Raw genomic sequence first — 139,093 nt, 5'->3', positions numbered from 1 at the left:
TCCTCATTAAAATGATAAAATACAGGGGTGTGAATTTGGTGTCAAAGATGTTGAGGTGGTGTAATGCAACGCAAGAAATGGGAAAGTTACTCCAAACTCCCCCCTGAGTATTTCAGGACAATGTAGCATGAATCCAAAATGTTGGGGAATGACAATCCTAATGGGGGGAAACCATGCACACATACACACGCACGCGCGTGCATGCACACACACACACACACACACACAAGTCAGACTTCTTCAACAGCTGTAATTTCGATTAGAACTAGTTGAGTGAACACAGGCGTTTCAAATGATATAAAGGTTCATGAAGGTTCCGTTCCATTTGGGTCACAAAGACACGCTGCTGCACCTTATGTGCTCAATGTCTCAGAAACTCTGAATATAACTCAAACTGTAATGAACGTTTGTTGATTGCACCTGTGCTATGTAAGTGATCTTCAGCGAGTTTCTGACGAGCAGGCTACTGCTTACTGATTCAAATGCTGTTGTAAGATGCATTAAAAAAAAAAAAAAAAAAAAAAAAAACAGAGGACAGAGGACAGAGAATGTATTTCAGCTTATCAGTATTTGCTAACAGGTTGCCGAATGCTTCAATACATTTCAAAAGGTGAGAAACGCCAGTTTCAGGATTTGTTACAGTAACAAGAAGGTCATCCGCATACAATGTAACGAGACATTCTGCTACACCAGCTGGAATGCCGTTAATATGGGGGTGACTCCTTATCCCTGCAATCAAAGGTTTTAATGCTAAATTACATAATAAAAGGAGAAATGCTATCGAAATTGTTTTTTTTTTATGAGAATGCTTTTTAATGACCAAATATTCAAGATCTCAAGATTTATACACACACACACACACACACACACACACACACACACAAACTGATAATGGACAGATGTTCCTTTTGGTGGAGAATCCTCCAATTAACTGCAGCCCACATGCAACAGCGTGACATTTAGTGAAGAGGAGGAAACAAACAAAATAGAAAATACACAGCCAATGCTTTGTTTGGGCTGTTTCTTCTTGCCTGTTTTTGTCTCATTTGTTTCCTCCCTGTGACTTCCCCTCACCTTGTAGCCTTAATAATCCCATTTGGCTTCAAATTTACTTCCCCCTCTCTATTTTATTCACCCCTGTGTGTTCACCAGTCATTGTCAGGTTGTTGCGTATGACCCAGTTTATCTTCTTAGAAATTAGTTTTCTTTTTCTTTATCAAGCGGCACCTGAGTTTTAGAAATCTCTATTTGTAGTATTTAACGTCATACACCTGATAGTAACAATTAGCAATAAGCACTTAAAGGCAAAGGGTCTGATAAAATCCATAAATGGTGAAACAGCAAACAATGTTTCACTATCCAATATAATCAAGTGGATGCTTTCTTTTCTTTGCTTTTTTTTCTTAATAGTACAGTACTAGTATTCTAATGCCGCATGTCTATTAAACAAACATTTTTTGCTTTCAATTTGGACCTGACGTAGATCCAGATCTTAAAAGATGGAAAGAAAAGGTTAAGGACTGTGTGTTCTTTCTGCAGTGTCATTAAAGCTTGTGGTATTTCCAATCCACCAGATGCTGTATATCTGCGGATTGCCGATAATGTAATATACTTAGGCTCATAATAGCAGCCCAGCAATAAACGTGCACAGTGTTTGTCAGTCAGAGCCTTTGATGGTGAATCTTGCGTGAGCCGCGCTTGCGAGCCTATCACGTCTGCGCATCTAAATTGAAAAAAAGAAAAAAAGTTGTGACGAAGTAAGTGAACGAAGCAAGGAAGGGGCCTATAGAAAAAGCAATAAACCTATAGGCAACTGTCAGCTTGATAAATGCATGCCAGGGAGTCACGTTTCATTCACTTTCCAAATCACTCTACTGGTCCCTATGGGCCACAATGATTCCATTTTAAAGCATCTATTTAGAGCAAAGAATCTATATATAATCTTGAGAAAAATATCTATGTCCCCTGCCTTGGTAACACATCCCCTCTCTGTGATGAAATAAAATCTTAAATGCCATTGATCTCGCTATATATCATATACAGTATATCAAGGATGAACACAGGGAAACAAATATGAAGAGGAAAGGTGTGGGCTTTTCTCAGAGGGTGGCTTTATCCTCTCTGGTTTAACGGCAGAATTACTAGACCATGACATTTGCTGCTCCCGAGATTTCACAACAACAAGGAGAGCAGCCTGCGGTATACAAAGCTGTCCAAACAGCGTTTCCCCTGTAATTAACCAACCCTTTCCCCCCACTTTCTGCAAGTTTTGCTTGTGCGCTTCTGTGTTTTCTCTTGTGAAAGTGCCCCAGTTTAATATGGATGCCTCTCATGACCTACATAAACTAGTAAGATCATCAGGGTGATGTTTACACTTTTTCTTTTTCCAATGCCTGCTGGCAAATTCAGAAGAGCCAATGTTTACAATTTTGGGACAACTATCTACAGTGATTTTTTTTTTTTTAATTCTATATTTAATAATAATGCTATTACCTGAAATGGAAGGCTGGCAGAAGTTTATCCAATGTAACGATTAACAATATCAAAGGAGGTGTTCTGGAGGTTTGAAGCAGTCAAATCTTTACTAACCAAAGACTATCCTAAATCAATCGAGTACTAAATACTATTTTGGGAGTATGCTGAGTGCAAAGTGCAGAAAATGTTGAGTATCGACTAGGTTTTTGAAAACCCAGCGTGCTTGACCACACTTGTAATAGTCCACAAATTGAGAAGTGAAATGATGGACACTTCAGGCTCAGCAAACATCGCATTGGTCATGAAAATGTGTAACTTTAGCTTTGCTAGTTTGCTGACATACGACTTCAACTGCTGTGACCCTTTCAAGTGCTGCTTTGTGCATTTGGTTGTGCAGTGTGTCTCTGCACCAATTCAGAACACAAAAACGGACAACAGAGTCCACTTTATACTGCCTGCCTGATTGCCTGGTTTACCGGGCCAGCTGTCTTTGGAGACACCAACCATGACCATCTCGCCGTCTCACCTCCTCCAGGAAGACCACTGCAGCACACGTAATAACAACGCAATACAGCAAGCCGCTTTCTTGTCTGAAATGATTGCTTCCATGCCGTCTGCGGGCTTCTCCCTTGTATCCATTACCTGTGAGACCATCTCTTTAAGTGGAAACAACACTTCAACACGGAATGGTTGGGCTCACGACTAATCCAATGAACTGGACTCTGGGGTTGCACGAGCACCACGGGAACCTGTGCCCCTAGGGTGAAGAATGTACTGCGTCAAAGCAAATGTGCAGAAGCATGCAGTTCAGAGCGCTGTAAAAAAAAAAAAAAAAAAAAGGACATTTTTTTTTTCAAAGGAGAATGTGTCTTGAATAACATTCTTCTTTATACTGGCCGGATTGAGACGATTTCATGCAACGGCAAATTCACAGTTTTGTCCACAAAGTACACAAAAGTCAATGCAAAATGGAGGGTTTACGTGACTGAGCAAATGATCAGTTAAAAACCATTAAAATAGCTGATGCTCCTTCATTAGTCAACAGCACAGTGCTGCACTCACTCAGATAGCAAGAGATACCTCCAAAATATAAAAGTAAACAGCACCCACCTCCTCTACAGCTTGTCAATAACTTATGCACGTTTTCAACAGACAAGCAGGATTGCTCACTGTGAGCTCTTCTTTTTCGGCACACTTTGTTTTAATTTCTGCAGTGATTTTTGAGGGGGGTACAAAAAAACAAAACAAGCCGATGGCAATTCCAACTTTTATGTAAAATCTTCCCCGTTTTTTTTTTTTTATTATTTTATTTCGCTTGTTCGAAAGGTATATTTACTCTCTAATTCCAACGTTTTGGCTGCCCTTGAGAGCTGCACTCCTCCAAGAGAGGATGAGTGGATTTGAAAGGTACAATAATGCAGGAGAACCGCAGTAAACCACACGCAAGTCCAGCTTTGACCCCATCGTCCTCCTGAGTGTCTCGCCAGTAGAAATAGGCTCAAGGTAAAAAGGATCCTCTCAAAGGGCTCCACATACGAGGGCAAACAAAATGTTTCTCTCCTCTTTTACAGCATTTCTGTAAAGGACCGTGTTTTGAGAGGAACATTGATCACATAAATGTTTTGCCGCTCTATTTTGGCAAAATGGCAAATTGAACAGATAGGACAAAAGGCAGACGGCACGTCAAGAGTTCTGTGTTTTTGAAGCGTTTTCAAAAGATTACTCTTTTGAAAATAAAGCTGGGCTGGTTCCTTTTACGGGGATATCACGACAGGAACAGCTTTACACTTTCAAAAGAGACATGTGAGCGCCTTGTGGACTGAAAAATCATGCATTGTTGCCTACCAGCAAAGAATCCAAGCGGATAAATTTCTTAGCAAAATGAAAAGCAGGCTGCAAATGGACCCTACCTACCTCCATTCATTTTTTTTTTTTCCAACCAAGAAGATTTTTTCAACTGTTGGTATTGGACTGTAAATGTAATTGGATTCAAGAGAGCAAATTCTTTTTTTTTTTTTTTTTTTTCGTTATGAAGAGTGGACTTTTTTTTTTACTACAGTGGGAATACGCAAAGGCATATAACTGTGAAAGACTACATTGTGCACTGCACCACGTGTTTTGCAAAAGACGTAGAGACTGACTTGGACTTATGTAAGTGCTTGTTTCAAAGACTTCTTCAAAAGTGTATCCAACTGACAGAGTTGCAGATGTGAAAAACAAAATATGCACCCTAGTGACACCCTTGTGAAGTGTTTTTGCCAGTGTTTTGGCATGTCTGAACTCATGGCATGAATTGAAATCTTCAGGGGGAAAAAACAGCACAGATAAAGTACAAAAAAGTCACGTCCTCTTACTTGATATGCTATGTACTTGCCTAATCACTTGACAGCATCTGCAAAACGGCAGTGGTCCCATCAAACCCTCGTTTGCTCAGTGCTTGCTACGCTGAACACTGAACCTCCTGCGGAGGCTGCTGAGGACCTGCAGGGAGCCAGTTTGTTTTGGTGTAATGGAGACACCAAGCGCAGAACTGATTTTGAAGAGTGCATTTAAACTCTCAGGGCTGATTTATATTATCTACTGTATTTTCACATTTTGTGTTTTCACTCTGAAACACTACTGTTGCAATACACCGACCTATAGACCCATGTCCAGATTCACCTAATATTATTGAAATGCTCCAAAGACCCACATGACAAATTAGATTTCCCTCAAATCTCAGGAGGCCCGTGGGCAAAGCGGCCTTGTCAAATCATATTTAAATCAATGAACGATCTACTGTGCTTTACCTCCCACCACAGCCCCCTCCTTTTTTTTTTTTTTATAAACCTCAACCTCCAACCTCACGTGGGAACACTCACCTGCACTGCATGGCTCCCCTGTTGAACCGCTGCCGGTGTGTTTGGGAACGGCAAAATGACGGAGCTTTGCCGCATGTTCTCCATCACTGGGCCGGTGCGGCTCTCTACTCAGCAGGGTGCGAGGAAATCCCTCAGCTCGCCTCCCTCCGTGTTTCATTTCTCACTGTAAGTGGACGTGTGTCCTCCCTTGTCATCTCATCTTTATTCACAGCGGGAGCACTTTGTCGCTGTACGCTAAAGGATCGCCTCCTGCCAGTCTTTCCCACGTGCCCCCTGTATCTCCCGTAATGAGCCAGTTAAGGTGTGTGTGTGGGGGGGGGGGAACTTGCAGCTGCAGTGCATCTGTCATTCCACTTTAAAAGCAGCTACTACTGCAGGATGATTCCTGCAGTGGTTGACTATTTCAAGGATTATATTTTTTATGTGTAATACGCTTGTATTAGAAGGAAAGACCTCAGACAGTTCAAATAATAATAATTCAATAAATTATTCAACTATGGTGAAATTATTTAAACAGTACAAAGACACTTTATTGATTGTTCATGACAGACAATTAATGCTGCTCATAAAATGCTGCTGTTTATATGCAAAGAGAAGTATGCAGTATTTTGCTATACTGTATATATCAAAGCGTTTGTTGCAGACAAAAAGCTTGATTTTATCTCATTAACGGTTTCTTCTTTGCAGATGGGTTTATGGATGATTTTACTGTGAATTGAAAAAGATGGATTTGGCCATTAAACCCACTTGTGTCTTTGTATTGAACTGTGTCTTTGAAGCTAAAATGGTCCCAAAACGGTTCCCAAAAAGCATATCGATGTCTGCCCACAGTCAGGTGGACCCAGGACTCTAAACCTACCTGGAGGAATGTGTGTGTGTGTGTGTGTGTGTGTGTGTGTGTGTGTGTGTGTGTGTGTGTGTGCGTGTGCTTATGTGCTTATGTGCGGGAAGGGGGGGATGAGCATCATCTGCACTGTATGCCTGAACGCCTGTAATGACTTCATTGCTTTCTGCCTGGTGTATGCTGTGATATTCTGCAGCTTCCAGGGACCCTGAGAAGAAATTAGGAAGGAGAAAAAGAAAGAAAAAAACGCAGTGAAATGGCACAGATTGTGTTTCCACATTCAGCTTTCCTGGAGCTGCCATTGATGCTGAAGTGATACTGCCTCCTGCGTATAGCGGCAGCCAGAGGCTAAATGTATAGATGGGCTCTGCATCAATGCAGCAGACTCAACTTTCTCCTGATGTCTCCTTCTGTAACGTCTCATTGTGCTGCACTGAAAGTCGTGATAAAGACTGACAAGGACAGGGCCGCAAGGAGCTGGGACTGTACGCTCATCAAATCCTGAATTTGTATTCTGCACCTTTATTTGTAAACCAATTATCTAAATTAGACCACAGAATCAATGAAGCCACTTTATGTCGCACCTATGCTATGTTCCTGTCATACTAATAACTAATGCCTTTTGCAAAGATACAGGAAATATTGTCACTTCACAACTGTGTTGTCTTTTCCTTCAAGCTGTTTAAGTGTTTTATGCTGGTCACTAGAGAACTCTACAGTAAGAGGATAATTGGGGCATAAAATCTCCAGAACTCACTTCACTTCACCTAACCTGCCCTTTTTTACGGCATCAGTCGATCTCGAATGTATTTCTATGGATCAGTGGCTCCACGTAACCATTGATTTTGTTTGTGTCTCTAATAATCCAAAAGGGTGCTGCTCGATTTTTTAAAAATCTATTTATATATGTAAGGAGTAATTTGAACCATGTCTGCATTGGAAGGACTCACTCAACTATGTCCACCATCCAGGATCTTGAAATCCTGTCCTGCTGTAGACACGCAGTTTGTTTACGAGATATTTTTTTAAAGTAGATTTTGGCAAAGGTGCGGCAGTTCATTGTCTTAAAAGGGTCCTAAAAGCTACGTGCTTTCAAGTGGGTGATTCAGCTTAACCAAATAAAGAAGATACTACAGGATGAGATCATGTCTGTTTTTCAGTCAGTCTTTTACAATCACACACACACACACACACACACACACACACACACACACACAGACACACACACACAGGCTCAAGCACATGGTTGTAATGCCTTAATGGAACTCCATGTTAAATGCTGTTATGCCTATTCTGACAGGTCTGACAGTTCTTTCCACTGTCAGCTGATATTTCAAATATGATCACTCACAGTGAAATAGATTAGATGAACAATGAGGGATTAAATAAAATCCCCATAAAACATGTTAACTTTTTCCCAATAGTCCATTTTCCTTGGTGCGCTCTTCTGTTTTCTCTCTACTTTATAAGAAAAGACATGTGCTAACTGACTTTCACTATCAATAAATTTGTGAATAATTCTGTACATCATGCACACTTTTATGTGCTGTTTGAAGAGTGCTGCCAAGGTTTAACAGAGCAATTTTCCGGTTATTAATTTGCACTCTGCTGTGATCTTGTGTATCTACAACACTTCTCCCACTCTCCGATTCGCTCTGAAAACTTTCTGGCCGGAAAGCTCAGCGCTGCGCCTTTGTTTCAGCTTTTCTAAACCCAGCTTCCATTCAGCGCCCTGTCACCTATACGCGCACGTCTCACTGTGACAAGGCTGAACTCAAGTGGCAATGTAATCCTCGTGTTCCCTGCTATCTCGGGACTACTTCGGCTTGGAAAGGTTCTGCGGCTCCCTTTTCCCTCGGCTGAGCGAGCATCCCACCTGCTGGCAGGCGAGCCTGTGATCTCATCGTGTGCGCGGATTAGGATGCAAACGTGCCACTAGGCGCCGTCCAACGCGCATCTTCAGACCCCCCCCCCGAACAAGCCTGCGGATAGATGCGCCGACTGGAGACAAGCGGACGGCTTTTATTTTCTTCCTTTGGCGCGCACAACTTGCGAGATTGGCCAGCGCCATTGCGGGGAACGCGCCCGGAGCCTCGAGGACACCGGCGCTCGTATCGCACAAAGAAGCGTCCTGCTGCTCGTGAAACCGCGTGGTCTCTGCGAGCTGCGGTCCACTCCACCACCACCGCCACCAGCTGCTGCAGTGGAGGAGATGTAGTGCCACGAGAGTGGGCGCCGTCCGCTCCTCCCGTCAACTCCCGCCGGATCTGCGGACTTTTGCCATCCACAAGTGGAGCGTCTTTCGCACCCCCCCACGCTCCCTTCACGCACACACAGAGAGACGCAAACACACGTCATGCCACTTCGCAACTACCGCGGGACAACGTGGCGAGCCAACAGCAGCAGCGTGGAGGTGGAGATGCCACCCGCAGGAGTGGAGTGAAGGCGGCCGGACAGTGACTCCCAGCCGGCCCGCAGCGAGAGGAGCGGCCGCCGCTTCCGATGCGGAGCTGGTCGCTGTCCGACGCGCGAGTGGTGCTGAAATCTGGATGATGCCGAGCCAACGGCTGCAAAGCTGCCGCTCCCTGCACCTCAACGAGGACAACGGCCGCTTCGCGCTGCTCGCCCTCCTCATCATCCTGTACCTGCTGTGCGGCGCTGCGGTCTTCTCGGCCATCGAGAGGCCCTCGGAGCTGCGGGCGCACGGACGCTGGAACGGGACGCTGCTCAACTTCAGCGAGACCTTCAACATCAGCCTGCAGGACCTCAACTCCTTTCTGCGGGAGTACGAGGATGCCATCGCGGCGGGGATCCGGGCTGACGCTCTGAGGCCAAGATGGGATTTTACCGGAGCTTTTTATTTTGTTGGGACCGTGGTGTCGACTATAGGTAGGTCAGTGTATGCAGCATTTACCGGCTTCCCAGAGCTCTGTGTCCAAAGGCAGAGCGCTCCCATAAACAACAGCATGAGTCAATCACTGAACTGAGTCCAATGAATCCAAGAAACCCCCTTTCATATGTGCCGACTGATCTCTTGCACCTTTGCGTTGTCACTTAATTCATTCTAATAACTGTGGGAACTACTGAAGAACTGACATGTAGCCAGATCTTTGTCAAGTTGTGGAAGATTCGATGAATTCTGAAGCCTGCTGCTCTGGGAGAAAAAAGCAACAACACAACAGCAACGACTTGATTGCTGACAGTCTGCATGTAATAATGTGAGAGATCTGGCGTCCCTGTGGGCTGCCTTCTTATTCACTGGCTCACATACAGAGTAACAGATTAACATTTCTCTGTCTTCCCAGTCAGGCGTTTCTTTTTGGCCGCGAGGTGCTTTGGCAACGGCGGGGTGACATCTGACTCGCCTGCCAGGGACCGCACATTCATCCCCGGCTATAGGACAGCACCCATGGGTGCAGCGTCTCTCTCCTTTTGTCAGTGGGAGGCACGCGCTTGCGTGCATGTGTGTGTGTGTGTGTGTGTGTGTGTGTGTGTGTGTGTGTGTGGTTGTGGTGTGGTTGGGGAAGAGGACGTTTGCATATCCATTCAGACCAACAGGAATGTCAATGTGATGCCCCCGTCTGCACTGGCGCTTTAACATTTGCTTGTGCGATAGGTCAGAAAAGAGCAAGTGTCCCTCGCAGGGGCACCCCGAGGGCCAGCGGCACCCTGCGCTGCATGCCTGATGGCTCCAATAGGCGCTCCAACAGGCCCGCCCTCCCTCACTGACAGCTAGAGAGGAGCCACGAAAATATGAGTGGGTGAATGTGAGCGGCTGAACGTACACTCCAGGTAATAACGCGGGGCGGATATAGCGGCACTGACCTTGCTCTCAGGACACAAAACACCTAACAGGATCCTCCTGGCACCCTCCCGTTAATTGGAAACTGCAGCTGGGGTGGGGAGGGGGGTGGAGGGAGAGTGGCGGCGGCCAGGTTACGGGAAAGAATTGGATCGGGCCGGGAGAAGCCGACCTGTCAGAAGTTTATTTACTGTAGTCCTGTCATTAGGGGCTTATAACAGGCTCACCAGCGCACCGCGCGCGGTGGACAGCTTCGGGGGGGGGGGATTCATTACACCACAAGGCTCAGCCGGCCCCTTTGGCAGCTGTGTTTGCGCGCACGGCGGCGGGCGGCTGTGGCTGTGGTGGCAGGTTGAAAATCCTTTGTGCTCCACTTGTCACGCAGCGGCGCAGGAGCCCCCCCCGCCCCTCCATTCCACCCCCATCCCGCAGATCATAGAAACTGACTCAGCTGCTGGCAGGAAGAAAGGAGGAGGAGGAGGAGGAGGAGGGTGAAAAGGGGGTGATGTCTGTCTACAGAATTTATCTCTTTTCTTATGCTCGCGCGGAATTCTGTTTTGATTTCCATCTGGCTTTGATCACCCCCCCCCCCCCACAACCACCACCACCACCACCACCACCACCCTTCACCAAGCTCCCGCCACTCCACCCCCACTCCGGGATTGTGCACTAGTTTTCTTTTTTCGCCGGGTGCTCGCGAGCAGGCGATATATGAAAGAGATTCGGGGGGCCTTTCCCACTCAACTCTTTATCAGACCGCCACCTTCCCCCAGATCTCCTCCCCCTCCCCCTCCCCCTCCCCCACTCGAACCTTTCCCACCTCTGGCAGCACGGGGCAGCAGTGGTGGCAGAGGCTTCAAATCAGCGGTGACACTTTGCTCCCCTTGATGTGGTGCTCCTCAAAAACCCGCTTTGAAGAATGAAAGTGTGGCGGCGGACACCGGGGGGTGAGGGGGAGGGGCTCTTGTTTGCTCGTGGTCTTGGTCGCATTCGCAGGTCATCGCAGGTCATGCTGCACCGTTTCTCCATTTCCCGGGTGTGCAGCGGGTACACAGTAAAAGATGTGTTTTTCTTTGACGAGCCCTCACCAGGAGAGGTTAAGTAAAAGCACTGTGTGAAGTTTTTATCTGCTTTAAGAGGATTTACTTAAAAAGAAAACAAGCCTTGGCATAGTTGACTCTGAGCTATTTGATCAAAGGCTTGTTTCTTCACGCCGTCTCAAGAATCGACACTGGCAGTTCTTGACCCCGCATAGACTTTAGGTTATTCCAACTTTACTGATGAGCATTCTCTTTTTTTTCAATGCAGCAATCGGCCTGTTGTGAACGTGAGCCAGGCGTCGGCCTCAAATCGTGAAGAAGTGCTTTCACAGAGCCGTCGCTGCTGTGTGCTGAGGCTAGAAATCTAAATTTAATTATTGCCCACTCAGCTCATCCATCACTTTGATGCAAATTCAGACATCAATCTGTATTGATATTTGGGTGCAAGTATCCATGTTCCTCAAAAGGAATTTATTTCAGTAAATCGATTGATGTTGGTTGGGATGAAATTCACACTCTCTAAGGATGAATCCTGAAGTTTTGTAATAGAAAAATATTTATATAGCACCACCATCAGTTTGACATTTTTTTTTGCATGTATGGTGCAAGGACTCATTCCTGTATGTAATACAAGTGTATTTCTACTTTTGTTTCCTATTCTATTTCTACTCTTATCCTTGTAGTTACATCTCAGTGTGTGGCTGCTACAAAAATTCAATTTCCCCCTGGGATTAATTGGGTTTTCGGTTATTCGCAAGAGCCATGCGCCACAAATCATAAAATAATGTCACAGCGAGATATCATGTTAAAACTCAGCGAAGCGTCACTAGTTTTGTGAGTGTGGTGCAAAGTGATGTGATGGGCTGACATGGGCTGATGGTAGCTGCAGTTCCTGTTTCCTTCAAGGCTGCTTACTGCAAAAACCTTGAGACTCTTTGAAACTGTCAAAAGTCCTTGTCAGCATCTGACACACTTTGACACATGGAATTGACAAGGCTGTTCCATGTTTAAAAAGCACATTTAAGACTTAAAAAATAGGGGGGCGGGGGGGGGGGGCACCTCAAATGGCAAAAACAATTCTTTGGATTATTAGGCGTAAGTGAAAGTTTTGTGGCACTGGTTCCTGACAAATTTCGTCTTCATTGCTGCCTAGTTGGAATTCAGCATCATTTACTTCAACTTGGTTGTCTGGGCTCAAACATACGGCTGCAGATCTGGTCCGTGTTTCCTGCCATGAGACACCAAATTCTTTCACTTCTAAAATTTGAAGAATGCGGAATCCAATTCCAGCCCTGCGTATCTATCCTTGAGCATCTCTGTGCAGCATAATGCTGGACACACTCGTCACAGCCAGGTACTGCCTCGGGAAAGTGCTGGTATGCCTGTAGAACGTCTGTGCCTTCGTTTTCTTTTCTCTCATTTATTTGTTAATCTGACTGCAGTCATCTCCTGCAAGGATGCGTAATCTTGTCCTACATTTGCAGACGCAGTGTTTGTGTTTGCAGCAACATCAAAAGAGGGCACAAGAGATACTCTGGGAAGAATTTTATACCAAAGCTATTTATAGCACTAAATGCTCATTGATAGCTGACAATTACGATCTGGGGCAACGCTGCATGGCTGAGACACTTGTGTATCAAGTGTTCTCAACCATGGCTGTCCGCCAGGAGACTTTCAACTTATTGAGATTGAGTCGGACGAGACCGTTGTGCAGTTTTCAGACGTCATAATTCATCTGCAGGTAAAGATTGCGTTGTGGCCTAATTACTTTTTTTTTTTTTAAGACAGTCCCCCGTCCTGCCTTCCCCTCGCCTCTGGCAGTCGTTGCATCTTCTTGCTCCATCGCATCCCATCCACCCACTCAGATAAGTCGCGGAGACAAAGCAGACAGGACAGTTTAACACGCCGCACAGCAAACAAACTCTTGTTCGGGCTGTCTTTTAAACTGAGGCCAGGATGCTGCGCGCGCTCTGTAAACAACTCGGGAAGTGTGGGGAAACGTTGTAGGCTGGCGGAGTTAAAAGTGAACATGACATCCTGCTAAACTCTTGCCGAACCAGGCTGCTGCTGCAGCAAGATGACACAGTATTCTCAGCAGATGATACAGCGAGATATATGGCGTCTCTCCCTCCATTTAAATGCTGAGATATGCGGTTCGAATCAAGCAATGCCCAGAAGGCTTAAACTGTAACACAGAGCTTGTGCTGAGGCTATGCAAGCAGTATTAAAACAGTACAATCCTTATTTTATTCTACCGTTTTGCATTGCGGTGATGATTTGCGTTATGTTAGTTGTTTCAGAAACCCACTGGCAAAAGAGAATTGAGAGAATATGCATCAGCCATTTGCAGTGTTTCATCTAAATGTCGTGCTCATATGAATTAAAGTCTAATAATATAAAGTCTTTGTTCATTGTACAGTGGAACATACAGGGAGATAAGCTACCTCAAATAGCAGCGCTACCGTTCAAACACTGCTGGCATCTAAACAGCGGTGCAGGAGCGGCGGAGGCGCGGTATTGATTTCCCACCAAGGTACCTTGCTCATTACACAGCAGGACGTAAAACATTGTTAACGAAGCTAGGAAACTTGAAATGTACAGGGCCATTATATCTGCTATGCCCGCATGTGTTTAAGGCATCAGAATGAGGGAAAGGGGAACTGAAGTGACTTTGAACCTGCCACGGTTGTTGGTGCCAGATGGCTGCTGGTGTGATCACGTCTAGTTTTCACACGTAACATTATATTACATGACATTGCCATTACATCTCTAGGGGTCCGAGGAGAATGGACAGACTGGTTGGAGACTATGGAGTGGCGGCAGTAACTTAAATAACCACTGGTTAAAACCAAAATCTGCAGAATAGCAACTGTGAGTGTCCAAATTTGAAGTAGTGGCCACTTTTTCAGCTAGCTGTTCACAGCATATTGTGCACTGTAAGTGTCCGGTAGTGGGAGTGCCTTAGTTAATGCATGCTTAACAGGGAGACTTAATAAGCACAGAGCCCCAACAGAAAAGCAGAGAGTTCACGCATGTGCTCGTGTGACGGTTCAAAGGATTCCCATTAGAGTTAGCGCAAGCTAATTATCTCCTTTCAACTCAAAATGAGATCAATTTGCTAAGAGCAACAAGCCATTAAAAAGATCACACCAGCATTTTGTGACATTACATTTTGCTTGTAAATTAACGTTTTGATTTAAAAAAAAAAAAAAAAAAAAAAAGCAAAAATGGACCACCGACAGCTCACTGTGACACCTTCTCGGGGGGATTAGGAGAAAAGCCGCGTTGTCTTCATTGCTGCGTGCTGTGTGGCGAGAATAAACAATCACTCCTAATGGTCTTCTCAGCGTTATCTTCCCTGTCTTTCGTTTTAAAGAAAAATGCTGATTTGGCCACAAGGTCTCACAGACGCACAGGTTGGTGAGACTATTACACGCCTGTCTAACCAGGGCCTGGCAGGCATGTCTCTGGGGTGAAACAGCCAAGCACAGTCCTTCTCCGCACTGTACCGACTCGTTGTAATTTGTGTGTCTGAACGCTGAAAGACAACGTGACCTCCATCTGGCATTTAAGTCATCTGAAAAGTCACATGATGGATGGGCGGGGACGGCTTTGCTATGTTTTTTGTTTTGGTGCCACGGTTTTACTCAGATGCAAGCGGCTCTGCGTTGTCTCTCTGGGCCCGAGTGGCGCCTGTTGCCGTGACTGTAAGCGTGCGCCAAGGTCCGGAAAGCAGTGCAATCTGTGAGAAGTTGTCTCACCAGCGCATGAAAGTGTTTTCAAACGGGCTCCTGCCTTCTGTCTATCGCCTTGTCAACCATTGTAAGGCTGCTCGGGTCAGTGTTTCCGTTTGAAAGGAAAATCTTATTAACAACTTCCCCATTCTGCCAACACTTGCCTGGATTCATTCATATGCCGCTTGGTTTCCTTCCCACCGGCAATTTATACAGTCGCGACTCTGCGAGGTACACCTGCAGTTGTGTTACAAAATAGACTCGACTCGCATTGCACAACCGGCGCATTACATAATAAGATGAGGATCACTTTACGGTTATTTTATGGAGCCATTTGAGGCAAGTCAGCGCGGCTCTCTGCGCTTCGCCCTTGCAGTGCTGCCGTTTTTTTGTCGTCTCTTCTACTTTCTTGTGCACTGCTGTGAAATCCCAGACGAAGGGAAGAGCAAACGCCTCTGGAAGGAACAGGAGACATGAAAGACACTTTGGGTCCCTCGCAGTGCGCCGTCTAGACGCGGCACATAGACATAGCCCAAAAGAAAGTGCCTTCATTAATTCCGTTTAGCTGCACTAACCACCCATCATTAAAACCGCTGACATTTGAAATGCGGATCATTCGCCACCTCACTTCAGTCCGGGGTTGTTCGGTGGAACTCTGGGGACCGGCCTTTTTCATGCTCGCCACTCGCCACGAGCCATCTGTCCAAACAAGCGTGCAGATCAGGCACCTTTGCCGTAGCGCTCACACCCTCCACGCGGCCACCTCAAAGACTTTTGTCCCCCAGAGGGATGCTCCGCAAGCGTCCCCCTGACCTCACAATTCCTCTGAAGCCATTGGACTAGACGGGACACGCCTCAGCAGCTTGCTATCTGGGATTTTAACCTTGCAAGGCAGATGGAGTGTCCGTGTTTGAGAATGTCAGAACAGCGAAGCTTCTTGCACACCTGAAAAATGAGCAACAGTGTAAGAGGGTGAAAAAGTAAAAAGGCGAAAGCTGCATCGCTGGCTGTTTTGTTGTTGGTACAGATTGTTTTGGCCGTCAGAAAGACGCCTGGTAGGGCGGAGGGCACTGTGACGGTTGCTAGTTTGTGCCCAGCCGATTCAGCCTGCTGCCTTGCCCTGTAGCTGAATATCCATCAAATAACTGCCAGTCACTGATTCAAATTCTAAGGTATGCTGTGAGTATAGTGATGTAAAAAGAAAAGAAAAATGTGACTGTCATGGGCAGCTGCCCAAATCGACAACATCTCCAAGGCATATTTTCATTTACACCTGCATGATCATACAAATTATCATAAAAATTTGCCCTCCTGCAGCGGAGACACATCTGCAGCTGAGATCTGAGATCTCTGTGGTGCTCTGCGCACCGATCGGCCCTCCTGGTTGTGCGTGCCGGCTGCATGGGGAATCAAACATGCAGCGAGTTCCGTCTTTGTGCCGCAAATTGGACAAGAGAATCATTAGCGCACATTTGAATTAATGACCAAAATTAAAAATAATAAGTGTTCATCTGACAGTCGCTTAATCTAGCATCTGCCTGTGTGTGTCTGTGTGTGTGTGTGTGTGTAGGTGGGTGTGCAGATGCGTGTGAGCGTGTGAGTGTGTGCCGGAGAGCAAGCCTTAATAAATCCTCCTCCTGTTGTGCAGGATTGCTGTACACACCTCTACGTTCAGTCACAGCAGGTCATAAATCCAGGCTGACTTGCCAAGGCATGAACTCGCCTACCAACAGTAACTCAAGTCTCTGGGGCCAATTGGTACCAAGATCATTTCAGAGGACACAGCAGATTTGCTGGACCTCCTCTTCCTCCTCCTCCTCCTCCTCCTCCTACTCCACTTCCTCTTCCTCTTTAAACTGATTAGCATTTCACTGATACTGCTCTTTGAACTGGCAATTCTTGGACCGAACAAACTCTGCGCACTCTTTGCACCTTTGCACCCGCTGCACCGGCGTTCTCGTAGCACGGCTCGTTTCCTCTGCCCCGAGCCTAAACTCAGCTCCAAGTGTTAACAGTCGGATCGTCATCGGTTACTCTGACAGCTCACTCTGCGCTCGAGCAGACAGCGGTGCTGACTTGCAACTTTTGGAGTTTGAACTTTATCCGTGAGCCCTTCAGTCCCGGTCTGGAACTTTAAGACGGACGCAGCAGAGTCGCGTATTGTCTTGTTGCAGAGAGCCTGCGCCGCGCCGCATCTACCACAGTGGCTGATCATTTTTAAACACGCACAGTTAATTATCTCAGTGGCCCAACAGCAAGTTGTCAGGCAGCATGATTTCTGGCCACCGTCCATCGCAAGCCAAGAGCCGAGCGGAGACAAAGAGCAGGACTCGATGTCCTCCGTGTCTTTGGAATGCACCGAATGAACTGTTCTTTCCAAGATCGCTGATGCGTTGCAAATTTCAGCGTTAAGATGAATCAGCGTCCTCTCACACCTCCTCCACGTTCCTCAGAGCAACCGTTAAAACTTTCTGCAAACACAATTAGCACCTCGCGGCGGCAGGAGGCTTCCAAACGGGCGACGCCTGTGATCTTTTGAGCGTGACCTTGCATCAGTGCGGAGATTAGATTGTAGGGTGAAGGGTTTGACAGAGCACTATGTCATCCCGTGGGATCATGTGTATGTAGCGCACTGGAGAGAACCGCGGCCAGGAGATAACATTACACGTGCCTTGAAAGTCAACGGATGTCGTTTCGTATATAAAGTCATTCTGAAATCTTTACATAATATTCTTACTTTATGCAAGTTTCACACAATAATATGCATCTCTACCTTGTTAATAGAATCCCAAGAAGTGTGAAAAGTCCATTCTTCACTTTCTAGAAAGCCTGCACTTAAACATACAGTACTAGTAGTGTTTCGACTGTAAATATTCAATATAAGTGAGAGTCTGGGTGTACTATCCAGAAATGTTCACAACCTTGGAGTCATGTTGGTCATTTGATGTGCTGGCAACCTGGTGTTGCGTCTCCCAAACGGAATGGAAAGATGAACAGAGCATCAATTTCAGCATCTTTTTTGTGGGAGGTTTTAACGAAAGGGCTAAAAAAAAAATCTTGAAATCCATGTTTTTTAATTGTTTTGTCTTTTTAAGAAAAATAATTCATGCTCACTGAAGTTAACGGGGTGAAAAAAAACCAGTTAAGAGCTGAAAATGGGTCCACATTTTCCTGATAGAACTTTTTATTTATCTAACATGATTGTTATAAACTAAGATGGGTCGCCCCCGAGACAACAACCAGGCTCGCACAGTGCCAAATATGCTGGAATGTATTTATTTTAGTTGGAACTCGCAAATGACTCAGCCACCTCCAGGCGGTGAGCCTCGGGCAGGGTTGGATTTGCACTTGGCACATTCAGTCGATGGAGAGTAAAACATCGTTTAATTGTGGGCAACGGAGCTTTGCCTGCCTATTTCACCCAGGCAGTGTGATCCGTGTATGATCCCAGATCATTATTGCGTCCTGTCAGTGACTTAGCGGCCCCTGACAGGATTCAGACTGTAGCACAGCCTTAAATTTCAGGGACTCGTGCTTTCGCAGGAGTCGCAGAGAGAAACCAATTAAATAGGATGACCTAAGCAGCAGAATCATTTGTTCTCTTCCGGGTTCTAATTTGACTGCTCTCACGTGACGTACCTGGCGCTGTTGCACGAGCACGCCTAATAAACATCATGTACCAAGGACACGATTGTGTGCGAGCGCACCGCATTGGATATTACTCGAAAACACGCAGGTTTATCGTGCCGATCAGAGGGTCGAAGCATTTCAAAAGCTTCACCTGGACAGGTGTGTTTATTCTGGGGGGATAATACAAGAGGGCGTCATGTAGCGAGCTCTTGTTCAAACATTGACTGAGTGCACGCACAGCAAGATAATAAACAACACAAGGACGCACTGGTAGGCTTCGGATCATTCAGGTAGAATCTATTACGCCGACGACAGAGCAACTCCTCAGACTCATCTGGGGACTAAAATCTGTGTTCGCAATTTGCAGATGGCGCTGTTTGAATTTCATTTTGGCGGCATCATGTTTACATAAATACACGTAAAAGCCCAGGGTTTCCAATATGTCGAGCTACATTCATATTGGCATTATGTTCATGGCTTTTCTCATGCACTGAGTTTGCTTCCGCCAAAATGGAAAGCAAAACAATAGAAAAGAGGAGGTGGGGGGGGAGAAGGAGGGGAGCAGTGGGGTGGTTGAGGGAAATAAATGTTGGCTCAGCTCCAAAGACAATGCAGCATTTTTTTTTTGGACACTAAATCGATCCAGACAGCAGTCGAGTCATCAATCCCTCTTTCTGTCTTTTCCAGTGAATTAAGCGCTGAGATGCAATTTTAAACACAAGTCTCCGCTCAGCAAACAAAACACAACATCAGATAAAGAAGCGATTTTAGCTCATGTTTTCCGTGAGATGATTAATGTTCGATCTGCCGGACATGGACGCAGTTCTTCTGTAATTCAGCAGTCGCCGTGCTTTAATTACGACCGCCGCGGCCCGGTATTTCTAATTACCGCACATGCGTCACGTGCGGAACGAAACACTCAATGTCATCGCTTTGTCATAAAGAACAGTTTCCATTAACGTGTCGGCCATAGTCTTTGTGGGTGATCCGAGTGTGAAATGCAAGACCAAGCTTGTGGTGTTCCGGGGGGGGGGGGGTTTAGTCGACGCGTGCAACGCGCAGATATGCAGAACGTTGCTGCATCTCACACACTCGACCTCCTCTGATTTCTCTGAAGCTGGCAGCGATGTGTGAATGTTCCTATTATTATCCAGTCTGCCAGTTTTCCTGGCAGCTCCTCAGCAGATGGTGCGATGATGATGTCTCAGGTCTGGCCATGTTGCTGCTTCATCAGCCCCTCGGTCCTCTCCACAGACCCCCGCCACGCCACCCTATGACTAATTATTTCCTGTTCGTCACAGAAACACAGTCATCGGAGGGACGTGGCATTTTCTGCTGCCTTTCCTATCAGCCCAATTTAACACTATTCCCACCAGTGGGACACAGTTTGACTGGGAGCTTGTTTTTAAGCTCTTTAATTGGGGACATTGGGAGGCGATAGGGGGCAGCTGTTTTATTCCTTTCCTTTTTTGGAGTTTTGGTTTGTAAAACAGTCACGTGTTGAAGCCACAGGTCCAGTTCCAGGACCTCAAGGGGTGGTGTGCACGTCGATGGGTGGTTGTCCTTGACGACACGCGGTGGCCTTCATATCAATACTGCTTAGAGAGCCCAGCAAATGTGCAGCGTGTCCTTGAGTCATGCACAAAGTCATAAATGTGAGTGCATTCGGTAACCTTTAATCATCCATTAGCCGCCCTGGCACACTTGAACTGGTTGCCCTGAATATTTCCCCCCCTTATTGTGTCCCTTTGTGGCGTGTGCCTATGGGATCTGGTCATGACAAACCCTCCGCCATGAAAGAACATGATGGTAAAATATGCAAGAACGATTGGTGTTTGGCCTTGTGAGAATATTTCCAGTACAAAGAATCGATTGGTGTTTTTCAGTGGGAGCTGACTGGAAAAAAGGTGTCAGTTGTGAATAAGGCAAATAGCTCCAAGGTAATGTGAAATGCCAAGACACAGACTTATATGATGCAAAATTTGTAATTGGAAGACATATTTGCAATGAAAATTGCATGTTTAGCCCCCTGTTTCCGGCTTCCTGCTAAAATGTTCAGTTTCGGCCTCAAGTTATAAATGACTTCAAAAACTTACCCAAAATAAGACGGTCTCAGACGGTGGAACTCACAGCATCAGTTCTGTGGTACAAGGATTCCAGACTGGCGTGGACTCCTTCTGAAGTGTGGACAAAGCAAAAGAGGTAAAGAAGGGAGTTCTCACATTCTCTTTGAGTTTGGTGACAGACTAGAGACATGCTCAGTGCAGGTGGGAGGGCACCTACGGCATATTTGTAGTAAAACAAACATCAGCATAATTCCTACAAATGCATTGAGTGAATTTCATCTGTTATGCACCCTGAGCATTTGCGTTTACAGAACAGATTGCTAGAGATTGAAATCTAATTGCAAGCGGCTTCCTGAAAGTTTGTGTAGAGATGTTGCTAATATCAGGTGTGGGCTGATGAAGAACACGGACTAATCCTTTTTAATGATCGCAACTAGTATTCAGCACGGTCCTGTTCCAAGCAGGACTCCACCTGCAGGTTAAGGTTAAAGGTTAAAGTCTCAGTGACCCTAGGTTCCTTTCACACAGTGAGGGATGTGAATTTTGCCCTCCGTATTTTGGTCCAAATCACGGTGGGAGCCGCACTTGGGAATCGTCTAACCCGTGATCCAACCTCAGAAGAAAACAAGCCAAGAACAAAAACACACACACAAAAAAAAAACAGACAAACCTCAACAGGGAGGCAAGGCTTGGAATTCTGGAGTGAAATAGAACAAGGTGACCCGGCACAGGAGGAAGAAAACGTGGAGGCTGTATTGTCTGGGGGACGGGAGATGGCAGGACACAGGTGAAACACATCAAGCTGAGACAGGTGATCATGAAAATAGAAGACGTGGGATGGCAGGACGTGGGGGATGGGAACAAAGTGTCACCATAAAAGGATTTGCGGTGCACAAGACATGATGATATCAGGATGATTTGAGCAAAAGATAGCAGTGAAAAACCTTGAACTGACCAGAGGCCCAAACATCCTCTAACTCTTGTAACACAACCATTTGTATTTGTTAGCATGTCTTCCTCTTTCCCCCTACAATCAAAAAAAAAATGTCCAAGTGAATATCCAGTCAGTGACCTTGGCAACCTGTAACAATAGAAATCTGGATCTGGTGCCTAAATGTTGACCGACCACTGCTCGTCACAGAGGGTTGGGTCAGTTTCAGAGAAATAATTTCACTGTACTTCAATGTGCAAATGATGACCGATTAAGAAACTCCTTCATGTCGAAAGCTTAACCTCTTTGCAACCAGTCCTTCCGTAGATAGACGACTCATGGTTTAACTGGGGACGGAGGCAGGGCATGACTGCTGCAAGCCTCCCTAATAGCAGACAACCAAGAAGACAATGAGTGGCTGTGAGCCCAGTGTTTGAAGGCTGCTATTGAAGAAGTTTGTGTGAATGCTGTGAAGATTTTTATGGGTGTAAAAAAGACTGGCTTTGCAAAATGTTTGATTGAACAGTGCAGTGCATCACCACCAGACGGTGACAACCTTCAAGTGCGTCTGTGGCTCTTGTACAAATAGGAAAGCTGGGTTTGGTAGGCGCCTGCTCAACCACCACCTTTAAATGTTACAGTCAAGTTGCCAGCGTTCTTCGTCAAGGGGAGACCCTTTGCAGATATTTTCTGTCACTTCCAGCTTTGTAGGGTAAATGTGTGAAATAAAACCGCACTTTACTTGTCCTGTGTCTCACTGACATGAGAATAAAAGAGAATGTTTTAAGAGAATACTTAACTTGTCTTAAAACAAGTATAATCAAGCATAAGAAAGTTTTGTGTTTCATAATCCTCACCCCCAACTCAGTTAAAACTACCTTTTTCTCTTAAAAACCAACAGCGCTCAGTGAAGTGCTGAAGTCAACTGCCAGCTGCAAACCAAAAAAAGCCAACACATCCTGCGGAACAATCAAGATTGACAATTCTTAGGAGATGATGAGTCACATTCCTGTGAGTCGAATTGATCTATGAATGATATCAGAGCGCTGATTACAGCAGCACTCAAGGGGGGCGCAATTCCTCACAAATGCCAAGAATAGAAGTGTTGAAAAGTGTTGTGGTGCAGAGATGAAGCTTCAGTTGGCCCCCTTTTAAGCAGTTGACGACAACACCAGCAAATTGAACAGTGCATTGCCTGCCTCGTGGAGCATTTTCACTTGTGGAAAGAAACTGTTTTGATTGCTGCACTGCTGTGACTACTGAAATGGCAAAATTTATACTTGAGGGGGGAAATCATTCCATCAGTCTGGGTATTTCCATATGCACAGGGCCTCAGTGTAACCTTTTCTCTGCGCCGAAGGGAGGATTGAACCTTGCACTTTATTGATCCGTATTGAGTAGCCGCTTATAACTCCCGTGTGCCTCTTCGCATAATAGCTCAACTGTTGAACGCCGGTGACTTGGCGGGTTTTCTCCACTGTGACTGATATTTTGTGTGCGCGCATCAATACGTTGACTAATCAGGGGCTGACCTCGTCAGCCAAATCAAATGCACAGCAGGTGTCAGGCCCATCAATATATCTATTAGCGGCGCGCTCGGTAATCTTTGCTTAGAGCGGGACTTCACGGCAGCACTCGGCGAACAATTTTAATGTGTTGCAGTGAGAGCGCTGCTTAAGCGAATGCGATTGAAACCTGACATGCCGATAAACGCGGGCCTCAGATTCAGACATCACCACCGTTCCTGTGGCGCTCTGCTTTCATCCCCCCGCCATGCAGGGAGCGTCAGAGCGTCGCAGATTTCCTACCCTTGAAACCGTCGACTTGCAATTAATGGAAACTAATGGCGGCGTATGCATTCACGTTCACTCTGGATGAATCTCCCGAGAGTAATTATGTGCGCAAGCACCATTAGGCGTTGGCGCGCAACATCGCTTTCAATGCGAGCGGTGCTTGCTTTTATTTAACGTAAATGAATGTATATGTCCCCTGTGCTCCGGCTTTATTGGATTGGGGCACACGTGATTTCCTCCCTTGTCGACGTCCGTAGAATTAAATAACTCATCCTGGATCTGACAGAGTGGAACGTGTTTATGGGGATCAGCAAGAGGAGCATTGGTCTGGACTTAGCTGCTGGGTTGGAGGTGATGTTTAAAGGTTCGGTGTGTGAGATTTAGCAACATCTAGTGGTAAGAAAGCGTAGCTGATGTGAATACTTGTTTTCTGATGAACACTTGATCGCACAACTCCTCTTGTGTCGGCTGAGATGTTTGAGTAAAATCCCGCAATTCCATGTAGAGCCAACAGTATTGTATCTTTAGTGCATCTTTCGTATGTCCCTAGATTATCTTTAATGTGCCTTTATCAAAGAGTTTATCTCTTCAATAAAGACTTAAATAAATCCATATTGGGCCTTCAGGGGTTTTAATGACAATGTTTCAGTGAGCTTGTTCACAGTGTTTGCAACTGTGGCTCGAGTCGCCCTGGCCATTTACCTTTTTTTTTGTTGTTGCTCTGTTTTCCCTAATGCATCTTGACACGGCAGTCTGGAGTAATGGCTCTGAAATGCTACACCGAATCAATGCCGGGTGCCTTTTCCTCTCTTAGGTAATTTACTGGGTAATAAGAGACGGATCAGGGGACGGTCTCTGCACGCGCTGAGGAGATGTAATCTGTTTTCCACGTTATTCATTTGGGATAAAAAAAAAAAAAAAAAAGGGACCTGGGCTGTTAATTAATTAACTATTAAACACTACAATAGGGTTTCACTGTGGAGCCTTATTTGCCTAATTACTGCCCCTCATCCTGCTTTCACCCTGCGGCGCTCCACTGCCAGTTACTGAACTTTGTCACTATCTCTGACACAACCAGATAACTCAGTGTCTGGTTTGGTGCATAAGACACCCACAACGGTCTATCTTTGTGTGTGTGTGTGTGTGTGTGCGCGCACACACACGAGGCCAGGTGTGTGTGGACAAGAGGAGGATATATTCTCTCTCTTATGTTCTGTCCCCGTTGCTTCCATAAAACAATCTGTTTCAATCAGTGTTGATCTAAATGACCCGGCGTGTCAACAGCGAACCCAGCGGAGAGTGGTTTCCACGGGGAGAGATAAGGTCAAAAAAGCCATCGCGGGTATCATCAAGGAAGTATTGTCTCGATATTGATGTCATTTATTACCTGACAAGGAAGGTTATGGACAGGTTGGCCAAAAAACGGGGGGAACAGCACTGGCTTAATGCTCGGAGAAGGCTGAAATGGAGGATAGACATGATGGAAAAATCAATTAACCTTGGCCTGGAAGTGAACCGGTTGATCTTTCAGCACGATTTTATTTGTTGACAAATATACCATCTGCCTCTCTGTGGATAAGGGGCATGACATTACGTGTCTGAGTCAGAGGAGAGTGTGACTGAGCTGTGCACTTATTGGCCCTGGCAACGATGTATGAGTGCTGGTGTGTTTGCATGCAAATAGCCATAAAAACACAGAGAGAGGGAGAGAGAGGGAGAGAAACGTAAAGAGTCCAAATGCAAAATAAAACACCAGCGAATACAAAGGAATTTGTCTTGGGACAGCTCAGCGACACATGATTGTGTGGATTGTGTGTTTTCTACTAGTTTGAAATGTTAGATTGATGTTTTGTAAAGATAACTACACTGCTTATGATAGGACATTCAGTCCCAGAGGGGGAACAATGTTGTTGAGTTGTAGTGTTGTAAAACACTGGGAAAAACTGTTGTTTGTGATACAAAACTGCTGGATATTATTGCTTTTTGACCTCATTTAAGTACATGTAACATTAGAATTATACACTGCTAGTCCCACAGAGACTAAACATTGTTGTTGTTGGGTTCTATTCCTTTGATTCCACCATGAGGTTTGCATTTTTAGTGTCTAAAGTGAACAATTGTTTGTCTTGTAATATCGAGCGGATTTAAAGAATCAATACACAACTCAATACTTGTTTAATCACTGCCAACAGGTTAAAAAAAAAATCCATTTGAACTTCACTGTGGTTGATGACCAAACACAACTTAATGGATAAAGACATTTTCCAACCACTATTAGCAGTTGTCTCGTGCCGCTCCGAAACGCAAATGCTTTGCAATGTATTCTTTACTTGTTTTACACTGGATATTTACAGATTTTAATCAATACAAAAGTGAAAATGTAACAGCTGCAAGCATACACTTATAAATCTAATTTAATTCCTTTTCTGCTTATGGCTCAGACAATAACACTCGGTAAACATTATGATAAGCTTATAACATTTTCTAACCACAATTTCTAATCCTTTATGAAATTTCTTACATTATCCAATAGACCTAACAACAGATGTAATCCTGCCATAGTGTTTTCAATTGGTTTTGCTAACAGGATTTGGTCCCTACCTTTTTTTATATGTATTTTTTTTAAAAAAAGCCAGCCATGAGCTAATGTTAACGCTGGGGCTGCAGTCATAGCTGCACCTGTGACACTCCTCCAGATCGAAGAGCGCTCTTTCATAGCAGAATTCATGAAGATCCTCTCCTCCTCTCTACCCTTGTGACTCCAACCTTAGCATGAACACTCATCTAACGGGCTGAGGCATGAGAGGATAGCAGGCAGCTGAACCACACAGCAGGAAAAAAATATATATGTGCATAGATAGATAGATAGATAGATAGATAGATAGATAGATAGACATGTAAACATACAGTAAATACAGAGGGCTTAAGCGTATTCCTCCCCCCACAGCCTCCTCTTGTGTCTTCATGTTTTTTAATGCACTCACAACAGCAGCAGTAAAGTGTGTGTAGTAAAGGCTGTGTAAACAAACCTTGCACATGAACTATAAAGCACCTTCACACAAAGAGATATGCTTTCAGAATGAAAGGAAGCATTGTTGATTTTCCTGAACTCGTCTCTGCACTGCGCTCCATTTCAGACGGACAAAAATAATAGGATAATAATAGCATGGTACAAACTAATGTGACTTACAATTTAAATTAGAACTGGCAACTTCCAGGGGTGTCCTGCCTTTGTCCTATAAAAGCTGGGATAGGCTCCACCAAACCCCCTGAGTGCAATGGGCAAGTGGGTTTATGAAATGGATGGATGGATTTTTAAAAATGTTTTTTATCAAATATGTCTCAAACTGTCTTTCCAGCCAACAGTGTGTTCAAGATTGTTTGTTTAATCACAGTCCTTCTGTTGTTATTGTCCTCATTCTCCCTGTTAAGTGCATGTAGCTTTCATTCAGCTTATTCTCCTGGACCTTTAATTGTTCTCTATGTGAGTTATTTTTAGATTATGTGCATATGTGTGTGTGTGTATATATACACACACACACACACACATATATATATATATATATATATATATATATATATATATATATACATATATATATATATATATGTATATATATATATATATATATATATATATATGTATATATATATATATATATATATATACATAAATATATATATATATATATGTATATATATATACATATATATTCATATGTGTGTGATATATGTACGTGTGTGTGTGAGTGTTTATTAATATTTCATATATTTATTACCGTCGCTCCCATGCAAGGCCCACAATCTCGCATCAACATAAACATTATGAGCTTGTCCATCTTAACGCTGCACTAAAGACCCTTTATTGCTGCTGTGCATATTCAACTGCACGATTAAAAAAGAAAAATAACTTGAGCTTGTAAACTTCTAGTAACTGCACAGTGTGGGCATCGCATCAGTTTGTTTAATTTTTTAATTCATGGTCTAAGAGGTCTCCCCTGTCTTCTGCAGGTTTCGGGAATACAACGCCAGTGACGGTCTCGGGCAAGGTGTTCCTGATCTTCTACGGCCTTCTGGGCTGCGCTGCCACCATCCTCTTCTTCAACCTCTTCCTGGAGCGCATCATCACGCTGCTGGCCGTGGTCATGAAGGCCGTGAGGGAGCGGCGAATCCGGAACAGCGGCCTCCTCCCGCCGGGGATCCGCCATGACTTCTCGGCGTACTCGCTGCCTGGCTGGAAGCCCTCCGTCTACCACGTGATGCTGATCCTGGGCGTGTCGGCCATCACCATCTCGTGCTGTGCCTCGGCCATGTACACCCCCGTGGAGGGCTGGGCCTACGTGGACTCGCTTTACTTTTGCTTCGTCACCTTCAGCACCATCGGCTTCGGGGACTACGTCAGCAGCCAGAGCGCGGCTTACGAATACCAAAGTCTCTACAGGGCGGCGAATTTCTTCTTCATGCTGATGGGCGTCTGCTGCATCTACTCGCTCTTCAACGTCATCTCCATCGTCATCAAGCAGGTCCTCAACTGGATGCTGGAGAAAATGAGCTGCCTGTTCTGCCAGCGCTGCAACAAGGCCAACCTCTTCCTGGGGCGACGCAACGCCATCCGACCGGGGTCGAAGGGCCGCCAGGGTCACGGTGGCGCGCCCGCCGACTCGGACGGGCCGTGCGACAGCGACACCGAGGGACGCCGGCTCTCGGGGGAGATGATTTCCATGAAAGACTTGGCGGCCTCCAACAAGGTGTCGCTGGCCCTCATGCAGAAGCAACTGTCGGAGACGGCCAACGGGTACCCGAGGACGGTGTGCGGCAGCTCGCGCCACAACGGTTTCTCCGGGGGCGTGGGAGCCCTGGGGATCATGAACAACAGGCTGGCGGAGACCAGCAACTCCAGGTAGACGCCGACGAGGCAGAAGCCAAAAACTTTGCTGAATTTTGGGGTTTGTTTTTGTTTGTTTTGTTTGTTTGATTTTTGTTGTGTTTTCTTTTCCAAAAGGAATGCCAATGTAAGTTATGATGCATGACCCATATGAATTTTTCGGAAACTTTTTGTTGGAAGGACAAGCCTACGGAGATACTAGCTGTCGCATAAAGATTCGGGATTGTTGGTTATGCCAAGTAACAAGAACAACTCTGAGAACCTTGAACTGGACGCACAGGGGCCATTGGTTACCAATATTACAAACTTGCAAACCCACTGGAAGACAAATCACTGGAAGTGTTTGAATATCAGTGTTAAACCCGAAGAGGACTTAGTCTGGTAAACTTGCTCAATATACTAGACATTCCCTCTACTGCTAAATTATTTGCTGTTGAGGAACCCAGGGAGGCATTTAACGGACTGTTTGGGACCTGTTTCAGTTCATCTGAATGTGGAAAATGAATGCTGATATGAACTAGACGAGTGTAATCACTGACTGATATAGCACATACTGATCTATGCATTATATTTATCATGCATTTTTTGCACCATTTTTAGACCTCTCATTGATTGTGTAGATGCTCTTATTTTTTTGTCATCACATGGGTTCAGCCTCAGGCGTTTGTATATTAAGGGTGGAGTGTTTAGCCAAGCACTGTGGTGAATGGACAGGGCCGTAGGAAAGAGCAGGTGACTCCCAAATCACACTACTTCTGTTGCACATTTGGGTACAAGGGTACAACAAAATGCAGCGCACTATTCTGAAGGAATGTACACATCAGATGCATTTTTTCATGTTTTTTTTTTATTATTGTTGACGGGGCATGTTTATCTTCACACATTATACAAATATCTCTCAACAAAAACAGTAACAACTACTGTGAGATTCTCCATTTCAGTATCCAAAACCATCACAGTGTCATGTCAACACATTTGATGAATTTGTCTTTTCTCTTTTTGTTGTGTCAATTTGTGTGATTTTAATTGAAGTTTTTCTAATACAAAAATTATGTTTTCTGTCGTTTATGTGTTTTGCATCTGATGTGTCAAGTCCTTAAGAAAATCAAGCATGGAACAATATATTCTTACACACTTGTTAGCATATTGGGAAAACAAACGTTCACACTGGCTAGCTGGCTAGCTAACATACTAGATATCTGTAACATTGTAGTATGTGTTTCATTTCTGCATGATAAATTGTCGTCTTTTCTGTTATCACAATTCATTTACAAGTTAGAATATTAAAATGTGTAGAAGACAAAGAAGTCACAGATAAAAAAAAATACCACTTCTGGTTATCGCTGAAAAATGTACCTCACTGAAGCACACTTCACTTAGGTGTAATAACGGAAGTGTGCGATTTGGGGCACAACTAGCATTTTCACAGCTTGCATCACCACCGACTGCGGACTTTCCCGCAACTCATGATAGAGGAAAAAGGCTACGCTGAAGAATGAAAATCCATTCCCTGTGAGAGAGGAACCGGCCCTCTTATCAGCACAGAAAATGCTTTGGCAGCCAACGACTTTGAATTTTAGGCTAAAAAAGAAGGACCTCCCGGCTGTCTTGCCTTTTCAGGCTTGCAGCTGTATACGAGGGAAGCGTTAGATAAGAGCCCGCACTGTAATTACCAAACACTAATTATTATTCGAATTACTGTTTAATGCATAATGTAGACCTATGTATTTGTTAAAACAGAATTAATAAGAAATTCATATTTTAATGGGGAAGGAGAGAGGTGAAAAATAGATGTTTTCATCACTAAGACGTGTAAATAATGCAGTTTGGAGCTGCTGGGTCAATCCAATATGCTGGAATGGATAAAACAACCCTACAAAACACTTTCACTGACATTGATTTTATAGGGGGGATTTTTCTTTTACAAATGCAAGACCCTCTTAACAAAACAAAGTGCGGTCATGAGGGCGGCAGCAGTTCCATCCCCTGCTTGGTGCCAGAGTGTAAATGTGAAAAGCACATTCTGATAGATGGAGGGTGCTCGCGGTGGATGAGATGCTAGCCTGTCATGCGCCGGGATCGATGCCCTGGTCGCTAGCAAGCTTTGCTTCTCGCCGAGCCGCTGACGTACAGCCGCGCGATGGTGTTTGATGCGTTCGCGAGTGGACGTGACAGAGGAGGAGACGTTACGTAAACTGTGCCGGAGGAGACGCTGCCGAGGGGAAAGAGCAAAGGGAGCGTGGGGCCGGTGATAGCGGCGGCGGGAGAGGGCGTGGCGTAAACCGACCTTCTCTTGCTCTCTCTCTCTCTCTCTCTCTCTCCTTCTCTCTCTCACACTGTCTGTCTGTCTGAATTCATGCCCATTGTAAATTAACAGCAAAGGGCTCAGCATTTTCCCTGGGTCCATCTTCAATATGTTTAATCCTCCTCGGTCCCTCCCTAGTTTTTCTCTCACAGCTCTGCATTCTCTACCCACACTGCACCAAAACCCCCTCTTCTGTCTTGCAGGTGTTGGCTCACTTTCTCCTCTCACACCCTTGCACTGTGACTAAAATGAGGCATATATCTGTTTCTGTATCTCTGTCGCTCTCTCTCTATAAAATCTATATATCGCTGTATACAGAAATATCTTTAGTCAAAGCTCTTTTTCATAAGCTCTTAATTGGATCTGGGTCTCTCCTTGCTCTGTCCTGTTCCTTAGTTGGTCTTCTGTTGCGTAGATCTCGGTAATTCCCTTTATTCCCCGAGACTCACAAAGAGAAATAGAGAAAAATGACTCAGGTAGTTAAATCTTCAGGCTTGTCTTAGTTTTCTTTTGTTTTTTTCCTGCATGCCCTTATGGTAAAGCCATACAAGATAGTTGTAAATACCACAGAGGACTCTTTCAGGTCTATTTTTCTACATATATATTACAAATATGTGTGAATGAAGAGGTTTTACTCTCCTGTGTCTCGCACGCAGTACATCAGAGGGATGGAGCATTCAAATTCTTGAAAGCCAGATATTAGCGTTAAACAGGAGAACAGCGGTAGTCTGGCATTTGGGAAGCATCACATGTTCTATTTCTTGCAAGGAATTAAATGTAGAATTCCACAACGACACCAATAAAATACTGCTGGATGTTTAGCCAGAGTAAGCCAGCCATACAACCATAACAACTAATGTATTCTCTGATGCCTGTCTAGCTTTTGCACATCCAGTCAATTGAAATGCTAACTATTGAACAACATTTAAGTGCTCGAAGGATTTTCTGGAAAACTTTGAAGAGATTCAGGGTAGCTGCTTTTACCGCGTTCTATTTTTAAGGCTACACATTTGCTAAAACTTTTTCAATGAGGACCAGCATCATTCCAGGAAAAGCCAGCTTGTTATCTTGCAGCTGCTGGCAAGAAGGAATCTCAGTCTAAAGATCTCACACACTTAGCGCTTGACAAGTCAGGCGTTTCTACTGCTCTCCCAGACAAGTGGATGCTAAGCTAACCAGTGCTAATTTTAGATTAGTCAGTTACAGAGTAACACCATCCTCTTTCCAGACCACATATTGTGGGGATTATATTTCTGCCTTCAAAACGTCTTGTATCTTCCCTTTGGTCTGAAAACAATTTGCTTTGGTTTCAGTGAGTGATAGACTGTCGACAGTAATCTCCTCCGTTTTTACTGTTATCTTACAGTAGGTCTTTGGAAATGTCAGTATTTCTAAAAGCTTCAAACGTCAGTCCTTTTATCACACATTTCTTTAGCCTTAACTCTAGCGGTGATTTTACCTTTTGCTTGGTCATCAAGCATCTCCTTCAGTAAATAAAGGTCAATATGCCCTAAGCACAAGGTCGCATCTCAAGCAGATTTCTCCTCAAAGGTTCATTTCGAAACATTTCTATTCATTATGCAAGGCACACAAAACCCGAGCTGTTGGCCGGGAGCTTTTCCTAATCCACAGAAACATGAGCGGCAATCTCTTTTCCAAGCAAGAAACTGAAGCTTGTGTAGCCAAATGTCAATTTATACAGTCGCTCCCGATGGATTGGCTCATGATCTTATGTTGGTGATGTCATGCAGTGTCAGGGCACAGCAATCACAATTAGCCACGTTAAGGGCCGAGATGTCTCAAACTGCGGGACAGCTGAGCGGGGCTACGGGCACGGTGTAGCAGATGACACCATTTTCAAATGGAGCCGTTCCCCCGCTGAATAACAGCGTGTCACTCCGAGGCTTAAGGTTACTCCGGGAGAGGTTCCCCCGATTTGCCTGCTGATTGTCACAAGCCCCCACAGCAGTAGGGGGAGTCTTGGCCAGCTGCGTTCTGCGCCGCGTGTACAAAGAGCATGATGCAAAACAGCGTGTAAAGGACTGAATGTGACAAATGGAAAACTGTGAAAACATGCTTCCATTCTGGAATGCCCGTTCATATGTGTTTTCCCTCAAAAGAAACCCATCAAGCTCTTATCACCGTGAATATAGTATTTAGAGTAATGTTCACCTTAAATGCATGCTTGGCTTGAAATAAACTGCCTTACTTTAGTCCCTACGTATAAGATTAAAAAAAGCCCCCTCCCCATGACTCTAGTGTGTCATATTTGTATGTTTCAATATACAACAATCCTTTTGCATTTTGCAAAATTGATCTCCATTGATTGCAATGGTTTTAAACCCACTTCTGTAACTTCTGTAAGAGGAGACGGGCGGTTTTAGGGACTGTGTTTTTTGTTTGTCATCTCCAGAGGCGACTTTTGATTTTGATGCTCGTCGATTCATCTCGCGCAAGACTCTAACACGTCGGTGCCGTTCACGGCCCGACGGAACGGCTCTCGTCGCAGAGCCGCGCGCAGTAAAGCTGGCAGAGATAAAAAACAGATTGTACTGTAAACACACTTGAAAATCTGCTCTGTAGTCGAAGCTTCCTTGACTGGGAAATAGCGCCATTAAAAGCCATTAAAATGTTATGCTCCGTAGCTATTACAAGCCCCAGAATAAAACAATTTGTTTGGGATAAACAGAGACTGGAGATGTGGTTAGCGTTAATCTAGATGACTGCCGATGGCACTAATGGCATTACCGTTGGCCCAGTGTAGCTGTTATTTCATTGTGATCACAGCAGGATGTGTAAGGCCTTCCGAGAGAGACTTTGTGAACCCCAGATGGTTGAAAGCGTCTTGTTTTCGCTCGTATGTTGGTGGAGACGAGCGGTACCTACGGGCGGGGAAACACTCGAGTGGCTCGGTAACAGAATGATATACGACCGCCACGCTCGGCCGCCTCACAAGACTCACATTGTTGGCTTTGATCTGGACCTGGATCACCAGCCCCTCCCCACGGATTCTGCGGAATGAAGACGGATGATGCGGCGCAGCCAACCACGGACGGATCCCCACCGTCAAAATCCACCGAGGCGCGAGCGCGACGTGTCGGCGACTTCGTGGCCCCTATGTTTGTTGTCATCGTGCGACTCGCGTTGTGACGTCACATCCAGTCAATGTACGCAAATTCTGTTTTGTTTGCAAGTTGCACATTTATACCAATGATTGTACTTTTATATTTTATGTAATTAAAAGTTAAACGGACACGACGCAAGGAGGAGTTCCATTAAACAGTGTAATTTCCTTTGACATTCCCGATTGTCTGTCTCATGTTTTGACTCCTTGACTGTTGTTGTTGTGTGTTTTCTGACAACAAGCTGAAAAAAAATCCGTGACTTGTTTTCCTCTTATTTTCATAACGAAATGGGAACAAGCACTTCTGGAAATTGCCCATTTGGAAGGGCACCAGTGACTCACTGTTCCCTCTGCAATGGGTGTTCACTCTCTTCTCTGAGACCAGTTAGAAGACTGCATTGTTTTTGTCTCATTCTAAACATGGGAACGGCCCAATGCACCAGTTTTAGGATGAAGCTAAAAAAAATTGTTGCTGCATTTTCTTTTTAGGGGTAATGTCTGCACTCGATTCTGGAATGCAGAAAATAAAGGGACTGAAAAAGTCCTTTGTACGTTCTTGTAAGAGTTGTTAGTGAGGGGCTGTTGCCTACTTATTTGTTTAAGTGTAGTGCTTCCAGAAAGGTTTAACAGCTATAATTCCACTAACAGCTTGCTCGACAGAGTAAGTGCACCCTGCAGGTCAAACACTTGATAGACGGAGACGTATAATTTACTTGTCCATCGTCTTGCCAGTGACTTGTAGTCTACTATATTAAAAAAACAAAATTCAGAATTCACATCTTAGCCCTGTTAAAAAAAAACAACATGATCTTTAGTATTTCTCATTTCTTTTTAACACGCCCGCTGCCACCACAGCATCATCTTTCTGAGAAGGAGGGGGTTTATTTTGCCACACTGATTCTCAAAATGCGGCTCTGATTAATCTCCCCCCACCAGTTTACTGGATTTCTCATAAATCGTTATCCATCAGAACGAGCACAGCTCGGCGAAAAGACACCGAAGCGCCGTGGCTCTCCAGTAATTGCTCAATCAAGATGTTGGTCATAAAGGCGGACCTGTAATTGCATTCATTACTGAAGTGAGTCTGATGCCGGCATATTCTGATGAAAAACAGCCCGCATTATCTCACGGTGGCGGCGGTCTGCCAGAGGAAAATCTGCCACGTCGCCCGCGCGCCAGCGTTATTCTCTTAGCTGGGAAATGAAACAGAAAAAACGAGCCCCCAACACTGAGAAATACCCCCTTGTTTGCCTTTTTTCACAACAGCCCACCTTCCGTGCAGTGCATCCAATTCAGCTCTGATACCCTGGAGAGTTCCGCCTGAAAACCATTGCATTGCTCCTTTTTTTCTTTTTTTCCCCCCCCCCAGACGTACAAACAACCCCATCCATTACATCGACACATCTTCAACAGTGTGATTACCCCTCAGGGAGATGAGACTGCAGTTCAACCTCCAGCAGAAGCAGCAAGCAGCGTGAGGAGTTTCCTGTGGGACTCAGCTGGTGTCGGAGGCGTGCGCCTCCATTCGCCCACCGTGGCAGGGACAGGAGGGAGGGAGGGGAGGGAGCTGTGACTCGCCGCCATTCGTCAAGGGCCGCGAACTCGCCGTCTCTCCTCGCCGTCTCTCTTCGCGCTCTTTATTTCGCCGGGTTTTCAATTGGCAACAATGCGAGGACTCCCACTGTCGTCCGCGAGCGATCTGGTGAATCTATTTCCGGGGAGGCCCCGCGGCTGAAGGGCAACTTGACTCGAACGTACAGGAGGAGAGGACTCGCGCCGCGTCTCTTTTTCGTGCGCAGGGGAGAGGAGAGTCATTCGTCTTCATTTCGGGATTGTCACAAAGGATCCGCTTGGCAAACGGTCGCACATCATCTCCTCGGAAAAAAAACGAAATTATGTCAGATGAAATGCACTGTTTAAGTTGTCGGGGAGACGAGAGCGTTGACAAGCTGCAGCAGCGCCCCAGTGGCTTTGAGCTCTCTGGGTCTGATTTACCAAAAGTCTGCATGAGGAAAAACAGACAAAAATGTAATTACACATTTGCTAATTAATAATGAAGCTGATCCACTAAGGGGACTGTGACTGTCAAGCTGGCAAAATGATGCACACACTCCATTTAGTGCATTTGGCTCAATGAATATGGAGCTGTTGGATATGTAGATGAACATGTTTCGCTTGGTGTCGCTCTGCTGTCCTGTGTTCTCTCTGCCGGAAAGTCGAAGCGGGCGCAAAGTCCTCATTTATATCGGGCCGTGTCGGTCGCTTTTGCACACGTTGGCTATTACATATGCAATATTGGTAGACCACCCCCAACGCACAAAAACCAGCAATACGTGCAATCTACGAGCGTGCGCGCGCATTTTTAGCGCCCCTTATATTGAATCTCAGCGAATCAGGCCCTTTGTGTAGGAGCCGTTTGTGATCGCTGAGTCTGCATCTGCTGCAGCGAAAGGGGGACTTGTGCAAACTCTCTGTCCTTCTGTCACCTTCAGACATCTTACACCGTGGAGACAAAATGAACCTTCTGCCTGTCGCGGAGGCACAAACCAAGCAGATTTGAAGTGACTGATGGAAATACTTCTGCTGCGACATCCACGCTGTTCTTCACAACTTCCCGGTGTCCTCTGCTGTGGTTTTGGAGAGCAGCTCGGACTTTATGCAAAGATGTGTGGAGTTGCCGTGACATCACACGTTGGTTTGCCAATATTCCTTCAGAAGCCTGGAGGTTGGTTTTACAGTCCTAACGCCAACATAACCCCCCCCCCCCCCCCCTTGTCTTTCTTACTCGTAAAGTAAACCAATTGGCCAGTGAATCCAGTGACATTTTAAAACTGCCTGGGTGTTGGTGGTTGGCAAGATGGATGAGCAACATGTCAGGGTTAAGAACCTCAAGTATCACCTAAGTATCTCGCTGCGAGGTCAATTAAAACCAACCGCAAACTTCAGTCGCATCAAGCAGTTTTCTTAATGCCATTAAGGACGCTGAAAAAGCCGAGGGTTGCAGTTTTTTTTTTTGTTAATAACCCTTACAGCCTCTAATGGTTTATTATGGAGACATCAGTGAGATACACTGGTGCACAGGCTAATGTCTTACTTTATTACAGGAAGCAAGAAATGTACATGTTCATTTATCTCTAAAAATGACAGCAAAGCCGCCCTCTTGTTAGGCCACATTTGCTTTGATTCATCCCTCGGGAGCAGCTGGTGCAGACAGGTGTTTGTCTTTCCCCCTTTTTTTTTTTTTTTACTGGTTTTGTTCACTACGTTAGTTTTGACGAGCCGAGTCATTTATCTAAGCCGGCGGGGATTTTGCGGTCTATGCCTCGGAATATAACTCTGAAATATCAACCGCATAAATGTGATTTATCTATGTTTCGTTGTCGTGCAGATAGAATATGAAAGCGGTGGCTCCCCCACACCCCTCACTTCTAGCATGCTGTCACTTTAATGCTTTAGTAATGTCTGACGTATATGATATCGCATATGTGTTGCCTTGCGGGGGGAGGCGCCTTCATGCACAAAATTCAGCAGTTAACCGAAAGGCACACTGCCCCGTCTCTGTGTTTCCCACAATACCATCAACTGTAGGGTTTTGATAATCATACAATTTATTTCTCTTCACAAACTGAACTCAGTGTTTTTCCAGCTTTAGCCACCTTCCAAATTCACCTTCAACTTTGCAAACGCTTTCAATGTGATCCCTGTCAGATATAAAAATTTGCTCGCTTCTTTCTACGGGCAACCTTGCTAGTACCAGCTATGTAAAAACATCTAAAAGGCATTTTCAATTACACAACTGTAGCTGACTCACTGTTTGTTTTCTTTTTCTGGGGGACTATTCTCGATGGCTGATATGTGGTCGCGCCAGTGTGAAAATACCAGCTGATCAGCAGTTTGTGAAACACTCAGTCCAGCAGCACCGAACAAACATGTTCACCACCTTCAAAGCCACTTTGATTCCCGTTCTGCTCCGTTCTGATGCTCACTTTGAACCCTCACCAATTTGTCTCTGCCGCATCTCTGCGTGCCTAAATGCTTTAATTGCTGCCGTGTGATTGGCTGATTATCGGTCTGTGTTAGAAAGCAACTGAACATTGGATCTCATAATGTGGCCGGTGGGTGTAAATTGAGAAAGTGTTCCATCTGGCTTGCTTGACTCATTATTTAGTGTAAGCTTTTCTTGGCTCAGTGGAAAGAAATAGTAAACTGACAATGACGTTAAAGAGAATAAATAAAAGACTTGTTCTTTCTGCGTGATTGGTTACCAATAAGCAAGACAGCGCCACAAACCAACTGCTTTAATCAGAAATAAATTCATTTTGCAGGGGCTCCCATTCAGCGGGATGCTGAGCCAGGCCAATTAAAATATTTTCTCAGGCTATAACTAGCTTCGCATCATAGAGGATGAAAAAAAAAAAAAAAAGCAAGCCATGGCTGCGTGAGACGATCTGTGAATTAATTAAGTTTTCCCCTGATTAAAGTAAACTGGAGTTCAAACAAGATACAGAGATGTCTGAAACTGTTATAATTGTGTCTAAAAGAGGTCTAGAAGTGGAGCGGAGTCAAAACAAAGGCCCTTTAAACACTTAATAGAGCACTCTGAGACTCTTATAATGCTGCAATTGGTCTAATTTTAGAAATAAAAAAAACCTGGTATAATAGAGTTAATTGCTTTAGTGACTTTAATATCCTCGGGCTCTTTACTCTCTTCCGTCAAAGGCAACCCGGGGCTAATCATGCACAGGGTCACATTGGGGTTCTCCTTACATTAAGCACCTTCTCACGTCAAAAGATTTGATGTTTCGTCATGGGAGAAGTCTCTGATTCTCTCCTGGAGTCGGAACACACGCCTGCGCTGCGGGCAAAGCGTGAGAATCAGAAGTCATTCTGGGAACAAGACGTATTTCATGTCGAGGGTCTGAGCACCCTGAGCGATGAGGCAATTACCTTATAACATCTGCTCGCCGAATTACCGTGGGAGGGGCGAGGCGACGAGAGGGGGGTTAATAGATAAGAGAAACTCAGCGGGTCCGCTAATGAAGTTTAATGCGATCTGGCCCTACGATTAGAGACGGCACTGTTTACAATTGCAGAAATTCTTCAGTGTCAGCCGCCTTAAATGGAACGGATCACACGGTTCACGGCAGATAAATTTAAATGAATACTAATCAAGTGAGGAGGAAAGGTGGGGAGGGAATCCTTTCAGCCAGTAGCACCTCTGTGGCTTTGATAGCGAGGGGAGATACTGGCCCCCTTCAAATGGTTTTTACGTTATCTTTAGCAGAGGAAATAGGTCCGTAGTCTGCAGAAAGTCCCAACTTCTGTGCAGCGGTGCCATTTTTGTGCCTTTGCTAGCACACAAACTCTCATCCAGGTTTGCCGCACAAATTTTTAAACATGATATTGACTCATAGGTGAAGATAAATGCTCGATCTTTGCGTTAAAATGTTGCTAGTGCTGGATAAAAATAGTCAGAGTGGCAAAAGTGGAGTCATTATATCCTGACACCTGTGCAATCGGAATAAAGCCACAGTTAGAGACAGCCGACTGATGTGAACTGCTAGCCTAAGCAACATCTCCAGTCTCTGGGTGTGCACGTGATATGACAGCCTAATAATACATTTATGCAAATGCGCACTGTCACAGAGATTTCCATTTTCTCCCATTTCCCATCGCTGCTTTGACAAGCTGCCGTCCGGTGTGTCGACTCAGCTCACAGCAAGTGTTTTTTAATATAGATGAGGAACAGAAAAAAACAATAAAAGTTTTCACCAGAAAACATTGTTATTTGATGCGTGCAATATACGCTCAAACCTTTACAGAAAAATCACATTTTTTCTTGATGTTCTTAGTAATAATAGGTTTTTAATATCTAATAACAGATTCGTATCTCAACTGTCAGGCGGCTCTTTTCATTTAGATTTCAGCGTGTCCTCCCATTTTAATGCTCATCTTATTTCCAGGCCCGGAAGATCAAACAGCTGTTTTTCAAAACAATATACATAAAGCATACCCCACATGAAAGTGTGCCAGTTGCCAGTGTTGTGCTTTATTTTTCCACTGCAACAGGTCACAGCAAAAACAGAATCAGTTATGTTGGCCGGATTTGTGCACACAAACAAGGAATTTGGTTTGGCTCTCTGTGCAAAGAATGAAAAAGAAGTTAAACAACAATGATAAGCGCAGATATGACAACAGTGCAAGTACAACAATTGTAAAAGTAAGAGTTGGTGCAACCAGGTTTTTATAGTCCAGTGTGCCGCATTTAGTGGTTTTTGCTATTTGTCTTTTATCCGTTTAGATACCGAGTAAAATGGTTTCCAAAGGCTCAGCGGCTCAAAGCATCGAAAGCACAGCCTGACCTCTCCTTCCTGCGCCATAGCCTCCTATATGCTTCATTGTCTCCCCTTGGCAATCTGTGCTCCTCTCCTCATCCCCCCCTGCGCCTGCAGAGACACCCTCTGCGGCCCCGCAGTCGCAGTCAAATCTGCTGACTGCACTTCTCAGCGGCCGTCCGCACACCCGCTCCGGCAGAGGCGGCTGAATTAATATGTTCGCGGAAACATACGCATTCATTGCATGTCAGTGAGGTTCGGTTGCATAACAGAGCTGCAGTGGTAGTGGGCAAAAAAAAAGAAAGAAGGAAAAGCAGCGACTAGACTGCTGTGAGGTGTTCAGATGGCAGCAGACATGAGTCATTAAGAACTTTAAATTGGCCTCTGTGAGGTGAAAGTGAAAAGGAAAGCCCCCGGTCATTAGAACAGTCTTGTGTTGTGGCGAGAACAACAACAAAGCGTGGATCGGTCACCCTACTAAGTAGCTGAGCAGGGGAAGAGATGGTAAGAGGAAGGAAGGAAAGAAGGGAGGACGGAAGGCAGAAGGAGGACTAGAGGGAGGGCTGAGTTGTTTTTTGGTGTCGCCTCTCTCTTTCTCTGTGTCTCTCTTTCTGTATCTCTCTCTCTCTCTCTCTCTCTCTCTCTCTCTCTCTCTCTCTCTGTGTGTGCACAGTTCCAGCCGAGCTTTAGGGAACCGCACTCTTTATGAGCCTGGCGTGTGCTCCTCATTATGCTCAGAGGAGTCCCACAGAGACTGTTGTCAAGCCGCAAAGGCTTCAGGAGAGAACGGAGACGAGCAAAGGCGCCCAAGAGGAGCGAGGGAAATGTGAAAAATGACTGGGCTCAGGTGGTTGTTAAATTTATTACAGAGTTAAAATGTATCGTTTTTGGAGTTTTTTGTGATTTATTCTCCCCGGCTCTTCTGCCGCTGGAAGTAACGGTGCCGTATAATATGATGGGCCCCCCATATCCCACTCAAACGTTGCCAGTTACTGGCCCGCCGTCACTTCATTATGCTCCCATCCTTAACGCAGTGAGTCCACATAAAATCACATAAATCCCCCACCAACCCACCCCCAGTCAGCCCATGGTGAGGTTTTTAGCTGGAAGAGACGGCTCTTAATCCAGTTGTTTTCTGTCTTAGTGCTTCGAATCCCCTTTAATATGTACGACGTAAGACGGGTATTAGCATTTTAGCTTCCGTCCACCTTTCAACAAGGAAGCCAATTAGCCGTTGTCTCTGATTCATGCCACGGCACCATGCAACATGGGGGTCTGAGTACAGGGCTTAAGAAAACGGTTTAAGATGGAACTTTTTTTTTCTCCCCATACACTAGAAAAAAAAAAAAACTTTATGTGTGTAATGAAAAAAAAAATGCAGCACTTATTATGAATCTTTTCATTTTGCCGTAGACTGAAGCGGTCACAGCTTCACCTAATAATTTACGCTTTTAAGTCGGTCGTATGTTTACGTCTCAGGACAGATTTAAGACCATGACGATGACCGCATCAGTGAGAACGGAATAGCTGCAGTATTTTACACTCTTCTCCAAGGCCGCACTTGGACTCGCTTCCCACTTAGCTCCCACTAAACACATCAGTCTAGGTTTAAGGTATTTCTCAACATATATTCTCTGTCAAATTTTCTCAGCGTGTTTGATTTGTTTGTTTTTCTCCTCCTAAGCCATTCAGCCTGCAGAGTGTGAAAAGGCGTGAGCTGTCTGGAGAAGCTGGACATTATAAAATGCAGTCCACCGTTGGCAGCAGGATCTCAAGCCTGCCTGCTCTCAACTGTTGCATCAGTGTTATCGCTGCGCCTGCTGGGCAAGTGTGCACACTGTGGACAGTACGGGGAGGATTAACATGCAGAGCAAGAGTGGAGAAACTGCAGCGTGCAAAGACTATAAGGCAATCACGAAGATGAACGGAGAATTTAATTAGTCAGGAAATTGTCTTGAGCTTCACATTTTTGTTGCAGTTTCACAAGTATCAATGCTACTCAAATTGAATTTCAGCAGAAAATACAAAAGTCTCCCTTTGGTAATTGGAATGTCTGATCAAAAATAATCCTGATGAATCATAGCGCTTAAATGATTTTAGCCTCGTGTAATTCTTTTCTTTGGAATGCCTTTTTTTCTACTGAAATTTTTATCCCCAGCAAAGTTGGTGCTAAATAACCTTCTTACTTTTATATTACTCTTATTTTTTTGACGCAAACAACCAGGCTTTCCAACTCCCATTTTCACAAATCATCCATTCCGTTAACCCTTACAGAATTTTAGAAATGGCTACTGAAATTAGAGGGATTCAGTTTTCCTGTTCGGTGAAATGATAATCCATTTCTTTAAAAGACAAGGTATCTCCTGGCGACAGCAAAAGAAATATGAGTACAAAATCCCCTCCTCTCCTCATAAATCCTTTATCTCCTTTCAGCAGGACAAAGGAAAAAGTTTGACTCTGGTTGGAGGTTCATGGGATCAAAACAATTAAACATACTAAAATCCTTCAATTAACTATATGACAGGAGTGATCAGATATTATAATTTTATTTGATTTTGCGAGTAGGGTCCTTCAATGCATGAAGAATGAGGCGGCACAATGAGATACAGAGCTTCAGACAAAAGGCTCCGTGTACACTGCCTGAATTCCTTATTAGCGAAGACCCTTACCTGCTGTGTTTGGCAATGGAAACAATGCAGCAGAAATAACAAGCCACATGAATTATGAATTTTTATGTGCACTCTTTTTCTATTGGCTTTAAGGTCTTTCTTTCCTCCTTCTTTATGTGTCTTACACTTGAGACATAGGCATGTAACCAGTTGAATACATCTTTTCATCTTTTTATTTTCAATTCTCCTCACCCTATTGTGTGTATGTGTGTGTGTGTGTGTGTGTGTGTGTGTGTGTGCGTGTGTGTGCGTGTGTGTGTGTGTAAATGAGTGTCACATAGGTTTTCCTCAACCCTCTTTTCTTACCGGTGATGGCACAAGAGCTTGGTTAATGTTTACTCAGCGCTTCGAAATGGCAAACGGTGAGACTGAATAGAACTAACCCGGTGTAACAACTGTTTTTTTAACATTTCATTATGCCATCTTAATTACATGCTTTCTGTCACCCACGCAGCATATGCTACAAAATCCTAAGTGGGTGGATGTTTGCTTCCTTGGAATTTGCGAGGCCAACCTCCTCTGGTGTTCACAGCAGTATTTAATTACTAGAAATAGTAATGATTACATTTATTGGCATTTTAAGTACTTTGGCATTACAGCTGGGAGCAACTTTTTTGAGAAATAGAATAATACTTTTTTTTGGTGGCTGACGTTCTCTTTGGGAAAAAATCATAGTGGTTAAAATAAATGTATTCCCATACTTTTTTTGTAAATATTGTGGCGGTGGGGGGTAAATTAGAAGTGCAAGTGGCCTAGTATGTACTATAGTTAAGTCTGCTTATGAAACTAACAGTATTTCACTGCACTCTGCTGGTAGTGCTCTGCTAGACCCCATTGAAGAATCATTGGTGTCTTCTGGAGAGAAAAAAAACATCAAAGTCCCTTTTTGCGTTAAAAATGTTAAACCAAGAGACCAAAAAAAAAAAAAAAAATGTCAATAATGACGTTTCTACCAAATGAAAAAAAAAAATCTCTAAAACACGTTGATTACATGCTGTGGTCTGTAATTATTTAATGGCCTACTGAGTTGGAAATGCATGCTATTTTTAACAGAAACTTATTGTATGGCTTCAGCATCCACACACACACACACAAAAAACTACATATTGCACATGTGTGCAATACATTGGTTTGGATTTCCATACAACGCTTGAGTCAACGCGGGACACGAGAACGCAAGAAAATGTCACGTGACTTCCGTCTGCCAGTGACCCGTTCTCTGATTGGTCAAAGCTCTTCTGGGCGCCGACGACGCCACCATGCTTGTTTTTGCCGCGAACGGAGCGCTCTCGAGTCGTGTTTAGCTAGCTGCAAGGTGATGCAGAGAGAGGTCCGCTACTCTGGAGCACACTTTAACGAGTCCAACCACTGCGTGAAAAGCCTATAACTATTCGCGAGCATGGCGAAGCAAAGCTCCCTCTTCAACTTTTTCACCAAATCTCCGCCGCCGCTCGCTAAGCCGAAGCCGAAGCCGAAGCCAAGTTCCTGTCCGACCGAGGCGGACCTGCCTTCCTCTGTGGAGAAGTCCAACTCGTCGCCCAAGGAGCAGGCGAAACAGACAGCTCAACAGAAAACTCCGAAGACCACCAGCGGGAAAACCAAAAGTGATTCGAAACCGACGAAAGCGGGATTCACCAAGCTCTTCGGTGACAAGGCCTCAGCAACTAAACCAAAGTATGTCAGCGTTGATACTTTCTTGGGGGGGGTAATGGCTGGTATCTGTTAAATCGAGCGTTAGCTAGCTGAAACGAGTGCTTTTGACTGTCTGGAGAAGCAATTTGAGATGATAGATAGATAGATTTTGCATTTAACCCTGCATGACGCCCCTTTCGAGTTGTTTTTGGGCTGTAGTGCTCCGATATCTTATTTATAATATGCATAGTATCTGCATGACGACGAAATAATGGAGTTATTTCCACCCCAATACATTCAGAAATCAAATCGGTTTTTACTTTCACTTTTATGTCAGTGGACGTTGTGTGAAGATTTCAAATTGGCATTTACGTTGCACTATTTCGTCGAATTTACTCTCTGACTTGCCCACAGAAATTTGTTACGCATGTTATTTGTTGTGCGTCGTGCTGCGGTTATCTTACAATTCTTCCAATCCGCCAAAACCGACATGTAGTCAGAAGAGCGACAAGTTGAGTTGAAAACGCTTTCCCCTCCATCGACAGACCCACCTTTCCATTCAGCGCTGGGTCCCTGGTGTGGGCCAAACTAGAGGGACACCCGTGGTGGCCCTGCATGGTGATACCGCAGCCTCTGAGTGCACAGCAGATGAGGGGCAGTGGTCGGAACCAGCGCGTACATGTCCATTTCTTTGATGAACCCCCTACCAGAGGATGGGTCAGCACCAAATACATCCGAGAGTACCAAGGTTTGGATTTCATTGGTCTCATCCTTGTGACAGTAACCCTAAAAATACGATTTTGTCACGCTTTTTTCATGCTCGACCAGCCCCCCTGACCGTAATAACTCTACTTCATAGAATTGTTGCTGTTGTGTGCTCCGCTATTCAGGTTCCGACAGCAGTGACGCGAAAACCGGAGGTGTGTTTTTTAGTGGCAAACCTGTCATCCAGAAGGCAATGGAGCTTGCCGATAAAGTTATGTTTGACAGCCATGAAAAACGCTTAAAGATGCCCCTGTGTATGGATCCGTCTGATGAGGAGGACGATGATGACGATGAAGAAGAAGAAATGGAGGTAATATTCCAATATTAGTTTACAGCCAAGCACCTTTCGCCCATAAAATTAGCATCTTAAATGAATATTGATTCAACATGTCAAGTTGTGGCTGTTTATAGATCTTCAGATATCTTCCATGGCCTCAGTGGGGCAACCTTGTGTGACTAAATCTCTATGAAACCCTATTCTTTGTATTTCTCAGCTTGACAAGTCGACAGTGAGTGATGAAATGGTCAGTGACGAGGATGACCAGAAAACCCAGAAGGTGAAGTCTCCCAAGGTTGGCCGGCGCTCATCCCGTGCGTCGGCAGTCAACGGGGGCAAGCCCAAGCGACGGCGCATCGTCGTCGCCTCTGACAGCGACGGGTCAGGCGACGAATTCAAACCAGATAAAGCTGCTTCCAGCAGTGAGGACGAGGAGGAGGAGGAAGGCGTGGCGAGCAGCGAAGAGGAGGAAAGCGCGTCCGAGTCGGAGCTCGACAGCCCGGTCAAACCTGCAAAGCGCAAGCGGCCTGCAGAGAAGCAGCCCGCGGCCTCTGCCAAACCGAAGATCTCTGTCGCTCCGCCCAACGTGGTGAAGACATCCCCGGCAGCTCTCTCGGCCAACGCAAAGTCTCGCCTGTCCGCTTTCTCCGCTCCGGACAACTTCGAGAGCCAGGCCAACGGCTCCGGTGCCGGTGGAGCTGCCACAGTCTGGGACCATGAGAAGCTGGAGTGGTTGCAGGACGGCAGGAGAAAAGACAGCAAGAGGCGGCGTCAGTCCGAAGACGACTACGATCCCACCACTTTGTACGTCCCCGACGACTTCCTGAACAGAATAACTCCCGGCATGCGCCGATGGTGGCAGCTCAAATCAACAATGTTCGACACCGTCATCTTTTACAAGGTGGGCAAGTTTTATGAGCTCTACCACATGGACGCCGTCATCGGCGTCAACGAGCTGGCGCTGACTTTCATGAAGGGGGCCTGGGCACATTCTGGCTTCCCCGAGATCGGCTTTGGCCGATTCTCGGACGTGCTGGTCCAGAAGGGCTACAAGGTGGCTCGCGTGGAGCAGACGGAGACCCCGGAGATGATGGAGGCGCGCTGCAAGACCTTGGCCAAGCCCACCAAGTTTGACCGCGTCGTGCGACGGGAGGTGTGCCGCATCATCACGCGTGGGACCCAGACCTACAGCGTGCTGGACGGCGCCCCGTCGGAGACGCAAAGCAAGTTCCTGCTGAGTCTGAAGGAGAAGGCCGAAGAGGAGAGCTCCGGCTGCTGCCGCACCTACGGCGTCTGTTTCGTTGACACCTCCGTCGGCTGTTTCCACGTCGGCCAGTTCTCCGACGATCGCCACTGCTCCCGTCTGCGCACCCTGATTGCGCGCTACTCTCCCGCCGAGATCCTCTTCGAACGGGGGAACCCGTCTGCAGAAACACGCAAAATCCTGAAGGCCTCCCTCTCCTCCGCTCTGCAGGAAGGACTCAATGCAGGGACCCAGTTCTGGGATGCTCAGAAAACCCTTAAAAACCTCTCTGAAAGCGATTACTTCACGGAGACCGCAGACAAAGATCAGCAGACGGGGAAGAGTTTCCTTCCCGGTCTCCTGAAGGGGATGACGTCTGAGAGCGACTCTCTGTGCCTCACCCCTAAAGAGGGCTACGAGCTGGCTCTGTCAGCGTTGGGCGGGTGCATGTTCTACCTGAAGAAATGCCTTGTAGACCAGGAGCTGTTTTCCATGGCCAACTTCGAAGAGTACGTCCCCGTGGACGTGGAGATGGAGAACGCCACAGGTGGCGTCAGCTTCTTTTCCAAGACGCGCCAGCGGATGGTGCTCGACGGAGTGACCCTGGCCAACTTGGACGTTTTCCAGAATGGCGCCGGGGGCCCGGAGGGGACATTGCTGGAGCGCCTGGACACCTGCTCCACCCTGTTCGGAAAGAGGCTGCTGAAGCAGTGGGTGTGTGCCCCTCTGTGCAATCCCACGTCCATCAAGGACCGGCTGGACGCGGTGGAGGACCTGATGGGAGCCGCGGCCCAGGCCGGCGAGGTCTCCGACCTGCTGAAGAAGCTCCCCGACCTGGAGCGCCTGCTGAGTAAAATCCACAGCATTGGCACCCCCCTGAAGGGCCAAGACCACCCCGACAGCAGAGCGGTGCTCTACGAGGAGGTCACCTACAGCAAGCGCAAAATTGCCGACTTCCTCTCGGCGCTGGAAGGTTTCAAGACCATGCAGGAAATAATCTCCATCCTGTCCCCACTGTCGGGCGACTTTCGGTCCTCTCTGCTCCGCCAAATCGTCAGCATGGAAGGCGAGAATGACGGACTCTTCCCCGACCTCTCCGCCGAACTCAGGCGCTGGGAGACGGCCTTCGACCACCAGAAGGCTCGCACCACCGGCGTCATCACGCCTAAAGCTGGCTTTGACCCCGAGTTCGACCAGGCGCTCACCGGCATCAAGAGCTGCGAGCGGGAGCTTCAGGACTACCTGGACAAGCAGAAGAAGAGACTGGGATGCAAAGGCATGTCCTACTGGGGCACCGGCCGCAACCGCTTCCAGATGGAGGTGCCCGACAGCGTCTCGGCGAGAGTTATACCGGAGGAGTACGAGGTCAAGTCCACCAAGAAGGGCTGGAAGCGTTACGTGACCAAAGAGTCGGAGCGGCTCTTCTCGGAGCTGCAGAGCTTGGAGGAGAAGCGAGACTCCGCCCTCAAAGACTGCATGAGGAGGCTTTTCTACAACTTTGACAAGAACTACAGGGACTGGAAGACTGGTGTGGAGTGCATGGCCGTGCTAGGTAACTCCTGTCGAGCAGTGTTTCTCTTAAAACATACACTCCAAAATCTAATGACTCGAGTCTGAAACCTGTGTTCCTCAGATTACAGCAGTTCATTTCCACTTTATAGTTCTTCTGAGCATTGTTGCGAAGATCAGTTGGCGTGGCAGGTGTCTGATCTCAATGCACATCCTGCAGATGAACCAATATTCCACTGTGGTGCGCGTCAGGTGTTGCAGCTGGCTGAGGGCTTGTAAACTGCCACTCACAATTTATTGTTCCAATTTAAAAAGGCAAATACAAAAGACTGTAAGTTAGGTGTTTGCTGCCTGAACAGAGAGCAATTTAATGCATCCCTCAAAAGCCATAGGTCCATTTATCTAGAGTTAACAAAGCAGCACTGCAGAAATTATATTTAAATGATTACTGTATTTATAATTACTATACTTGCCTTATAGATTAAAAAGGGGGTTTCGTTTTTGCAATGGGTGACTGGTTGTCGACTTAACTCTTCTTTTATGTATTTATTTTTTTCAGATGTGCTGCTGGCCCTGTCGCGCTACAGCCAGGGCGGGGAGGGCTCGATGGCCAGGCCCGAGGTGGTGCACTCGGCCGGCGACGACCACACGCCTTTCCTGGAGCTCCTGGGATCCCGGCACCCCTGCGTCACCAAGACGTTTTTCGGAGACGACTTCATCCCCAACGACATTTACATTGGCTGCCCTGGCAATAGTGACGACGACGGCATAGAAGGCAACGCCTCCTGTGTCCTGGTCACCGGACCAAACATGGGTGGGAAGTCAACCCTGATGAGACAGGTAGGGCACAAGACGGTGTTTTTCGTGATATGCTTTGCATTAACATGTTGGTCCCACATCGTTTTCACCTGACGTAAAGAGTCACTTTTGTTACTCTAAAATGCAAGAAGTTAACTTTGACCACTTGGTGCTGCAGTTGTGCACCTAACGCACACCAAGGTCAAGTGATGAAGTACATGGTCTTGCAAGAGAGAAGATGGACATCTTCTCCTCTTGGTATTTCTTCTTCATTTTTGCTTGCAAATTACAATTTATGCTGCCACCAAGTAGCAGGGTAATACCATAGGCAGGCAGTGTGTTGGTGCCACTTTTCCATTGTGGATGTCCTTAGTGTGCTGCTTTTTGTATATAGCCTGTTTTTCAGGAAGTCCAACGACTTTTTCTCCTTGAGACAATAGGAATTTCTGTAATATTGATGCGTCGTGTCTTGAAATCAATGTTAAAATAATCATGCAAGATGCTGCAATACCTTAATATTGATTTTTGCGTATTTTAATTTATACTCTCCTCACCTGGACTCGAGACCCCAGCCTGCTGTTTACTGTAATAGACACATAGTATTGATCTTGGACATCATGGAAATAATTTGCATTTCCCTTCCACAAATGCGTCGGTCCACTTGAAACTGTCCCGCTGACACACTGTGTAACCCCCCCCTCTCACTTTCTCTGCACAGTGCGGCCTGGTGATTGTCCTCGCCCAGCTGGGTTGTTACGTCCCCGCCGAGAGGCTGCGCTTCACGCCCGTCGACCGGGTCTTCACTCGGCTGGGCGCCTCAGATCGCATCATGGCAGGTAGCGACACGACGCTCATCGTGGCGTCCTCTGCTTTTCTTTCCGCTTCATGGGCTACGCTCGCGTCATCAACCGCGTCTGTGTTCCAGGGGAGAGCACTTTCTTCGTGGAGCTGAGCGAGACGGCGAGCATCCTGCACCACGCCACCAAGCACTCCCTGGTGCTCCTGGATGAGTTGGGTAGGTTTGCCTCCTCCTCCTCCTCCTCTGCTCACTCCATCACCCCAGTGGAGAACAGAGGCCGCAGTTGGTTTCGATTGGCCGTGACCGTTCCGCCGTGAACCCGTTCGCAGGCAGGGGCACGGCCACTTACGACGGCACGGCCATCGCCAGCGCCGTGGTGAAGGAGCTCGCCGAGAAGATCTGCTGCCGCACCCTCTTCTCCACGCATTACCACTCGCTGGTGGAGGACTACGCCAGCAACCGCGCCGTGCGGCTGGGCCACATGGTGAGAGCAGCAGCAGCGCAGCGCACGCTCAACACCACAGCACACTGGTTTCTGTAGTAAGAGATGCATTTTGTTCCATCTTTCATTATGGTTTTTACATCAGAGCAGGTGGCCAGAATAGGCTTTCATTACGTGGGATTCCGCCGTCAAACTAGAATTTATTTTGCGTTAAAACAGTTTACTAGAGTAGCGTGGTAGTTCTGGACAGTCATTATTTTAAATTTTGTATTTTGTGGTCATTTTGTCAAAAATAATTATACCTAAGTGATCATTCATTTTGTCTTGACTTTTTAGTCGGCCTAAAATGTAACAATATTTGTGGTATTTAATTAGAGCAGAAAACTCCCTAAAGATTCAGCTGGTCAGTTCATGTTCTACTCTTCTGTAGGCCATTACATACCAGATACTTCACAAAAAACAATAGAATAGTGCAGACAGTCTTGTATTCATAATGTGAGTTTATGGCTCGTTTTCCAAGGTGTCTCATTGGGTTAATGGGTGAAATCAGCGTTTTAGCATTTAAAATGGTCTGCATTCTCCAGGAGTGCCATAGCTTTGAAAGAACTGTTTCTTTTTATGCCCGACTTGTGCAAGAACAATTGAGTTGAATCTAATCTAAAAGGAGAAACCTTCTGCGACTGTTGTACCGTGGACTTAAACAGACGACACTGTGTGTCCGTCCCCTCAGGCTTGCATGGTGGAGAACGAGTGCGAGGATCCAAGTCAGGAGACAATCACATTCCTCTACAAGTTCATCAGCGGCGCCTGTCCAAAGAGTTACGGCTTCAACGCCGCTCGACTCGCCAACCTGCCCGAGGAGGTCATCCAGTCAGGCCACAGAAAAGCCAGAGAGTTTGAGAGGAGCACCATCAGCCTCCGACTCTTCAAGTAAGTTCTGCTACATTCTGTGGCTACCGTCATATTCACCTCATTGTAAAGCTTTAACGCTGACTCTCTGTCTCCCCCTGCAGGAAGATCTGCCAGTTCGCAGAAGACGCTTCTCTTGGAGGCGAACACTTTGCTTCACTTGTTCAGATGCTCAATAACGTTTAGTTTGAAAATATGAGTTGCAGCTTACTGAAATGTTAGAAGCTCATTAAATAAAAAAAAAAATGAACACTACTGTAACGATCTAATAAAGTTTATTTAAAAAAAATGACAATGTTTCATCTAAGAAATTAAACCCCTTTAATTCACGCTAGCGCCTACATAACGGTTATTGAATACTTCACAATATATTAAGTCTAGATGTTATGATACATGCATACATTTCAGTCTGTATGAGAACCCACAATCACCAGTACACATGAATGGGGAGGAGGGAGCGATGAAACCATATAGAGCTGTATATAGATACTTGTCTCAGCTTCAGCAGAGTAAAAGCATTAGAATTTCTCCAACAACATTGTCAAACAAGAGAAGTGCATTCAAAAATATAAGATGTGCTTTCACAAGACTTCTTACAACAACAGAAAAAAATCTTAAAGAACCTCAAACAGACTTAAAAAGTAGCATTCAATAACATCCAACACAAAAGAGTAGGTAAAAAAAACTTATTACTGACGGAATTGGTATTAATAAATAATCTACTTGACTGAAAAGTCAGTGACGGGCCACAGAAGGTACAACTATGCCTCCAAATGACACTTATGAAACAATAACAAAGATCTTGAATGCCAAAGCTTGACTGTACTTAGATTTTCTTTAGAAGTGGTTCCTGGTGTCATTTAAAAAAAAACGATAAAAAATGCATAGATAATGTAAAAATAAAACAATAAAACTCCAACATTGAACAGGCTATTCAAAACAGAAGGGCTAAGCAAGGCTTGTGAAAGCACACTTTCACTTCATTTGTCTGCATTGCAAATTTACGAGTCAACATTGCTGGAGAACATATTTTAGTGTTTTTCTCTCTTTTCTCTGATCTCTTTCACAGAAAGAAGTTAGATACTGTGACATGTATAATTACAGCAATTCTAGGGTATAATAACAAAAAAAAAAAGAAAATTAAACACATTTAATAAAATAAAGACATTCAAGTACAGTAAGATTTTTGCATGAAAATACAAAACTACACAAAAAGCATTAAAATCAAATCTCAACAGTTGTCTTGAAGGGGGGAGGGATGGGGAGGAAAAAACAGAAGCGGAAGTGCTAGGTCATTTTCCCCGTACATATCATACGAGCACGTCGGTTGCCCAGTGATGGAAGCATTGTTAAACTCAGGGCCTTTCGCCTCCCGATGAGCAAAGCTGTTTTGTATTTTTTTTTTTCTCTCCTCCGGATGAGCGTTTGTCCACGATAGGTCTGTACACGACTGCAGTATGTCATTCTTCAAAGCAGACAAGCCTCTGAGGCTCCTCCTCTCTCCCCCCCCCCCCTTCCCTCCCCCCGTGCACCAATCTCACTTACTTGACTGGACCAACACACCCACAGACCCTGAGTCAGCTGCTCTGTCCCGCCCAAGTCATCGTTTCTTATCAATGAAGTGAAGAAAAGGAAAAAGCGAGGCATCCGTATACACTTTTTTTTTTTTTTTTTTTGTCTCCTTTGAGCGTATTCGTGTCCGAAGTATTTTTCTTTTTTTTTTCTTTTTCTTTCCAATGAATTGTACTTGCTGTGAAAAAAAAAAAAAAAAAAAAGAATCTATTGGGAGTTTGCTCCACCACTGCACAGCTTTAAGGAGTCTTGCGCCCGCTGCTGCTGAAGCACGAAAAAAGGGGGGCCTCAGGTCTGGAGCTCAGTTGTGCTGCAGTGTGTTGGACTCTATAGGAGGAGCTGAGTCATACAGTGTGTCTGTGTCGTGGGTCGGCTCACCGGCTAACGTGCAGGGGTTTGATAACGTCCCTGCACCACAGTCACAGAAGAATCTGCAGGGCGAAAGAGAGGAAAGCGGCGTCGAGTGAGACTCTACAATGGTAGCAGGGAGAAAACGCAACACATTTGCTGCAAAGTACGACCAGTGGAAAAGACAGAATTCGGGGGACAGCCTCGAATCTGTCCATATTGTACAAGTTGATAGTTATCAAAGATTCCTCTGGTCGTAGAGAGCTTCCACATTAGAAGCTTCTGCACAGCACAGACGTTCACACTGACCTATCGTGTCGGATGAACTCCACATCGTGTCCGTGGTGACACTTCTTGATGCAGTTCACACAGATGGCGTTGCGGTCTGTTGTGTTGCAAGTGTGACACCTGCAAGAGACAGTTTGGGATAGATTTTTTTAAATTCATTTTTCTGGCAGATTAGTTCACAAGCCGACAGCTGAGGGCAACGGTATATTCCCCTTCAACTTGTGTGTAGGCATGTATTACCTGTAAAAATCGTGCATTGGGTAGCTGGTGTAACTTGAAATCTTGTACAGGCACTGACCTCTGCTCACAGCCTTTTCAATGGCATCCTGATTGTTCATTATTTTATTATCTGGAGACAAGAGGTAAACAAAAGTCAATGTAACGGAGTTTGAGTGACAGAGAAAAATGTGCATGCAGGAGTATTAAAGCACCTTTCATTGTAACGTTGACCCCGGACGCCAGAAACAATCCCCCAAAGCGATTGTTGAAGATCTGATTGCCCTCTAGAGTCGCTGTGGCGTGATTGGTGATCTCAATTCCTAGAGAGAAGTTCAAAAAGCCACTGGTTGCCTTGGTCTTGTCATGATGGGACTCGTTAAGAAATGAATGCGTGCAGGTGCGTGAGTAACCCACCTGCAGCAAAGCCATCAAAGATCCGGTTTTTCCGCAGCACAGGGTGACTGTTGGTGCTAATGAGCACTCCTGCTTGCGCATTTCTGAAGATGTCGTTTTCCTCCAACAGACCTAAAGACAGACAACGGTGCTTTAAATCAAAAGGCCAGACTTGAGCGACAAGAGACCCGTGACTTCCACTGGAGGTGATTCTTTCAGTAATGACCCTCTTTACCTCGGCCCCCATTAAATATACAGATGCCTCCGTCCCTGCCGTCGTGGATCTTATTCCTCCGCAGGGTGGGGTTGCTGTCCGTCTTGATCCACACTCCTGCCATGGCGTTGTCAAAGATCTCATTGTCCTCGATGAAGCCCAAGCCTGAAAATACATTAAGTCATTGAGGCGATGAAGATCAAGTTCAATTCAGTCCCGCAGAAATATACAGAACTTTAAGCAAAGCCTACAAAGATCATTGACTCTTTGCCAGGAGTCGAGACGTATGTTTCTTTGAACAAAGCCAGTGACATCGTAAAGAGGTAATGGTAAGTGTGTAGAATAGTCTTTTCACCTGAGTTGTAGACCAAAATGCCTCCATTCTGCCCTCCCCAGATCTTGTTTCGCCTTATCTTAGGATTACTGCCAGTCCTGTCAAAAAAAAGATCAAAATTGAAAGAAATATATATTAAATGCACAAGACAGTTAATTTAACTGCTCCACTGCATGCACCCTGGATACCTGCTTGCATCAATGTGAAGAAAAACTAAAGCGAGTCTCACTATGAGGATCATCAGTGGGTCATTCAGTCAAATCCAGAGTTGCTAAGTAGTTTCACAATACGGAGAAATTTCACATACCTTATCTGGACTCCAGAGTACATGTGATTGTAGATATCATTGTCTTCCAAAACTCCATGGCCATTGTCATAGAAGTAAACCCCAACCTGTTGAATGAAACGACAGGAAACGTACAAGCAGAATGAAGAACACGTGGATGGTAACGGCAGCAGGTTTTCACCTCACGTGGGCTTCTCATCAATTGACATGTTGGCAGTCTGTTATCGTACCTGCTTCCCGCTGTGTATCCTGTTCCTCCTCAGCACTGGCGTGCTGCCGGTTGTGACCCACACTCCTGCCAGCGTGTTACTGTACACCTCGTTCTCCTCGATGACGCCTTGTCCTTTTTCGTGCTGCGTGACACGGAGCCGTACGTTATACAGGCGTTCACTGCGACCATTTTGCGAAAATGATCAAAGATCAGTTTAATATTTACCACGTATATTCCACCGTGCTGGCCGTCATGGATCTTGTTGTGTCTGACAATGGGACAGCTGTTTGTCCTGATCTGTATTCCAGCCAGGGCATTGCCGTAGATGTCATTTCCTTCGATGAGGCCTCGACCGTCACCGAAAATATAAACGCCACCCTGATTGCCATTGAAAATGGCATTGCCCCTATTTGAAGAGAAAGAAAGCGAGAGGAGGAATTAAACATCTTTGCGCGTGCTGTGTGACACTTTTAAAGCAGACCCATGGACAGCTGGGTCCTACCCACCTTATTGTGGGGTCACTATTGGACGTGATCCAAACCCCTGCAAAGTTATTTGCATAGATCTTGTTTTCGATGAACTGGCCGCGACCCTTTTCGTGCACGTAGATGCCGCCAGTCTGGCCGTGGTGGATCTCGCACCGGACCACAGTGGGGTTGGCGTACGCCTTGACCTCAAAGCCAGCTATCCGGTTCCTATGGATGTTGCAGCTCTCAAAATACCCCTGAGAAATGACAGAAAAGAAACAGTGATAAACCAGTGATTTACTATTACTACTATAATTCAGCTGCTACATTATAGACATAAACGACAATTTCATAGCTCTTTCATGTAGCATTACATATCCTTATTGTAAACGTTACAGCGATATGCAACTGCACCACTCAGGTGATTCAAGGAGAAAACAAGACAGCTTACCATGCCATGGTCGAAAGTAAAAACGCCCACATCCCTGCCATGGTGGATGTGATTACGCCTGATGATTGGATTTCCATGGTTTTTCACCCAGATGCCAGCCAGCGCGTTGTTTGAGATCTCGTTGTCCTCATAGATTCCCTTAAGAAATAAAAGATCATGAAATTCGTGTTCTTAGTGTTAATTTAGCGACATGTTAAAATAAAATATGGTAGCAAATTCTGCAAGGAATGCGTTTTACCTGCGCGTGGTCAGTGATGTAAAGTCCCACGTTTTCACAGTCGCTAATGTTGCAGTGCTTAATGGTGGGACAAGCACCTTGACCGCTGACACAGACGGCTGAGCCCACTAAAACAGGCAGGACACAGATTTATTGGGATCTCAAAGTGATTACATTTATTGCAGCTCAAACATAATAAGAGGTCAACACAGCAAATGTGACCCTTCTGAAGGTTGAGAGGTACTGAGGTGGAACAATGGTGCGGCAGAATTACCCGTGCACGTGCTGCGTATGATGCAGTGGTCGATGATGGGACTGCAGTTTACTGTGATCTCCAAACAGTGGTGTGCATTGTGGTGCTGGGCGGACTTGTCATCAGGGTTAAACTGCAGAGGACGCAAAGAACAGAATATGTCATGAAAAAGCTCTCAATTCAACCATTTGTGCACGTGAACCAATTTGGCCGTTTTTGATGAATGCACTTGAGGCATTTATGAAATTATGAATAGGCAATAAGAGGTTGTCTCACCCTGATAGTCATGTATCCAACATAGGCATCTTCTGAGCCTTCCATGAATACAAAGGTTGAATCTCTGGTGTTTTCAATGATGACTTTTTCTGCTACTTTTCCAGGTGCTACAGAGTAATCAGAAACGTTCAGTTAGAGAGCCTACTTGCACAAGACAGATGTATTCCGGAGAAAGATACATACCAGCTCCTATCATTGTGATGGGAGACTCAATGTAGATCCATTCATCTGTGTAGATACCAGAGTGGACAAATATCAGGCCGTCAAAGTGAGGCTCCTGACCCCCGCCGAGGGCATCTTCAATGGTGTCATAGTACTAGATGGGACATTACAAGACATTGCATCAGGTTGCGGTCAGGAACATTCATAATTCGAGGAGGAGGGACGCAATCATTTGTTGACAGTCGACTTACAAACATGTTGTCTCTCCCTTTGTATCTGGCAGGATTGCTGTAGAAGTGTTCTGCAAAGCCTGGCTTCACATGTGCACCTTTATACTGGAGAGGAAAAAAATACATGATTATTAAAATGTGGAACAAAACGTACACTGATTAAACATTAAAAAGAGAAGGGCTCATTTTCAAATCAAAACAATGACACAATTCACGAAACACGATAGTCTAGTGAGAAGTGTCCGCACAGCTGCATGTAGAAGTGTGAATAAAATCATTCATGAGATGAGTCAGTACAATTATTTACCAGCTGCTGAAAACTTTCCTTCCACGGGTTTGGCTGCTCATACTCTTCAGGGTTTATCTGGTAGAACTTTCCTGTTTCGGGGTGCATCATTGGTCGTGTGTATTCAAACACTTCCATGTACAGCCTCTTCCTAAAATATGAAAAGCAAAACAATAATTACCAACACCCATCTTGGTTATTGTGGGTTTCCACTTTCTGCTCAAGTTTGATACATATGCCCATTAACAATGATCACATTGCAGCATTTAAACAGGTAAAATATTTCTAAATGCATTCTAGAATAAATAATTTGAAATAACATCTTCTTTTAGATTTTTCAAAGTAAGAAAAAAAGAAAAGTAAAATACTGTTGTGGAAAGACATGAGATGATGGATGAAGCTCACCAGAGGATGGGGTCATTGGCCAGTTCGCTGAAACGCTTGCACACACATGCTGCGCGACACAAATCCTGCTCCAACAGGTAAGAAAAGATCTTTAGCACCACCTCGTCTGGGAGCTTCTCCTGCAAATACTGTTCTGCTGGAGCTGCTGGGTGAAAAAGAACAAGATGTAACAAAAAAATAAAAATAAAATGAACTACTGAACACTATTTTGAACTGTCATTACCCCACAGTCCCATGCTAAACTAGGAATTTACTCATTGACTTCAGAAAAAATAAAATAAAATGAAAATAATCAGTTACTATTGTAAAACAACCTTTAAAAAAAAAGGAAAAAAAAGCAACATCTAATTACCTGGTACGTCTTGACATTTTCCTGCCACTCTGGGTCGTTTGGGTCGGTGTCCAAAACTTTCTGTGGTCGAAGTGGAAGCACCCTATAAATTGAGAGGTCAAAAGACATGTTTAAAAATTGTTCTATATAATAGATGAAACGTGACTCTTGTTTGTTGTCCAGTGATTTCTGGAGAAGTACCTCCATGTTTGTCTTCGTAGGGCAAACTGTTCTCTTGGGCAGAGACTTTCTTCTAAGTTGGTAGGGACTATTTTGAGCTCCTGGACCCGATTCTTCTGCAACCATATCTGCAGGAACGTCCTCATCTGCAAATAGAGCAAAAAATAAATAAATAAATTTGACTTCAAATGCTTCACGTAAACATGAGATAAATACTGTAAAGAATGTTAAACATTGTGAAGCATCAACAGTACAAGATGATAAATGTTTCAAAATGTGTTATCCTACGCACTAGGTAAAATCAGATACTTACAAATTCGGCAAATTGTGCTTCAAGAATTGTGACATCAAAATTCAATTTGTATTTACTCTCTGCTACAGGTAAATGTTGTTTATTGAATTGCCTTAGTTTAATTGGTGTTAAGAATACAACCATACAGCTGTTAGTTGGCTGCAATGTATTGTAAAACTAAATAGCAAATCGAATCAAAAGAGAATGCAGTCAAGATTTTTTTTTTTAAACAACTAACAAAACAAAACCAAAAAAACAACAATACTAGCTCTAACCAGATTGAAGCAACTATTTATCAATGCTAATCACAGCGACATGATAAGTTGATAGCTACCCCCAATGGGACATCCAAACTCCCTGCTTGTTTCTCTTGTTGCAAGGAAGTCTCTCCCAGGCTACTATACCAGTAACCACTACAAACGATGTTAATTACACAGACCACACTGCATGCTAGCTGCAGTGTTGATCTAAGTAATACGTGCCAGTTTAGTCTGCCTCTCTGAAAGTAAACGTAAAACATACTTTTTTTTTCTTTTTTTTGTGCTTAAAGCCATGTGGGTCGAATGGTTCGACATTAACACACAACTAGTGATACCGAAAGTATGGTTAGTGATGTCTAACCAGTCGAATTACCAATTATTATAGAGGGAAAACTCATCCAAAACACCACTTAATTTAGGACACAAGTACCCGGAATAAGAAAAATACATCCTGCGTGAGATCAGTCCTGACAAAATTTTGTGATCACACAACTCCTACGACGTATCATCCAGTTATACACTACTAAACATCTAACGAGCTTCATTAATTGGCGCTGAGAAAACCAAACATGATTAGTGCAGCTGAGACTTCAGTTGAGGTTTCTACCAGTGGATTTTGGCCAGAACGTCTATGATTTAAAAGCAACTCAAACTTGTTTACTTTACTGGTAATGGGACTGAAACGTCTGTTGTCATACAGCAGCAAAATAAGGACGCGGCGGAAAATTGCAAGATTTTAAAACAATATAACTCGATGGTAATAACTTAACACTGCACGTGCAACAAAAGCAAAGGCTTCTGTGAATAAATAATAAGACGCAGTTGGGGAGAAATGCTAATAACAGCTAGCACATGCTATGTTACGTTAGCATGCTATGACAACTGGCAAAAGCACTTTGGGAATCCTTCCTTCAGTTTGTCACCTACGAGTAAAGTAAAGCGTTGACAATTTGGTGTCAGCGTTACTATTTATGTAACGTTGGCCGCCAATAAACCATTTTCGGTCGGGATATGGCGTGAAACTCGCACAAGACAGGCCAACACAAGGCAAAAAGCAAGCAAAACAAAGCGCGGCCTGAATGCTATATACAAACACAAAAGCCTCGGAGTTTCCTGACTGCGTAGCTCCGCCTTTGCGCTACTGTGAGTCCCCATCGCGTTACTGCCACAACCGACGGAGCCTTAAATACTCGAAACAAACGACTGTAGCTTACATGTTAGTCCGTCCAGTTACACGGAAAACACAGTTAAACCGCTTCAGCTTGACAAGTAGCCCATTAACGCTAACGATAGCTTAGCTAACATTACATACCTCTTTCCTGGTTGTTCCTCTCCGGCTGCACCGGGCGCGGCCTCGACACTCGCCTGGGTCGTCTGCTAACGTTGCTTGCTCTGACGGAGTTCATTTGGTGGGTTATTAATCTTAGGGAAATGTCGAAGCCTTCACAGCAGATGAGGAGGCGAGTCGAATGGCACCATCTATGTATTTTTCTTCAGCATTGCGCCATCTGCCATCTTTCTCCGTCGCTCCCGAAAAACGTTTCGCTGCGAGTTATTCCCGTTTCGCTGCGCTGCTGTTACGTCTTGCCCTGCTCGGCTGAAGCAGGAGGAGCCATAATAGACAGGCACGGTCCGTCAGGCGTCGGTCACATCACATGGGAGGACCTCTCTCTCCGTTACGTCGCCCTCCCCATTCACCACCGGGTGCTATTAACAGTGAAAGCGTTCTCTGTCTGAGCCCAACCATATGGTCGTGTTTGCGGATTATCTCCAGGGCTGGATCGTCTACTTCCTGTTTTCTCGTGCGCGTGAAGATTTTATTTGAAGGCACAAAGTTGCAATCGCACCTTGCTTAAATTGGTCCCGATTACTTGTACGTTCCTACCCATTGCACTTGAATGTGATTAGAATGCTGAATGTATGACGACGGCAAGCTCGGCAGACCTGACCACAAACATCCAGACTTCGGGAAGAAGCACATTCATGAGATCAGCTCGGTAAAAACAACTCTTTGGACGCTTAAAGTCACGCTCATGTTGTCATATTTGTATTTAATGACAACGGGGCTACTCTATTGTGCTATATTAACAATCTTTGCTGCCTTTGTCAATTGTAACACTGACAATGTAACACATTATGTGTATGATTAACAAGCATTAGACATATTAATGCTCAATGCCTTATTAAAATTTTGTGATTTTTTTTTTTTTCTTTCTTTCTTTCTTCTTCTTCTTACAAGTAACGAACGCCGCGGTCGTGGCGTCACGTCGGGTGACAGGGACACAAAAAGCCAGCAAACAAAACAATTGGATGGACCACTGATGCAAATTGTTTAGTTGGAGTTCGGAACGCAGGACAAGAGTCGATTTTTAAATACCTCTTAGCAATTTTTGATAATGAATAGCGGGGTCCTTCTCTAACCGTTAAATTGCAGTAGGCCACGATCGATGAGAACGGTCTTCTGGGAAGCTTTCCCCCCGTTAGGAGTCAATACATCGCTGATCCTAGTTTAATACTTCCGAGGTAGTATCACAGACGCGGAAAGTTGTTTTTGCATTCAGATTCTACATTTTCCTAACCCACCTTGTGCAACAGTATCCCATAATCTGATGAATGTGCCGTTGCCACACAGTCCTCCAAGAAGTACTCCAATCGCCAGGTAAATACAGTATATTGATAGATTTGTTTTTGGTTTTTGTTTACCTCTGAACAATGTAAGTTGGTGAATGTAGTCCTCACGGTTGTAACATTGTTGACGTGTGCCTTTTTATGTTGTATTTCATGTCAATTGAAGAAAACTATAATAAATACATGTTTAAAAAAGATAGATAGATAGCTACTCAGATCATAAAATATTCTATAAAACATTTGTTCTTGTTTTTTTTGTTTTTTACTTCATTTTTACTGACTACATTCACCTTGAATCTAGTATTTTATAGCATAGTTGGAGTGTAGTAAGATATGTGGGACAGACAGACAGACAGGCAGACAGACAGACAGACGCAATCGCTCTTTCCCTCCAAGTATCGACCTCTGAACGCTGGGGGGCGCTATTGAGCACCGCTGTATTCTAAAATAGGATTTGGGTATTCTCCCGTCGTCATCCTCAGCTAAAATGTGCGTGGTCACTGTAATTGTATTTTCACAATTTTAATTATTTATTTATTTATTTTTAAAATCAACAGTATTTTTTTTTCTTTTTGAACTACTCACTTCAAGTTCTTAATTTTGGAAATAACTTTTGCTTTAAAATAAGATCGTGTACATTTTGTGTTATCTTCAATGTGATCTTTTTAAATATCTCAATAAACTTAATTTTATCGCCAACCTTATAGTGAACTAAAGGGAGAGTATGTTGAACTACTTTTATTCTAATTGTACAATAACTTGGTCGTCCACTAGCTAGCGCCATATCTCCACATCTGAGTACACTGCTGCATAAGGTTGACCGTCACATGCTATTCATTCATAGCAGCGGTTTGTGTCTTCTTTTTTTTTCACTAGTGTCTAAATAAAGCTTTGAATCGCATCGTTTTGTTTTCCTTTTGTCCTCACTTTGAGCCAGAACAGTCACTTCTGCCTGTCACCGCAAACCATGATTTATTCGCAAACAACTTTTTCCAGATGTTGCCTTGTGAAGCTTGTTGTGTGAGGATTAAATTACAAAATTCCAAAGCAACCTGTGGAGCGATTGCCTCGTTAGAAGCCTGACATGTTATGCTGCTCCACAATGTAATTATGTAAATATTTGTTTGTAGGATATGGCTGTGATGACAACATCCGACTGAATGAGCATATTTTTTGGCAGACAGAAATAAACGCGGTTCCTCTGACTCATTAAGTACCTTCAACAAATGACTCACACAGAGCTGCAAAAGTTCCCTGCAGCTGCCTTTAGGTGGCACCGTCCGTGCGAAATTCTTTGGTTTTAGACACATTTTTAGCCTTCATGCCCCCCACCCAAACTCATCTTGCTGTTTGCTTTCATAATGTTTTGATTTGTGCCTGCAAGCGGACCCCACGCAATCAGCAGGCCCATCTGTGATTTATTGGCCTGTGTTCATTGATCCATAATGTTGATTGACCTCAGCTGAGATTCTTGTTTCCGGCATGGTATCATACAAATTATGGGCTAACACGAGTGACTAAAATAGTCGCCGGTGCAGCTGGAGCCTGTTAGCGCTAAACCTGCATCCAAGTGACTGGATATCAATGATTTAGTGCTTGCATGCTCTTGATGACACTCTTACTCTTCCCCTCAGAAGATAAAAATGGTTGGACCTGGGAACGGAAGTATCGTTTTTCTTACATAATCTCATTATCTTTTCTATTTTTTGCTTCAATTTTTACTCAATCACAACTTCGCCAAGATAAAATATACATTAATTGCTCAGCATAGAGAGCCGGCTGCCAAGATATCTTTTGTTTTCAACATTTGTGGAAGATATGACAGTGAGGCACCTGTGTTGGCTTGGTAACCAATCTTGTATCCAGTGGCAACAGAGGTCTATTGAATGCCGGGTAGCTCTGTGTTTACTGGTATGCCCACCATCTCTCTCTCCCGTGTCACCAAGTCACAGAGGCACATCCATGTAGCGGCGGCAGATAATGTTAGGGTTGTGTAATGTTAAGCCCTGGAGTCAGAGTTCTGTGTTTGTGAACTGGGTGGGTGGGGGTGGGGGGTCACGCTGGCGATGGTACACAAACGCTCTCTGTGTTGAACCACTTAATGTTGTGACCTGCAGGTGGTGGTGCACTCTGCCCCGCATCAGTTTCCCTGTCACTCTCTCAGACGCGGACACATGCGAGCAAGCGTGTCCTCGAGTCCCTGCTCTGAAGAACCTGCCCCCTCTGAATTTCATTCCCTCCGATTCATTTCTCAACGCGCGTCGAGAGTGGCTTCTTCCTTGGCTGGTCGTTTAAAGTTCTGTCCATATCTGAAGGCATCCGCTGTGTGCAGAGGCAGACACAACAGGATAAGCGTCTTTGTCTGAGACTCACGTCTGTCAGATTCATCCCCCCACTCTCAGCCTCTCCTCTATTTGGGCGGCTGTTACAGAGAGGGCAGATGGCTCATTACCATAAATAGGACAGAGAGGGAGAGTGAGTGAGCGAGTGAGTGAGTGAGGGGGCCATGCACATCGACCAACAGGACCACGCCGCCCAGAACCAAGGAACTAGGAGGCCGTTGCTAGGAGAGAGGAAAGACAGCTTTATGGCAACACAAAGCTGATTCCCCCGTCCGACCTCCCGCCCTTTCGCTCCGTGCTCTGGGGACTGAGCCTTGAGTCTGATGGCCGGGGGACAGATGGCTGATGGGCCCCACCGTTCTACAGCTGGACGGAGGCAACGCTGTCACAGTCGGACCTGGCGGGACTTAATCACACTTCGTCCTGTCCAACCTATGAGAAGCAGGAGTGGAAAGTGCGAAAGCCCGGGCCATCAACTTAAAATAGATCCACACTTGTTGCCCCACAGGAAGTCCCCCCCACCCCCACCCCCCACGCCCAAACCTCCCATCTTTGAAGTGGTATGATGCTCTTTTTACAGTTATGATCCAATCACTGAAACAATCACAGACTTTCAAAATTGCAGCTTTTCACTTTCAAAAGAATTAGCGTCCTTGGTTGATTGTTGTACGGGGAAGTTGTGAAATGATCCGCCTGCCCACACAAACACGCAATCCCATTGAGTTCTGTTGTCAAATGTGTTTCAATTACTTTGAAACACCGCTAAAAAACATAACCAATGCAAGTCAATGGCCTTGTTTCTGATGACTGCCATGTCTGGTAAATATCCCCAACCATATGCAAATATCGGAGAGCAGTCCGTGTGTGTGTGGTGGGTGGGGGGAAATGGGTGCTGAGTTGAAGCACTTGGAAAGTGCATTAGTCAATTAGACATCACCTTTGAAAGAATAGCACATCTGCTTTCACTAGACCTCTGGCGTAAAGGGCAAGAGCAGCCAACTGTTTCATAGACAGGAAGGAGGAGAAATCAATCGAGACGGCGGCAACGTCTCATTTAATGGTCCAGTGTTATGCAAAATCACTTCGCTGATTTTTTGAGTTTTAGTTTTGTCAGTCAACTGCAGAAACGAGAAAAATACAACCTTTAATTTTTTGAAAAAGTCTGCTATTCTTTTTGAAAGACTGTAAACGGAGGGTTAAAAAAAGCTATATATATAGCTTATATATATATATATACATGTATATATATATACATACATAATGTATATTTTAATAGTTATACAAGGCTGTCCCCGTGAAATCAGAGATGAAAAATAACCATCTGAAAATGGGTATGATATGTGCCCTTTGCACTCAAAACATAAGTAAGCATACCAGTGAATGCAGTTCTTGCTTTCTCAAGGCATCAGCAGAGGGCTGCATGTACCTCTGTTTCCAAACAGAATAAAGATGAGAGAAGGAAGGAGACAAAGGACAACTAACCAGGACAAGGGAATGAAAGCGTGGCAGCAGCATGACAAGTAAGCAGAACGGAGGCAGCCCTATATCACCTAGCCATCCGCCCTGGTTGCATAGGAACAGGAGGGCCAAGCCTACCCCGCAGACACACTCCTTTCCACTCTCCTTTGCCACGCTTCATTACCCAGTGCTCAACCAGGCACAGAGAGGCACGGCACCACGTTCTCTACACTGCAGCCGTTTGCCTGCTCACAGCCGAGCTCGCCTCGCACTCACTTTGCATGCATAGAGCGGAGACGCCGCTATAGGAGGTCGGCACCGATGGCACGCTGAACAGTGGTTCCCAATCTGTTCGGGGACTTTTGGTGCCACACAGGTATCTGTAAGGTGACGTTTCATCAAAACCAACTTTCACGTGTTAGCCTCGGCTGGATATTACAGATATAATGGTAACTTCAGCGTGAAGGTCAAATTGGTAAAAGCCACAATTGATCATCATTTTTTTTTTTTTTAAAGGAAAATTGATTTTATATTTTAAAGGATAGATGAATCAACTTTCTATCCATTAGATGTTTCTTTAATTTTTTCCTTTTCTCGTTCACATGCTCAGTACATTGGTGACCTGAATTAAGCTTTTTTTAGTCTGTCTCTTATTTTAATTTATGTTTAAATAATAATTAGTAGCTTTATACTAAACATTAAATGCGAGTCAGATAACAGCTCCCAGTCTGGTTTTCATACACCTTTGTTGCAGTGTTGTTCAGTTGATCAGTGATTCATATCTCGTTTTTGAGTTAGTATTTGTTTCTGGGCAGCAAATGGTTGTACCTGCAAGCACTTAGCAAACTATTGTGCATGTGTTAAAAAACAAAAACAAACAATACACACATACAATCCTTTATCTGATCATAGCTCACTGGAGCTGGTAGTGCCAGACAACCCTGCAGGGTACAAGAGCACTATTGTGCCACAGGATAAAGTGCATTTGTAACCAAGGCAGGGCAGCGATGACCGGATGCTGTAAAAAAGATAAAGGAGTGTTATGAAACTATAACGTTGTGTTGTTGTTTACGGTCTGCCACAACTTCATGGTGATGGGCTGCAACGGTGGAACATTTTATTCTCTGTCAGAGTGACTTGCTTTTCCTTTATCCTCCTTCTGCCACACAGTTAATTGACTACAAGTGTTCATTTGCCTGCTAGGAGAAGTCATTAAGGTTGAATAACAAAATTTAGCCTGGCATTGGAGCAGCTAGGGATCAATGGGTTAATTCAATTGCCTCTGCATGAGGTATATTGTATGGCAGTGCCATTTGAAGGTCTTTATATGGGACTCATGCCGTTTTAGTGTACTTAAAAGCACTAGAAGATAGCATGAGTGTTGGTCAATAAAGAGAGGGGAGAATGGAACTGAAGGCAATGAAATAAAAAAAGACCAAAGTTCAGTGACTTGCCTGCCTAATGACAAGCAAGCAGGTAAATATAGAAGCTTGGAACACTCTCTTTGTTTTACACTGCAGTCACCTTAAGGTGAACGCAATTAATGTAAAAAAAAAAAAAGAAAAAAAAGAGAAAGGTTTTTGATAAAAATGCATAACAAATTATAGGTAATGTATGCCGGTAATGTAATAGTTAACACGGGATTCCTGCTCTTGCAATATAATAAATTATACTAAAGCAGAATGTATAAAAATTGTAATTCCCAAAGTCAAATCAAAGCAGTGTGAAAGCCTTATTTCAGCAATTGTGTTGTGTGTGATGAACCCCCATTGGCCAGTGTGATCCTCCCAAAACGCAGAATAAAAGACATTTTTGCATTTCTAGATGATGATGATGATGATGATGGACACCTTCGATTTTTCCTATTTTTATTAACTAATTCATTTATAATTATTATTTTTCAACTGTGTTCATAAAAAGAAGACCGTGTGCCCTACTGCTGTTTTTTTTCTTTTCTTTTAATGATACTTGTTTTACTTGGGGAAACAAGTAAATTCATCCGCTCATAAAAGAGCATATAAAAGGGTTTATTTCAACATGAAAAACTGAACTACTCTATTTGGTTGCATTTGAAAAGATTAGAAGCAGAGACTGAAACATTGTTGAATATTTTAATGTACATTCAAGTCAGTGAAGTGTGAAAAAATATAATTACAAACTAGTAATCAAATGCTTTTGCCAAAGTTATTACTTTTGGCAGAATTGAATCACACTTATGGAAAGGTACAGGGTAGGTAAAACGTATCCTGACTTTATGAAGTTTGATTTATTGCTGGAAGAACAGAGGGCTATGCTAATTTTTTTCTGGAGAAGTGTATGAAAGGACTTTCTATACTCTCCTAGTTGTCTGTATCTGTATGTGCTATATCTATATCTATACATATTTAGCTCTGGCTAAATACCCTTAATACACCCTGCCCTTAAATCATACTGACTTTCACAGTCCTTCAAATAGACACTCGGCATGTTTGTACAAGCTCTTTCTGGCCAGGCGAGGACAAACAGACTGATTGAATACAGAATTACTATATTTGTTTGACTGTCGAAAAGACCATTCCTTTGCCCTACATGTTGAGCATTTTATTGCCCGCGCATTAAAGCAGACACTTATCAGGCGAGAGATAACAGACAATCAACACTGCTGACACAATTCATACGATCCGGTTCGCAGAAAGGTTTGTCAAACAAAGGCTTCTGTCGGCAAACACACACACACTCGTCAGTTCAGTTCAGGATGACTGCAGGCAAAAGCTGGAGAACCTCAAGGGAAAACAAAAACTGGAGAACAAAGACAGTGTTGCATTTGAAACAAGATGACCACGCCTTTCTAGCTGGCTCTGCCAGCAATTAGAGGTTGCACGGGAGAAACTTTTACCTGCAAGGTCCTAATTTTAGCTGTCCCCTGTGTAACAAGATATAAAAATATTTTTTTTTTGCGTGTTTTCTACCGCTAGTCGTTCCTAAAGAACGCAGGCTCGATGGAGTCTGGAATTCAGTTTGATGTGTGCACACAGCAGGTGTCCTCTGGCGGCTTCACAGACAGTTGTGGCTGCTGCCTGGTCCTGTCGGAGGGAATTCCAACGTTACCTGTTTAACCAGTAAGCAGACTTAAATGTAAATAAAACAACTCTGAGCGCTTGCGTGTGGCCACACGCGTCTGCTTGCGTTTACATTTACACTGCACAAACGCAGACTCCCTTTTAAATGCTCTTCAATGGTGCATTTGAAAGTAGGTACAAAATAACGAGGTTGACTCTCAGATAACAACCGCAGCTAATTGTTGCAGCGAACATTACAGTGACTGAGTGGAGCTGGGTATTGGGATTGTCTACTATCTGTTAAGCTCTCTGATTGCAGCCTCCTGCAAAAAAACAGTCCACATCCTGTTAAAACTGATGCTTTGTTGTCCCTGTTTATGTTTGGAAGAGGAATAAATCAAGGTGTCCCCAAGGTCATCTCAGGAGACAGAATGAAAACCTGGGTGTGCAGTCACTAAACTGATAGAAGTATTAATGTCCTTTGTGACATCGCATAGAGATGATTTGTTTCAGTGATTTCTTGCATAGTCTTTATCTCTCATTTCTGGAGAGGTTATTTGGTTTAAGGGACATACAATAATAGATAACTATTGGTATAGTGAAATTTGTCTACTGTACAAAATATATATTTTGGAAAAACATCTTCAAGACAACTTTCCTTTCATTTCATGTCTACTATATGGAGATGATGACATCTTTCAGACAAAAGTACTAAAGTATTTGTGTGAGATGCCACAAGTGATTTTTTTAATTCATTTTTTATCTAGGCATCTCAACAACTTCCCAAATGGGATATATTTTCCCAGCAGCTTTGCTCACCATCACAGTGGCTTTGTCCACCAAGTGTCACCATCCATGCTCCCCACTCGAGAAAAACCTATGCAGCACAGACAAAAATAAACCGTTGGGAGCTGAAAACAACAGAGGCAAGAGGACGGATCGACTGAAGAGCAGCATACAAACAAGGCTTGTCACTAATAGAGAGTTTTATGAGCTCCAGACCTGCTGAAATGGAGTGCAGTGCGTGTGCGGCGGCTCTTATCGGCTTGCAGGCAGCAGGGGAGGGTGAGAGCTTCCACACTTGCGCTTCGTAAAAATGGTCTGATTCATTTTCCGCATGAGAGGGTCTCACTGGGGCGGCATCAGACCAGTCAGTCCACCCAGATTTATGGACCATTAAAGCAGCAGGCCCTATGACCACCGTGTGCCACCATAGGCTGGCTGCTAAGACACACCGCTCCGTCGTTGGTGTTCTGTGCCTTCCCTCTATCGCGGGCGAACTTCCTCATTGTTCATCCTTTCATCAGTGCCGCTTTTACTGGCGTACACACGCTCTTCTCATATGCTGTAATCCTATTATTTGTCACCTCAAACTCTTTGATACAAAGTCACTGTTTACTGTAATTACTCTCACACTTTGTTAAGTAAATACAGCTCACGCAAAGACCGCTAAAATCGTGTCTTAGAAGCGATCATTCCTAAAGACCCTCCCGCTTGCAGCCTGGGCTCACAACGTGTCACATGGTACAGAAAATGTTTGGATGCTGTTATTACATCTCTGGCTTCTGGTCCGTGGCACATGTTGTTTTAGTCTAACAGTTTTACAATCAGATTAGCACCATTGCAGGCACACAGACTAATGGGTCTGTCTTTTCAAGGCCTCCTCAATCAACCGCTTCCCTGTGACGGATGCATCCAGTTCTCCTCCCTCTCATTTGCCAGCCTTGCAACTTCATCATCCCGGTGATGCTGAAAGGAAAAATGGGGCAGAGTTTCTTCTGCTTGCAAGCTGGCCCTAAGAATAGCTCTGTATGTAAGGCAATCACGCCTCAGCAACCTCAGGAAAATCATAGAAAAAAAAAAAAATTGTGAGTGAACTAATTAGTGAATATTCAGTGTTTGCCACCAGTGCCACAATGTTGTTTGTTCTCAAATAAATAAACAATCTGACAGCTTCAGCTCTTCCTTTACCTTCTGAAAGAGACAGGAATCAGGTTGCTTTCCAGAGTATTTGTAGGTAGTCATACTGCTGCCTTTAGTCTTGCACTGCGGGGAAAGCCTGTTTGTCCAGTTTAGAGGTGAATAACATGGGTGTGCATCAATACCAGTGCAGAAGTATTTACAGCACAGCCACACGCTGGGCATTTGGATTTATACACAGTGGAAGCAAACAGAGGCTATTAGATCAGTCCACAGAGGGCTACTCATGATCGCTTATGAAACGGAGTGACTGCGATGAGTAAAGTATCACTATTATGTGAAACTTACAGTTTGGTGTGAAGTCAGCAGGCCAGTAAAGCTCATCACAGTCTGGGAAAACACAGTGAATCCTTGCTGGTTCTCCTCTGTAGCTTAGCATTAAATTAAACTGGGGGGAAACACATCATGAGAGTTATGGTAATACAGATGAATGTGTGTGGTTTTGATGCAGGGCTAAATTTGAAGCCGAAAGATAGCGTCGCACACGTGACTCTGCCTGTTTCTCTTTGCTTTGTCTAAATACTCAAGCATCGCCCAGCGTGTGTCTGTTGTCTGTAGGCTAAACAGGTCATGTTGGCTCCTATTATCGTTTACTCTAGGAGGGGCCCTGTTGAGGGTTCACTATCGTCACGAGGACAGGGTGTGGCGACACGTCCTTTGTAACTCCGCCCCGGCGTATTTGTGTACTGCCGAATTATTTTGGTGTATTTCATCATTCGCACAATTTAATTACAAAAAAACACAAAACATTCGTGTCAACACGAGTCAATGAGCACATTTACTTCCCCTACTGCCCCCTCCCCTCCCGTCGTAGACGTTAAAGCGCACGCGGCTCAAGGTAGAAGTGAAAGCAACGTTCGCGCGACGCCGGAAAAAAGGGGGGGAGAAAAATATGGATGGCGTGCGCGCTCGCGAAGCTCCTCGCGCTGCGGCAGTTACCAGGGGAGATAGAAGGGGAGGGGTTTTGATTGGTTGAAGTGGGGCCCTGTTGCCATGGCGACGGCAACGGGTTTGGTAGCGTGCGCCGTGCGATCCGCCGCGCGCTGCGTGTATGGAGGAAGCAGCTGCTGATCTGATCTCTGACACCGTGCGAGACAGACATCTGAATAAACTGCGCACAGACGTGTCTCCGTAACTCACCGCGACGAGGCACGCCGTGCATGATTGTGAGTATGTGAATGTCTGTACGACTTTGGGTGGGCGACAACAAAAAAATTGAGCTCTGGTTTTTTATTTTGTGTCCGCCAGCCTACCGGGGTTGAGTTTCGAACAAGCTAAAAGTAAATGCGGTCAAGTGACTTTGCTTAGAGCAAGCCAGCATGGCAGCTCAAGCGACAGCATGTGGCACAGCTAACCAATGTTAAGATTAAGTACTTCGCAATGTCCGTTCCGACTCCAAGCTTCGGGCTCACGGAGTGAGATTTAAAGTAAAGGCTTGGCGGCTGCGGACCAAGACAATAAACCGTTACTACCAAATATTTCAGTTAGTTGGAGCTGATGCTAACGCTAGCTGTTCATGCGCCTTCATTGACCCGTCTAGCAGCTGCTAACGGCTTCTTTTGCCTTTCGGGTCCGACCACGGTAGCAACACAGTGGCTCAACTCACGCAGTCAAAAGCCAAAAAATACGAATTTCACCAACTGGTGTTAAGTTACTTCGCAACGAGGCTGTCCGCGAGCGTTGTGCAATGGTACACGTCATTGCGTGTAACTTTGTGTTGCTCATTGTGTCGCTGGCTGTGTTCGCTCGCGAGTCGGGGGCGATTTAACGCACCGGAGTAACTTATATCCAGTTGCTGAGCGCGTTTATTTAATTTTCGAGCACTTCACCCCTCTCCTTTCTCCATTTTTTGATCAGACTTGTTTTTTTCGGATTTTTTTTGAGGACGTGTCTGGGTTGTGTCGTGTACAGCGCTGTTAAATTGGTGTCGGTCCGTGTCCCTTCAAGATGTATGTACGTCAATGGAAAAGTCGACTAGTTGATGAAATATACTGACGCGAGCAGAGGTTCGGAGGCAACACTGGCCAGATAAGCACATGATGTAATGGATTATCACAAGATTGTCCCAGATATAGAGTGCTCTACAAACAATGTCAGAGTGGAGGAAAAATATCCAGATAATCCAGCTGAATGTGCGTTCTGTGTTGTGTCTGACTAGTTCCTCATTCACTTATGTTATTTCACGTTGGCCCGTACCTCTCTCCTCACCTGGTAGGGCTGGTTTTACCCTGGAAAACACCATCTAAAACATTTATTGTATGCTGTTGAGCCTTATATACGTATGCTTTGGAGACCAGGAAGTAATCCAAAATCTTCCGTCTGTGAGGTTTTGATAGTAATGTAGACTGACGCCACTTTCCTCTGGCACGGCAGTTGTGAAAGCCCTGGTGATAAATGGAAGACAAAGGCAAGAGGAGCTTAAAAGACAAAAAAAAAAAAAAAAATCCCAAAAAAGAGACAGATGTCTATCTGCCATTATTTCACCGCAAGAACCACCATGGTCATGATGTAGGTCAAGCCATCTGTTGTCTTGTGCTGTTGTTGTATATTGTTGTCCTTTAGGTGTTTGTATGTACAGGATACTCCTGAAGGGTAAGGACCTCCCAGAATAGATGAGAGGCTCTGCTAACTTGACTGACATTCATGACTATAAATAAGACTTGTTGTAACCCAACAATGTGTCTGTTGCTTAAGTGAACTGGCAATCATATCTAAAGTAATCAATCAACATAATCAGCTGGGTTGAATTGTCGCAAATTTTAGACATGACATTGCATTTGCTAAATGAGGATTATTGACCTATTGCAGTTACTGTTAAAGTACTGGGCATGGCATGGCATTCTAATACAGGGTACTTCTCAGTGAGACTCAACTCATCTTTCAACTTTATGGGACTTTGCAGCTTCTCTTTACAGATTTGAAGTTCTGACCTGATCTGATGCCTTTTGTGCCCATAACTTCAACTTTCACTTTGGAGCGAGTTCATGAAGATTAATCCCACGATTCTCTGAGGTATCCATTGTTTAACTGTATTACCAACACAGGAGACAAAATCGTACTAACTATATTTAAAGTCCTCTATTTCTTCACATTTGCCCACATTACATTTCTACTGCTCGGTTAACATATTTGTGTCCCTCTCCTGAGACGCAGCTCCGTTGTACTGTACTGATGACAGAACAGGAAGTTTCTCAGAGGATGTAGGATAACAATGAGGCAATATCACTGAAACATACAAAGTCCAAAGTTTCTTTTTTTTTTTTCCAGCAATGGAACACTTGTCGTGTTCAATTCTACAGCATATTTACACTGTCACATTTTAAATTAGAAAACTGCACGAGACTAGATTTAACATCCAGTCACAACTCCCTGTTTAAACAGAAGATGGACTGAATCTGCTCTTGGAAATGATGGTATTATCGTGTAATCAGCCTTATCACACTAATGTGTACTCTGCCCCAGAGCAAATGAAAGGTTGAGTCGTCCAAACTGTAGCGTGTTCTTGCAGGTACACAAGCAGCCATATTTGAGTTTATTACAAAAGGCCGAGCCACTGTGGTAGCAACCGTTTGCGATTGCTTAACCCCAGACTGAACCTGGCGGGACACGGGTCGGCTGAACGGCTCAAGGCTCTTTACTCAAGAGATCGCCGTGGAAAAAAATGTGATTGCCACAGAGTTTCGAGAGTTCGATTTCACTGTTTATCAAACGTGAAATAGGCCGTGGTAGTGGAGGTGGTTTAAAAGTCTGTTGATTGGCAGAGGAAGGAAGTGTGAGGTTGTCTGTTTAGTTGAGCTGACTTCAGTGTCACTGTTGTTTTGTTGGCACTTCACTGCGTCTTAACACATTGACGTGCATGTGCATAAAGCCTAGGTTGTTTTTAATAAACTTGTAAAATTCTTCTAATGGAAAAAAGATCTATTGATCCCTTATTTTTAGGCATTTAATTGAACAATAAACATGTCGCTGGGTGCCCAACAGTCACTAATAAACAAGCTGCAGCTCTATCAGCTGGCGTCCACCTATGTGGCTTCTGTGTTTGACTGCGCCGTGCAGATACGTGGTGGGATTGAATTATTGTTGCAGCACATGTTTCATCAATGGCTCACACCCACGTGTGTTATTTGACGGAGGGATATCCCCAAGACTGTGTGCTCTTTTGTTGTCTCAGGCCCACGATACTCAGCTAAACGCGCAAATGGTAGCAGCACTACTACTAGCAGTGTCTTAAGATGATGTGAACACTCAAGAGGAGTGCGTACACCCAAGTGAACCCTTTCTCCGTGAGATTGTCGGCCTCGGTTCGGTCGTTTTTGTCTCGTGTAGTTGGATTTTTTTTATTTCAGCGGAGAGTAAGTCTTGAAATTTGTCGGGGAAAAAAACAAACAAACGGGAATCAAGCATTTTTCATTCAAGCAAATTTCCGTCAAGTGGCTGGAATGGATAAGCTGCGCGAGGTTCGTTGGTAGGTGGCGGTATGAGCAACTTAGCATCACATGGCTGTGATAAAATGTAGAAGAAGTCGAGGCTATAAACAGGAACAAAACAAATGGTCTCCGGGGCGACGCACTGCTTGGCAAGTTGTTCTAAGGATTAGCGGCGGTGATATGTTTGGATATTTCTCATGGATGAGACGAAGGAATATTTTGGTCTCGCTGCGTCAGCTTGTTTAGCGGATGTCGCTCTATCAGTCAGCTTATTGCATTTACCATTTTACATAAGCGTACACAAACTCTTTTTGCGTATTAGATTTAGATTCGATTTGTCACATTGTGTCTGACCTGATTCTCCGCAAGACACAAGTGCTTTAAGTGTCGCTTAATCAGCTCAATTATCCCGAGTTAGCGTCACGAGCTCCACACGACGACGGAAGTCAGAATGTAGGAAATGTCAAAAAATGAAAACATGAATCGGTTCGAGCTCCGTATCTTGTATCTTGTCGTCCCTCAGTCAGCCTCAACTATCATTTCTCATCTCTTGATTGGTCACTACGGCTGTGTACCCCCCTAACCCTACCCCCAACGCTGGCCTCGGTCTTGGCCGGGGGGGCTTCAAGACGCTCATTAGCCCCCCCCTTCCTCCCCAGAAAGAGACAACGATCTGCAGACTTTCCTCGAAAGAAGGAGAAGGAGGGTAGCACGGCAGCGTTCTGTCACAATGGGCCTTTGTGTCATCACCCGCCACTGAATTAATGAGTTATTAATTGACAAATCAGGGCGTCTTGAGGATGTGCGGCGAAAACGACCGTCACTAAAACACCTCGGCACAGTGTTGCGAGTTGGCTAATGAGCCTCAATCATTTAATATCGCGGATGGGAAACAAAGCTCCCCGCTGGCATCAGGGCTGAAGATCTAAACGTCAGAATGACGCTTCACCGCATGAAAGTTTGATCACTGCGCTCTGTGTGCCAAAGTGCTGATTCCACAAGAATTAGCATGAAAGCACCGAGTCAGAGTTTTGCTATTTTTAGCGTTCTAAATCTTTGATGATATCACCTTGACGGTTTACTGAGAACAGAATGCTGTTTAAATCAGTTCCTTGCCAACGTGTCCATTCTTCCTACAAACATCCTGGCATTAAATCAACTGCGCCGCGTACATTTCAATCCCGCTACGACAAAAGCAGAGCTTGCTGCAGCGTAATGCGATTTCCGCCTCTTTGTCTGTTCCGTCAGCCGTCGTAGCTGATGTCGCCGAGCAATGCACGTACGTGTGTGTTTGTCGTAGGTTTTGTTAAAGTTTGTTTCTGAACATGTAACAGGTTTGGCTCCTACCTACACATGCCAGATAGTTTCCTGTTTTTCCTTGGAAAGTAATCTCATCCACGGCACATTCCTGGAAAGGTTTATGTTGCAAATGTGACCAAACATTTACACTGCTTTGAAATGCATAAAAAAAACAAAAAAAAACAAACCAGTAAACACATCCCAGCTGTTAATGGTAGTGTCTTGCATCCGACTAAACAAATGCAAAGCGATAGATATGGAAGTTTGTGCTGTTTTTTTTTTAGCCGTTTAAAAGTGTCTGCTGGTTGTTGTGCGTGTTGCTGAGCGTCCGCACGCTGAATTTAAAGCCTGGTGGACAAACAGATAAGGTTTCACCGGTGGCTGGGGGGCTGCTGTGTACTTTGACAGGCCCCCACTTTTGTTGACAGTCAAAGTGCAGTGCCGAGTGTTTGAGTTCGGAATCGCTGCGGGGAATTCGCAGTCTCCCAACGTCGCACGCTGTTATAGCCCCTTTGCCTCGGAGGCTCGTTCCTCCTCCAACTTTTAAGCGATTGCATCAATACGTTCATTAGGCTCTTCCCAGGTGATTGTCAGCAAGTCCATTGGCCGCACGCTGGCAGAATTCACAGATTGCCAGAGTAAATACTTCAACGAGCGCCACCTCTCCCCCGTCTGCCGTCTCTCTCTGCGCGCGTCGGGCCGAGCCCTCCCCCGTGTGTGAAGCCTGCGTTTGTTTGCCGAAAAATGAACTTCCTCAAACAGGCGGGGAGGTGTTTCCTTCCCTCCTGCTCCTCTGGTTGAGACTGTGAGGTGAATACTGAGAGCGACGGAGGAAACATGACTAGAGCAAAAACAACTGCTCCTTTGTACGGGCCCCAGCACGGGGCCGATTGTGATGCTTTGTGCCCAGCCTCTCCATTGGCTCCCGCCGCTCGGGGCCCGGAGCATATTTGAGAGTGTTTCATTTCGACTCGCTTTACCCGTAGCCTGATTAGCTGTCACGTGAATTGATGCCTTATTGGCTGTCACACATATTTTGGCCCTCCGCTGTGTTTGGAGTCCTACCCACTGGTATGGATCTGCCCCCCCCCCCCATCTCCTCCCCCTCCTCCTCCTCCTCCTCTTCGTCTCATTCAGATTTCCAGCTCTGCCGCCAGACTGGGTAGTCACCTAAATATCAGTTAGGGTTTCAAATAACAGCCCTCGCCGTGGGGCTTTTAAGCGACACGCCTTTGTGTACAGAGGTGTAACTGGTTTGTTGTCAACCGCTCGCTAAGAGGGCGCAGCACGGTGGCCGCCGGAAAAACCGAAGCGGCTCGAGGATTTGCGCGCAGCGTTCAAGTAAATTTCGCCGCCGCCTTTATTTCCTCTGATGAAAAGAAAGCGACTCGGTCAGCCGTTGTCCAGGTCGGCGGCCGGGCCCTCTCCTCTCCCACCGCTCTTTTGTCAGACAGGTTTGTTGGAGAGCGACGGCAGACTGCTCGCCTCAGCATTTTCTCACTCCCGTATTGATCCCCCTCCCTCGCCTCGCCTCGCTTCGCCTCGCCACCCCATCCCACCCCACCCCACCCCGCCCCACGTTAGCTCCCTCTCCATGCGCAGACATGAGCACAATCGCTTCCCCCTTTTACAGCGTTGGCTGCCGTGGCAACGGGAGTCCTGATCGTGAGATCCGCTCCCGAGAAAGAAGCGTCGCCCGGCCACCGCCACCTTTTTTTTTCACGCCGCCACCGCCATTATCTCCTTTAGTCCCCCCCACCCCCCACCCCCCCCCCCTCCCCTCTCTGCCCCACACACACACACACACACATACACCAGCATAGGTATTTGACACGTCAACAGCTCAACTGGCCTCTTCACGCTATCTCCATATGTCTTTGTGTCATTTTTCTTTTTTTTTTTGAAGGAAAGGATAAGCACTCGACAGGATAAAAGAGTCGATTGGGCGTTGGTGTGGTGGTGCTGGTGGTGGGGGGGGGTCTTGGCACCTGCTGTTAGTCGCTGCCTGTTTGCACATGAATGTGATGCGGCCGGCGGTGTGCGTGCGTGCGTGCGTGTGTGCGGGTCTATTTTAACTTGCAGATGAGCCGACAGGTCATCACCAGCGCTGGCTTTGGTGTATTTTCAAGGATGAGCAGCAGTCAACAGGCCAGCGTGGCTTATTAGCCCCCCCCCCCCACCACCACCCCACCCTCACCCTTACTCTTTACACACTGTGCCATTATTCACCGCGGGCTCCAGCCGCCTCTCTTTGATGCTGCTGCTCGCCCCCCCCCCATAAGAGCAAACGATAACTGCAATCGTCGCAAACAAGCCAGCGGTAATTAAGCAGCTGCAGTCACAATATAAAACTTCCTGTGTTTGGCGGGATGCGGGGCAGCCTTCCGCGTCGTCTGGCCCGCCCCTGTTGATATTCAAATGACGGGACTTCTCGACTGGGCCACTCGTAGAGGGGCTAAGCGCTTTGCAGAGCCAGAAGGGCCCAGCTGAGCGTTAAAGGAACACTTAACTTCCTGCAAAATGTTCCCTGCTCGTCTTTGTTGAGGTCAAAATGCCGTCTGATGAGCTGATGGCGCCAGTCAAACGCACGAAGAATTCCACCCGCCGAACCCGTAATCATAGAATTCTCGCACAGTTCTCAGAGCATTTCTGGCCAAATGCAGCGGTTGAATGTCCTGTCCGTCTTGCCCACACTCCAACCGAGATCGTTTGAGTCCGCGGGACAAACGGCAACCAGCGAGAAAACGGCTGTGGAAGTAAACATTTCTCCCTAAAACAATAGCAGACAGATCCGGGCTGACGACTCAGAATCCGACTCCATTGTTTGATTCGGCTGCGTGTTTCACTCGCTTTCCTCTCCTGTTTATCTGACGTTGCCTTGCCAACGCGCGCGTCTACGGAGGTGGGCACTCGGGGCGGGAGCGAAGCACCTCGGAGGGGCTTAAAAATGTTGTGTCGCTTCAAGTAAGGTTTCATACAACCACCCAGTGCCTTCTCATCAGCCTGCATGTCCCTATTTTTAAACCTCTCCAAGTGTTTGACTTTTTGCACGTTCAGGCTTTCAGTGATCATTCCAAGGATCCATTGTATCTCGAATACAACAGCCACGTCTCTATCGCGCGGGCTCGGAGCGGCCGGTCGAGCGGCCCGATCCCTCTTCACTCGTTCTGCCCTCGCCAGCTGTGATTTTTCTTCTTCTTTTTTTTTAATAGAGAAGGGCATTTCTCTCACCGCCTGACACAACTGATTGCTCTACTTTGCCGAGAGACGTGATTCATCGGAGACTGAAGATAACTTGCGCAGTCTCTTCGGCTGTCCCTTTTATCTCTCTCTCTCTCCCTCTCTCTCTTTCTCTCTCTCTCTCTCTCTCGCACTCGCATGCACAATCGTCTTGGGCCCACTTCCTTTTTTCGGAGATCAAAATTGCAGAAGTTTTCCGAGCCGCAGAAACAACAAAATGGCGATGGTGCTGAGAGTGGAGACTATCGGGCTTTGCAATCGTGGAAGCCCGGTTGTTGGAACCAGCATGTCGTCGCCCACCACCGGACAGACGGAACGTCCTGTAATGAGCACTAAATAATCCCAAACTGACTTTGAGTGGAGCACCCAGCCTGGAAGTGCGCTGCGTCCATCCCATCGACTGGCTTCGATGGAGTCATTTGTGTGTGTGTGTGTGTGTGTGTGTGTGTGTGTGTGTGTGTGTGTGTGTGTGTGTGTGTGTGTGTGTGTGTGTGTGTGTGTGTGTGTGTGCACACACACTTCCTCTCCTGTCTTATCCACTGCGCATCATTCCCAAGTTTGACCCAATTCTTCTTAACTTGTCTCAGAAATGAAGAGACATCCCTCTCCTCCGCCGCACTCGGTTCGACCTACAAATGCAGCCTCCGCAGGAAAAAATCACCATCCGGACCTGCAGAGCGTCTCGAGTCTTCTCGGCGGGGGCGGCGGAGGGCATTTTATCACTGGGCAGCTGCTTGGCTGTATAGCTGGGATCCAGCCGTGGGAGATTACTTATTTTATGAGCCTATCTTTCCACTGTTGGGATTTCTGCTGCTAATTGAAGGGGCGGCTGGGTTGTCATGGTGACACCCAGGACAGACAGCGAAGCTTGTTGCGAGCCGAGCCGGAGTGACGCCTTTGTGGTCTCGCCAAGCGAGACTCACTTTGCCCGCTTTGCCCGCTTCGCGTGCTCAGACCTCGCCGTTTTGGGGGAGGAAGGTGTTCAGATGTGAGTTTTTTTTTTTTGCGGAGGTAAAAAAATAAATAAATAAAAAGGGTTCCGTCAAGATGGAGAAGCCAGCCGCACCTCCCACTCTCTTTGTGAGAAAGTGTCATTATCTCGTAGACGGCGGCACTTAATGACACGGAGCTCACGGCAATAGTGGATTTCCTGGCGCGGCAAAATGACTGATAACTCCCAGGTTCCGCCGCCTGGTTGCACTACTTAATCTGGCGCGCGGCAAATTGCGACTGGAGCCCCCGCCGACTGCAGATCAGCCCTGTGAGGGCCATCCATCCACTCGTCAAGATGGAGACCCTCCACTTCGTTGCGGGTTCTGAACAGCCGGGGGGGGGGGGTGCTCCGTCTTAACGCGACAAGACGTCTCGGGAAATGAGGTGGGTGTCGAGGAGTGGAGGCTCAAGTCAGTTCGGCCTCTCGAGAGGTTCAGAGAAGGTTCTCTGCGGGAGTCAAGAGCAGGTGGGCGGGAACTTCCAAGGGCCACTCGGCCCTCGCCCAGTGTGAGTGAGTGCGGAGGAGAGTGGCAGCGAGAGGACCGGCCAGTGTGGTGCAGAAAAGGAATAGATTGATAGATTTCAAAGCTCTTTTGTTGTGCAAGATTCTCTGTACCGGTGAAGCCTCTTCGAATAATATTATATGCATTGTGTCAGTGAAATTCCCAAACCCACTTTTCATTGTGTTGACACACACACACACAGTTGTGGAGATCAGCCCCGCAAAAGCGTAGTGACGCCTCTCACAGGTTAGTGACAACCGTGGCCAAGTGTTTGTTCCGCTCTCTGGAGTCGTCCCCTGCTGCCGTCCTTTGTTGCACCAAGAAAATATCTGTTTCCAACAGGAAGCTGAACTTGAGCATTTTTGATGGAGGCCGTAAACGCAGGGCTAAAACAAGCTTCCGTTTATGCACGTTGGGTGCGTCTGTTCATGCCATGCGGCTCTGCTGAAGCCTCATCCTCACTGCCCTGCTGTCGTCTCTATGCTGTGTGTTGCATTTCGTGGTATGAAAGTTGCTTTATGAATAAAATCAGATTGGATTTGTTTTTGAAAAACACAGATCTCAAATTGGATACAAATACGGGGCCTCTGATACATATGCAGATCCAATCTTTTCGCATCACTGACTCTTTGCGCTCTGTCTTTCTCCGCAGACCTCCTTGATTTAATGGGTCCAATTATTGGGATGTCGCCAGATAAAAAAACGGAAATCCCGGGTATGCAAGAGGAGCGGACGGGCCTCCGAGGCGTCTGCGGCGTGGGCACGCTGCCCGAGGCGGAGTGCGCCTCCAGCCCGCTGGCGACCAGCGTGGACTGCAACGGGGGCGCCGAGGACGAGGAGCTCACCAACCTCAACTGGCTCCACGAGAACCTGCTCCAGAACTTTACGCTGGGGGGACCCGAGGCCCAGCCCAGCGGCAGCCCCCTCTTCGACATCGAGGGCGACTACAAGTCCGGCCAGGGCGCCTCCTCGTCCTCGTCCTCGTCCTCGTCGCACTGCCGGGGCAGGGAGCGCGACTCGCTCAAGTCCAAGCCGCCGTTCTCCTTCTCGCTCCTCATCTACATGGCCATCGAGCAGTCCCCCAGCAAGTCGCTGCCCGTCAAGGAGATCTACGGCTGGATCCTGGAGCACTTCCCCTACTTCTCCAACGCCCCCACCGGCTGGAAGAACTCGGTTCGCCACAACCTGTCCCTGAACAAATGCTTCCGCAAGGTTGAAAGGACTTTGGGAAAGGTAGGCCGGCCGTGTCCCTCTCGATCTTGTTAAAAAGAACTTCCCTTCAAACTTTTTCTCCTCGCCGCGTTTCTGGGTTGTTCGGTCGAAACAAACCCCTCGGCCCGAGAAGCCTCCTCGACGCTTAAACAGTGCGCTGCTTTGTGCTGCTGCTGCTGCTGCTGCTGCTGGGGCGGCTCATGTGACCGCGTCGATCGCTCCCAATACATCCTCATCCACCCCCCCGACGCTCCGCCGCGATAAGGCTGGAATCCAGTCAAGGTCACAGATGCTCCAGCGCGGAGGAATTGCGAGCGCAGCACAAACACAATAGGTTTTATCTCGTCCCCCGAGCGGCGCAAGGTAGCGGCGCCGCTGTTTTTAGCCGACCCGGCGATGGAAACCTCAATGTCAGAGTGTCGGGGGTAGTGCAAACATGACCTAGAGGGAAGAGATGAGCTAGCACGAAGGGTAAGTGGTGGGGCGGGGGAGGTCTTCTGCTGCAGCCTGGCCCCAGGCAGAGTCGCTTCTTCCTGGTGATTTTGTGTTTGGTGCTCCCGCGAGCCGCGATGAAAGCAGAACCTTCCCCTCTGCGCCGCCACTTCTAACACACCGGGAGCAAATTGTCTTGGAAATGAGTGAAAGCACTTCCGAGATGCTGAGTTTTCTTCCTCGTGGATGCTCTAAACTTTTAGATGAGGTTAGATACAACTTTATTGATCCTTTCAGACTGTGTCCTCAGGGAAATTAAACATTGTAGTTGCGACAAAAGTGCAAGAATACCAAGTACAGAAGAAACGGATTATTGCTAAGATTTCAGACATTGTGATTGGCAAGTGCCCCGAGGTCTGGGTGATGTTGGGGGGGGTGGGGGGGGCAGCGTGAAGGATGAGGTTGTTGTTAAAAATGTACATTTTTATCCATTGTCCCTCTCAAATAAAACTCCTTTGAATCTTTAACACACATGATAGCAAAAACAAACAAACAAACAAAAAAAACAACTCTTAAATATTCTCCTCTTATGCCTGCATTGATCGGCAATCCAAAATGAATAGAAATGCTTACAGTGAACCCTACAAGTCAAAATGTGATTCCTACATGCATAACAAATTGAACTGTCCAATTCAGCCTTGATTCGGTCACTGTAACTTTTTCCCTCCTCCCATTGCGGACACATTTTGCCTCCGTTGGACGGATCTCTTGTCCGGCGTCTCCGTCGGACTCGCCGCTCGTGTTAGAATCAGAAATCAAATCAAAATCTCGCCGCTCGCAGCCCGGTCAGCCGCTCCCCGAGCCTCAGCCCCGGCGTCCCGCCGCAGAGGTCGGCGCGGCTCTGTGCGCCTGCAGCTCGGCGTGCAGGTGCAACCCGCCGCCCCGAGCCGCTCGTCGTCTGCCGAGAGACGGCTGCCGCCGCCGCCGCCGCCACCGCCGTCGTCACATGACACTGGCTGGTGGTTTCCGTTGCCATGGAGACATTTCCTCCTTCCTGCGTCGAGGCTGGCTGGTAATCTGAGTCAAGGTTATTCTCCTCCCTCCCTCCCCTCCCTCCCTCGCTCCCCCCTTCCTTCGCTCTGCTCTCCCGGCAGACTGGGCGAAATCCGGCCATCAGATAAAGTGACAGCCAGCGCGTCAGCGGCCGACGCACACGTTCCCATGTCGCCGAGCGGCGCTCGCGCCACTTCCTGCCTTTGTGCTGGCTGTTTAGGAATTCCTAGTAAAGCCTTTCATTCTCTCCCACCTTCTTGCTCTCAGTGCGGTCGGCGTGACTGTCACAGTGATCTCACGGTGGCGTTCACGTACTGCACCTGCTTTCACCCTGGTCTAGGTTGCATGTAGTTATTTTGTTACATCGCAGCTAAGCCCTTTGGAAGATGCTTTCATTTTCTCTTCTTTTAGCAACACAAGGATGATTCATTCACAAAAAGAATTTATGCCTCCAAGATTTTTTTTTTCTCTTATGTCAAAAGAGAGTCCTTGTCCTTGCAGTCCTTGTTTATTTTATTTATATAGTGCCTGGTTTTGTATCAGTCGCAATTCAAAGTGCTCAATTCCAGCGCAGCCAAAGGTAGCAGCTGATAACTATTGATTGACGATATCCTGCGAGTAATCATCCCGGAGGTCGATTGTCTTTCTTTTCGCCCGAGGTTTGTCCGCAACGAGGTGGTTGTGCCAAACCGACGGTCCGCTCGCAGGAAGAGGACGACCTCCTCGTGCAGCGACGCTGCCACCCAGCTTTTACAGCCGGCTGAGGATTGGGTTATTTATAACCCTTAATGTAATCATTTATTGAACATCCAAGTGTTGGAGTCCCTGCAACCGTGCTGAACTAGTGAGTTGGTGGGAAGGGTCCATAACACCGGCCGCTGTCATTAAGTGAAATGGTTCCTGGTCTCGGCTACGCTGTGTTTTCAGCATCAGCAGAATAATAGGAAACGACTCGACTTGTCCGTTACGTGAAATGCACAAACAAAACGTCTTTGAGCCAATTATAGCAAAGAAGGCTGTCGCCGTGCATGCGTGACCGTGACTGCGTGACCGTGATCAAAGCAGTTAATATGAAAGCGGTGCACTCTCGCGCACTACACGACAACACACAACGTCGCAGGAGTTCTTTTCAGGAACTCCAGGTTCGAACGCATCGAGCTAAGAGTAAACCAGCGGTGTGGTACATTTTCAGCAGACCTTGTAGATGTAGACCTTCCCCGTGTTGGCTATGAATCTGCAATATGACTGTTGTCCACTCTGCTCGCCCCCCTCAGGCCAGCGGGAAAGGTTCCCTGTGGTGCGTCGACCCCGAGTACCGGCCCAACCTGATCCAGGCCCTGAAGAAGCAGCACTTCCCTGCCGCACATGCCTTCTGCACACCACCCGCCTCCCCACCCAGGTAGCGTCTCCTCCGCTGACCGTCACTGTCATGGGCAGAAATGTAGAAAACACGTTTCAATTGACATTTTCAATGTCAATTGAAAATGAACAAAAGTAAAGTTACAACAACATATGGCTTTGAGGCTTGGAAGCTTTGGAATGACTCTTAAAACATACAAAAAAAAATGATGAACAGCTATTTTATGACTTACTTACTATTAATATACATTTCTTCAAGTTCGGCGGGCCAGATTGAAAAGCTTAACGGGCCGCATATGGCCCCCGGGCCGTAGTTTGCTCATGCCTCTGTGTCTTTTGGTCCTCGTCATTGAATGTTTTTAGAATGCATCGCTCACACGCCACTGGCTACTGGCCAGCCGTGCATATCACAGCAGCGCAGTTATTTTATGTACATGCGTATCGTATTCAAGTCTGCTTATGGAATAATAATTCAAAGTTGGAGTAAAATATTCCTCTCTATAAATAGTGGCATTGAGTGGAGCACCAGTCAATGGTTTCATTGATGAATTCCTTGCTAATTGAAGATCTCTTCCCGCCCCTCAGTGCCTCCTCCCCCCCTCGACATCTCTTTGAACAAGGCTGCTCATTCAAAGGTGAGACCTCAACTTTACCTCTTGTTGTTGTTGTTGTTGTTGTTGTTGTTGGACGTTGTGACGTAAACTATTTCGATTTTTTTTTTTTAATCCTCCTTTTAAAACAAACAGAAAAAAAACGCCTCGCATTTTCTTTATTGAGTGTTTGTGCAGTGTTTTGCTTGCGTTGCCTCGCACATCGAGCATCACTGTGTTTGACTTTATTTATTTCCTCATTTATTTTACTCTCAACTCTTGGTTGCAATTTGTTGTTTTCAATCCATCGACGCCTCATGACGATGCTCAAGGGCTCCAGGTGACGCCTCCTCCTCCTCCTCCACCTCCTCCTTCTCTCCCCTGGCCGCCTCTTTTTGGATTTGTAACCTTGGCGACAGGCGGGGGGGTTTTGCTGCGTGCAGAGTGTCGAGCACTCAGTCTCACTGTAACCATTAATAATTTAGAGCCTCAGAAGTGAGCTATGGGGTTTTTAGACACTTTGTCTGCTCTGTGGAGATTGGATGCACTCACTCTGTCGCCGGCTGGAATTCATCCTTCCCGTCGCTTCACCCAGCGGGGAATTTTGTCTCAGTCCTTAAACAGGTCCCGTATTTGGACCCGTTTTGGATTTTTATTCCGTCCAGGCAGATTTGCATGATTAATCATCCCAGCAGCCTTCTAGATCTCTAGATAACAGCATATTTAGCCCTCTGTTTACAACCTCCAGCGAAAAACACCCAGACAGTCGGTATTAGGTGGCGCTACTGCCTGTGGTATTAGTGCCCCTAGTGACATCACAAAGGCTCCAGATTTCCAGAATATAGAGTTTTTTTTAGCCGCCTTTTCCTTAAAGTGGAGCAAACACGGACGGATTTTTCTCCCGTTTTGTGGAAGTTCCTCGTCGGGATCGAAATATCGGCGGAAAACACGGGCGTGAACCTCCAGGACGAGCTGAGGCTGCCACGTGGCCACGCTGTCACGCCTTAGGACTGACCATCATGCATGTTCTCTCCTCTTCCAGAGTCTGACATTGACGCTGCCACTGCCATGATGCTCTTAAACTCTGCCCCCGGGCACCACGTTGACCCATGTAAGAGACTCCACACCCAGGGAGCCATGCTGTCACCTCTTCCTCCCGGTCCACACATCCCACCCACGTCATCGCTTTAGCCTCCCCTCATTCTGTGTGCTTTTGATTTGCAAACGTCGTGTTCGTTACTCGTTTCCTGTGGGCTAATATTGTTGGTTTGTGAGGGTTTTTAAACAGCGGACTTCTTACCCATTTCAGTTCAGAGAAACGGCTGTGAAATTTGGAAAAGATGCCTTAGTCAGCTTGCGGGCAGGAAAATTAAAGGGGAAGCAAGTTCATAATGAACAACTTTAATATGACGTCTTAAAGTCATCCTAAGAACATTTGGAAACTCCAGAAATTTGATACTTCAACCAACTTCCAAACAAATTTGCCTGCAAGCTGGATTTCAAGGTTAGATTAATACTTTAGTGCACTAACCTGGTAGAGTTATGATTCCATATTGAAATTATAGTATATGAAATGAGATATTGTTACATCATGCTCTTTGTGTCTTAGGAAAAGACATTCTAATTTCACTTTATACCATTAATTAATTATCTTCACTTGCAACTTTTTACTAACTTTTCCTGCTTTTTTACATGAGTAAACCACACTTACACTGAACAGCCACCCAGCTCGATGCTAATTCTGATCGTCCGCGCCTCAGTCTCAGCCTCGACCACACACTAACCCTATTACGGAACTGTCTTCGGCGTCGGCCGCGCCTTCCTTTCCCCTTTTTGAAAGTCTCCCCTCTCTCACCAGGCAACTCCGACAACCCGCTGGACCTCTCCCGGCCCGACTCGGTCCTGGTGAGCAGCGACCCCAAGCAGGACCACAACTACAGCAGCGTGGCCCTGCAGCGCTGCTCCTCCCGCTCCTCCTCCTCCTCGTCGCTGTCCTCGCTGGACGAGGGGGGCTGCACCGACGGGCAGTCCCGCCGCGCCGGCAGCGAGGGCTTCCACAGCGACGAGGACTCCGACCTCTTCTGGGACGAGAGGGCGGCGCCGCGGCCGACGCCGCGCCGCCCGCCCGCCATCAAGTGGCCCGTGGGCAAGAGGGCGCGGCGCGAGGCCAAGCAGGAGCTGGACGAGGAGCTGAAGGAGGCGGCCGGCTCGCTGCTGCACCTGGCCGGCATCCGCAGCTGCACGGAGGGTTCCAAACGCACTGTCAAAAGCACAAAGTTCAGCAGGAAATAAAAGATGTTTTTTTTTTTGTTTTTTTGTTTTCTTCGTCTCCTGTCGGACTCCAGACCCTGTGAACCCCTGACCTCCAGCCTCCCAACAACCCCCCCCGTCCTCTTCCTCTCCTCCTCCGCCCCTACGATCGTGTGCCCCAGTGTGCCTCCTCCTCCTTATCCGATCATTCACTGGCCATTTCAAGCCTTTTGTTTTGGAATATTCCTGTCCAGCGAAGAAAAAAAAAACACAAAAAAAGAAACGAGAAACAAATGGCAATAGCATCCTTCACGCAGGAGAACAAAGCCATATAGAGACTTCTGAGACTTTGGGGGGGTAACTGCCGGGCATTGCTGTTTGGGGCTTTGGAGAACCATTGAGAAGAAAACCTATCCAAAGTGAAACTGCCTGCTTCTGTTGGATTAACAGACTCGTGATTTTTTTTTTCTCTCACCCCCCCCTCCCCTCCCATCACCCCCCAACTCTCTCTCTCCCCGCTAACGGACGGCGCAGGAACAGCGGGAAGATTTGTACCCGAAAAAAGCGTTTGCATGCCTTCTCCTTGAACCTGTATCCTCTTCCAAGTGAACCTATTTATGAAGCGAATGAGTGCATGTTTGTAACCGACAGAAATCTAACCTCCTGGTGTTCCAAGTCTCTCCTCTTTTTGTGCTCAAGAACGAGAAGAAGAAAAAAAAAACGCCACTGTATTTTTTTTCTTTTCTTTGGAAAGGAATTCTTGCGCCACCGATCCTCTTTGTCAGAGAGATGCAATAACGAATCCACAATCTTAACCTTCTCTGTTTCTTTCACGTCATTTCAAGGTGATTTTTTTTTTTTTTTTTTTTTCAAATGACAATTATTAATTGTTATTATTTTAAATTTCCGAGTTGCGTGTGCCGATCCGCTTTTAGAACGCCGGGGTGAGCCTGTTCATACCTGCGGCTGTGTCTCAGGACCGGAAGAGATGTTGAAATGGAAACGTTCCCGCTGCCAAATTTAGTTGCAAAGTCATTTTAATTCAGCTTTGCAGCCGCCTGATCGAAAGAAGAAGACGACAAAAGCTCCTCCTCCTCTTTTCTTTTAATTCATCGGTGATCTGTGTGTTTGCGTCACTGTGCAGACACGCGAGGTCAAGTCCCGCTCTCGTTGACGCAATGACGCAGCCGACGCAATGCAAAGTGTCTCGTCGGGTGCCCCGTCGTAGTGATTAGTGTCAATTTTTTATTTTTTTTTGCGCGAGCGAGCTGCATTTGGAGCCAGAGACATGACGGCAAAGATGGAAAACGTTTCATCAAATCAAATCCAAACTGGAGCGGCCCGACCAGATGAGTGGTGCCGCCGCCGTATCATAGGTGCTTCTCGACCCCCCCTACTTCCCCTTGCTTCCTTATTTTGAGTTTGCAGTTTGATTATACCTCCGCGTGTGTGTTTTGCCTCGTTTCCGAACCCCCCCACCCCCCCCTGAAGATTACAGGAGTCCCTCCCTCTCTCCCCACCATCATCCGGACGAGTTAATTTGTAAGTTTGGCGCTGTAGGGCAGGAAGGACGGAACGATGGCCTCTGCGCAGGTCTGTCTGTCTGTCTGTCTGTCTGTTCTCCTCTCGCTTTCCAAAAAACAAGAACCCCGTTGGTTGACCGTCGTCGCATGCAGCTCGCTTTAGAGGAAGTCGGGGAGCCACTTGTGTCAAAGACGATTCTCATTTTAGACTGTGTTTAAAAAGAAGAAGAAGAAGAAACAAAAACTGGGCCTGCCTGCCCTCGACGTGCAGCACAAAGTTAAAACACGCAAAGCGATACACTGGAAATTTGACTTTTGCTTTTGTTTTGTTTGTTTTTTTTCCTTCCTCCTCACTGTCATGCATCACATTGTGTTGAAGTACAACGTGCATGGTTGGTGCCAAACATCTTTTTTATTTTAGTTTTTTTTACCCACCCGTGCCACTGATTGAAAAATAAGAAAAGCTGCAAAGGGTTGTGCGTTGTTGGCGCTCCCCTGCAGTCACAGTGTGGTTGTGACTTGGGGCGACGCTGCCCGGCTTCTGTGAAATCATCCCAACAGGAAATGGGAGAGGACTCGGTGACTTGACCATTTCATTTTTTTTTCTTCTTGGTTTTTCGCTTTCCGTCACTCGACGAAGTGGGAACGCGAGCCGCGGTTCCCGCCAGTAATACTTGCATACACTGGTCTCATTTAGCTGTGAAAAAAAAAAGAACAACTTGTTGTTCATGAATCATCATTTTATTTATGAAAATTAATTTATGGGATTTTTTGTTTTAAGAAAAGCTATCAAGTTCTAGTCATTTAAAACAAATGACTGCACTATCTTCTTTCCTCCCTCTTTCAAGTCCTTTAATTTTCTTTTGTTTTACAGCAATACATCTGTTCTCCACTCACTATGTTATAGTGAGGAAGTATTTTTGCCAATATCTGTTGTCTCTAGAGTGTTTTTATTCTTTAAATTTAACACTGACTGCCAGGTTTTCTTGATGTTTTGTTGTTTATGTTTCTTGCTCTGTGTTAAAATGGATAAAAGTCGATTAACTTTGATCCGGAAACCTTTATTTTATTTTATTTTGCTGTCGTTGTTGTTGTTGTTGCCAAAAGCGATGGACAGACGGGGGTTTGATAAAATGAGATGCACACTTTCAGCATGTACTGTTTCTTTGGAAGCGGATGGAATTGTTTTTACATTTGTCTCATTTTATGTTTAGACGTGTTGCGTAGATACAAATTCAAGATAAGCTCCTGATTTCATCCCAAATTAGAAACTTTAGGGGGGGTCAAAACAAAAAAGCTACTGCCACACATAACTCATGCTGCCAGTTTGTGGTTTTTTTTTTTTTTTTTTTTTTTTGCAATGTAACTGGAACACATTGACTGCCATTGTACGGATGCAGACCTACATAGATGTAGGATGATGGAAAACTTCTGACGAGACCTCAAGGAAAGAAAAAAAAATCTCTGGTTCTTTCTGTAGCACTTGCGAAAGGAACGTGACGTTAATTTGGCAGCGGTGCCAATTCATCCATCTGATCCACGGACGAGCTACCTGAAGATCACTGTTCAGGGTCCCTCCTGTTAAACTGCCCATTTGCTCCATCGCTCAGTAGCTGTTTTGACATCCTGATTCTCAGATTTCTCCTGCAGTTCCTCGTGGGTGTGATGGTTTCTGAGTGTTCTGTCGCAGTCGACCGAGCTGCCCAATCCAGTATCAGTTTGTGTCACTCGTCTGCCGCGTCTATCGGACTGACACACCTTTTGGTTTTTGTATGCTAACCTCTGTTGATAAAAAAAAAAATGTTTATAAGATTTATTTTCGCCAAAGATATGCAATTGCATTATATATGGTATTACAAAATATTAATAAAAACCTGTTCCTTGTTAACGCCTTGTGCATCGTTTTTAAGTCAGCCTGAGTGACTGTGAGTGAAGGTACCATGTTGGGCAGAACCAACAGCATTTTGTAGTACTGCATGTCCCTAGCCATGTAAGTGAACTCTATAGAGATGGAAAATTTGGTTTCCACAAGGTGTAATTTGCAGTTTTCTAGAGATCTTCAAAGTACTTGAATGCTCCACTGAAGTCCAGGATCCTACGAAAGAGGATTTGGGCCACAAGAAGAGAAAAAAATATTAGAGGAAGGAGATTTTTATGTAAGTTTCCATTTCGAGTTTTAAGTTGAAACTTTTCATGAATGAAGTCAAAATTTTGTGGTAAAAGTCGACGTAAAAAAGACTAAATTTTGTGAATAAAGTCAATGTAAAGAAAATACGAAATTTCGTAAATAGTCAAAATTTCGTGCGAAAAGTCGATGTTAAAAAAAAGGCCGGCAAGTAGACTGGATGGATGGACTTGCGCGCAGAGCCATTCGAGTTAATTCTCGACATTTAAACTTACTTCACGTTGACATTAATTGCAAAATTTCAATTTTATTCTCAGAATTTAGACTTTAATCCCAAAATTTCAATTTATTCTTGAATTGGAAACTTGGAAAAAAAAATCTATCTTAGTTTTTTTCTCCTCTTGTGGCCCTTAGCCTCTTCTGTAAGGATCTGAGAGGCACTTGATTGCCAAATTTTACATTGAGGATAAAGGATTCTAGCTAGTGTTTGTCCCTTCTGCTCCGGTTGCAAGAAGCTGCACCCATCTTTCAGTGCGTTTCGGCCCCCTCGCCACACTCTCCTTCCTTTCTCTTCCTCATCTTACACACGGCAGGCTGCCAGATATGCACCTCGCATTCATGTAAATTCCAGGGCGATGCCAGCGATGGACGCATCATCAGATGTCCTGACGGCACTCTTGGCTGTAAGTTAATTAGTCATGGAGGACTGTGGGACGAACACAGTGTGACCCTGAACAAGGGCTTGTCTGACTAGCCTCAGGCCCACTGGCACGGCTCTATTGTTCAATGGACTCCTGTGTGTCGACTGGATGAGGGAGGGAGGGTGTGGAGGGAAGGAGGGGGGGGGCTTTTCCCCACTGACTGCCTCAATTCAGCTGGAAATCAGAACATCGCTCCCCCTCTCCCCACCCAACCAACTCCCTCACACTCGCACAGCCTTAGCAACCAAGCCACGCCGACAGTTGCCTGGCAACCAGACAATGCCGGAGCTGCTGGCTGTGGTTCTTGTGTGTGTGTGTGTGGAGGATAGTTTGTGTTTTGCCTGCATGCGTTGGAAAGTGGGGAAAGAGCTGAGGAAATGCCTTTCTCTCTGGAGAAAGAACACTCAAGGAAACTCTTGAGTGTTCAGTTTGCGGATCGAAAAGGTAACAGAGTTGGAGAGAAAGGAAGGGCCGGGTGGGGTGCGTGGCCAGGCGGGGCAGCGCTGGGGTTGGGTGGGGTGGAGGGTGCAGAGGGGAGATTATTATGGATTAGGTGAAATTAATCGTGTAGGATTTGAGCGGTGATGGCTGCATTAGCAACATGTCATTTCACTTCTGGTCCAAATGGGGTCATGTGCATTTTTAAAGGGAAATCACAGACCCACTTGTGATTTCTGACCTTCTTTTAGAAAGATGCATCACTCATGCTCAGAATGGTGCTGAACATAATATAATCTCTCTCTCTCTCTCTCTCTCTCTCTCTCTCTCTCTCTCTCTCTATATATATATATATATATATATATATATATATATATATATATATGTATATATATATATATATATATATATATATACATATACACCTTCTTTAACCATTTCTATATAATATAATATAATATAATATAATATAATATAATATAATATAATATAATATAGTATAATGGTTGGACCCCGTGTCCGCTAGAGGGCGCCATCTGCACGCCACTATGATAATTCCTGAACTCTCACCCCGATATTTGTGTTTCCGGTCGACTCGTTCGCTCTTTCGGCTTGAAAAATGAATGTATTCGTCAGACAAATGAATTGACAAGACAGTTGGAACCGGCTCGACAGGAGCCATATTTATTATTTTTACATCATTTGGCAACGCACTGGCATTATACGGCTGCTGTCACGTGATGGTATATGTGTGTCACTCAGTGTCGGTATTTGTTTTGCTTCAAAGCTAAGTTCGCTAGTTGGCGAGCTAACCGTGCTAAGAATGGACATTTAAAAAAAAAAAAGGAAAAAAAAAAAGGCTCTGCTGTCACAAAGCTGTATCACTCACTTCCAGGAATTAGCGCAAATCAGACAACCAGCACCCTGCTTGATTTTCGTCGACTGTCTCTGCTGGTACCTGTCACAATGTGTCTGCGGATGGATTTACCGAGTAACGGAACAAGCATCCTTGGGGTAGTCAGTTAACGAGTAATAACAGTGAGCTAGCCCATTTGAGTCAGTGTCTGTCCGCCGTCGACGTTTGAAAGAGTTGCCAGTGCGAAGGGCGCTCTGCGAAGGCGAATTGGACTGTTGTTAGCTAGCCCGGCTGGCTAGCGAGGATACCGTTTGTTTAACCACAACAGTTAGCAAGAGGGATTAGGTTGTCAGCGACCATGGCGAACGTTACCGACCTGCAGACAAAATACAGCAAGTTGGCACAGGAGTACTCCAAGGTAAAACGTCTCATGATCACTCGTTTACTTTCAAGTCTATTTACCGGTTGTTCATGATGCTGTAATCCAAGATCGACCGATACTAATGCTCTCCGAGCTAGCCTTATTTAATAATGACATAAGTCCATATACGTAGACAATCGTTTTCTATAATCACAGTGTTTAACTCAACAACATTGTTTTATATTTATTGTAGAAGTTGTGCATAGGGAAACGAGTAACTGCGTGACGGAAACAGGAAGTGAAATTTTTACAGATTTTAGGCAGCGCTACTTGGTAAAGGTAGTAGAAAACCTAATGCAGCGCAACAACTTTGTAATACTGCCGTATGATGTAGCGTGACTGTCGCTTGTAACTTTTAGAACTCTAATAACAACAATGATTGGCATAACATTTTTTTTTGCCAACAATGTTGAACTTCAACGTTTTGTGTTTTACTGCTTTCTACTCTTCAATGTGTGACTTATTAAATCCGAGTAAAACTTGCCCGTGTTTTCTCTTGTGATCTGAGCGCGCCCTTTGTTTCTCTGTCAGCTGACAGCAGTGTGGGAGTGTGCACTGTTTCCTGTTCAACTGTGACCAGTCTGCATTGAAAAGTGCTGACAGCGCACCTCTCTGACATACTGCTATTGCGCTTGATTTTGAATGCTTTTGTGTCAACACCTCGTAATGTATTATGAGTACACACACAACTAGACATCAATATTTTTTCCTCATTGGTGCAGTTGGTGATTCTGCTGAAAATACTAATAATGAATTTCTTTTGCATTTTTTTTTTTTTAATGACAGGGCTGTTAGTCACATGCATGTATCACAAGTCTCTGTCTGTTTTTGACAGCTCCGTGCCCAGAACCAGGTGCTGAAGAAGGCAGTGATAGATGAGCAGGCAAACTCTCTCTCTCTAAAGGTACAGTAAACAAAATAATGACTGGCTGAAGTCAAAGCAGTTATTATCAAATTTATGCAACACAAAATCACAATAACAGTGGGAAATTTGTCACTGGTATTATTCTACTATGGCTGACACATGTTTCACAACAGGAGCAGCTGAAGCAAAGGGACCAAAGCCTGAGGAAGCAGGAGCAGGAGATGGACAGTCTGAGCTTCAGGAACCAACAGCTGGCCAAGAGGGTGGAGCTTCTCCAAGAGGAGCTCGCTGTCAGTGAAGCCAAGGGGAAAAAGGGGAAGGTGATCATGAAGGTTGATCAAGGGAGGGGCCGCAGCTGGGGCCATGCTGCAGACGGTTCAGTGTGCAGTTTTTGTGCTATGGTCATTGGATTAACTGAAGAGCAATGACAGAAAGTTGCAGAATCGATCAGTTGTGTGGAGTCAAATGCATTCATATTTGTTTGTAAGTCAATATTGGTTAAGCAAAGAGATGAAAGTTAACAGCTCCTTCTCTCCCCGACCTCCAGAGTAAGGGAGACTCTCCCTCCCAGCACGGCCTGGAGACCAAGAGTGTTTTTGACGAGGACTTGCAGAAAAAGATTATAGAAAATGAGCGACTTCACATCCAAGTAAGCTGCCCTTTAGCCGGGTCTTTTTCCATAAGAGCAGATACTTGAGCTGATACTGTTTGCTGTTCAGTTCTACGAAGCAGATGAGAAGCACAAGAAGCAGGAGGCCGAGCTGAAGTCGCGACTCCAGGAGCTGGAGAAAGACTCGGAACAGCACCAGGCCATTGTTGACGGACTCACCACCAAGTACATGGACACGATCGAGCGGCTGCAGGGCGACAAAGCCCGTCTAGAGGTGGGGCTAAGCATTATGACGAGGAGGAGGAGGATAACGTTTGTGCTAGGAATTAAAGTTCATCTAAAATCTGTCTGTGCATGCTCGCTTTTTGACAGGTGAAATCACAGATGCTGGAGAGGGAAACGAAAGAGTGCAGAGTGCGAACAGAAGAGTGGTACGTCTTCTTTCAGCACTTTCATACTTTTTGGAAAAAGGAAGTTGTAGTGCAGTGCATGTTCTGTCTTTGAAAACATTGATAAGTTAGGATTTTTTTAACTTGGCATTTTCTTTTCTTCTCTTTAATGATCCAGTGGTTGCGTTTTTACAGTTTTAGCCTTTTTTGCATTTTGACTCAACAAACAAAGTAAACTTTTGCACTGTAATCAGATGATTTTGTCTCTGACTGATGTCTAAAGCTTAAGCCGTGATTCTCGAACTTTCCAAGTAACCATGCAACATTTGGTCTGTGATGTTCCGCAGCCAGCAGCAGTTGAGGCGCTGCCAGTCGGAGTTGAACAGGCAGGTGAAACAGAGCAGCAGTGTAATCCAGGAAAAAGTGCCCTTTAATGACACCAGTAAGTATTTGGCACTGAGCTGCGCGTTGTAGCAGGTCGTGCACTGGCCAAGAACATTAATGTTTTTGCGGCTGATACCATAACAACCTTTAGCTTGAGGGTAAACAGTGTAATGCTGCACTGAAGTGTAATATTACCGGCAGACTGGCAGGAAGCTGATGCATTTTAGCTATTTGCCGAGTCAATAATGATCAGCGCAGGAAGTGGCGCTGCGCTCATGTTTAATTGCTTTCCCTCCTCCTTCTCTGCAGAATTTAGTGACTACAACAGCCTGAATGTGCCGCCACACAATCGTAGGCACCAGGTGAGTGAGAGGACAATAGTTGTGGTTTATCAGTGTAAATTTGTGAGCAATTGTTTCTTTAGGTCTTGTCCATTGTTGTCAAAAATTCTGATGATTCTCTGCATGTTTTAAAAATCATGTGTTTATATGTTTCTCAGTGCTGTCAATGCATGATTCTCATAATGGTTTTGGCAAAACTTGCACTGACTGTGTTTCCTGTTTGTGTTCAGCTGAAGGCTCGGGATGTGGCAGGTCAGGCGTTGAGCTTCATTCAGGACCTCGTTGCCGCTTTGCTCAACTTCCACACCTACACTGAGCAGAGAGTGCACATCTACCCGCGGGACTCCTCCATTGAGACAATCTCCCCACTGAACCAGAGGGTGAGGCATCCGCACATGTTGAATACAAGCCAGTCAATCGTACAAGTACAAGATGAGAGTGCAGGTGTTTTTGTTGTTGTTTCTTTTTTTAAGTGTAACATTTGTGATGGACCAATACAATCTCTCTGTCTCAATAGTTTTCTCAGTATCTGCATGAAAATGCAGCCTATGTGCGCCCCCTTGAGGACAGCTTCCTGCAGTTACACCAAAGTATCACAGAAGACACGGTCACGGTTCTTGTAAGTCTTTTCCTTTTCAAAAGTAGTGGTAATAGTAGTATATTAATGGTGTTTTAATTTGAGGGCCTTTTTATGTTCTTCTGCCACTTCCTGTTGTTTTCCCCCCTCCCTTTCTTTTGAATCAAAGGAGACGGTGGTCAAGCTGAAGAGCTTCGCTGACCATTTTTCCTCCTACACCCACTTTCTGCAGAAGATTCTTCCTTATCAGCTCAAAAGGTCAGCAGCGTGCGTGTGTGTGTGTGTGTGCATGAGACACAACAGTGGGGTGGCTGAGTCTGCATTGACGGCCACTTTGTCTTCTCCTTCAGCCTGGAGGAGGAATGCGAGGCCCCTCTGTGCACCGCTGCCCTCACTGCCAAAAACCAGGAGCTGCAGAACGACATAAAGAAAGTGACTTCTATCTTTGAGAAGCTGCAGAGCTACATCACCGTTTTAGCCTTACCCAGTGAGTGTGCGCGGGTCGAGAGGACGCTCACACAACTGAATTGTTGGGACACCGAATCAAAAAAACCAAGGATTCCGTGAACTCATGCGATGTCACCTTTCGCCTCTCAGGTGTTTGTCAGGACGCCCTGCCACAAAGCAGCACCTCTGCTGTCTTTACCCAGCTGGCCGCCTGCCTGCACAGTCTCCATGATGCCATTAAAGGTAAGCGATCGTTTGGACCCAGGACTTAGCAAACAGACTTTGTACCGCTAAAAGCGGAAGCACAGCGCAGTGTACGTTCAGTGTGATCGTGTTTCTGTAATTCCACGCTTAATGTAAGACTAAAGGCGTTTTAACTTACGCCTTTTAACTACTAACCAACTAAAATAATAACACCATGGCTGCATTGAACATACTTTCCTTGCCAGTGTTATGGCTCTTCCAAGTTAGGTATTGTTTAAATTGTAATTTACAAAGTTGCAGTTCAGCACTGAAATTGCTCCCAAACTTTGCATCATTCATGAACGTTCACAGAGTAACAAGTGAACACTTAACAGATGCTATGTGATTTGTTCAATCTAATGCCACTTTGTCGTGCTGTTTGAGATGTGTGAGATCTAAACACAATTATGTGTTGGACAGGAAACTAATAGCGATACTGTAGGAGCAAATCTCAGGTGTTTTGCAGGTAGTAGAATTATTGGATTTTCATAGTGACCTTTAAAACGACACCAGAAGAATAAATTTTGGAATTCTCCTAAATGGCTTCACGTGAACACAGCTGTAGCTGTTCTTAGACAGAAAGTATTCCCATCGCACCGAGGGAAAAACACCGTTACTCACGTGGCTGCACATCAAAGCCAGACCTCAGTTCGCCCGCGTCCCTTTGTAAATGTGAATGAGTCTGAGGAAGCCTCGTCTCTCGGCCTGAGGAGACCAGAGCGCAGCTGTTGCGGGGAATACAGAGGTTGTCGTTGACGAGTAACAGAAAGACGTCTTCGCCCTAGTAAACACTGTCGCCGCAGATAAACATGGCGGAGGGAGAAGAAAGCTGAGGGAAGATAATGAGGCAGAATGTGACCGTCATTGACCTAAATCTTAACCACCGTTATGTTCCAAAACACAAAAAGCAGGTCCAGGTGGACGAGCTGGAACACTTTGTCACAAAGGAACAGGCTGTAATAGATTTGGTGAAAAAACAAAAAACTAAACCCTGCAACAGCAACAAAAAAAACCTCCTTCAAATTTTTCTGTCCACTTCCTGTGTTTTCAGAGATGTCAAAGCACTACAACCAGAAGGCCAGTCTAGAGCAGGAGCTCCCGACCGTCACTCAGAAGCTCAGCACCACCTCAGAGTGTCTGCTGGGCTCTCTGGGCTCCCTGACGAGCAGCACCGGCAAGGTACGACCGACGGGAGGCCGCTGCTAATCAAACGTTGCGTTCTCCAGACAGCCCGCGGCCGCAGCGGCGCTCAACTGCCAGCTGAAGTTCGTGACTAGTTTGAACCGAGAGGCAGGACTCAGTTGGACGGTGGCTCCGTGTTCAAACGGCACCGTACACAACGTCGCTCGTACAGCTGCTCCCCAGTCAGTACAAAGGGGTTGAATATTTGCCTTTGTGCCGGGCTGTGGTGGTGGAGTCCAGCGCGTTGCGTTCAAAGAACAATGGCACATCGGAGTGCGCTGGGGTCGTAGTGTAATCATCACCTCTGCTGCCAAAATAATAATCTTTAAAACCTTTTCTGAACGACTCTTCCTAACGCCAGAGTGCTGCATCGTAAATCCCGATCTCGACCTGCAAGAATGTTCGGCCTTTAGCTTCCTGCCAAAACTGTGTGTTTTGGTTTTTAATCTGGTGGGGATTAAACACAACGCAGGTGCGAGCCAGTCTCAGAGGGCGGGAGGAACACCTGCCTGGCTGGGATTGTTGTCACCAACCTGGCAGAGGTGCTTAGCGACACATCAACGTCCCTCTGTGACATCACACAGGGCTGCCTGCTTTTGAACTGTTTATGTAGAGAGGAGCAAATAAAAAAAATAAAAATAAAGGAAAGGACGGATTCTCTTTCCGGTGCTGTTGAGTTGTGCGACCTTTTGTGGGTCCATTTGCGTGCCTGGTCCTGACGCTTTTATGCTGCCCATGTTCTCCCAGATCGCCACGTTCTTCAGCAACAACTTGGACTTCTTCACGTCACCGGGCTACAGCCCGCGAGGCAGCACGGCCACCCTCAACCCTCTGCAGGCGGAGAGCATGCTGGCCTACAAGAAGAAGGCGGTTGCCTACATTCATGCCATTAAACAGGTTGGGAGACACTTTGCGATATCGCTTTTCTCCAGATCGGACGACGTCCCTTTTTCCTTGCGGCGCGATTGATTGGCCGTGATCGTTTCAATGGGTGTTTCTTTGACTTTGGCGGCAGAATAATGCAACTTACTTTCATCATCGTGGAGGAGACGTTGAACTTTTCTATTTAAAAACCTTAATTTAATTGTACATATATTCTTTGCAGTTAAAGATCAGTAACATCCTGCAGATGAGATTGAATTAAGCGCATCATCAATATCTTTGTGAATGTTAACGATCCATTTAAAACTCTCCTATATTTCATAATCATTTCATTAACATTTATACAGGCTAGCTGCTCCTAATACTTCTTTAAAGCTTTGCTTTGCAGTTCAGCTTCTGCCAGAATTTAGATCAGATAGGAATATTTTGCATTCATGAATAACTACGGCATGTTCTCAGACTTCTCTTTGTCCACCTCCCTGCCCCCCCCACCCCCACTCCAGCCAAAGCCTCAGTCTGTTCCCTACCGAGAAGCTCTGTCAAATCGTCGTGTTCTTACCAGCTCCACCGAGAGCAGAGAGGGACTCACCCAGCAGGTATGTGCAGAAAAACCGTAATCTATCAACCATTTGTCTTTGTTTTGGAATTGATTAGTCCCTCTTCAGACCGCTCGTTCAGAATATGGCAATGAGCAAACAGAGGACATTGTATCACAATACACTGTGCTGAATGTCTTTGACTTTATGGTATAAAGCCAAAGGATGGTTGGCTTTATTTTTTTATGTAAAATTGAGAACTTTCAGAATAAACCTAAAATGTTTTGAGACTGAAAGACGCAGGAAAACAACATTTTCACTGCTGTCCTAAATGAATCCTAAGTTTTCAGCTCATAAAAGACAGCAATAAAACACCAATAAAACATTTGTATTATTTTGCTTGTTTTTTGAGATCCAAACATTTCCCATAGCCCCAATTTATTAAAAATGCATAGAATAAATTATCTCTCTAATCCATTACATATTTCAAAATGATCTGTCCTCAACAGTATCGACTTGCGTTTAGCCTTTTTAAAGCATTTTTAGTTGCTCCCCCTTCAATAACTGACTGACCTTCACGGAATTTTAATGGCTTAGTCGTCTAAAAAGCACCAGTAATTACACAATAAAATGCATCATGTAACCTTAAACTCCCCCCAGAAAAAAAAAAGTCTGTTTCATTTGTTGCCTGTTCCTGCTTTTCCCACACCATAATGAAACCAAACCTCACAGGTCCAAAATAAAAATGATTAATTTGTTTTCCTGCCACAAAGAAGGTAATAGAGGATCGCAATGTGCAGACGGCTCGCCACTTTAGTTTGATGTTTTTTTTTAAATTCTCTACTGCCCTTTTCCTTAACAGGAACTAAACAACACGGCGCCATTACAAACTCTCAACCCCCCGTGTTCTTCTGAAACGACGCTGCCCTCTCACTTCCCCTCCGACCCGTCGCTCAGCCCTCCTCCGTCCTCCTGCTCACCGCTCTCCGCTCCTCCCCCCTCCCCCTCCCCCGCCCGTCCGCCTCCCACAGGTGCAGCAGAGCCAGGAGAAGATCGCTCGGCTGGAGCAGGAGAAGGAACACTGGCTGCTGGAGGCCCAGCTGGGGAAGGTGCGCTTGGAGAAGGAGAACCAGCGCATTGCCGACCTCGAGTCGCAGCTCGCCGCCGCCCTCGGGGGAGGCGTCAGCCCCCCGACGCTCGCCGCGGCCGCCAGCCCCGCGCCGGCCCAGGAAGAGGCCGAGGGCGCCGCGGGGAAGGAGGCCACGCTGTGCACGAGCCTCGTAAGTCCGGCACAAAGCAGCGAGCCCCGCAGTGACGCATGCGCGAGCTTTGGTTTTGTGGTTGTGGTGTTCTTGTTTTTTTCCGACTCGCTCCCACACAAAACAAATACGGGCTTGATAAATTTCAGACTCGGAGGAGTGCTGATGTGGCAGATTTCCCCACGTTGCTGCCGAGTTCACAGCCCAGACACAATCCAGAGCAGGCTGTGTTGTGTTTCCGTCTTTGTCTGAAGCCGGTCAAGATTTTCAAGATCGTTTTAGAAGACTTAAAAAAAAGGAAAAAAATAGAACAATAATTGTGTCCTTGTTGTCACCAGGTCGGAATGTTGTGCACCACACCTTCGGTTGAGCATGTGAGTTGTTCGTTTAATTTTTTTCTACAAATGGAATGCCGAACTGAGCATTTTCCGCGGGAGGACGGGGCACTCACCCAGCTGGATGTTGCATCTCTGCGTGCAGGTGGGAGACGAGGAATCCAGGGAGCAGCTGATAAAGACTCACTACATGGCCAGAGTGGGAGAGCTCACCACCCAGCTCCAGATTTCAGACAGCAAGGCCGTGCACTTTCACTCCGAGGTGAACGCAACCCCCTCCACCACACACACACACACACACACACACACACTGGAATCTTTCAGCTGAGCTTTTTCGTGGCGCATCACAAGCTGCGTTTCCATGACAGTTTTCCCCAAAATAAGAGCGATGTTTCTAAAATTTCAACAAAGTACAATTGCGATTTGCAAGCGTTTCTCCCTCATTCCCGTTTCTAATTCCTTGTATAAATCGGCATCTCAATGTTGTTTGCCGCCAAGAATGGTTGTTATATTTTTCTCTTTGAATACTTGTAAAAAAAAAAAAAAAATCCATCTCCTCCTCCATCAAAACATAACGCGACATTTTCACTTGAAGTGAACTGGTCACGTGACCCCGTACGTCATATCCAGTGTCTGTAAATGTGAAAAAAGTGTTTCCATGACACTTTTGCGATATACCTCTGTATCCATACGTCTGAAAAACCACCTCATGAGAGCATAAAAAATCTTTTAACGACATTTGAGAGGTTTTTCGGAGTTTACGTGTTTCCATTACCAGGTTTTATTGCCATATTTAGGTTTTGCGCAATTCTAGGGTTGATGGAAAAGCAGCTACTGTTCCACTGGTTGTGCGTCGATTGCCAGAGACACGCAGGGAATGTTTGGCGTGAAAACACTCACCTGTGCTGATCCTTGTATATTTTCCTACCCGCAATTATTCCGCTGCTATTTCCGTCTGCCTCTTTCATTTGAGAACTCATCGTGGAAAACTGAACCGGGACCTAACCTTGTTTCTCTGTTCTTTCCAATTTGCACTTCTAAAAGTTCTTCTTGGTCCCATTATTTGTGACATTTGATATTTTTAGCATAATGTTGACACTTCCTGTGAATGAAGATATTAACCTCTGGGTCGTCCTGTTGCTCTGTGACTAAATGGCCTGCCAGTCATCCTCACTTTGTATTTTAGCGACAACTAAAAAAAAAAATGGGTTGCCGATGCAAGTGCCAGTTAGACTATCAGCTGTCTGAAGCATCTTTTTATTGCATTTTGTGACTAATGACTAGAGGGAAATGGGAGCTACTGTGCATTGAAATTCTATTGTTATTTTTTCCCCCACCCTATTCAGTGTCGCGCTTTGGCGAGGAGACTTGCCATTGCAGAAAAAAACCGGGAGACTTTGAGCGAGGAGGTCAGACTGGCCAATCAGAACATCACACGCCTGCAGGTGAGGAGGGGGAAAAAAAGTCCTACCGCCCTGCGTTCACCGCCTCGACCTTTTCCTCTTCACATTTTACTGCCGGTCTCCCGCGCAGGATGAGCTGGCCACCACTAAGCGGAGCTACGAAGACCAGCTGAGCACGATGAGCGACCACCTGTGTAGCCTGAACGAGACGCTCAGCAAGCAGAGGGAGGAGATCGACACGCTCAAACTGGGCAACAAGGTGAAAGACTGGAGAAAAAAAAAGCTGTTCATTCACACGCTAGTCAAAAGTGTTCATTTTTTTGGTTGTTGCTTAGCGTCAAGGCTTGTTTCTTAGTGGTCAAATCACAACAGTAGCTTTATAAATAAATATATTAAAAGTGGGGCTGTCAGCGTTAATTGCGATTAGTTGATGAGAGAATGGGGTAAATTTTCAAAATAAAAGCAATTTCACAAATACTTTAAATGCTTTACATTATGGATTTAAAACTACCTTGAATTTTACACATGCAATTCAAACTGTGATTAATCGCAGTTAACTAATAATTAAAAATCATTTGACATCATTTGACAGCCTTAATTAGAAGTAAAAAGAGAAGCTCCAGCACTACAGACACATATTGAACATCCACTAGCTTGAAAGAGTGCGAGGGTTCTGTTCAGGTTTGGCAGTGAAGGGAAGGACAGCGAAGGCCTCTTGACAGTTATGTGGTAAACTGAGAGGCGCTGGAAGTTTGCAGCGCTGTGTTTGTCGACAGGCCTGATGGGAAAAGCACCTGCCGGAGCCGGAGCTCGGTTGCGGTCGCAGAAACACACAGGCCCGATTCGGAGGTGGGGTGAGAGGGGCGTTTTTCTGCGTGCGTGTGTGCGCGCAGGTGGCTGCATGTCGGGAAGCCGCAGGACGGAACACGTTTTGTGAGCACAAGGTGGTGATTTTCCCGTGAAGGTCAGGGACCAGCCTCGGCACGTTCCCCAGACGACGACGCAAGAGTGCACAGCCAAGCGTCAGCCATCGCGATACCCAAGTGTCCTTGAACGCAACACATTGTTGCTTATCCTGTTATCCTGTACCGACTTGGGTGGGGATTTGTGCTTCTTCTGCAGAAAACAAAAACTGATCCTGTGCATGATCTTGTTCCCCGCAGGCAAATTCTAAGAAGAATAAAGGACGCTAAGACTTCCTGCACAAGACCTGGTCGCCGCGTTTGGCAAAGTAAAAGGGAGAGGAGCTGGTACCACTGTTCCCAAACCAAACCACAGGACCAGCCACATGAGCCTCAGACACACAATGTCAGACGATGATACAAACTGTATTGAGGCATAAATTGAAAGAGAAAAGAAGCTTTTTTTTTATTACACTCTGTCTGCAGCAGCAGTTGCAATTTCAGGGTTTGAAATTCACCTGTAGCTGTCGTAGGGAGAAAACACAATACACGAAGACTTAAAGACCAAAAGGCTGTTGTGAACAGTGTGTGTATTTTTCTGTTGAGTGTGAGCACAGAAAACTCAGTTCTTACCGCTTACCTGCTTGACAACGCTGACATTTGTGGTCAGCGTTGCTGTGCGTGCGTGTGTGTGTGTGTGTGTGTGTGTATAGTGATGTCTAATTGTGCGATCATGCAGTCGTTTTTACACTTGAAGCGTTTTAAAGGTTAATATCAAATGACTTGTGCAAGTAACTTCTTGTAAGTGCACACAGTGTGTCAATATCCTTAAGAACACACAGACTCGTCAAAGGGTTTTTTTTTTTGTGTGAAAAGAGCGACGTCTGAACAAACGCACTTCTTTTCAACCGAGAGTTGGAAACTTTTCAAATGCCTGGGAGCGGAGATTGAAAGAAATGGTCCGTCTCTGTGCACCAAGTAGCACTGACTAAGTTTATCGAGACAAAAGGGGGGCAAGGATGGACAAGTTGGAGCCCGTGAAAACGATGTCAGCCCGTCTCTGTGAAATATTTCCCTAAGAGTTTTCACCAAAGTTAGTCGGATGTCCTCTCAAGTCTCTTATTCACGTTGTCGATGTGTATGGATGAAAAGGGTTCATGTGAATGTACACGTACCTGAAATCATGATAGAAGTGTATTGCATACTTTCTAAATTCTGTATATATGTGTACAAAAAAAAAAAACATTTATTCAGGAGTTACAGAACTTTATTTTCCACAAAAGCTGGAAAGCAGAGTATGCAGCTGTCCTACAATGAGGTGTTGCAGAAATTGTTGGTCCACACTTTTGCCGCTGTTCACACAACCAGATTGCCAAGTGCAGTTGAAGTTTACACTAAAATCAAGCCTGTTTGGCCTGTGAGGACGTGAGGCGAATGAAATAAATGCACAAAATTAGTTTAAAACTGCTGAAAAAAACCCAACTATTTTCTGGCTTTGAAACTGCCAGGAAACATTAGACCATAAGATTTGCCAACTAGCCCCGCCCCTGAAGTGACTAAAAATCAAAATGTTCACAATGTAACCTGTTCTAATGCACGTCAATGTGTATGTCAAAATAATAAAAAAAAAAAAAACATTTGTTGGACACCTAAATGTTTAGCGTTCTTCCGCCTTGTCCATCTGACTGAGTTGCGTCTCTTGTCAATTTAAGCAGACGTGGATTTGAGGCTGCCAGTACATTTCTGTGAACACCCTGAAACACACCCCGACCTCTGGGAAATGAGCTCGCGTCATTTCACCCCAACCTCTGAGGAGAGGAGTGGAGCATGGCTGCTCAATGTCGTCAATTTACTTTGGACGGAAAAAACGTTGTGTCATTGGACATGTATTCCTGATGCTTTCATGTACTTTCGGTATACCATGCATGTGTATCACAAATGAACAACTTTGAAATTTGACCAACTTATAAGTTCTTTTTGTATATATATATTTTTTTAAGCGAAAGAGTCATCAAATACCCTTATATAAATATATAAATACCAAAATTAAACAAGATATTTACAGGGTGAACTAAATGTCTCCCTCCCACCCAAAAAAAAAAAAAAATCCTGCTTGGAATTTGAACTTCTGTACATTGAGCAGTTGAGAGTCTTGCAGCAAACCTATCCAATCAACTCCTGTTATTCTGAGACGCATGGTTTGTTTACTGTTGTTTATTTTTAAAATTATACAACCCATGTTATGTGAGTGAGCTCTTTGCCTAAGCTGCTCCCGCCATTTGACCTCACTTTTATGAGATATTTGAACAGGCACGCTGCCTAGACTTGGAGGAAATGCACTACCACTACAGCTGAGAGCGGCTCTTGTTTGGGTGTCCAGCAGCACAAACACACCATCTGAAATGTTATCAACCATCAAAGTTAAAAAAAAGTAAATGGCTGATATTCTGGAATTGTGCAGTTTTTGTTATTGCGACTGCAAAGAAGAAGTCACGGAGGTAAACGCATATACCCCCCCCCCCCCCACACACACATCTTTCTCGTGTGCCTTGTGCTGTATCGTGACATTTCCTACGGTCGTGAACGCAGCACGGGGCTCGGTTCATTCCTGCAGTTGTCCTGGTTGTGGGACAGTCCGTGAACCCGCGACGGGAAGCGCCGCGCTGTTAAAACTCCCAGGATTTACACTCTGCCATTTTGCGGAAAACTGGCAGACGCACAGCGTTCAGGCGCCTGCGGAAAAAAAAAAAAAACAAGAAACAAAAAAAACAAAAACCAACAAGAGTCATGACCCGAATAGATGAACTGCATATGTGAATCGGTAAGTATGTACCTCCTCCTGCTCGCTCCTGTCAGTGCTTCATATAAGAGAACTGCGTCAACAAGTTTTCTGGAATTTAAAACTAAGCGTTTTTGTGTTGACTTTGTGGGTGAATGGCGCTGCCTGCGCTCAATGGGACCCGTGCTGCAGACTGGCGGCTGGAAGCAACTCGGGGCGACAACTTTCTCCCGACTTCCCATCAAAACAAACAAAGGCGGAGGGGGGAGACAGCAGAACCCGGGAGTGGGCCTCAGCCGGTCGGCCGGTCGGCAGGGACACACAGGGGCTTGGCTGTGTTGTGGAATGACAGCATGCTGCTAATGTTTTTCCTCCGCTTGCTCCTTAGCAGCTGCGGGCGAAACAAACTGTTGTCGACCGGTAGCTGGCGCGGTTCTCTGTCGTCGACCGACCCCGCGTCAACCCAACTGGAGCCCGGGTTCGTGCACCAGTTAGTCAACAGTTTGTTTGGTTCATGCTGGGGAAACCTATTTTCGTCCCGTTTTCAAGTATGATATAGCGACATTGTGACATGTCAGAGTTACACACGCGAAGTTATTTCAGTAACGTGACGTCAACCATAAAGTGACGTCTTGCCCAGAACGTTAATTAATGGTTTGGCTACTATAGGTTTATTCAAGTTGTTTTACTGCTCGCAAATTCTGGCGTTGGATGGTGGAAAAAAATGACCTGCACTCAACTTCATATGGTATTCACTTGAAGATTCCCTCTATCTATCTATCTATCTATCTATCTATCTATCTATCTATCTATCTATCTATCTATCTATCTGAAAAGCTCCCATTCATTCTTTCTTTCTTCTTCTTCCCTCCCTCCGAGTCGTTCTGATTTAAACGCCTCTACGCAATAGACGCACGTCGCCTTGAAGTTCATAAACACCTTCTAAATCACCGAAGGTTCAGTTTAGAAATGTTGCTTCAGCGGTCGGTCTTAAAATTCCATAACCAAACCACTTTGGTAAGCTGCTCTCCAATGTGTCACAACTTTGGTCTCACAAAAAAAGAGAAGGAAAAAAAAAAAGTGTCAGCAAGCCCAACTGTTGCTCGGACAATAGCTTAGCTTTTTAGCATTATTGAAGGAATAATAGACACCAAAGGTGCTAATTTTTTTTTCTCCAGAGAACTTTTCCTCTTACTTCTAAGTGACAGAAATAAATACATAAATTAATAAATAATAATAATAAAAAAGACCTAACTAAAAACTAAATATGCCGGATTATTCTGAAAGGGCCTCTTTGTGGAAAATGCCACCTAAGGCTCTTTAGCAGATGCATGTGCGAGATAAATCCGATGGATTTGGGAAACACTCCCTCTTGAGTGTGCGATTGAACTGATATGACAGGCCCATACTGTTTGAGATGTGACCTACGTGGTGACTCTGCCGTGTTGGAGACAGCGGGGCCAACTCTGCTGACTGGCTGTAAATGGGTCATGTCATTTTCAGCGGTGGCCGAGGGCACAGCAGCACAGCGCTCCCATCAGATTAAACGGGTTCATGTGTCGGACTGTTTACACGTATCCTCTTCCAGGGAAAGCTGTCCATTTCCTCGTGCAAGCGTTTTATCAAAGTTAGCTGGGGAGAATCCGACAGGAGCTTGTCTCAGTTCATCAGGAAGCATCCGCCCCTGCTGTTAATTGCTCACATGCAGTGTTTTTTTCTGTAAATTCAGCAGTTTTTTAATTTTTTTTAAATTTTGAGGCCACAGCAGTTTTTCGCTCAGTCATCATTGGTAAGGCGACGGTTCCTGTTACCAAGGGGTTTGTTAGGCTCTTTGTCAAATCCCTGTTATCAAGAGGGTGTGTCACTTCGATGCTAGTAGACTGTACAGTAATTATAGTGGCCTGGCACTGTAACGAGAAATGTATATGAGCAATGACTTTAGCTCTTGTGGTAAATTATGTGTTCTATACCTGTCATATTAGGCAAAAATAAGTGTTTATTCTCATTTCCGTGTGAGTTGGTGTCAGTTTGTGATCGCTGTTCCTCTTTGCGGATTATCATTTCCTTAGAAAAACAAGATGCATTTCAGTTTCACATGTTCAAAAACCACTGTGTGACTTTTGTAAACGGATAAAACCTTAATAATACAGTGTTGATGCCTTTTTGTGTTGCCATTTGGTGAGTTGACTGTCCAGACAAAGGAGTCATTATTTCCATTTGAGGGACATGGCTTTACTGAGAGGAAGCAGCCTGACTACAGTGAACAAACTCTGTTATATGACAGTATAGTTTCTGAAGCGTATGCGCTGAAAGCTATTTTCATCCTCCAAAAACATTTCGATTCTTGCCTTTGCTTACCATGGCATCAACTTTACTGCACACGCTCATCATGATGGCAACATAACACATAACACACCCCTCAGGGAACCGCTCAAACTAAAAGAAGTTCTATCCAATGTGCCTTTCATTCATGCTTTGCGGGAGAATATTAGCTCATCCTCCTTGGCACCCACATCAATGGGACTGTAGTGGCTGACGTTTTAATGATCTTTAACTTCTCTTGAGAGTGTCTTGATAATCCACTCAGACTAGATCAGCAGCATAGCAAAAGGAAAAAGACGTTGTCATGGTATCATTTAATGCCATTATATTTGTCAAAGGGCACGTGGCCATTTCAGAATCAAACGTGCACATTTCATGCTTCCCCTGATGTCGTGCGGCCCAAAAGCCGACTGGCTCGCTTCCAGTTTGCGTTGCTGTCACCGCATGACTCAATTTGGCCCCGTAATTAAGACAGACTGACTGAAGACCTCATTGACCATAAGGTGCATATGTTTTCTGCCTACTCCATATTTTGCGAGACGGGGTAGCAATTTCAGAAAGTGGAGTCGTAATCTACAATGATGAACCCAGTATAGAAGCTTTATTGTCGCACCATAGAACTTTACAATGTAATTCACCGTCCAGTATGATAATTATTGGATTTTTCCTTTATTTAGTCTGACCTTGTAAAATGTTGTCTATTCCAAAGTGCTTGTATGTAATAATGATAATAACAACAATAATGATGATGATGATGATGATGATGATACTAACACTCATAATTATTTATCTGTCAAAAGGCAGTTTGGCGGACATTTTACTGGGCAGTGAAGAATTTCTGACCTCCAAACAGCATGTGTTTTGATACTTGATTAATTGCTATCAAGATAATATTTGTTGTCGGTTCACACAAATATAGGAGGCTGGTATTTCCTGTGTGCAGAGCGGCTTGTCCCAGAGGAATGTGTGGAATGTATCCTTTTGTCCCCTGTAGATTTAATTTAATCTCAGTGTTAGGCTGCCAGTGAAAGAGCCCGGGCAGAGAAGGCAGACGGAGAATCAGACTGTGAGACTGCCGGTAACCCCCGGGGAGAAGTCATCCTTATTTCTGCCAGTCTGTCTGTGGGAAAGGAGGATTCTTGTAAATCGGGAGAGGACGCAGCAAACATCCTCTCATTAGAAAGATGTTCTCAAAGTGTTTGACTAAGGCACGTCAATCCGCTGGCCCGAACCAGAACCCGTGGCTTCCTGTTTATTTATAACTCAGATCTTGCCACTTCACGCAAGTCACGGCTGTGATCTCGGGAGGGAGGAGAGAGGCTGTAATTGAAGCCGTCTGCTTTCGGTGATTGTTTTTGAGGTCTTTAAAGGGGAGAAGAGGCCTTGTCGTCCTAAAAAAAAAAGAAAAAGAAGTGGTTTCTCTGTGGCCTCTGAGTGGGATGATGCTGGAGGCAGAGCTGCCAGCGCGTCACGTTGCAGTGATTGACTCACGGGAAAATGAAAGGCCTGATCATCTAAATGTTACAACAAGCTTCTGCTCTGCCCACAGGCTGATTATCAATATGCCCACAGAACTAATATCAAGGAGGATGAAACTTTAATCCTGCAGAGCCTCCTTACACCTTGGATTAGTGTTGTTCCTCTCCCTGCTGCCCTGATGCCGGGTCTCTGCTGCGGGCCTCATGTCGGGTAATGAGGCAGGGCCAGCCTTAGTCACACACGCCAGTACAGGCTTGCCCTTAAATGTTTAAGAACCGTATCTAAAATACAGCACTTTACCTCAAGAACTGACAAAAACAAGACCCCTTTAAGGAAACAGGAGCAGGAATATTTTACTTGTTCCCAATCCTTGCCTTTCTCTTCCCTGATTTTTAAAAGCAGGTTCCTGGGCTTGCTGTTCACACTGTTCTTTTCAAAGTTTTCAAAGAAGTTTTTTTTTTTGGCGCATATTGAATTACAATCAGAGCCATAGAAATGTAATATTAACCCGGACCATACATGTGCAAAAAGATAGGATTGAGTTTTTTTCCCCCTCAAGCCTGTCGCACTAATTAGTTAGTTTAAAGAGTGAAAGCAATAGTCTTGCATCATAGTCTGGAATTAAGAAATAATAACCTAAAAAAGAAATTTGTGACAGCCCGTCTCGGGGTTGGACGACAGGACGACAGGCACAGCACAAAAACAAATTGCGAAATTCATGACAAGGCTTTTAAGAGCGGCGCGTCAAGTTGTCAAAAGTAATGAAAAAAAATGTTTAAAAAAATTAATAATGTGGGTTCTGTCGCTCAATGTTTTTCAGACCACATTAAAAGTGGGAGTTGTGCTGAACCTGCACATCAGTGTATCAAGACTGACACCCTCATTTTATCCCTATAGTATAAAATATCGTTAAAGTGCCAGTCTTCTCCATGCAGCTTATAGAGTAATTTGGTGGAAAAAAGTGGATGGCACCTTTCAAATCCACTTATGATCCACTCGACTAGATACCATACGATCAGAAAAAAACAGTTGCTAAAACATCTAGAGCACAAATTCCCATAATTCCCTCAACTAAAGCCTGCGTTTTCTATTTTATTTCCTTCAGCAACTCAAAGATAGAACAAACATTCCTATTTCAGTCTGTTTTGCAGTGCAGCCTGCTAAATTGGCAAGACAGTAATATTTGTGGGGTTTCTCCACAAGTGGAGAAATTCTGCTGCGTTTCAGCTGTAGTTAATTGTGTTGTCAAAATAAAAACATGGTCGAGGTTTCTAAAGTTAGCCCTTTGTGAAATTTTAATGGCATACTTTACTGAAAGTTTTATTTATATCCCTTGGAGCTATTTTTTTTTTTAACTACTGAAAGGATAAATGGATGTTTCCAAGCTTTCCAACTGTTGAAAAGCATATGTGTTAGGTCTCTTCAGATTTTAATATTTAAAGATAAAGAACTCACCAAACCCCTTTTTATGTTCCCTTTTTCTGCAGAGGAGAAGGCCTCTAAAGTGGGAGATAGTGATCGTCACAAAAGAGGGATTCTGGTCTTTCAACCGGTCATCAGTCCTACTCCAGCCATGTGTTCCACAAATCACTCAAACTGGGTCACGTTTGAAGATGACAACATGCCGCTGCCGTCACCTCCGAAGCCCCTACAATCACCGGGGTTTATCAAAGCGTCAGTGCCGCGTCCCAACGGCGTAAAGTCCATGCCTCCCCCAATCAGAGACACCTCCTGGAGCTTCAGCAGTTCCCTGGAATCCCCTCAAAGCCACTCGAGTTTTAGTGAAAGTTCCTGTGTACCGTGTAACACGTCCTTTTGCACTCCCGTGAGTGGTACACCCAGCAGTGCGTCCCCATTTCACGCCAACACAAGGGAAAAGAACGACTTCTTCTGTACTTCGCCCAGCACGTCTTCCATCTCTTTCTCCTCTCCTGCACCAGAAGCACTGAATCAGACCTCAGATGGGCCCAGACCCTTCCCTACTTTCCAGGGGACCTCAGGACACTATAACCCCTTCTGGGATGGCTCCAGACTCAGCGAAGACGTGGACAGCAGCTCCTCCTCAGACTCAGAGACAGAAAGAAGCGTGCCGCGTTTCTTCATCCGCACCAAAGACGGCAGCGAACCTCCGCGAGACCACTTCCAGAACTCCTTCTCCTACATCTGCCACCAACTTGAAGACCTGCAAGTGGAAGCGGAAACGGAGGCGAGCCCAGAGACGGAAAGACGGCTCAGTTGCAAAGACGAGGTGTTCAGCGAGAATTCATCTCAGTTTGTCCCTCGAGGGCTGTTTCGCAGTCAGAAGAGACACGGCTGGCCCGTCATGCTGAGGATCCCCGAAAAGAAGAACCGCATGTCCTCCCGCCAGTGGGGTCCCATCTATGTGCGTCTGCTGGCGGGCGGCGTGTTGCAGATGTACTACGAGAAAGGGCTGGAGAAGCCCTACAAGGAGTTCCAACTCCTGCCGCAGTGTCGGATCTCCGAGCTCAAAGTGGAGACGTACGGCGAGCCGCGCAAAGTCCTGACGCTCAAGGTCGAACACTTCTCATACACCGAGAAGAAGCGCTTCCACCCCAAGCTGGAGGTCAGCCACGAGGCCGAGGTGGAGCAGCTGCTCAAGTTCGGCTCCACGGTGCACGCCGACATGGAGGACCTGGTGGTGGCCATGGAGGAGGAGATCTTCAAGCTGCCCGTGCCCCACCCGCCGAGGCGGCACTACGAGGAGCAGGAGCTGTCGCTGCAGATCACCGACAACATCTGGGTGCAGCTGGACAAGTGCGGCGGGGTGATGGAGCGGGCGGCCTTCACCCAGATCCACTGCCTGGCGTTCCTCAACGGGCTGGGCGACTGCTTCCTCGCCCTCAACGACCTCGGCCTGCTGCGCCTCAACCCCGGCTACGGCTCGGAGGACGACGGCCGACTGTGGATGGAGGTGGCCGACCACCACTTCCACAAGTGTGTGAACGAGGCCGAGTTTCACAGGTCCCGGCTGATTAAGTTCTCGCCGCCAGAGGCCTGCAGGGTGGAGCTGATGCGTTACAAGACGACGCTCCTGGGCTGCACGGAGATCCCCGTCTCAGTCAAGGCCGTCGTCACGGTGCAAGGCGCCTACGTGGAGCTGCAGGCCTTCCTCAACATGACGGCCGCCTTCGTCTCGCCCTCAGGGCCGTCTGACACGCTCCCACTGTGCGAGAATGTGGTGATTCGCGTACCCGTGCCGGGCGACTGGGTCAAAGTCACGCAGACGGTGGCGCTGTTGCGGCAGAGGTCGCTCAAGGCCCGCATGAACAGGAACGCCTGCTTGGGCGCCGCAAGAGCCACCGACTCGCAGCCCGTCATGCAGGTGACGGTCGGCACTGTCAAGTATGAGAATGTGTATTCGGCTATCGTGTGGAGGATTGACAGGCTGCCTGCGAAAAATACAGGTAACTCTTGTCTTGAAGCAAAGACTCTGACTCAGTGTGTCTATCGTGTTCGCAGTGTTGGGAAAAATTGCTTTGCAAATGTTCTTTGGTTATAATTACAAGTTTCTCCATTGAAAATGTGATACTAGTGGAACTATTTTGATTTCTTTATCAAAGTAGTGTAACTAATTACATTACTTTTCTAAATTTGGAATAAATGTTCTCAACTGTTTGGACCCGACAGTGATAAGCTTCCAGCAGTCCTCCAAAAACAAGAGCAACACAACGACACAACAAAAAACAAAAACAGCCATAACAAGGTCAAACTTCAGTACCTGTTTTTACTGTGAGATCATTCTGACAAAATCAGGGCAGTATAACATACTTTTTTTTTTTTAATCAGCAAAATCAATCATATTTTTGCAGAGATATGCCTGCTAAACTGACTAATAAACATTTAATGATTTAATGTAGCACGGAATTAACCTCATTGAAAATACACTTTCCAAATGTATGTGTGTGTGCTATCTCTTCTTGCCAGTGACACTTAAAATAAAACTGTGGACCCTGTAGCTTAGTGTCAAGACATTGGCAGATCAACATTTAACGTGCTCTGTAAAAGCAAATCTTTGTCTGCTACAGAAGAGAGACAGAACGAGACGATTCAACTGGCAGGCGAGGGACGCTGCAATTACGAACTTGACAGGAGAACCAATCAGAAGCATCAGAATAGTATCAAAACTGTCGTCTGTGGAGATAAACAGAAGTGCAACAAAAATAAAATCATTAAACATAAAGGCTACATTTTCTGGGGGAAAACTGGTCACATGTATTTAAAACTGTAATCATGAATAATTACAAAGTCAAGACCTGTAATTAAATTACACATTTTTCCAGTATTATAACAATTATCAATTATTATTATCTCTGTTTTGTAATTAAATTACGTAACACCGTTACACCCCCGACACTGCGCCACCGAGTTGTGCAACGGCCTTTTCACAATCGCCCTTTTGTTTTCTCCCCACGCAGCAGTGGATCATCCTCATTCCTTCTCCTGCAAGCTTGAGCTGGGATCTGATCAAGAGATCCCGAGTGACTGGTACCCCTTTGTCACCATGGAATGTGAAATCATGGGCGCGGTCGTGTCACAGACCCGGGTGATGACGCTGGGCACTGCCAACGACATCCAGCCGCAGAAACACGTCACCAGTTGGACGCGCTATCGCTGTCAGGTGAGACCCGTCAGCCGTCGCGACGCGAGATGCAGTCATTTAGAACAACAAAGTAATGCACTTTGTTCAATTTCCGCTATTCTCTCTAGGTGGAGGTGGAAAAGAAGTGGATTGAAACTGAGTCACAGAGGCAATCCGGCTGCAAAACGCAGTGATTATTAAGGAGGCTCCTGAGACATGGACATGGTCCACTGGTGTCCATGATATGTGCTTAACCACACGGTTTGTTAAAGGGACGCAGAAGAATGAAAATGGCAGCGAGGGCTTCTCCGCTTTTATCCGGCGTCAGCTTCCATCTAATTACACATAGCTATGTAGTATGTCTCATGGATGTTAGCTTATTGTCTATCCATTAAATAAAACATCTAGTCTAATCAACAGTTCACCATGGCCCTTTAGCCTAGCACTTTACATTCAATAGATTTATTAACTGTAAAATTTCATTTCGTATGACTTTGTTTGAGGTCTGTATATAAGCTTTCATTTGCATCATCTGCACTGCTCGACTAGATGATTGGCATCCCTGATAAATGTCTTAATTATTATGTGCCAAACAGCCTACATGAGATAAATTGTGTGTGTATTGAGGAATATTTACTTGGTATAAGAGGTGTTAATGGTGGATATTAGATTATATTTAAGGAGAGGACCTATTGTTGCTAGGCAATACTTGAAATTCACATAGTTCATTTCTGGTTCAATATGAATCTTCCCCATTTGTATTCCGTTCTGCCTGGCAGTGGCAGAAAGACAATAAAAAGCCAGCTGAGGGAGAACAAATGGAACGTAATTATGGTTGGGCAAATGTGAGGCTGGGTTGGATCATGTTTAGTCCCGCGGGGCTGCATTTGGTCTAAAATTACTTAATCACAATTATTAGGATATTTTGATTGAACTGCTCCATGCCAATTTCCATTAGCAGTCATTCCCTTTAACACACATGCATTATCTTTTTCTATTTTTGTTGATCAAGGTCCGAAATTGACAAAGTTTAACGCAAACTTGTTTTGCTTATTTTTTTATTTATTTTTTTACTCAAGGAAACCAACTCATTACTCCTGTTTACCTCAGTCTGACTTTTGATTTTGTCACCATTTTGTAACTGGAGAACTATTATTTCATTGACAAAAACTGAATATTTTGTGTTACCTTTTTGCCCTCAGCGTTGTGAATAATTTAGATATTGCAAATAAAGGAGAACTTGTTCTGTAACTCGCTTCAGTAATGACACTTCCCTATGAGTAGGGTATGATGTACAGCCAGAGTAACAAATAGGTACAATCCTAATAAGCCGTGGTTATTTGACAGCTTTGTTAAAACATCATCATTACAGATGTAGGCCAAACTTAGTTTTGTATCATCGGTTTTGATAAAAGACAGACATCCACCAGTGATCTGTGATGACAGGCCGCTGCTTAATAAATGACAAAGAAGTCAGGAAATGATCTTTTTAAATGTGCCACATGCTGTGTGATATTTTTGTGATTCAATGTGAGTGTGCACAGGTACCAAAGACTGAATCATCACTGCCCTGAATTGGAACACATTGCTGACAATCATTTATGACTCACAACCCCCCAAACACCAAAATAATTTCACTTGTTTTCTGCCTGCCTTGCTGTGATACCTCTCATATTTTGAAATAATGTCCCACAAATGTTAAAACTGACATTTCCAAGCATTGTTCCTTACCGTTGTACAGTGGTGTGGTGTGGTAAGATCATTGGATATTTTCCCCTAAAGCTTTTTCACTCCTGTCTAAAGATAGTGGTCGACCAATACGGGTTTTCAATGGTAAAATAAATGAATAACATTATTGAAGAGAAAGTGAGTGGTGGGCAATACAACCATTGTATTTTTTTGCATTTGGTAAAATATGAGAGCTTCATGAAAACATATCGAACAGAATTGTTGAACTTAAATTGGTATTTATTAAATAAATGTAGACAAAAAAAAATATCTGAAAGAAAGAAATGTTTGTCTCTTTCTTAAGTGAACACACTCTGCACTCTTAGTATAAGCACATGAGGGCTCTATTAATTATAGTATCCCTAATTTTTGACCTAAAAGGGTTGGGATTTTCGGTTGTCCTATTGGTTCGAATTAAACGAGGTTTCCTCTTTGCTAGTTCAAATCAAGGCTTCCTATTGTCTTATGTTAAATGTGGCTTTCTATTGGTTCAAATAAATGGAGGCTTCTACAAGGCTTCCCATTGGCTTTTGCAAAAAAAAAAAAAAAAAGGCTTCCTGTTGGCGCATAACTTTGTGACCAACACAACCATGTATAATTGACATGACTTATTTTAAATCACAATGCCGGTGTAGGGACTGTGAAAAGGGAAAGGACTCCCTCTGTGGTATGATTTAAGGTTCAGATTTCATGCTCTCGTCTTTGAAGAGCTGTAAGATGAAACTGTGTTTCTGCGAAATGACCCCAAAAAAGAGAGTTTTGATTATCAAAGTGTTTTCTGCAACATACTGAACTCTGATGAAGATTGACTGAATACATATATAAAATGAAAATGCTGGAAGTAATCTCGACAGATTCGACAGTATTTAATCATTAGTCTTGTCTGTCTAGTACAAAATTGTCAATTCACCAACATTTTTAAAGTTTTGCATCTTTAAAAGAGTTTTTTCTGAGCATATTTAAATTGCGCACTGGTTTATCTTAGGGCAAAGTGCGTCACAATTAAACTCGTTGTGATGATTGTTTTGTCAAAGTTTTGCCTGATATAGAGTAAGTTATTTATTTATTTTTTTGTGGGCCAGAAAGTACCAGAACTGGCCAGAACTCACTGTGATGGCGGTTTAATCACATAGACCGTATGATGAGTGAAAGATGCAAAGTGATAGATAGTAAAGAATGTAAGTAAGTATGATGTTTTTTCGTTGACTATAAGATGATAAGTTCAGCCCCGAATGTCAAACATGCCTAACTTTTAACGAGTGGTGTGGAGTGGAACGACACAATCTCAATCGGCAACCTTCACCTTGATGAGGTTCATTACTCTCACCTGTGTCCGCCCTCCCACGAGGCCGGTGCTGGAGCAGCCGTCGGACGTCTCCAACTTCCCTCTAAAATGTTGTTTGCACAAGTGGTTTTGGGACCCCGGCTGCTGTCGACATAAATCATGTTAACCAACACCGGCCCGGTGGTAAGCAAAGTTGCTTTCTTTGTTATTCTTAAAGCAGGCTGGCGCGCCGAGACCGCTGTGCGGCAAGACTGTATTTACGGAAGTTTCTCACCGTTATCCAACAGCTAGCCAAAAACACATTAACACACTGGGCACAGGCTGTGTTGTTTGAAACAATAGCCAACTGCCGTCTTTAGAACGCTTTTATATCCAAGAACGCCAAAAATGTGATTTGACTCCAAACGCTAGGTGGCGACAATTCTCAATTATAACAGCAATAGCATTATTAACGTCTCACCAAATTTCCACGTTGTTTAAATATTGTACTTTTACCCAAAATATATTAAAAAAGTGAGTATATTTTGCATATCAACGTAATGTTCTTAAGTACTTTAAGCTCACTGTGAAAAGCATATACAATTTCAATATGTAAATGGGATAAATTTATTTAGCAATTTCAATTCTTGCAGGCCAAACTCTATCTGTCCATTATTGATGATGTCATCGAAAGCGTGAGGGAGCTCTTTCTGGATGAAGGTCTTGAAGACCGTGTCCTGGATGATTTGAAACACGTGAGTTGTACAGTGTAAAAATGTAACATCTTTGTCTTTTTGTCATCTTCTGACAAAAAAGATGAAAACAAGTCTATTCACTCAAAGTTACATCAGTGGAAGGTCGTCTAGTGAGGATGTATACTTGTTACCAGGAAGACATGCTGCTGTGTCTTCTGCTGTGCAGCTGTGGGAGTCGAAGATGATGCAGTCAAAAGCGATGGAGGACCTGAGGAAAAACAGCATCAACTCATCCAACTTCGTGCTGCAGCTCCCTGCCAACTACAGGCATCCCGATCAGGAGGTCACAGGTAATGTGCTGCCTTTGACAAACTACATTTGACAAAGCCAGCAAATCTAATTATTGTCTGCAGTACAGCCAGTCACATGGGTCGAACGCTCAAAGTGTCTCAGCTCGCTCAAGATGCGCCCCGAATAGAATTATTTTTAGCAGGTGACATCATCGGGATTCAGAGGCGTCCTCTCTTCTAGAATTTATCATTATTACTGTTATTTTGCCTTTCAGCTTCAGTTGTGAACCAAGCAAATCAGAATATCCAAAGTTTCCCCAGGCTCAAGGTAAGTGCTAAGTCTTACAATGCTGTTTATTTAGAGGAGGACATTATGAGAATTTTTTTTAAAAATTCTAACTGTCATAGTGGATAAAACATTACTTTGCATTAATAGGTTAGTCTAGGGGTGGGCAAACCTTTTGACGGGTGGACCATAACGGGTTCTGAAATTTGACAGAGGGTCCGGAGCAGGAGCAGATGGAGTGTTTTGGTGACCCACCTCATAGGAGAAAGAATATATACTATGCAATATGTATAAAACATGTGCTTTAATGGCTGAAAAAATGAATGAAATACAGCTATTTTATGACTTACTATCAATATAATTTCTTCAAGTTCAGCGGGCGGCATATGGTCCCCATGCCTGGGTTAGTCAGTCACATATGAAACAGCAAGTACTGTTTCAATAATTGATTGACTGTTTCGAATTTGGTCTCATCTTGTTGGCTGCAGAACAACGCGGAGGCACTTGCTACTTTCTCCCTCCCTGCTGGGCTCTCCTACCCTGTGCAGATACCTGCTGGAGTCACGCTCCAAACAGCTTCTGGTAACATCATTATATTATACACATCTGAGTCTGTGTTTCTTTTCTTGTTTAACGTCTCACGCTCCCCTCCCTCAGGTCAGCTTTACAAGGTCAACGTTCCCGTGGTGGTCACTCAGGCAGCGGCTGGTCAGCACTCTGCAAGCCAGCAGAAAGCCCCCGAGAGGAGAGAAGCTCCTTCCTCTCAGCCTGCAGTGCTCTCAGCGAGTACCACCCGCTGTCAGGAGGTGGAGCCGTCCTCCCTCTCAAACCCTCATGGCAATTTACCCTCCTGCCCGGAGAGCGGCCTCCCAGAGCAGCTACCGGCGCCCGACGAGACCTCGCATCTCCAGGGGACCCAGTGTCCAGAGCCGCAGATCCCGCTGGAAGAAAACGATCCGAGTTCACAGGCCGAGCCCATCGATCTGACCGCCAGCAGCCCGTCCCGCGATGAATTGTTTGACTTTCAAATCGCCGCTGAGGAGCCCTCGACGCACAGCGCAGCTCAACTGAAGAGCAGCGACATTGACGACATCCTCCAGAAAGTGATCGAGGAGGAGAGGCTGAAAGCGGAGATGGCGAGGAGTCTGGCGTGTGCGAAGCCTGGCAGCCAGTCTGATGAGCTCCTCGGGGTAATTTTCAAAGACGGCTCCGGCTGTAATAATCCCTCTATTCACGCATCTCAAGATTAAATACGTTTGTCATTGACAGGAATTACAAAATGTATGAATGGTTCAATTAAAAAAGTCAGTCAGCAGCAGCATCATATAAAAGAAGGAAAAGAAAAAGAAACTCTAAATGTCTTATAGTTTTTGAAATCTATCATGTTGTCAGTTTAATTTAACTGAACTTGGTTGTGTAAGTGTTGATTTTCTTAGGTGACATTCTAGGACAGGGGTGAGCAAACTTTTTGACTAATGGGCCACAATGGGTTCTAAAATTTGACAGAGGTGCAGGAGCAGATGGATGGAGTGTTTTGGTGACCCATATATCATTGGATATATAGAAAACAGGCTTTAATGTCAATTGAAAATGAACAAAAGCAAAGTTACAAAGTGTGTCTTTGAAGCCCCGTGCCCTTTACTGAAATGACTCTTAAAACAATGAAAAATGGATGAAATACAGCTATTTTATGACCTACTGACTATTAATATAATTTCTTCAAGTTCTGTAGGCCGGACTGAAAAGCTCAACAGGCCACAAATGGCCCCTGGGCCGTAGTCTACCCACACCTGTTCTAAGAGGTTTGTTCTGATTAATTTTGCTTTTCACGCCAAGCTGGACCTGGACTACAGCTACAGCGACCTGTCCGACATCGTCCAGCTGGACGGTCCGGCGGACAACTCCGGCGAGGACGACGCGGAGGGAGCCCCCCTGGATGAGAACGACTTCCTGGGTCTGATCAACGCCGAGGCCATCAAGGCGCTGCAGGAGGGGGAGGGAAGCAGCGACGGCAACAGCATTTCCTCCAGCAGCGACAGCGAGGTGCCAGACGACCTGGCCATCGTGGAGGAGGAGGTGAAGCATCTGTTTGGGGGGGGTGGGGGAGGGGGAAAGTCCCTCTTGACTTTGTGCAGAATTCGACACCTCTCACCCCCAAAACACACTTTGTGTTGACAAGGACCCGCTGAACTCGGGCGACGACGTGATCGAGCAGGACATCCCGGATCTCTTCGACACCGACAACGTGATCGTTTGCCAGTATGACAAGGCAAGAGCGGAGCGGAGCGCCCTCCACTTTGTCTCGCAGCGGGCTGACCGGATTTAACCTGGCGCTTTCTTCCTTTTGCAGATCCACCGCAGCAAGAACCGTTGGAAGTTTCATTTAAAGGACGGAGTGATGTGTTACGGAGGCAGGGAGTACGTCTTCTCCAAAGCCGTCGGAGAAGCCGAGTGGTAACGAGCCTCAGCGCTGTCTCGCAACTCCAACGATGGTGTTGAATGGCGGAAAACTTTATTAGGAGGAAAAACACAAAGTGCTTTTGTTTGGTGTTATTTGGCTCGTAGAGAGAGCGGTTAAACAACCGCACAAACTTTTTATTTGACACACTAATTATGAGCTTTACTAAAGGCAGTGTTCAAACAAGTTACTTTTTTGAGTGTGGTTCCTTTAAGAAAAAAAACCAAAAAAAAAAACTTTAATTTTCAGACACTGTCATTATGACTTGATTCATCACACCGAATCGTGCCATTGTTACATTAAACACTTTTATTTCTGTGCACACTTGCAAGTCATTGATGTGGTCCCCCCCTCCCCCGTTTAATCTTTTTTTAATTTCAGACTTTCAGACAATTGCTGTCCAAATTAAATTTAAAATTCTACCACTTACCATTTACACACCCTCATCAGCAAAAATGAATTTAGGCGGTTATTTTTTGTACGTCCTCATTTCATAGTCACAACACCCAAATTGATTTGTTGGTATTAAACAATATTGCAACTGTGAAATATTAAAACCCCAAAACATTTTGATAAAAACATTTTTGTTAGACACATTTACACAAAAACTACACTTGTTTTCCGTGTGTGCGAGTTGAATGTGTGTAACTAAGTGAAAAAGAGGTTTGAGTCATGGGTGTCGGGCATCTGATGTTTAGTGAAAAAAAGTGGTGCTTGCTTTTTTTTGGTTGTGATTAAGATTTAATGTTTAACTTTGAGCATCATCGGCAGTCTAAATATTATTTCACAACAATCATGGCAAACATGGCTCTAACGATAAACTTGAAGACATTCAAGTCAAGTAAATTAAGACCTTGACCCTTACACAAAATAATAATCTCTTCTTCCTTATGTAATCGTATGGAGCGTAACGCATCTTGTTAACATCCTGGTCCTGAGATTTCTTGCGCCTTCCACTCCGGCTTCATCCATCCGCTTCCCTGTTCATCTCTGTGTGTACAGTACAGAAGCTGTGGCACCCGTCATCTTCACTTTGAGCTCTCTCGGTCCTGCCTGATGAAGCTCCCCCTTTGTGCAGCATCCTGGATCAAATCCGATCTGGCGCCTGTCACATAGGAGACCTACTATCTCCGCGCCCTGACCCAGATTTCTGAAGGAACGCGACGATTTCTTTCTTTTTCTTTTTTTTTTAGCGCCGTTTGCGCAAATTGCCTTCACACGTTCTCGAGAAAAACCCTCCCATCACGTCGCTGCTTTGTCGAGGAAGCAGCCTTTGATGTGATAGGCGTAGAAGCTGAGCGAGCGCGGCCCGCAGCTGAACATTCTCTCCGCGGACTTCGTGCGCGGGGCGAGAGCCTGCGACCCGCAGGGCGCCGAGCCCGGCCGGCAGCGCCTCAGCAGCCGGAGCGCGTCCTTCCTGAAGGCCCGCGTGAACAGTGTGTACAGGAAGGGGTTGCAGAAGGAGTTGATGGGATAGAAGAGGACGAGCAGGATCTTGGAGTGTGACACGCTGATGAGGGGCGCGCGCAGGGCCGCCGAGATGGCGAAGAAGGAGATGGGCGCCATGCACACGAAGTCGGTGAAGACGAGCACGGCCATCCGCTTGGCCATCGCGGCGTCCCCCCGGCGGCGGCGGTGGCTCGGCCGCCCCGGCCGGCGCACGCTCAGGTAGATGTGCACGTAGCAGCAGCACACCACCAGGAAGGCGAGCACGTTGAGGACGAGCACGGACACCACGTAGGCCTGCGAGGCGGCCGACTCGATGTCCATGGGCAGGCAGACGCTCACCTTGCCGTAGCTGCTCACGCCCACCAGGGGGAGCAGGGCCACCGCCAGGGAGAAGGCCCAGCCCGCCGCCATGACGGGCGCCAAGTGGCGCAGGCGCAGCCTCCTGTCGGCGCGCATGGCGTTGGTGATGGTGTGCCGGCGCTCCAGGCTGACGGTGGTCAGCGTGTACACCGACAGCTCGCTGGCGAACACGCTCAGGAAGCCGGCGGCGCCGCAGCCGGGCCCCGTCTGCCACTCGGCGGTGTGGTTGTAGTACTCGTGGCGGGAGCGCGAGTCGGCCAGGCCGATGAGCACCAGGTAGAGGCCCATGCACAGGTCGGCCGCCGCCAGGTTGCACATGAGGAAGCCGGAGACGGTCATCTTCCGGCGGCCGGCCAGCAGCGCCGCCAGGACGGCCAGGTTGCCGGCCACGGCGAAGACGGCCACCACCCAGGTGAGGCAGCGCAGGACCGGGGAGCCCAGCAGGTCCTCGCAGGGGTTGAACGCGTCCGGCTTGGGCGTGCACTTCACCGAGGGGCTGCTGACGCAGTCCAGTTCCAGGTCTGTGTACTGGAAGTTGATGTCGTCGATGAAAGTCAGGTCCCCTGAAGTGGGCTCTCTGGAGTGGAAGACCGAGTTCAGTGAAGATTAGTAAATCCAAATTAAGGTTGTACTGTATGGTGGAAGCAGGAGGGAGGTAGATAATGGATCGACTGCACAATAGTATTCCTGTGAATATAAGCTGACAGGGGTCACCCCCTCGTTTCTGCATTGAACTCCAATACAACCATTTTCATGAAATAAAATGGTTGTAATGGAGTTCTTGAATGTTCTCTAATCATTATGAGTGCACAGAAATCAGTCAGCATTTTAGTGTTTAATCAAAATCATTTCCAATGTCTAATTAAAAGTGATTTAGAGAATCCTAAGTGTGCAGAATTCTGTGAGCACAGTTGTTTTTAAACAACATAAAATATAAACCATGATGCTTTGTTTACTCATATATGGTTTAGCACACACACAACTAAGAGTGATTATAATAAAAAGATTTGTTTTCAAAATGTTTCAATTGTTTCGCAATTTTAGAGCTTTCAGCTTCTGTAACAATGGCTGCATTTTGCACACTTGATTCTTAAAATCACATTCAATTAGACATCCAAGGCAACAACTGTCAACGCCATCCCATGTGCGTTCAGTACATCCTGACTGATTTCCACGCACTAGTAATGTTCTCAGGGCATTCCAGAAGATTATTTGGTGAAGGTGGTTATAATGGAGTTCAATGCAGAAATGAGTCAGTGACCCCAAACCTTTGAACGGTAGTATTATTGAGTTTGAAGAAGACCAAAGAGGAGATTTATAAATTCAGTGAAAGCTGCGTGAAGTTAGTTGGTGCGAGAGAAGAGGATGCAGAGTATGGGGTTAGACGGAGGCACGTGATTGGCTGTGGCCACCCCCAGATGGGAATGGCCAAAAGGAAAGAAGACAAGAAGACAGGCATCATGGATGTTGTCAATTCAATTCAATTCAATCAATTCTATTCATATATCTGATAAAAGAAGACACAAATATTGTATAAACATTTCATTTTGCATGTGAAATGGGACAACCTATGAAGATAAAAAGCTTTTGAGCATTGAGCAGGGCCCAGGCATTGTCTTCTGATTGAACTGCTTTGTGCTTATTTGTGAGTGTAAAAAAAAACTGTAAATAAGAGAAGGAACTGAGTATCTGGTGTTTCCACAGCAAAAATGAATTTCACTGTTTTACTCCAGAGAGAGAAGATTTGAATTACACAGCAAAGCGACTCACATTTTAATTTGGCTCGGGCTGCAGAGCTTTGTGAAATTCTTCAGGGCGCTCTCCCTTCAAGTAAGAAAACAAGAAGAGGGGAGAGAGATGAAATGTCAATATTCTCAGCAGTTCATCACCAGCCCGCTGCTATTTCGTTTTCCGTCAATTTTTTTTTATTATTTTTTTGTTCATTAGCCTCACCTCTGTCGGCGGCGCCACGTGTGGAAGGCGCAGCAGTGGCTCGGGTACGTGAGCTCGGCCTCGGCCAGCTCGGCCAGGCCGGCCAGCGGGGGGAGGGCCCTGAGGGCGAAGGTGGCGCTGGCTCTGAGGAGCCTCACCTGGCCCAGGCCTCTGGATGGCAGAGAGCTCAGAGCTGTGGAGGAAACATCCCTGGATCACAACACAGACACAATTTCTCAGTTAAAACAATGACGGGTGTGTACAACTTTAAAAAGTCTTTGTGTTTCCGTGAGGTTGTGGAACAGGCAGGACCCAGTGGTTCAAAAAGTGCTACAAACACACGGTTTTCACAGGGAATGAATGGGAGGAAGAAGGGCTTCAATCGGGTGTTTTCAATGTTTGTTTATTTGCTTATTTACATTATTTATTTTCTATTGTCTGTAAATATGAACATATGTAAATATGTATGCTTGTGGGTGTGTGGGGGGTTTGACTGTTGATGACTCAGTAACGGTGAAGGGGTAGGATTCAATAAGCTTTTGCTTCATCCTACTCCTTTTTGGGGTAATCATCGTTTCTGTTTTGACTATTTTGATTTATTTTTGTTTTGATTTTTTTCTTTTACTTCGACATGTTTGAAATAAAATTTTCAATCATTCAGTCAGTTAGTCAGTCAGTCAGCCAGACAGACAGATAAGTGAAGCTCATTCTAGCTGATTGGAGGAATTTCCGCCAGTTCACTTTTCCAGCACACCTGCAGCTTTTCACATAAAGGGAAAATTGCTGGAGACGTTGTCTCAGTTCAGCAGTGACAGCACAGACTGACAATAGACTGACAGCAGCCTGAGAGCTAATTCCATATCTAAAGACAGAGGGTCGCTCACAATCAGGGGACCTTGAAGGCCCGGCCGGGGTGTTTACTCATTAATCAGCATTCAGCCGTCCCGTCTGAGCCATCGCTGTGTTTACACGGACAGGCTGTCACTGCCCCTAATGTTTGTACAATGAAAACGATAAACACTGTTATGAATAATAATCTTGCTCGGGCCGACCCAGTTCAAATATGACCGCCTGGGCCCCGTGTTGATTTAAGCGCCGTCAGATAGCGCACGTGCGATTGCGCCCCCCCCCCCCACACACACACGTATTTGACTTTGCCACAAACATAAATTTGCTTTGGACCCCACCTTCCTCCTCCCCCACTCTTTTTTTGTTTCGCATTATAGATTTCATTAACTGATATTAAACACACCGGCGATGGAGTTTTACTTTTACTGCCTCCCTCACCGCCGGGGTAAATTGTGCACAATCTGGCGTAACGATAAGGGTGAAGAATTAAAAAGAATTGGAGAGAGCGGCGGGGTTGTTGAGCTGGAGAGGTGACGGGGTTTTGGTGTCGGGCTGTTAATTTGCAAACTCCTTGACCCGCAGGGACACGAATAGGTGTAAAAGATTTTTCTTTTTCCAAGTGCATTGACACCAGTATTAAATTCCTTTTGTTTCGCCAGGTGCGCTCAAATTTTTTTAATATTTTAAGAGCCGGTTACTCTGCTACGACTGCCCACACAGGGCAGCAGTTCCAACTCAGTGATTTTAGCAATTACGTTTTTTTTTTTTGCCGCCACTCAGCTATTTGCCGTTATTACTATTGTTCTGTTTCTTTCATTGCTGAAAACAGTGGTTTAGTTCAGCCTGAAAAAAGACATTAAAATTACAATAATAGGATAACACAATTATAAATCTTACAAAAATCTCCGAGGACTTACAGGAAACTTGGACCCGTGGCTCCCACGAAAGCATCTTCCTGGATGTCGCTGAGATTCTTGTTGTCCCGCAAAGTGCTGCACATGACAATACAAACATGTAAAACACTTAAAAAAAAACATAATCAAATTGTAAAACAATGTGAGGAATTTGACACGAAGTGTCAAAATACAAAATTAATTTTCCATTAGCATTGCAAGCGATCGAGTGGGAGTTTGATGGCAGTTTTACTGCAGCTGCATCTTGGTTTTATCTCAACTCAAACTCTCTGAATCCAATATCAACTGAAAAACGCTTCATGTTGGAGGGCTGGAAAAAGGGGCGAGGCAGATTTTCAGAGTGAAAATCCAGCTGCTGTGCAAGGTCGCACTCCAGCGCTGCCCTTTTTTTCTCATTTGCCGAAGCCGAACCGAGGAAGATAATTTCCAAACAGCGGGGCGTCGCCACACATCTCGCCCTCATCAACGTTGGACCCTACGGGGCAGAGCCAGCCAAACAACGGGGGCGCCGATCTCTGTTTAGTCGTACATTACACCTGTGCGCCGGCACATGCAGTTTCAACGATTGGGTGAAAAACCAGGAGCCCCGCTGTCCAAAGAACCGAGCGGAGACCAACCTTTGGCCCACCCAGATACTTACAGCGTGGTCAGCTTGGTCCCGTTGAAAGCATGAGACTCGATCTGGCTGAACCCGTTCCGAACCAGATTCCTGTCAAGGACACCGTGTTATTCCATTTCAGTCTTTGGAGGGTCGGAAGCACCTATTGCCAATGTCAAAGAACTGAACATCCTATTACATAAGCGTGTTGAGGCACCAGAGCATATTTGCTACAAATGGTGCGCTACACTTTATCAGCGCTCCTTGCACCAATAAGGCAGCGACAAAAGAACTTTGGCTGCGGTTACTCACAAGTCAACATACTCCTCCGTCAGGCCCTGGAAGGAATTGGCGGGGATGCTGTAGATTCGCAAGTTATCGGCCATCTCGCTGCACACAGGGAAGAAAGATAATGTCGGCTCGGGCTCGATTATCAGTCAAAATGATGTTAGTCGTGAGGGGGGGGGGAGACATTTGATAGATAAAAGCGAAACAACGCGGCTCCACTCGAAGGGATGGCGGGGGTGCGCGGTAAAGAGACTAATCCAATTAGAAAAATCACCCTATTTTTAAAACGCGGTCACTTACAGGATGATGTTGGGTGCCAAGGAGGAGACGGTTGAGAAGTCAGGGAAGTGCGTCACCCCCGTGTTGGAGATGCTTCTGTGAAGACCAGCGACAAAGCAGAGGTGATTGCAAGCTGGGAGAAGTGCTCGGCGTCGCTCAAAAGACATCTGAGCTCCCCGACTGTCTAAACTGCTAACTGACAATCCAGGGAACGGCGTTCTGTCACAACGTGGCGCTGCCTGCTTTTTGACCTTTGACAAGAAGATGAATATCAAACAGGTAAAAAATATCTTAGGCTCGGCAACTTAAGTATATTAAAGGAGGGGTCTCGAGTCTGAAGCTGCCCCCGGTGAAATACTTTGAAACATTAGGATACAATTTTGAGATAAAATGTAACTAAAATTCAGGGAGGGACAGTTCTGCTATGCTGCTTAAATATAGAACAACAACGATGACGTGTAATCAAAACATTGAATGAAGGATAACATTTTTTTGTAATATATCGACCTTCTCGGGCAGAATTCGGAATTTGTTATCGTACAATTCTCACAGTGCAGTACATCATCACATCAAAACAACATCAAACATTTGAAATTGGAAACCAAATTCGGCACCCTTGAGGCAACATCTAGTCAAGGGGAACAAGGCCACTTTATTAGGGAAGAGATTCTTTTTTTTTTAGAGAGAACTGAATATGACTGTCGAGAGAATAATGTGAACCAAGTGGGGAGAGCCAGTTCAAAACACTGACATCCCCTTATGGTTAGAAAGTTACTGGAAAACTGGAAAATTACTATGATTTACATTGCAGGGACTTCTCTATTTAAACTAATGAGAGTATAAACTAGCATTTATGAGTGTTTCTTGAGCATTTCCCTGTATAATTGCTGCTCTGCTGGAGTCAAGAATAAAAATGTAAACGTGCTGGACCTTTAAATCATCGGGAGCTCTTAAGGACAAAAGAGTTGATTAAGCCCAGATCTGGTCAGCCGCTCCAGCAGACACGAGGCAGTGTATTACAATAAAACAAGGATATGAATCTCCACAGTGTTTGGCTGCACACTGGGATTCTAAAGGCGTCAGAGATCCCTATAAGGGCAAGAACAGACTTACAAGTACTCCAGCCTGGGCAGGTGAGTGAAGGCCCCTTTCTCGATGACTCTCAGACTGTTGATATTCTGCAACGAACTGCAGGAATAAACACGGAGAAAAAAAACAATAGTTAGTTGGAAAAAAATAAAATAAAAATACAAACAAACAGCAGCTGTTCCAAACGCGGGGAGGCTATTTCTGGGAGTGGCGTGTGAAAGCTGCCGAGGTCGCTTTAATAAACTTTGCCTTTCACTCCGCAGCGTGAGCGTGACATGCGCAGGGAGGTGACGTGTCACTTACATCTGCGCCAGGCTGCTCAGCGAGAAGAAGGCGCATCTCCGTATCCGCGTGATGCTGTTGCTCTGGGAGATCTCGCTGCGGCACAGAGACCAGGCCTCAGTCATCAGCCGGCAGATTAATCGCTCTCAAGGGCGCCTCGCATAACAAGGTAGCAGACATGGCATTGCGTTTTCTTTTTTTCTTTCTTTTGAAAGCGCAGGGAGAAATTTGGGGAGCGATACAGAATCTCTCGGCTTTCTATTAGTAAAAAAAAAAAAGAAAAGAAAAGTAATTAAAAAAAAGAAAAGTGGGACAGAGTTGATTGATAGTAGGATTGGAGCCCTGGGGGAAATATTAAAACCAACAACTAGTCACACTTCTAGGACACACGCACGCACACACAGTTCACCTCTTGCTTGGATATGTTCCAAAGTTACATCGCTGCATCGCTGATGCATCTGGGGCAGGAAGACTGAGTGAATATATGTTTAAAAAGGAGGACTAAACAAAGACTTTTGCAGACAAACTAAGTCAACAAGTCTCCTGCTGTCCTTGAACACTCCTTCCTCTTCCCCAGCTTAGTTTTATTTCCCTCCTCTGCTCTCCTTTGAAGACTAACCCACTCTCCTCCGAAACTACGACACTCTCGTCTCGTCTGCATTCGTGTTACGCGACGTGTCTGCCAAAAACGAGCCCTGGCTGTGCCAAACTTGGTGCCGACGAGCTTGTTATCCCACTTTGTGTCACTGGCCCTCGTGCCGCTGCCTTGACACGGGTTACGCTGCTTGAACTCGCCCTCGGGCTGAGATAGTGATGGCGGCCTCTTGCAGCCTCGTTCTGGCCTGAATGTCTGAGATCACTTGGTTTTATCTGGCCAAAGGTGCAAAACTGGGACATAATACTGGGAGGGAAAGAATGAAAAATGCCCCACAGTTGCTATTGTCTCTCATCACTCATCTACACAACTATTAAATGACAGTATAGTATATATTATTGTATATTTTCAAGTTTAGATTACTTAAATGGCAGTAAAAAAGATACGGCAGAGTCAAACGCTGCCCTTACTTGATACAATTGCTGCAGTTGTAGCTGCTATTCCTGGCTGCTACAAAATATTCACATACGAAAAACTCATATTTTAACACAAAGTGGGTAGAGCCGAGTACTCTTGGGCGCCCTGACTACAGAAGCCTGAAGCCACTATACTTTTCTGAATGTAAACGGACCTCGACTGATACGCTCGAATCCCAGAAACTATTTCCCAGCTTGTGAATGTTTGAATGGAGGAGGCAAATTATCCTGCTCCTTTGGACTGCAACATCACTTCAAATGAACTCAGGAAAGACTGTTGTCGCATCTTTTCTAATTCATTTGCCAAAAGCCTAAATTTTTGGGGCAATAAATATTGTAATTCACGTGTAGGAGATAAAAGAGAAAGAGGAGTTTGAAAAATAAAGCAAGCACGCATGCAAGATGTATCCCAATTATAGCTTATAAACAACAAACTCACATGATGGTAATGTTGATCAGCTCATTGAAGGCGAGAGGGGGGACTTCCGTGAAAGTCACGTGACTGAACCACCTGTGAGAATCATTGAGGTGGTAAACTTCGCATGTAATAAAATCAACAGGTCTAAAGAAAAAATAAATCTCAACTCAAGCAAAAAGTTAGAGTAGTTACGCGTTTCTATATTCCCGGTGTCAGACAGACAGGCAGAGAGACAGAGACTGAGGCGGCTTTACTCACAGTCTCTTCACCGGCGCCGCCCCGGAGGCCAGCTGAGTGTCTCTGCTGCACTGGAAGGTGCGCGCGCCGCAGCGGCAGATGGCCGGACAGCTCAGCGCGCAGCAGGAGCGCGCAGCGAGGACGGCGGTCAGCCCGAGCAGGAGCCCGACCGCCCGGCGAGCCATGAGCGTGTGACACCGGGACACAACACGGGATGAATGAAACAAGAACCCTCCGCGAAGGCAGTTGTGGAGACAGTTGGAAACTGTTGTGGAAGTTGCTGCGGTCTTTAAAAGTCTCGAGCAGTCGCTCACACCGGGCGGGCTTTCAGCGGGTTTCGGGGGTCTCCTCCTGTTGCCTTCAGGTGCTGTCGTAATTGCGAGGGCGAAGTCGAACAGGCGGAATCTTTTCTTTCTCTCGTCGTTTCTTTTATTTATTTTTCCCCCCCTTGGACAGCTGAGCTGCAAGATATGTGACGTTTTAGTGGGCGGAGAACACAAGTCGTGCTGGGGTTGTGCACAATTCACTTTGCCAATTTTCTCTAACAATAAACCACCCATCTATTGCGGCCCCTGCCAATAATACCCAGAAATGGCGAGAGTACTTTGCTCTAATTTTTATTTTTATTTTTTTAGAAAATCGACCCTTAGAGATGTCATCGAGGACACTGGTCATTTTCTTGGCTCTGCACATCTGTCCGCAACCTGTTTAGAAAAGAAAATGAATTATTGGAGTTGTTGTAAAAAATTAAATACTGATGAGGAGATTACATAGCTAAACCCCTTGGCCTGAAGAGCGCCACGATGAAGCAACAGAAGAAGAAGCGAAGTGGGATCATCAAGGCAGACAATGCAAGCGGCCAATACAAAACACTCTCCTATCCCAGCTTGTTAGATGGTCAACTTGACGGTCGTGAAAGAATAGAACACGGTGCTGGTGCAGTTTGAGTGGGTTACAGTTCAGGTGTAACTAGAAAAAACAGACAATGAAATAAAATTAGAGTCAAAATTGAAAGTTAAAGTCCGTTGCACTTTGTTGTGTTACCCTACTTCCAAATTGAACACGATGGCACCTGCAACTGATTGGCTCCACTCTTAGAAGACAGTGCTGTACAAGACAGGTTATTATTTTTTTATTTTTTTACTGAGGGATGATAACAGCAGGTACTTGTGCTTATGTTGGACGTGTAATTGAAGGAAAAAAAAAAAACCCTCTGAAATCAGGTTTCTTTATGCGGCACGTCGACCCCGTTGAGATGTGTGAGGCTCGAGTCGAGTGCTTCTTTCTGTTGCTAAGCCGGCAGAAAAGAGGACACCCCCCCCCCCCCTCTCATTCTGTGTTCTTCTGGAAAGAATTACAATGAAGAACATGAAGGAGTAGATTCTTCCTCCGTGCAGGCACATCTCCTTTACAACGCTCGGAATATAGAAAACACAACAGAGCGCTAACCCCTGGGTCCTGTTTACAGCCGTGTGTCAAACGGAAGCGCTTCGTGTCGCCGCCTTCCTGCAGCAGCAGAATCTCCTCTGCTGTCACCGCATTTTTATGGCTTGCTCGTCCCGCTTCCTCCGGCCCGACACCGTGACCCATGTCAGTGGAGCAGCAGCACCTTCTCCCCGCTGCTGAGACACACACACACACACACACACACACACACACACACACGCACACCTCTTTCCTTCACTGCCAGAACTGTTTACCAAGACACCCACGCTACCTGTCAGCCTCTCGGCCTGCGGCAGCATCCACGTCCATTGTGTTTTAACCCTGTGCTAAGGGGGAATAAAAAAAAATAAAATAAAATAAAAAAAAACCCTGACAGGTAGGTAAGGGTCTAATGTATGCGAGTGGACCTCTGCGTGTGCGTGAAATAACAGTGAGAAGGTCACTCACAGCGGGGAAGCGCCCTGAGAGCAAAGCACACGTTCGTATTTTCTGAATGGTCACATTTCAGAATTTTGTGGTTAAAAATAAACGGTCACGCCCACTTTAATGCTTATTCACAAGTTCTGGTTGTGCCTAAGTGGATGGGCCTTCACCACCTGCCTTATCAGCATGGCCATATCATAAGGGCCTAATATATACAGTAACAGCCACAGGCTGATTATCACACATTGGAGATGGAAGTGTGAAAATCGACAGTAGGTTTTGTGTCTTGTAGCTGTTTTGCTTCCAACTCGGTTGTTTTTGCTGCGTGGGCTCTCTCTCTCTCTCTCTCTCTCTCTCTGTCTCTGTCTCTGTCACTCTCTGTCTTTCTCTCTCTTTCTCTCTCTCTCTCTCTCTCTGTTTCTCCCCCTCTCGCTCGGCCATTTTGAGTTTCTTGCTCATTGTTTTTAAGACCGGTGGTCACCCTTGCATCCCTTTGTGGTTATTTCCTTCTGCTTTTGTTCCGCATCCCTCTCCAAACCGAAATGACCTGTTTGGTGGTTTTTCCAACTTTGTGGGCAATTTAAGCCCCTCGCCGGTTGTTTCACTTTTTCTTTCAGGCTTTTGTTTGTTGTTGTTGTTGTTTTCAGTCTCTCGGTAGAGACGCACAAATTGATTTGCCTTTCCTAGTACAAGTTTTGCACCTCTTTGTGGTCATTCTTTTCCATGTTTTTGTTTTTCTGAAAATATTATCAATTGTTTTTTTTAAATGTTTTTCCTACCATGGACCTTGACGCTATCCTCTGTGCCCTATTTTTTCTTTGGTTTGTTTATTCCCCCGGAAGGTTACTTTTTTGTCTTTCTTGTTTGCTTGCCATTCCCAGTGATAAGTTACAAAAACATTTGTAAGTTGAAGCCGATTCAATAAGACTGGGGTATGACTGTTCCATTGCATTCAGAGCAAACCAGTAAGTCACAGATAGAGGCCACAATCCAGGCAAAGAACATGTTTCAGTTTTGTTCTTTTGTTGAATGTTAGAAACATTATCCAGATAGAACTGCCTCTTCTGAAACATCCACGTTGAGCTCTTCCTCTTTTTCACCTTTCGTCTCTGCTTAGGCAGTCTAACACAGTGGCTTCATGCTTTGACATATGGTAAGCGAAGCTCTAAAACGTTGAAGGTGAATTATCCTATAGCTTTTAAAGGTGGATGCACTATTTTTTAGAATGTGAATGTCAGTTATCTAGCTGCAAGAGTGTATACGGAGAGAGACAGCAATGAAAAGGGGGGTCTGAGGAAGTAAACCGTTTCCATGTAATGAACATCCAGTCCAGTTCGGACAGGCGTACGTGTGATCACACCCTTTGCTCTCACTCTTCACATGCTACGTCACTGCAAGTCGTCTAAAGATAATTTCTTCTGGGCCCAGTGTCCTCCTTCAAAGCAGCAGCGGGTGGGAGGCTGTTGACCTGTTAGCTTTATGCCGCTTATGAGAGCGAAAAAAAAATGTGTGTGTGTGTGTGAGAGGAGCCTCGGCAACGGAGCGTGAAGTGATGCCGTGTGACGCCGCGCGGCATTACGCAGCTCCAGAAAACCGGGGCGAAAATTGCAGAGTGCGAGCGACAAACATCGCAAAAACCCAAGCTAGGAGAAGCTCGTGACACGGGGGCTTCGCTTGCGCACGCACGGGCACGCACGCACACACACGCTAGGGTCTGAGTCCAAGCAGGCCTGCGGGCGTGACTAAAAGTGGTGGAAGCAGCAATTGGTGTCAAATGCTCTTTACTTGCTATTTCCAAATAAAGTGACATTTGCGGGGACAGAGTTCAAGAGTGAACACACATCAGCGTGACATTTGAAGTAATTGGAAACAGGGGCACCCAGAGTGCTCCCACAGACCCCTCTGTTTCATTCTTGGGTGTCGCTGCGGCTCAGCAGCACAGAACAGCTTTTTCCCATTACTGTCATTCTGAACCACTACCTCCTTAAGATCAAATAGGTGTTTTCAGCCTACTCTCCTTTTACCCTCGCATTAGGCTCTGTCTTTTACAAAATCTGAGCACTGCTTTCGCAAATATCTCAGACGCCTTGCTGCATTTTCATTGCTAATGGAAAAAGGTTGCAATCTCATGTGCTAATCCTTTCGCTTTTTCTTTGTTTCAAAAGAGTTTTTGTGTTTTTTTTTTTGTAGAATTCAGCATTCGAGCAAAGTCACAACACTGCTCGTCTGATATTTTGCTAATTAACAGTTATTTCAGTCATGTGCTGCCAGCTAATTCCAAAAGAAATTAAAACTCGATTGGTTTTCGCTAAGCAGACTCACAACGTTTTACAGCCTCACGCAGAAGCTCAAATTTAGTTTTCTGCTAAAATTGATCACGACATTGAACACGACGGGCAAAACTGTTGTCACCAACGCGGGAGAAGAATCGGCCCCTCATCACCAACCAACCATTTCCAGAGCAAAACCTCGCTTGATTATAATGTCATTTCTGACATAGAGATATATTTGTTAAAGCTGAGTTAGAAGAACTGAACAAGACTTTTTTTTTTTACACACCCATTTTTTTTTTTTCATTTGCAGAACCTCGAAAAAACAAAACAAACCAAGGCTCAACACTCAAGGGCAGCGGGGGAGGAGTCTCGTATCACAAAGCAATCACGGACGAAGAGATTGAGATGCAGCCAGAGTTCAGAGTGACAAAGTACAGATAGCCACACGCAAAGACAAACAACAAAAGTATTTCAACCTATTTAGAGTGACGCCATGCAACAAACAAGACCGGGCTAACAGGGGTGGGGGGCTGAGGGTTGGGGTGGGGGGGGGGCCTCGTGGTTACGAAGCGGTGGAGGAAACGCTGCATGCAGTTTTGTCTGCTCGTCGCTTGTAACCTTGAGGCTGTCTGCTCCCGCTCTCTGCACGGATACATGCACAGAGCCGCGCCATTGGTCGAGAGGGCAGCACTCTTATCGGGCCGGGATTTCACTGGTCCTTGGACATCCAAAGAGGCAGCGCAGACTTATCGCTACGGGAGAGTTAACCCTTTCACATGCTGAGCGGTGTATTGAAAAATCAAACTGGAGAACTGGAAAAAAAACAAACAGGTAAAAATGTCTCCTGTTGCATTACGTTCAAAGCAAACCAGGAAGTTACAGATAGAGGCTGCAATCCAGGCAAAAACATGTTTCAGTTTTGTTCTTTTCTGAAATGTAAGAAAACATTATCCAGATAAAACCGCGTCTCTGAAACATCCATGTTGAGCTATTGAGCTCAGCAAGTCCACTTCCTCTTTTTCATCTTTTATCTCCGGTTAGGTAGTCTAATGCAGTGGCTTCATGCTTTGACATATAGTAAAAATGAAGCTATGAAATGTTGAAGGTGATTTAGTCAAGATGGTTGCACTTTTTGTTTTAGAATCTGGATGTTATATAGCTGCTTGAGACTGTCTGCTCCTGCTCTCTGCACGGATACATGCGCATAACTGCACCACTAGTCGAGAGACTTATCGAGTATTGAAAAAAATCTAACTGGAGAAAAAAATAAGGTAAAAAAATAAGGTAAAAAAATAAGGTAAAAAAATAAGGTAAAAAAATACCACAAAACAAACAAAGGGCTAATGATAACACCTCATATCATGTTATGATCATGTATGGGACCATAACATCACATGCCGTCGCTGGTGGTTGCATCAGTCGGTGCGGTTGGTTGGTCGGCTCTATCATCAGGTGCAAGGGAGATTGATTTTGGGACTCTAACTGCGGGGAGCCAGCTGCTCTTTGATCACAGATTCATTCTGATCCAGAGCTAAAGAATATTTAGTGTCGTGAAAATGGGACGCGGGCCTGGTTGCAGCCCCTCTGGAGGCCGGCGAGCTCAAATTTCAGCCTCCATGGGCGCTGCGTATGCGATAAATACATGAATAAATAAATCAGTTTTGTTTTTTTGTGGGGGTATTTTGCAAATAGCACAGAGCATATAATGACATATTTGCTTGTTTCAGCGGCCTCTATATGGAAAATCTTCCAACGAACATTTAATGAGGTAAGTTTTGTTTATGAAAGTGGCCAAACTCAACACCAAGTTTAGTGTTTTTGCAGCACAAAAGAGAAAGTCAATCACGGTTTTGGATTGTAAACAGATATTCAAAAAGCTTTTCACGAGCCATTTCAATGAGATAATTAAGACCAATTAGCAATCAGTGATCATCACAGCACTGTCGGGAGAGTGCGGACCATCATCTGGAGACTCATTTATGATGGAAAGCAGCCGAACGCAGAGCTGCCAGAGCAGAGTTGTTCCCGTGCTCTTCTCGTTATCTGTGTGCTAATCAGTCAGTAGCTCACACAGTGTGCGGCATGCCCTGTCCTGAACCGAGACCCAAACGTGAACATTGTTACAAAGAATTTTCTTTTTCTTTTTTTCCTCCTTCTCTGCCCGTTTGAAGAAAAAGGAGGATGTGAGGAGATTTTGCAACTTTTTTTCTTTTTTTGTTCAAAGTGCCTCAACTTATCTCCGGCCCGGTTGCTGAAATATGTTTACAGCAGTTCATAATGGCTCGCAACTTCTACCCTTCATGCAATTCCAGCTGATGTATTTTTTTTTCCCAGCCTCCACCGACATCAAAGCGGGGCCCCTGTCAGTGCCAGCTGGACTGTAACAGCAGAAGAGATGTTGGCGGAGGGTGTGTGTGTGTGTGTGTGTGTGCTTGTGTGTGAGTGTGTGTGGTTTGTGCAGGTTTGGACCGGAGCCCAGCCCTTGGCATATTTGTGTTGATAAACACATCTTTACACATCTTTTACCTCTCGATGCCGTGGCGTTTAGAGGAAGGTGTTGGGAGTCTGAGGAGGTTTGGTCTGTGAAGGGGAGCTATCTGCCACATACTGATCTCTGACTCTCCACTACTCATTTTCCACATGGTGGAAAGCTTTTCTGGGTCAGGCTGCGGACATTTAGCACATTTATTTGATTTGCAGAAGGAACCGTGATGCCCTGCTTCCACCCAGAGCGCTGCTGTTTTCGCTGCCAAACACGCAAGACGGGGCTATTTGACTTGAAAAAGAGAGAATGGCTCTCAGATCCGCTCATTCATTCACTCCCAGACAGCCACGGATTCGGTGGTATACGGCGACGTCACGTGCCGCTCTCAGAGGACAGCTGGTGTCTCCCATCAATATGCAGAAGCAGCTGGGACTCCAAGTGGTGACCAAATATGCTAATTAAGAACGGAAAATTGGGAAGGCTAGCGTTTTAATGAAATGTGAATCATCATCACGCTACATTTGATGTTGGCGTGGAAAAACATCCGGCTGGCGGGCAGACAGGGCAGAGCACAAAGTGGACCGACCCTTCCCTGTTTGTTTCTGCGGGGAAGGTTAATTATCGCCTTTTCTGGCAAACAAGCTTTTCTGTGCTGCTGCTGCATCAAAACATGTTGCACTTTTTTGGAATGGCCTGAATTGTGTGTGAAATGGTCATCGAGAAACATCACATGCACATGGTGACATGTGGCTTTTTCAAGAGTTGTGATATCTGTTGTTGTCTTGCCCATGTGTCTTGTATGACTTTAGCTATCCTGTTGAAAACTGTTTTTTTTTTAGCTCCTCCCCTTTTGATGGTTCTTGTTGGTTCCATCTGGTCTTGCTATCTTTGCTAACCCGGGTTCATACTATAGGTCTGGCCTTCCTTCCCGGTCCTCTTTCTTAGAGGTTGTCCTGTACCAATGCAGCTTTCCAGAACTTTGCCTTCTGTGTTTTTTTCAGACATCGACAAGACATTTTTGGAATTATTTCTC

The 139,093-nt window shown here is 45.5% G+C and overlaps 8 protein-coding genes and 1 long non-coding RNA gene across 18 annotated transcripts; 6 read left to right on the top strand and 3 right to left on the bottom strand.

Moving 5' to 3' along the window:
• The first annotated feature begins 8,226 nt into the window (after positions 1-8,226).
• Positions 8,227-28,114, top strand: kcnk12 (potassium channel, subfamily K, member 12). The gene is made up of 2 exons (XM_076018815.1): positions 8,227-9,069; positions 27,188-28,114. The coding sequence occupies exons 1-2, from the start codon at positions 8,730-8,732 to the stop codon at positions 28,078-28,080; spliced, it is 1,233 nt and encodes a 410-aa protein (XP_075874930.1). The 5' UTR covers positions 8,227-8,729; the 3' UTR covers positions 28,081-28,114.
• Positions 28,115-43,746: 15,632 nt separating this feature from the next.
• Positions 43,747-51,197, top strand: msh6 (mutS homolog 6 (E. coli)). Its single transcript, XM_076018811.1, has 10 exons — positions 43,747-44,168; positions 44,672-44,874; positions 45,017-45,201; positions 45,386-47,963; positions 48,480-48,760; positions 49,437-49,554; positions 49,644-49,733; positions 49,847-50,001; positions 50,690-50,889; positions 50,973-51,197. Exons 1-10 carry the CDS (start codon positions 43,894-43,896, stop codon positions 51,052-51,054), a joined length of 4,167 nt encoding a protein of 1,388 aa, XP_075874926.1. The 5' UTR covers positions 43,747-43,893; the 3' UTR covers positions 51,055-51,197.
• fbxo11a (F-box protein 11a) lies at positions 51,127-60,246 on the bottom strand. 3 transcript variants are annotated; one of them, XM_076018812.1, is made up of 22 exons: positions 59,856-60,242; positions 58,013-58,137; positions 57,833-57,914; positions 57,481-57,625; positions 57,097-57,226; positions 56,811-56,894; positions 56,581-56,713; positions 56,398-56,504; positions 56,143-56,254; positions 55,890-55,996; positions 55,652-55,789; positions 55,240-55,457; positions 54,959-55,139; positions 54,753-54,875; positions 54,544-54,629; positions 54,258-54,334; positions 53,924-54,067; positions 53,710-53,820; positions 53,508-53,615; positions 53,317-53,425; positions 53,098-53,196; positions 51,127-52,871 (listed from the first exon to the last, which is right to left on the bottom strand). In XM_076018812.1, exons 1-22 carry the CDS (start codon positions 59,947-59,949, stop codon positions 52,742-52,744), a joined length of 2,643 nt encoding a protein of 880 aa, XP_075874927.1. In that variant the 5' UTR covers positions 59,950-60,242; the 3' UTR covers positions 51,127-52,741. The 3 variants fall into 3 exon arrangements, 2 of the variants coding, with proteins under 2 accessions (XP_075874927.1, XP_075874928.1); XM_076018813.1 differs by having other exon boundaries at positions 57,481-57,622; XR_012926077.1 differs by having other exon boundaries at positions 52,633-52,871; positions 53,375-53,425; positions 59,856-60,246.
• Positions 60,247-67,068: 6,822 nt separating this feature from the next.
• Positions 67,069-70,937, bottom strand: LOC142883706 (uncharacterized). Of its 3 annotated transcripts, XR_012926074.1 has the most exons (4): positions 69,981-70,937; positions 69,012-69,758; positions 68,829-68,886; positions 67,069-68,033 (listed from the first exon to the last, which is right to left on the bottom strand). It is a non-coding gene; the product is annotated as an uncharacterized LOC142883706 (long non-coding RNA). The 3 variants fall into 3 exon arrangements; XR_012926076.1 differs by having other exon boundaries at positions 67,069-68,058; positions 68,829-69,758; XR_012926075.1 differs by lacking the exon at positions 69,012-69,758 and having other exon boundaries at positions 69,981-70,780.
• A 27-nt stretch (positions 70,938-70,964) lies between these two features.
• Positions 70,965-90,758, top strand: foxn2a (forkhead box N2a). Of its 3 annotated transcripts, none has more exons than XM_076018810.1 (6): positions 70,965-71,155; positions 81,104-81,684; positions 84,423-84,547; positions 85,093-85,142; positions 86,140-86,208; positions 86,956-90,758. In XM_076018810.1, the coding sequence occupies exons 2-6, from the start codon at positions 81,118-81,120 to the stop codon at positions 87,387-87,389; spliced, it is 1,245 nt and encodes a 414-aa protein (XP_075874925.1). In that variant the 5' UTR covers positions 70,965-71,155; positions 81,104-81,117; the 3' UTR covers positions 87,390-90,758. The 3 variants fall into 3 exon arrangements, with proteins under 3 accessions (XP_075874925.1, XP_075874924.1, XP_075874923.1); XM_076018809.1 differs by having other exon boundaries at positions 70,965-71,159; XM_076018808.1 differs by lacking the exon at positions 70,965-71,155 and adding an exon at positions 80,559-80,953.
• A 1,953-nt stretch (positions 90,759-92,711) lies between these two features.
• Positions 92,712-105,420, top strand: ppp1r21 (protein phosphatase 1, regulatory subunit 21). Of its 2 annotated transcripts, none has more exons than XM_076018807.1 (22): positions 92,712-93,408; positions 94,247-94,315; positions 94,450-94,566; positions 94,824-94,925; positions 94,996-95,160; positions 95,259-95,317; positions 95,623-95,717; positions 95,969-96,021; positions 96,231-96,380; positions 96,518-96,619; positions 96,747-96,835; positions 96,928-97,064; positions 97,175-97,267; positions 98,319-98,446; positions 99,197-99,346; positions 99,835-99,927; positions 100,899-101,147; positions 101,465-101,500; positions 101,607-101,723; positions 102,808-102,906; positions 102,995-103,123; positions 104,028-105,420. In XM_076018807.1, the coding sequence occupies exons 1-22, from the start codon at positions 93,349-93,351 to the stop codon at positions 104,055-104,057; spliced, it is 2,322 nt and encodes a 773-aa protein (XP_075874922.1). In that variant the 5' UTR covers positions 92,712-93,348; the 3' UTR covers positions 104,058-105,420. The 2 variants fall into 2 exon arrangements, with proteins under 2 accessions (XP_075874922.1, XP_075874920.1); XM_076018805.1 differs by having other exon boundaries at positions 94,450-94,596.
• A 959-nt stretch (positions 105,421-106,379) lies between these two features.
• On the top strand, positions 106,380-116,959 carry ston1 (stonin 1). 2 transcript variants are annotated; one of them, XM_076018801.1, is made up of 4 exons: positions 106,380-106,587; positions 111,834-113,771; positions 114,786-114,985; positions 115,075-116,959. In XM_076018801.1, exons 2-4 carry the CDS (start codon positions 111,920-111,922, stop codon positions 115,138-115,140), a joined length of 2,118 nt encoding a protein of 705 aa, XP_075874916.1. In that variant the 5' UTR covers positions 106,380-106,587; positions 111,834-111,919; the 3' UTR covers positions 115,141-116,959. The 2 variants fall into 2 exon arrangements, with proteins under 2 accessions (XP_075874916.1, XP_075874915.1); XM_076018800.1 differs by having other exon boundaries at positions 106,381-106,587; positions 114,783-114,985.
• A 278-nt stretch (positions 116,960-117,237) lies between these two features.
• gtf2a1l (general transcription factor IIA, 1-like) lies at positions 117,238-122,246 on the top strand. Of its 2 annotated transcripts, XM_076018803.1 has the most exons (10): positions 117,238-117,341; positions 118,023-118,142; positions 118,592-118,693; positions 118,860-118,983; positions 119,199-119,251; positions 119,698-119,791; positions 119,867-120,399; positions 121,046-121,285; positions 121,389-121,478; positions 121,560-122,246. In XM_076018803.1, exons 2-10 carry the CDS (start codon positions 118,119-118,121, stop codon positions 121,665-121,667), a joined length of 1,368 nt encoding a protein of 455 aa, XP_075874918.1. In that variant the 5' UTR covers positions 117,238-117,341; positions 118,023-118,118; the 3' UTR covers positions 121,668-122,246. The 2 variants fall into 2 exon arrangements, with proteins under 2 accessions (XP_075874918.1, XP_075874917.1); XM_076018802.1 differs by lacking the exon at positions 117,238-117,341 and having other exon boundaries at positions 117,814-118,142.
• A 663-nt stretch (positions 122,247-122,909) lies between these two features.
• On the bottom strand, positions 122,910-131,779 carry LOC142883703 (lutropin-choriogonadotropic hormone receptor-like). Its single transcript, XM_076018804.1, has 11 exons — positions 131,455-131,779; positions 131,218-131,289; positions 129,729-129,803; positions 129,450-129,524; positions 128,358-128,432; positions 128,082-128,159; positions 127,812-127,880; positions 127,175-127,249; positions 125,430-125,618; positions 125,247-125,300; positions 122,910-124,053 (listed from the first exon to the last, which is right to left on the bottom strand). Exons 1-11 carry the CDS (start codon positions 131,616-131,618, stop codon positions 122,910-122,912), a joined length of 2,070 nt encoding a protein of 689 aa, XP_075874919.1. The 5' UTR covers positions 131,619-131,779.
• Between the last annotated feature and the right edge of the window lie 7,314 nt (positions 131,780-139,093).

Source organism: Nelusetta ayraudi, unplaced genomic scaffold (genome assembly GCF_046127955.1).
Source record: "Nelusetta ayraudi isolate G7.1 ecotype Tasmania unplaced genomic scaffold, CSIRO-AGI_Nayr_v1 ptg000008l, whole genome shotgun sequence".
Taxonomy (NCBI): Eukaryota; Metazoa; Chordata; class Actinopteri; order Tetraodontiformes; family Monacanthidae; genus Nelusetta; species Nelusetta ayraudi.
Note: the sequence above shows the minus strand (reverse complement) of the source record. Positions and strands in the feature narration are given on the sequence as shown.

What these genes read in the sequence shown, in the direction of transcription:
- ppp1r21 (XM_076018805.1), top strand. Translation starts at nt 93,349, where the DNA reads ATGGCGAACGTTACCGACCTGCAGACAAAATACAGCAAGTTGGCACAG. An exon ending in TCTCCCCACTGAACCAGAGG is followed by an intron (nt 96,381 to 96,517) that starts GTGAGGCATCCG and finishes CTGTCTCAATAG; the next exon opens with TTTTCTCAGTATCTGCATGA. An exon ending in CCACGCTGTGCACGAGCCTC is followed by an intron (nt 101,148 to 101,464) that starts GTAAGTCCGGCA and finishes TGTTGTCACCAG; the next exon opens with GTCGGAATGTTGTGCACCAC.
- gtf2a1l (XM_076018803.1), top strand. Translation starts at nt 118,119, where the DNA reads ATGTTAACCAACACCGGCCCGGTG. An exon ending in TCCTGGATGATTTGAAACAC is followed by an intron (nt 118,694 to 118,859) that starts GTGAGTTGTACA and finishes TCTGCTGTGCAG; the next exon opens with CTGTGGGAGTCGAAGATGAT. An exon ending in TCGTTTGCCAGTATGACAAG is followed by an intron (nt 121,479 to 121,559) that starts GCAAGAGCGGAG and finishes TTCCTTTTGCAG; the next exon opens with ATCCACCGCAGCAAGAACCG.
- msh6 (XM_076018811.1), top strand. Translation starts at nt 43,894, where the DNA reads ATGGCGAAGCAAAGCTCCCTCTTCAACTTTTTCACCAAATCTCCGCCG. An exon ending in CTCAGATCGCATCATGGCAG is followed by an intron (nt 49,555 to 49,643) that starts GTAGCGACACGA and finishes TCTGTGTTCCAG; the next exon opens with GGGAGAGCACTTTCTTCGTG. An exon ending in ATCAGCCTCCGACTCTTCAA is followed by an intron (nt 50,890 to 50,972) that starts GTAAGTTCTGCT and finishes CTCCCCCTGCAG; the next exon opens with GAAGATCTGCCAGTTCGCAG.
- foxn2a (XM_076018808.1), top strand. Translation starts at nt 80,857, where the DNA reads ATGCACGTTGGGTGCGTCTGTTCATGCCATGCGGCTCTGCTGAAGCCT. An exon ending in TTGAAAGGACTTTGGGAAAG is followed by an intron (nt 81,685 to 84,422) that starts GTAGGCCGGCCG and finishes CGCCCCCCTCAG; the next exon opens with GCCAGCGGGAAAGGTTCCCT. An exon ending in CCACCCGCCTCCCCACCCAG is followed by an intron (nt 84,548 to 85,092) that starts GTAGCGTCTCCT and finishes CCCGCCCCTCAG; the next exon opens with TGCCTCCTCCCCCCCTCGAC.
- kcnk12 (XM_076018815.1), top strand. Translation starts at nt 8,730, where the DNA reads ATGATGCCGAGCCAACGGCTGCAAAGCTGCCGCTCCCTGCACCTCAAC. An exon ending in GACCGTGGTGTCGACTATAG is followed by an intron (nt 9,070 to 27,187) that starts GTAGGTCAGTGT and finishes TGTCTTCTGCAG; the next exon opens with GTTTCGGGAATACAACGCCA.
- fbxo11a (XM_076018812.1), bottom strand. Translation starts at nt 59,949, where the DNA reads ATGAACTCCGTCAGAGCAAGCAACGTTAGCAGACGACCCAGGCGAGTG. An exon ending in CATACGCAGCACGTGCACGG is followed by an intron (nt 55,997 to 56,142) that starts GTAATTCTGCCG and finishes TGCCTGTTTTAG; the next exon opens with TGGGCTCAGCCGTCTGTGTC. An exon ending in GGATACACAGCGGGAAGCAG is followed by an intron (nt 54,630 to 54,752) that starts GTACGATAACAG and finishes TTCATTCAACAG; the next exon opens with GTTGGGGTTTACTTCTATGA.
- ston1 (XM_076018800.1), top strand. Translation starts at nt 111,920, where the DNA reads ATGTGTTCCACAAATCACTCAAACTGGGTCACGTTTGAAGATGACAAC. An exon ending in GCTGCCTGCGAAAAATACAG is followed by an intron (nt 113,772 to 114,782) that starts GTAACTCTTGTC and finishes CTCCCCACGCAG; the next exon opens with CAGTGGATCATCCTCATTCC. An exon ending in GGACGCGCTATCGCTGTCAG is followed by an intron (nt 114,986 to 115,074) that starts GTGAGACCCGTC and finishes TATTCTCTCTAG; the next exon opens with GTGGAGGTGGAAAAGAAGTG.
- LOC142883703 (XM_076018804.1), bottom strand. Translation starts at nt 131,618, where the DNA reads ATGGCTCGCCGGGCGGTCGGGCTCCTGCTCGGGCTGACCGCCGTCCTC. An exon ending in GCGGCGCCGGTGAAGAGACT is followed by an intron (nt 131,290 to 131,454) that starts GTGAGTAAAGCC and finishes TGATTCTCACAG; the next exon opens with GTGGTTCAGTCACGTGACTT. An exon ending in AGCCCGAGCCAAATTAAAAT is followed by an intron (nt 124,054 to 125,246) that starts GTGAGTCGCTTT and finishes CTTCCACTCCAG; the next exon opens with AGAGCCCACTTCAGGGGACC.